The sequence below is a fragment of the Myodes glareolus genome, chromosome 12 (assembly GCF_982192425.1).
Source record: "Myodes glareolus chromosome 12, mMyoGla1.1, whole genome shotgun sequence".
NCBI lineage: Eukaryota > Metazoa > Chordata > Mammalia > Rodentia > Cricetidae > Myodes > Myodes glareolus.
The window spans coordinates 21,818,478-21,962,071 of record NC_142037.1 but is presented as its reverse complement, the minus strand read 5'-3'; the positions used below and the strand labels follow the sequence as shown (position 1 = coordinate 21,962,071).

The 143,594-nt window shown below is 46.7% G+C and overlaps 3 protein-coding genes, 1 long non-coding RNA gene and 1 pseudogene across 12 annotated transcripts; 4 read left to right on the top strand and 1 right to left on the bottom strand.

Annotated features, from left to right (window-relative positions):
• Positions 1-2,385: 2,385 nt before the first annotated feature.
• LOC146892259 (uncharacterized) lies at positions 2,386-4,804 on the bottom strand. 2 transcript variants are annotated; one of them, XR_015004832.2, is made up of 3 exons: positions 4,668-4,804; positions 3,481-3,734; positions 2,386-3,367 (listed from the first exon to the last, which is right to left on the bottom strand). It is a non-coding gene; the product is annotated as an uncharacterized LOC146892259 (long non-coding RNA). The 2 variants fall into 2 exon arrangements; XR_015004833.2 differs by lacking the exon at positions 4,668-4,804 and adding an exon at positions 4,294-4,598.
• Positions 4,766-15,666, top strand: Gjb6 (gap junction protein beta 6). 3 transcript variants are annotated; one of them, XM_087912120.1, is made up of 3 exons: positions 4,766-4,903; positions 7,592-7,717; positions 14,164-15,666. In XM_087912120.1, the coding sequence occupies exon 3, from the start codon at positions 14,179-14,181 to the stop codon at positions 14,953-14,955; it is 777 nt and encodes a 258-aa protein (XP_087768246.1). In that variant the 5' UTR covers positions 4,766-4,903; positions 7,592-7,717; positions 14,164-14,178; the 3' UTR covers positions 14,956-15,666. The 3 variants fall into 3 exon arrangements, with proteins under 3 accessions (XP_087768246.1, XP_085554705.1, XP_085554706.1); XM_085698579.2 differs by lacking the exon at positions 4,766-4,903 and adding an exon at positions 5,363-5,754; XM_085698580.2 differs by lacking the exon at positions 4,766-4,903 and adding an exon at positions 6,126-6,145.
• Positions 15,667-34,238: 18,572 nt separating this feature from the next.
• Gjb2 (gap junction protein beta 2) lies at positions 34,239-39,960 on the top strand. 3 transcript variants are annotated; one of them, XM_048442022.3, is made up of 3 exons: positions 34,239-34,467; positions 34,982-35,108; positions 37,783-39,960. In XM_048442022.3, exon 3 carries the CDS (start codon positions 37,805-37,807, stop codon positions 38,483-38,485), a length of 681 nt encoding a protein of 226 aa, XP_048297979.1. In that variant the 5' UTR covers positions 34,239-34,467; positions 34,982-35,108; positions 37,783-37,804; the 3' UTR covers positions 38,486-39,960. The 3 variants fall into 3 exon arrangements, with proteins under 3 accessions (XP_048297979.1, XP_048297978.1, XP_048297980.1); XM_048442021.3 differs by lacking the exon at positions 34,982-35,108; XM_048442023.3 differs by lacking the exon at positions 34,982-35,108 and having other exon boundaries at positions 34,239-34,576.
• A 33,752-nt stretch (positions 39,961-73,712) lies between these two features.
• Positions 73,713-79,361, top strand: LOC148120208 (gap junction beta-2 protein-like; annotated as a pseudogene).
• A 12,449-nt stretch (positions 79,362-91,810) lies between these two features.
• On the top strand, positions 91,811-124,034 carry Gja3 (gap junction protein alpha 3). Of its 4 annotated transcripts, XR_015739444.1 has the most exons (4): positions 91,811-91,990; positions 115,357-117,295; positions 122,931-123,279; positions 123,409-124,034. XR_015739444.1 is itself a non-coding variant. In XM_087912118.1 (2 exons), exon 2 carries the CDS (start codon positions 115,374-115,376, stop codon positions 116,625-116,627), a length of 1,254 nt encoding a protein of 417 aa, XP_087768244.1. In that variant the 5' UTR covers positions 91,811-91,990; positions 115,357-115,373; the 3' UTR covers positions 116,628-117,820. The 4 variants fall into 4 exon arrangements, 1 of the variants encoding a protein (XP_087768244.1); XR_015739445.1 differs by having other exon boundaries at positions 122,941-124,034; XR_015739443.1 differs by having other exon boundaries at positions 122,931-124,034.
• The last annotated feature ends 19,560 nt before the right edge of the window (positions 124,035-143,594 follow it).

Genomic DNA, 143,594 nt, shown 5'->3' with positions numbered 1-143,594 from the left:
CTGTGTTGGTTAGTTTTTGTCAACTTGACACCAATGACAAGCATCTGGAGAAAGGGAACCTCCACTGAAGAACTGCCTCCATCAGACTGGCCTGTAGGCAAGCCTGTGTGGCATTTTCTTAATTAATGATTGATGTGGGAGGGTCCAGCTCACTGTGGATGGCACCACCGTGGGTAGGTAGGTGGTCCTGGGATGTATAAGAAAGCAGGCAGTAAGTAGCACTCCCTCGTGGTCCCTGCATGGTAGAGTGTGAGATGTTTTCAAACTAGAGCTGTAGGCAGCAGGAAACCAGAGATGGAGAGTTCAGAAGTTCTACATGTTGACATTTCAGATCACTTACCCGGAAGGCCAGCGTATCAGGATGTCAGGTGGAAATAACCTTCAGATCCCCCAGCGTGTGTGGCCTTCTCTCTAGGCTCAACAGCAGGCCATGTATGGCCACGGCCTAGCAGACACACTTCCGACAGAAAATGCCCTGGCCTTGTGGCCTAGGATGTAAGCCTTGCTGAGCATGGGCCTGGAGAGTAAAGAACCGTAATGATGTCCCCTGTGCTTCTCTGTAGAAGCCTGTCAACAGATGAGGAGGGGACCGCCTCTGCATTGGACACCCTTCTACCCTGCAACTTCACTGTCAGGCCAAACCATTTTTACAGAAAGCGGTGTTACGTGCTAGCTGCCACCGGGCAGCACGAGGCACCTGCCTGAAGGTCAGATGTGCTAGGACGACTCTTTCCCTCGTTTTTAACAACATGGATTCTCCTGATGTTTGCAACTAAGTGTCAAATAACTCAGGCTGGTCTTGAACTTACTGTGTCACGGAGGATACCCTTTTCTTATCCTCTTGCCTCAACTGTTGAGTGCTGGAGTTACAGGTGCCCACTACCACACCTGGCTTAGGCTGTGTAGGGGATCAAACCCAGGGCTTCCTGTATTCTCGGTGACTCTACCACGCCGAGTTACACCCCCAGTCCAATAAACACTTCCTGAGTGGATTCACTTGACAAACACCAGCTGGGGTCCCAGAGCACACCAAACCCAGCGCTTGAGCTTGTGTGGGGGTTATGGAGAGCCAGAGGATGCATCAGCAGGATATCCCGGAGCAGCAGGAAGACCAGCAGTGACTAAGCAAGCATGCATCAACCGGTGGATCTCCAGTAAAGGGACACAACTCCTGGGGCAATGGCTGACTCCAGGACTGGAGCCAGGAGTATGCAAGGGGAGCCTGCAGCATCGTTTTTCTTTTCTTTCTTTCCTTTTGGTTTTTTGAGACAGGGTTTCTCTGATGCTTTGGAGCCTGTCCTGGAGCTAGTTCTTGTAGACCAGGCTGGCCACTGTTATGCCCAAATCCGCGCAATCCCCCGCAAGCCAATACGGAAGCCTAGTCTCATATGTAAAAGCAAAGGGCCTTTATTTTAATCAAGTTTGTAGACTCAGTCTCTCTGCATGCCCAACGTATTGGAATAACCAGAGAGCCCCAAGCTCAGTTAGAATTGAGTTTTTATAATAGTAAAGGTGGGGGTGAGGGGGTCTCTGAGGTTCAGGACTCCTGATTGGCTGACATTTGTCTAGGGGTATCCTGGTGAGTGTGCAGTGGCAGGTGTTTCTAGCTACAGCGCTTGGAATGCCAGGCATTTCCATTGAATGGTCTGTTCTTGGGTGGGGGTCAGGTTATCTCAGTTTGTGGTTCTTTCCTGCTACCAGGTACTGCTTCAGGGTAAACTGAGACTCAGGTCTCTTATTAAATTTATGGAGGGCCGAGTTCTACTCTGGCAGGTGATAATGGTTGAAAGTAAAGAACTTCCTTTGGGTGACCTGCCCAGACTTAGCTTATAATGGCTGGCCCCCACAGCCACGAACTCACAGAGATCTGCCTGCCTCTGCCTCCCAAGTGCTGGGATTAAAGGTGTGTGCCACCACTGCCTGGCCCAGCCTGTAGCATCTTGTAGTGATGTACAGAAAGCTGCAACATGCACATAAACACACAGTTAAGAGTGCACAGCAAAGGGGAAGCCGGAGGTGGGTGAAAAGGTGGAAAAAAATCTGAACATCAAAATAATGAAGATAGCATGGGGTTGGAACCCGCAGAGCAGAATAAATACCCACGAGTGAGTGCTGATATACAGACGTGATCGGGAGAGCCGGCAAATGTCATCTGCAAACACTAACAGTGGAAGAGGGAAAGAGTGACCTTGCAGGGCAAAGCCTGAGATGGGCATTAGCAGTAAGGAGCCAGTTCATTGCAGTTCTGTGCCTTTGATACGAAGTAGTGAAAGTAATTCTTTCTTTCCATGGACATCCTCTCGAAGTACTTAACCCCCACACAGTCCTGCACACAGAACCAGACAAACCCCAATGAGGGACGGTCTACTAAATACAACATGGGCCTTTTGCTGAATGGAGAGACAGAAGTTAGCTTTTATTTCAAAGAACACATCTTATCCTCTCTTCCAGGCACGGAGAACTACGCCAGTGGAAACAGTCTGGTCCTGTGTTTCCAGACTGGACAGTGAAAACCTGAGCAATGGAACAGGACTCCATCCCTGAGCACATGCGCCGCTTCCAGATGGAGGGAGCATTCTCCTCTGCTCCTTTTGCAAAGGGACAAGAGGGCACTTAGGGGAGAAAGGTTCAAAAGAGCCTCTCATGCTCACCTCTTCTCATCTCATATTGCAGAATCCACGCCTCACGCGTCTTGTACCCATTAATGTTAGGGCCTTAGAGATCACCATTGCAACGCAAGGAAAGAGAGTAATCAAATTAATTCAGGTCCCCAGTTACAGCCAAGTCTACAAGGACCTTTCTCATGGTGGAAGGATGCTTTGAGATGGTAGTCACATTGTATCTGTCTCCCGAAAGTTTTCTTGTCTGACATACAAATCCACAAGATCCATCCCCACTCAGGGCATCTTTGTATCCTTACCACATGTTTAATTGCCTGTCTTTTCAGTTTCCTAATGAGAAGCTCATCAAATCAGGGAGCTCATGTGGTCTACATGAATTTCTGCTGCAACAAGCCTCCCTGATGAGAAGCGGAGATTGAACAATAAAGAAATACGGGGCAAGATCAAAGGCCTCTGAGCCAGCATAGAAGATCTGAACAAAAAGAAGAAGGAGAAAGGGAAGGAGAAGAAGAAGAGGAGGAAGGAGGAGAAAATTTTCTGTGTTGCAAGGGCTCCTCTTTGGACACCTGTGCAATAAGGCAGCCCTTGCACTCTTTTGTCTAACTTCTGTCCTGTGTGGTCCTGGAGCATCTTCCTCTGGTCTGTCCTGGCAAAAGTTGTTTTCTAGGATTATCTGCTGTGTTGGTTCAGTTCTGCCACGCAATGCACAAATCCTTGCAGACCCATGCCTACTGTGTGCAAAGTGCCTGTTATTGTAGGAATGAAGAAAGGAGAAAGAAGAACTTAAAACTTAAATGTTATGATCTCCAAAGAGGTTGACAATCTTTTTTTTTGGGGGGGGGGGGCGGTACTTATTTACCTGTGGCCCCAGGTGAGCTGCTGGAACGCCTGCTTCCAGAGGGATGGAGAAGGAACTGCGTAGTGTCCAGGCTGTGGGAGGCAGGGAGGAACAGGGCAACCTACAGCTGTCCCATGTTTATCTCCATCCCTGGGTTTCGGGGCCATTCCAGGGACTGCCGAAATGCTCTCAGTTTGCACGATTCAGGCCAAAGTCTGAGAACCTTGTATTTTAGAAGATGAGTTTTCATAAAGTGTTGGCTCAACTTCCCTGACCTGGGAGAGACATTTTAGGAAGTCCTATTAATTCTTGTTTGGGGAAAGAATATAACCCAACAAGTAGAATATAGCTACGGTGGGAATAGTATAAATACCAACCAAATCTGTGCAATAATCAAGTCACATCTCTTATCTGATGTAGGATAAGGCAAGCTCCGTGAAACCTGATCCCTAAATGTCTTCCACCATTTCCAGTACGACAGCCCCCACACCACCGTCTGTGCTTGCCCTCACCTTTCCCTGCCCTGTCTGTGACTGCAGACACAGTGGGGTCTCTCAGTGACACCGGACCAGAGGGAAAGCCCCTTCACTTCCCTGGAGAAGACTTTAAGGGATTTGGTGACTAATAAAAACAACACTTGTGACTCCTAAGTGGTCATTAATGAATAAAGAACCTCCGGGCTGTGCTGGAGGAGAGGGTGCCCAAAGGGTCCAGAAAGGGAGATGAAAATTCGGCAGCTGCCTGCTAACACCGCTACCAACAGAAGAGACTCGCTGCTGGCGCTGGGCCCACTCACCCAAAGCCTGTTCCCTTGTTGCTCTGGGCAGCCCTCACCTCATTACTGGAGCCTCCAGTGTCCAGCTCCAACAAGACTTCAGCGAGCAACTCTTCCCTGCCCTTGTCGGGACCTGGTTGAGCTTGCCCATCGCGGTCCACGCTCCACCCACATCCACGAGAAGGGACCTGCCTTGTGTCCCCAACCCAAGAGAAGACCATCTTGCACCTGGTGCTTAGGCTGGTACCTCTCCTAGGGGCACTTGCCGTGGTCACTGACCCCAGAGAAGGGTCTCATCTGAGTCCTCTAATCTATGGCCCCTTAGACGGACCCGCCCTACTCCCCTAGTCCCACAGGGACGGCCCCTCTGCGCCCTGCTCCACAGAAGGTGATCCGCCCCTCGCCCCCGGCCCGGAGGGAGGGCGGTGTGCACCTCGTCAAGCGCTTCGCCTCGCGTGCCCGCGCTCCTCTCCCGCAGCCCTCCCGTGCAGCGTCAGGCAGAGGCGGGGTGGGGCGCGGTTAAAAGAAGCTGCAGGTGGGAACCGGGGCTCCACCCGCACAGTCCTCGATTCCGTTCCCGCTGCGAACCGTGGGCGCCCGATCCGACCTACGCGCTGGCCTGGAGCTGTGGGCACCGCTGCAAGCCGGGAGCCGGATCCCACCGAGCAGGTAAGCGCGAGTGGGAGAATTTCCTCCGAGAAGTCCGAGTAGGTGAAGGAAGTGGCCTATCCCCTTCCTCGCCATATTTACCCCTGTGGGGCGCGGGAGTAGCAACTGTCCCCAGGTGGCCCAGTGGTCACAGGCAGAGTCTTGGCGGTGCGGTGGGTGTCCGCACCCGGGCAATCTTGTCTGCCTCCAATCGGCATCCTGGACCTTTGCTCGCCCCCCAAGGGCTAGAACCGCTGCCGGGTGGTTGTCATCCCCGCCGTCTCCCCCCCCCCCCCCCCCGCCCCGCTCGCTGCTCCAGAAACTGGGATCAACTGGTCTGACTTCTGCACGCACCGTGCCCCTCTGACTTGCACAACAGGTTTTAGAAATACATCAAGTTGTGTAAAGTGACCAGAGTCCGGACTGAGTCCCTTTCCCCATTTCCTATTTTGGTTTTGGGCTGTCTTTGATTTGGAGGTCATCGACCTGTACCACTTGGATTTGGGGAGCAGAACGGCAGAGCAAAAGAATGATGTTTAAGTTCGGTCCATCCCTGAGACTTGGCGCAATGGATAAGTTTTGGAGAGAAGTGCCCTTTCAGGTGGCATGATTAAGACTCGAGGACTTATGAAACGAAGATGACAGTAGTGTGCACAATAGTAATTAAAAGTAATTGGTGACACGTCTGATTAAAAAGTTCAGACACAGGTAGTAAGTACTTCCTTGTCGGGTGAAGGAGCCTAGTCCCAGGTGTTAGCCTGGTTGTGGCAGACTTGGGCTCCTTCTCTTCCTGGGGACGTGGCCTCGGGTCTCAGAGAGTGTGGCCTTCATACTGCTGTGGACGCTGGGAGGGCTATGGACTGACGGCAGAGGTAAGGGAACCCCAACCAAGCGACTTCAGTCAGTTTGTGCCTGCGGCCTTGTTTTCCTTCAAGTAGACTTTCTGCTTTCTTTGCCCCAGTTCTAGCAGAATCTAAGCAGTGTTCCAAAAGAAAACGTCCTGTCCTGATGCAGTTCCTTAGGAGTGCAGGATACTGCTCAGAGCTGCCCTGTGGAGAGCTTCGTCAGCTCTTTGGATCCAGCTGAGTCTTTGGAGGTGTTGTCTGAACAGAGTCAAGGGAGGGAGGTGGTGATGGGGTGAACCGTCTAGGTACTAGCCTGCCACAGCACTGGGGTGTGAGGGGTTCCCATTCACCTCACTACAGTTACTGAGACCCATAAGATTGGCCCACCAACCTGGGTCACTGGCTGTTGTTATTAAAGGTAAATTCCCGTCGTGACTTTGTTCTTATTTCTTTTTTCCTTTTCACTGTAAGAGAAGGAAAAGAGCTGGGGATGGCCTTTTAACAATTTCTTCGATAGAAAAAAACATTCTGACTTGCACTTCTTCACCATGCAGTTTTGACTCGGTCTAAAAAGTCCAGAGACTATGGGTTTGGGTGTATTGGTTAAGTGGAATTCAATTGTGGGAAAGTTGTTTTCGATCCAAGTTTCTTAGCCCATTAGTGCATAATCTTACACTGTCCTAGCTGGGATTTTCAGGAGCTGTTGCTTGATCTGGGAGAGTAGAACTGGGCCCCCTAAAACCTCCCTCTCCCCTCTTCAGAGTCATTTAATTGTAACTGAATCTAAATTAAATGTCTGGAGAGGCGAGAGCGTTGCTTGGAATAGGCAACAGCTAAGAAGGTCTATGAAAGAGATACTGAAATTAATGGGAACTTTTTTTTGTAACTCAAGTGGAATAAGAAACAAAATTTTGTAGATTGTCCATTCTTGCATTTAAAGGCATAGCAAAAGTTTCCTTGGTATTGAGCTGAGGTTGACCAGTATGTGAATCTCATGGTATTGAGCTGAGGTTAACCAGTATGTGAATCCTATGGTATTGAGCTAAGGTTGACCAGTATGTGAATCCTATGGTATTGAGCTGAGGTTGACCAGTATGTGAATCCTATGGTATTGAGCTAAGGTTGACCAGTATGTGAATCCCATGGTATTGAGCTAAGGTTGACCAGTATGTGAATCCTATGGTATTGAGCTGAGGTTGACCAGTATGTGAATCCTATGGTACTGAGCTGAGGTTGACCAGTATGTGAATCCCATGGTATTGAGCTAAGGTTGACCAGTATGTGAATCCTATGGTATTGAGCTGAGGTTGACCAAGTATATGAATCTTATAGTATTGAACTGAGGTTGACCAGTATGTGAATCCCATGGTATTGAGCTGAGGTTGACCAGTATGTGGATCCTAACCTAATACCATCACTGGCCACTGTTTTGAAATCACAGCTCCTGACAGTTTGCATCATTAAATTTCAAACTTGACTATCAGGTTGTCTCTTGGGTCACCTGAGATTTCTGGAGACTTCTGAATGAAAGAAAGAAAGGCTTTTGAGACTTGTTTGTACCTCGGAATGGGGGTTTGGCTGTACCCAGCTTCTCAAACTCTTTGCCACTCTTTACATACTTGAAAATTGGACTTGAGGGTTGGGATAAGAGTATCATTGCCATCACCACCATTGTTATCATGACCACAGGGAAATAAGCCTGCACTGGAGAGTGTGTTTGTCAGGATGGAACAAAGCATGGGAAACTGATAGTACCCAAATTCACCCTGTAATGGGATCAAGGCAAAGTACCCACAAAGTTCATCCAGTGCACTTGCACAGAACTTGAAAGAAAATGTCAATAATGATGTTTCCCATTCAACAGGTGGCATTCCCACTGCCATCCATAAACAGAGCAGCCTCAGAGTGCCATCATCGCTGCCCTGCTGACCTACAGAGGAGCTGGAGCAAGAACTAGAAGTCTTTGCGGAGGGATTGCACCTTGGCTCCGGTGAGTCCTTGGGAACAAGACTCAGGTTTGGGTGTTTTGCTTGGACCTGGTTTCCTTTGTGCCCTCAACTCTACAGACCTCACATGGGCCTCATAAGGAGTGTGCTTTCCTCTTGGATCTATCATCATCAAGTGATCCCCCCCCCAAAGTGTGCTGTAAATGGATCTAGAAAAAGAAAGCTCTTTCCGTGTGCTGAGGAGTTTGGTTTGGGTTCTGTCTTCCATGGGGCTAAAATGGCATTATTCAGCCAGCATGATTAAATTCCTAAGTAAAGTTTCTCACCTTCCTTTGCTGAACACGCTGACCTAACTCAAAGGGCAAGGCTTTCTCTCCTCTTCCCCATCCCCTCCTCCCAGCAGCTGCTGGCACTGAGAGCTCCTCTGCCTGATGTTTTCTTCTCAACTCTCATAAAACTGGCCTCAACCTTCAAATACCAAAAGCTTCCAAAGCCAGTTATTATGACACACACCTGTCAATCTCAGCCCTCAAGAAGCTGAGACAGGAGGGTTGTTATGACTCTAACGCCACCGGAGGAGTACAAGGGCAGTTGGAGATACATATAATGTCTCGAAATTATAACAAAACTATAAAAATGATCACGAAATTTCATTGCTGTAGGAACAAAAGTAGACCTAGCTTATCTGAAATGCAAAAGGAAAAGACAAATGCACTTCATAATAGCATGTCCCAAAGGCGGACTCACTGCTGTGTTTTTAGAGTTAACTATTTAAGACTAGAATTATAATATCAAGAATTAGTATAGAATTGTGCCCTGTTATCAAATGCATCACAGAAATAGATGTGACTTGCCTTCTTAAGCCTAAATGCAACCACATTCTTGTAAGGTGACGTCTGTGGAGCTAAGCATATTTATTTATTTGTTCCTTATAGGCAAGCCAGGAAGCTGTCAGATTAAACAAACTTCTGTGATATACAAAACAAGAGTTAATAACTTGATTTTCACTGAAAAGCCTCCTCCCATCATCTCAGGTCCCTTGAAGCATGGCAGAAAAGTGAGGTTTTTGTTCACTGCAAATAGCAAAGGGTTTTCTGGTGGCTGCAGTAATTTGAGAAATTACTTGTGAGTTAGTGGCCACAGGTTCTCAGATGCTGGGTACTTCCACTTCTCCAACCAAAGTATTTAAGAAAGATGCCTCCAGGTCATGGGTTCCGACAGACAACAGAGTGCAGGAACTTTCTTGGCCTTTGTCTTCAGCCTGCATCCCATTGGCTGAGGGGCCTGCCTACTGATAAGGCAGGCCAGAAGGACAAGTCCTTTAATCTCAGTTGCCCATCACCTGTACCTGTCGTGAAATTCCTCAGATGGGGAAGAGTCTCCCGGAAGCAGCCAGAGTTTTCCAGGAACTGTAGTCATGTATGCAGAAGTGTAGGGCACAGAGATCCCCAAACTGCCCATCTCCCTGGACTGGCTCCTAATATTTGTAAGGTGATCTCTACTTTCTTGCTTTTGGCCCATGGAAAATGCTATCTAGGACAGATACCCAAGACTTTATGGAAGACACCCTCAGTAATGGCGTGGTCTAGACAAAGAAACTACAAGAGTCACTTCACTTACGGAAAGGGCTAACCCAAGCTCACCCCATGCCCATGGTGCAGTCACTTAAAGCCAGTGTGGACCACAGAGAGCGGTAGCCCTCTTTCTCAATCATTTCTTCTTTATTGCTTTTCAGTAAGACCCCGTGAAACGGGTGACTTGCTTTTGGCCCAGTTATCTTGAGTGACGGTAGGCTAAACATGCCAGCATTTGAGTTTAACCTTGTTTTCCTGAGTGACTTAGACATCTTGTGGTGTTGTCTTCCTTTAAAGCAGCGGTTCTTAACCTATGGGTTGTGACCCCTTATGGGGGTGGAATGACCCTTTCACAGAGGTCACCTAAGACCATTGGAAAACAAAGATATTTACATTATGGTTCATAACAGCAGCAAAATTACAAGTATGAAGTAGCAACAAAAAGAACTTATGGTTGAGGGTCAACACAACCTGAGGAACTGTACAAAAGGGTCGCAGGAAGGTTAAGAGTCACTGCCCTAAAAATTCAGATACATTATTGAAGTTGTTTTTCCTTTGTAGTCCTTGTCTGGAGTATTTGTCTGAGACAGGATCTTGCATCCCAGGTTGGCCTAGACCTTCCAAACCTTCTGTCCAGTTTCCCATGTGCTGGGTTAGAGACACGCACCACCACATACAGCTAAATTCTTGGGTTTTAGTATTAAAGTAAGTTAAGCGTATTGAAAATTGATTGTCTTCTATTCAGATGTTGTAGGTGGGTAGAAAGAAAGTCTTTAGAGGACCTAATTTCAAGGCCCAGGGAGGGACCAGGGAGGGGCCCAGGGAGGGGTGGGGACAAACAGTAAAGCCAGTACCATCATATTGTCTCCATCTGTCCTAATTCTTGGGGTGTGGGACCAATATTTTTAGGGAGAAAGCACAATCTCTCCATCACCTCTGCGACCCCAGCCCCCGGTAGTCACCCACGCTCTGTGATCCTTTGGTACCCGATCTGTTTGCTTCCTACAAATCAGGCGAGCAGCGAGAAGGGGTGTGCCACAGGGCTTGCAGAGAGAGCAGCCCTCAGGGCCACCCAGACCCGGTGGACTTGGCATCACTGGGGGAGAGGGAAAGCTCTTACCTGATAGACCTCATCCATGGGGTAAGCTGTGGAGCAAACTGTAGAGTGTTGTGTTAATTGGTTAATGAGAGAACATCTTAAAACGAGCAGTATCTCATGGGGAACAGCTGTGCCAAAGTATGTGCCTACTGCAAGACTTACATGCTCCTGCCTCCTCGCAGGCCACATGTTGGCACACCTCCAGGAATAGCAGCAACAGTTAGGAAAATGGAATAGAGCGTCTTTCCAGAAGAACTAAAATGTAATTTTCATAATTCATTTTACTTAAGATTAAGGTTTTTTTAATCACACAGATACTTATGGTGGGGAATGAAAGTCTCTTTGGGGCATGGAATATATGGTAAATAAGAGAGAACACTTTAATAAATACTCTTAAGTTGTGGAGCTTCAGACCATGGCTTCCCAATCCATCTCTCTACCTGTTGACTCTCAGCGTGCCTCTGACTAAACGTCTCCAGGACTGAGAACCATAGCTTTACCGAGCACCTGTTTCAATTTTTCAGACTCCTAGCTTTCTGTTAATGCCAAATACCCAACCCAGCTTTTAAGTTCCAGGTCAGCACAAGGTGTGAATCTTTCTGCTACAATTGCCAAGATTGTTGCCAGGTGCCCCACAGTTCATGCCCTCAAACTAGTTTCCCTTGGCCTCTTAACTGCTCCTCTTGTGAAATAAAAGACCCTCATTCAAGACTCAGCAACCTACTAAGACTCCCACAGGTACCCCGGAAGGGAGCCTGGACCCTCAGTGCTTGTAGCCTAAGTCATTTTTCCACAGTAAAACAAAAGACACTAAAGTCCGGCTGATAACAGTGCTTGTCAGAGCACTTAACAACAGAGTTACGGTATATTAGTAAAGGAACTGTGAGGATGCAACTATGTTGCTGATATTGTGAGATGCCTATAAACACTAGCTGTAGCTAAGATGCTGGCCATGCTATTGCCATGGTAATTACTGCCCAACTGTTACAAAATAATAAAAGAGCGTCATTTTAGATCTTTTCTGGAGGCTCTAGGATATAGTTCAGTTAGTAGACGCTCACCTGGCACACACAAAGTTCTGGAGTTCCATCCCTAGCATGATAGATAGATAGATAGATAGATAGATAGATAGATAGATAGATAGATAGATAGATAGATAGATAGATACATACATACATACATACATACATACATACATACATACAACATACATACATACTTTTTATTGGTTGTCAATTAAAATTGTACCATCTGGAGTGAGGTATGGTGGTACATGCCTGTAATCCCAACTCAGGAGGTAAAGGAAGGAGAATGGGATCCCTAAGCCTGCCTGGGCTACATGAGACTCGGTCTCAAAAGCAGAAACAACAACAGCAAACGCTAACCACAGCCATATCATCAAGGACAGTACCACTACTTTTTTGCACACTGAGCACTGTATCTCTCTCTCCTTTTCATGTTGTGCATGTTTTACTTGTATATTCCCATTTTGTTTTTGTTTTTTACAGATTTGAACCTCTCCATTAACCTTTGATCTGAGTTGTCCCCATCTCTGTGACCTTAGGTTCCCACTCTCACCTGCCGCTATAACAATGGGAACATTTTTTAAGAAGCCTCATTCCTCCACTTTTGCAAATACTGGGAGTCAGCAAGCTCAAGTTCAGGGTGGCTCTAAGAATCCAGCTCTTCTGTGATAGCCTTGTAGTCAGAGCATATGATCAACCTTTGGAACTATGAACATTCTGATGTACTGGCCCATGGCAAGGGGGCAAATCCTTGGGACCAAAACACAGAAGTTTCTAGCCATACTGCCATGTTCACTTCTATCCCCCATGATGTGCACCTCAGCCTCCATTGTCTGACCCGGTAGGAGCAGAAATCAGCACCCAAGGGTCAGATGGATGTGGCAGTCACTTTGTGAGCCCAAACCTGGTAGCTTTCTGAGAAAAGCATGTACTCTAAAATCAGCCAAACCCAAGACATCCCAGGGGGCATGGTGGGCAGTGTGAGGAGTGGCCAGCAATGCTGAGGGTAGGCTGTGTACCAAGGTAGGTTGGGCATTGAGCATGGTTAACTTTGGGGGAATCTGGACAGTGTTCCTCACCCACTTCCAAAAGAATGTCTCCTGAGACCAGCAACAAAAAGATTTTGGTGACTCCTTCATCCCCTCCAAGTGGATTAAAAATTGTCTGACTGTTTCTAAAGGTTTTCAGTGTCTGACATTCATTATCCCCACACACATACACACCTTTAAAAGAAAGAGCAAGCCAACCAATTCTTTCTTCTTGGTGATGTGAGATAAGAAACAGCTGTGTGGATTAAAGTAAGAGTTCTTAACCTGTGAGTTTCAATCCCTTGGGGTTTGAATGACCCTTTCACAGGGATTGCTTAAGACCATCAGAAAACACAGATGTATGTGGAGGCTCCATCTTCATTTCCCAGCAGCCTAGTCCCAAGTAAACACACAGAAATTTACATTAATTACAAACTTTTTTGCCCATTAGCTCAGGCTTATTATCAACTAGCTCCTTCAACTTAAATAAACCCATTTCTATTATTCTGTATTTTGCCACAAGGCTCACGGCTTGTTACCTCATATCTTACTTCTCCAGCAGCTGCTTGCATCTCCCTCAATTTCACCTTCTTTCTCTCTCTGTCTCAGCTTGGGTTTCTTGCCTAGCTATATTCTACACTACCATAGGCCAAAGCAGCTTCTTTATTAACCAAAAGTAATAAAATATATTCACAGCATACAGAGGGATATCTCACATCATCACAGAAACTTATATTATGATTCATAACAGTAGCAAAATTATAGATACGAAGTAGCAATGAAATACTTTTATAGTTGTGGAGGGCACCACAACATGAGGAACTGTGTTAAAAGGTTGCAGTGTTAGGAAGACTGAGAACCCCTGCCTTAGAAGAAAGAAAATCTTTTTCTCTTAAGATGTCAAATAAGTCTTTTAGAAGGGAAGAAAGCCCTGGGCTTCAGTGGCCCCTGGTGCAAGGGGACCTGTAGTTTTGAGCAACAGCCAACACATGGCCTGCTTCCATCAGAGAACAAGGAAACAACTTGTGTCAAACCTTGTGATTCCCTTTTGGGGAAGGTATTAACTTTCCTGAGAGCACATGATTGCAGCAGATGGTTTATTCAAGCTAGAAATAAATATACACTGCATAAGGTCAACTGGCAGCATGGTTTCTTCTCAGTCTGCTAAGTAAACCAGAGTATGTCGTTTATCATAATGAGTGATTTTTTTGCAGTTATTTTGTGGCTTGGATAAACTGCTTAATTACTAAAAGCTATGGCAGAAGTTCTGAGTCCCTGAGTCAAATCACAATGATAGAATGTGTGCATTTGCAGAGGGGAGAACGGGAACTAGGGCATGAGTTTGTTTACCTGTGTTTTTGAATTAATGACAAACAGCAGCTTAATATACATCCTGTGTCCAAATGAACTTAGATGATTTATGTGGCATGTGAAAGGCACAATTCTTAGGAGAAAGGTGAAATCAAGTACCTGCTTACTGCGATGCTCATTTATTAAACCTCTTTCCCTAGTAAGGAAGTTGTCGGGTTGATGTTGCCCTCATAAAGGGAATAAAGAAGTTGGCACACTATTGGTTACTTGTGGTCAGAAACGAGAGAACATCTTTATAATGGACGATCCTTATCAGAAAAACACACAGTGAATGGCCAGCTAGGCAGTTGAGACCTGCCCAGATTTGCACGGCCTTGTAATTCACTGTGGTACTCATTGGTTAATTCAGAGGCGCCTTCTGCTAACTCGCTTTGCTCCTTTTTGTCTGTTCAGGAATAGACCTGCGCCATGGATTGGGGGGCCCTGCACACTGTCATCGGTGGTGTGAACAAGCACTCCACCAGCATAGGGAAGGTGTGGATCACGGTCATCTTCATTTTCCGAGTCATGATCCTTGTGGTGGCCGCCCAGGAAGTGTGGGGCGATGAGCAGGAGGATTTTGTGTGCAACACTCTGCAGCCAGGGTGCAAGAACGTCTGCTACGACCACTTCTTCCCCGTGTCCCACATCCGGCTCTGGGCTCTGCAGTTGATCTTCGTGTCCACCCCAGCGCTGCTGGTGGCCATGCATGTGGCCTACTACAGACACGAAACCGCCCGGAAGTTCAAACGTGGAGAGAAGAGGAATGAGTTTAAAGACCTGGAGGACATCAAACGGCAGAAGGTGCGCATCGAGGGCTCGCTCTGGTGGACGTACACCAGCAGCATCTTCTTCCGCATCATCTTTGAAGCCGCCTTCATGTATGTGTTCTACTTCCTCTACAATGGCTACCACCTGCCCTGGGTACTGAAATGCGGCATTGAGCCCTGCCCCAATCTCGTGGACTGCTTTATTTCGAGACCAACCGAGAAAACGGTGTTCACGGTTTTTATGATTTCCGCATCTGTGATTTGCATGCTGCTCAATGTGGCCGAGTTGTGCTACCTGCTGCTAAAGTTGTGTTTCAGGAGATCCAAGAGGATGCAGGCACAGAGAAACCATGCCCTGAAAGAGAGCAAGCAGAATGAAATAAATGAGCTCATCTCAGACAGTGGTCAAAACGCAATCACAAGTTTCCCGAGTTAAGCATTTCAAGGCAAGTGTAGGTGAGCCCTGACAGAGCATGTGCCCTGTCTGTAGACAACACCAATATGACCACTCCCTCTAGGGTGAGAGTTTGTCTGTAAAGACTCATAGCAAATAGATTCTTGAGTTCAATTTTTGTAGAACACCTGAACTATTCACACACCACCTAAGTCAAAACTGTGGTCCGTCTCTGAAAACAAAACCCTGGTGACAGATGAACCTTGAAGTCATCTTGACAAGTCCTACGCAGACGTCTGACTTAGTGGGTATTTCCTGAGAATTTATATAACTTGTCATAAAGAATGATTTATCTAGAAATTAATAGTTTCGTCAGTAAGATATTTTTATAGGGTTGAATATTTTAGTTCTGACCTTGAACTTATATAAAGTATTTTTTTATGACTGGCCTTCCTTACCTGGAAAAAAACACACAAAGTTAGCTTTACAAGTGCACCCCAAGTTTCTAAAGTTTGGACTTGTAAAGGGTCTAGCATGTTATATATACTGTTTCACTCTGTCTGGGGACAATTGTATGAACTAGTGTGTCCTCCTAAGGTGGGGTGGGTTCATCGGACAATATGTGAAGCTGCTTGCCGAATACAGATGGAATTGAAGGAAACGGGACAATTTTCTAACTGGCCTTCTCTACCTATGGTGAACAGTACAAACATGAATGTGATCACCCCAATAAAGCTTGACCTTGTCGCTTAAGCCTGTGTACACTGTGAGTTTCTGTTCCCTCCAGGCCCCCACCATCATCACTAGAGGTGAAGGGTGTTTGCTGAGGAGGTACAGTAGTTATGGGTATAGGTACCTGGATTTCAAGAGGCATGCTTGTCTGTTAGCACCCTCAGCTTGGAGAGAGGCACTTCTTGTTGGAACTGGGAAATGTCTTCATGTGGTACTATAATCCTAGCACTTAGGAGGCGGCAAAGGCAAGAAAAGGTCAGCATTGGCTACATAGTGAGTAAGATTTTCTAGCCTGGGCTATATATTAAGACCCTCATGTCAAAAAAAATTATAAAGAGAAGTGGGGGAGGGAAGTCCTATACAAATATCTTGGTCCATTTTGTGATGTTGTAACAAAATGCCAGAAACTGTATGACATGGAGGCATGGAGGTTTAGAGCATCTGCTGAGCACTCGTAAGGGTCTTCTCAGCCATCAGAACATGGAGGATAGCTTCGTGGGGGGAGTGGGTGTGAGAGGGAGGATCACACACAAGGCAGAAAGTGGGCCAGTGAGTCAGGGGTTTGTCAGGTTGCAATAAGCTTAGCACAACCTCCTCTAGGGGTTCCCAGAAGACCCGAATCCATCCCTTCTGAGGGTGTGCTCCCATGACCTAAGTGCCTTCCGATAGGCTCCTCCCACAGTTCCTGCCACCTCACCATCACCCACCATCACCCATGTGCAGCACTCTCCAACCACACCCAGCCTGTGGCAGCCTTAGAGGAAGCTGACCTTGTCGGACTGGTCACCTGAGCCCCTTGGTCCTCAGTTGCTGAGCACAGGTACCTCACACCCAGGGATGGGGAAATGTCTTTCTCCCAGGGATTTCCAGATTGGACACACAGGCCTCCCAGTGGGTGTGGGTGAGTCAGTGCAGACTGGTCGCTCTGGAGAATAATGAAATACGAGTACAGCCTCTCTGGCAAGGGCTTGTTAGCACACTGCTCAGCGTGTCACCATCCCAAATGACTAATGGCAGTAACTGGAGGTCACCTAGTCAATGACAAACAAACATAGGAGGGCTTGACACGGCACTCCAATTCCTAAGAGACCTGTTCTGGAGCCTCTCTCTAGAAGAACAAAGGCGTAATTCTCAGATTCCTCATGGGGTAAAGTAGATCCCAGACATATTCCATCTATAAACAAGTTAGTGTTGATATAGAACAACCTTTCAAGAACCAACCTTTCAAAACAACACCACAATCCCATCATTGTGAATAAGATCTAGTGAGCTTGTATAAGTCCTGATTCCCCTCTGGTCTTCCTTTCTTTTGAATGGAAGAGGGGGTTTTTCAGGGACAGACACTGCAGCCTTGGGCACAATCCCAGTCTGCATGGAAGAAGGGCTTCCCACCTTGCTCTTGAGACCACCTTTCTCTCACGTGACAGACTGGCCCTCCCTTCTTCCCTCCTCTTCCTCCCCTTCTCTCCAGCTTTGAGGTATAATTGATATGCACAGATCTGCATAGATTTAATGTGTCTACTTTGGTGTCCTTTGAACTCTGTAAATACCTGGGATTCCATCACCGATTTAAGGTAATATACCATCTAGTCTTCCAAAGATTTCCTGGTGTCCCTTTATTTTTGTGCAAAAAGAAAGAGAGAGAGAAATAAAAAAAACAAACATGAGGTCCACCATCTGCACAAATGCAGAAGAACACAATATCACCACCTTGTTTTGTTTTGTTGTTTGTTTGTTGTTTTTGGTTGGGGGGGCATGTGTTTTGTTTTGTTTTGTTTTGTTTGAGACAGGGTTTCTCTGTGTTGCTGTAAACTAATTCTCTTGTACACTATAAAAATTTATCACCTGAATTGGTTTAATAAAACACTGATTGGCCAGTAGCCAGGCAGGAAGTATAGGCAGGGCAGCTAAACTAAATATGATGGGAAGGAGAAGGGCAGAGTCAAGAGACGCCAGCCAGTCAGCCAGGAAGCAAGACATGCCACTTGGCAATACAGAGATTGACAGAAATGGGTTAATTTAAATGTAAGAGTTAGCTAGTAACAAGCCTGAGCTATCAACCAAGTATTTATAAGTATTATTAAGCCTCCATGTCAATTATTTGGGAAGCCACCACAGGGTATTTGGGAACAGGAAGGCAAAAAAGAGATGTCTGATTACACTGTATAGTCCTGGCTGTCCTGGAACTCATGTCATAGGCCAGGCTATCCTCAAACTCAAAGATCCACCTGCCTCTGTCTCCCAAGTACGGAATTAAAAGCATATGCCACCACTGCCCAGCTATAACATCACCTTCTTAAACATAGGTGCACAATGTGCCATAAATCTCTAGTAGAACTTAAATGCCTATGATCACTGAACCTTCATAACCATTAAACTATAGTTCCTTCAGGTCTCACCCCAGCCTTGGATACAGCCCTCGTATTCTGTGTTCCTACAAGACTACTTTAGCCACCTCATAAAAGTGGGATCTCATGGCACCTTCTGTTTCACTGAGTGTAACGTTCTTTAGATTTGTTCGTGTTGTAGCATAAGCTAGGGTTGCTTCCCTTTTAAGGCTGATAGTATTCTACTACATACATATGATAAACATACATACCCCATATTTTCCTTCATTGATGTGTCACGGCTATGACAAGACATCACCTGACATCTCTCAGGATGCCTGTGTCGACATAGCAAATCAAAGCCACAGGTGCTAGAGAGGAAGTGAAGAACCTGGAACCATTGCATTGCTGGGGAATGTGAGCAGTGCAGCTGCCACAGCTGCCGTGGAAAACAGTGCTCGGCTCCCACCAAGCATCAAAAACAGACCTGATGTCTGGTCCCGCAGCTGTCCTGGAGTGTGCACTTCTAAGGACACACCTGGCAGGGCAGTGGAATATCAAAGATACGTTTGCACATGGTCCCCAAGAACGCAGAGATGGAACCTGCCCTCCCTACTAGCCAACACCTTCCTCTCTGCTTGTCCGTGTCCTTAGAGTCCCTCCCCTCAGATCATTGTATCTCCCTCCCTCCTCCCCGTTCCACCTTTGCCACTGTTCTGAGTGGAGAGCATTGTTCCTCTTCCTCGACCTATTCCTCAGCATTGAATCTGCACCCACGCCCTCCGCCGAACCAAAGCCATTCTGAACACCAACTCTAAGGGCTTCTCAGCTGGTCTACTAAAGCTCTTTAACCTTTTCCTGAATTCTGGCGCGCTGACCCACTGGCAACTATGCCTCTCTCGTCTAACTTTTTCTCCTGTCTCTTTCTTCCCGCCAAGGGACTGCTCAGAACCTCCCTTCCCTCACCTTACATTCTTCCTTGGCAGTAACATCTATCAGCATCTGGTATTTGCCCTACAGGGTAAAAAGTTCAGCAGCTTTGCCCAGGGTCACAGGGATAAGGTACGCAGAGGAAGATTCACACCAGGTCCCTGGTCTGTCTGCAAAGTCCAGAGCCGAATCCGCCCCATAGCTCAGGAGCAGCCCGCAGGTCTGGAGAGACTGAAGTGAGAAGATCTGTTCCCGGTTGTCCTCAGCTACACAACAGTACAAAACCACCCTGGAGAGCCCACGTGACCTGTGACCTCCAGCTGGCTAACCACCTTCTACACAGTCCACCTGCTTCTCCCTCTCTCTGGATAGCACTGAGGGAAACCCCAGATACATCGTTTCATTTTTATCTTATTATGGATCTTTCAGAAACAGGAAAGCAAGCCATAAAATGACCCATTCCCTGCTCCTGGGAGCTTTTGTAATTGTTTTTCAGGGCGGTCTTTACATCCCATAGTCTTCGGTTATATCCCGTGTGCACACATTCAGAAGTCTTATTTGTGGGTACTCTTGCCCCATTCCGACACCCCTCTCTTCCTCTGGGAGTTTTCCTTGCTCTTTGTTAGCGTGGGTGGTACTGCCATTTTTTTTTAATGTTTGTACAATCTGACCTTTCTGTCCTTTGCTTTCAGCTCACCTGCATCACTAAGTGGGAGTCATGTCTTACAGATAGCATGCAACTGGAGCATTTGAAAGTTCACTCCGTTCGTCCATCTTTTAATTAGCAGAGTTAAACCAGTTATACCCAATAACCTGGTCGATATTTAAGGCTGAAACCTGACATTTTTTTCTTTTGTCCACATCAGTCTTTATTCTTTTCAATCTGTGCCTTCCTGCAGTCTGCTTATGTGCTTCCAGACTCCCATTTTGATTTATCTAGTGCTTTTGTGTGTATCTCTGAGTCACTTTGTAAGTTACTCTACACGCTAAGGCATACGCGTGACCGGTGTCAGCATCTTAGCAGCCTAAATGACACACAGAAGCACTGCTTCCCACCATCTTCCTGTCCTCCTTCCCAATGACAATTCCTCCTTTCTCTCTTCTACGTTTGGAGCCATGTCAGAAGGCATGATATGTTCGATTTCCACTATCAAACATAATTTAAAGAACACGAGGAGAGCCCTTAGCGTTTCTCCACATATTTGCTTCCATGTTTGAAGACTTCTTCTGTCGTTCCCTCTCTGTGTGGAGAACTTCATTTGGTCATTATTTGCTGTTTTTAGGATAGGGCCTCACTATGTGAACCAAGCTGAACCAGATCTTGCTGTACAACCCAGACTAACCTCAAATTGCTCCCACACCAGTCTCTGAAGTGCCTAGATTACAGGCATGCGCTCCACTCCCAGGCGTGCGCTCCGCTCCCAGGCCTGCTTTACCTTCTTTCAGGACAGTTTTGCTAATGGCAAACTTCCTCTGATATGTCTCCACTACCTCTTCATTCATAAAGGGTTTTGTTTTTTAGAAAGGGTTTCCGGACATAGCCCAGGCTAGACTCAAACATCGTGTTTCTGACTCTACCTCCTAATTCCAAATGTGCACCACTATGTCTGGCACCCGAAGGCATTTTTCCTAAGAAAGGAATTGTGTGTTGAGTTGGGAAACAGTACCACTGCTTGTGCCCCTGTCACCTCTTACAGGAAACCCTGTTTGTCCCGCCCCCGCCCCCATGAGGTGGCTTCCCTCCTGATTTGTTCAAGATTCTTTATCCTTGGTCTTTAGTTTGGTAAGTTTAATTATGATGTCTTGGCATGATTTCTTTGGGTTTATTCTGCTTAACTTTCGCCTCATGGCTCTGAATTTAAGCCTCTTGCAATAGGTTTCAGCAAATAATTTTTCCCTGAACTTCTGCTTCTGACACAAAAACATGGGGGCATGGCTTACGGTAAAGAAGGTCCCTGGAGCTCTGTCTCCCAGTCCGCATTCTCCCTCCTTTCAGATGGAAGACTTTCTACTCTCCTAGTCGGCTCACTTTCCATTCTTGCGCTTCTAGGCCCTCCGCTGAGCTTCCCAACGGCTGCTGGGAATTGATTGGACCATACGGAACACGTGGGGCCCGCCCTCCACCAATAAGATGCTTCGCCCATTTCTTTGCGGAGGGTTTCTTCACCTGCTTCAAGGAGGTGTGTAATTGCTCGCTGAAGCATTTTCATTCCAGTTGTTTCAATTCTTTGTGCGTGTGTGATGTGGGTGTGCGCGTGCACCCTTAATTTTTAGACAGAGTCTCTCATTGAGCCTGGAGCTCACTGACTACTCAGCGAGCCCCGAAGATGTACTTGTCTCCGCCTCCCCAGCCCTGGGATTGCCTGACTTTTTACAGGAGTACTAGAAATTTAATGTAGGCCTTATTGATTTTCCCCCATTTATGTTGAAAACTTTTGGATTTTGAGCGTCCCAAAGGCATCTGGAGCACATGCAGATTTCACTGAAATTTGTTATTTTAGCCAGCGTTCTCAGAGATCACTCTGGACAGCAAGGACAGGTGGCTTCTCCACACTGTCGGTTGGAGGGACAGTGTACTTTGCACTTAGCCTCCACTGACAACCAAAGTGGTCGGGGACTCCATACTGCTGCCGAGACGGAACTAGAGTTTCAGCTCGTCCTGTGATCTCCACCAAGCCTCCTATGGCACATCACAGGGGTTAGGGAGTGTAACCCCCCTCCCCCCACACACACATACGTAGTCCAGCCTGACGTGGGAATGTGGAGCAGAGAGGCCTGGGTTCCAGTTGGGATGAAAGTCCAAGCTCGTGCTTGAGCTTCCCTGGCACAGTCACGGTGCAGAGAGCAGCGGGACCGCATCACCCAGATCCTCTGGCCTTAGGCTGCTGGACTGGGAGCTTTTCTGGAGTAACTGGTTCAGCAGTAGTATCTAAAATTGCTGTGTCTCACAGGAGCCTCTTTCCGGGTCCTGTCACTAGAAATAGAAGTCTTTTCTGGGACTATTTCTAATTAGTTTATTAGGAGTTTGTGTGTGTGTGGGGGGGGGTTAGTGCTTTTGTCTGCACCCACGGGTGTTTTGGATCACTGGCTTTCCTGCCTCTCTGTCCTCAGCACAATGCACTCTGATCTCTCATTCAAGTCCCCATAGTCACTGTGTTCCAGCTTCTGAGGTCTGCTGCCTCCAGAAGCCATTTACCCTTGCCTCTGGGCATTGCAAAAACTCTCTGTGTCCTTGGAAGGTCCTGCCTGCCTGCCCCCTTCTCAGCCTGTCCTCTGGACCAGTTCAAAGTCTACACTGTGGAGCTTTTTCCTCCACCATAGCAGGGCCAACTCCTACCTCCCCATCCTTCCTTCTAGTCTGTTCCTGGACTATGTGTTCATTCTGGGGGCTCTCCCTGCTACTTGAGGGCCCTCCTCTTTGTCCCCCAACGTGCTCTTCACGGAATGAGCAGCCATAAACACGTGTTGAACCTATCATGGCCTGGAATACCAATGCTTTCGCTCCCAACTTCGTGGCCGCCTATTGGGCAAGGAAGAAAGCTCATTAGCTTCCTGACCATAGACTCCAAGACCAATAAACAACTTCCGTCTGCCAGCACCACAGTCGCCATGGTTTCCCCCACCTTCTCGGCGTACTAGGTGAATGCTGATTGACAAACAGAGGAGAACTGGCCAAGACCTTTTCAGGCTGTCTTAATAGGAAGGGGGGGGGGCAAAAAGTTGGTGCTGCAAAAGAATGCCTTGAAACTATTCCGAGGGCAGAGCACAGTGGGAAACCGGGGCCTGACAGCCAAGAATCTCTTTAAAGATAATAATGCAGGAGCAAAACCTCCATCATTCATCATCCTCAGAAACATGAAGACACTTGTCAGCTAAACTATGTCTACATATGATTTATTAGACAGGCAATAAAATAACCTTTCTCACTTTTTCCTAACAATTTTGTATATTTATGGACTTGGGGTTTACTTGGTGTTTTGATTTTAGGTTAGCACTAGCTGTGTTGTAAGGAATTTTTATAACTCTTTGCGGTGTTACTGAGAGGCTGGTCTCCTATTCAAGATTCATTTTAAAAAATATTTTTCTTACTTCTTACTTTATTTATATCTTTATTTTTCTCTTTTTTCACCCTGCAGGTTCTTTGTGTGTGTATATGTGTGTGTGTGTGTGTGTGTGTGTGTGTGTGTGTGTGTGTCTTCCAGTTTTGAGTTTTTATGGGACCCCAGAGTGCAAAGGAGTGGATCCCGTGTCTATATCTGTCCCTTGTGCCTTCTCTTGGGCCCTTTTTCCTGCTGCTTGTTTCTTCCTGTTCTGATGTGTCAGTTTTTGTTTTATCTTATTATATTTTATTTTATCATTATCCCTTAGAAGCCCGTTTGTTTTCTAGTGAGAAACAGAAAGGAGGTGGATCCAGACAAAAGGGGAGGTGAGAGGAGCTGGGAGGAGTGGAGGGAAGGGAGACCGTGATCAGGACATATTCTATGAGAAAAAAAAATCTATTTCGAATAAAAGAAAAAAAACTTAAAAATGTATACACCTTAAGCGTCTGTCCTGACTGGTCATCAGTGTCCATTGGACATCCATGCTCAGGAAAGGGGAAGGGGAAGCCGAGCACGTGGTTCATGTCTGTAATCCCAGCACCTGGGAGGCTGAGGCAGGTATCAGGACTGGGCTACATAGTGAATTCCGGAGCAAGCTAGGTGAAAAAAGAGGGGAGGAGAAACCCAGAGGGAATGGGGGTTGCTTCAGGAACCTCTGAATAGTCACAGGAGAGATGCTCCACACTAGTCAAGAGCGGGCATCTGAGCTGGTTGGGGTATCACACCCAAACCTGTAATCCCAACACCGACACAATGATAAGGGTTCAAGGCCACCCTGGCCTCCAGAGCGAGACCACACCTCAAAAGCATTAGTTTTTGAGTCACCCCAAGTACCAGAGATAATCTTGGCTAAAAATGTGTCACAACTTCTCACCCATATACTAGGGATTTGTGACTTTGCGTGGGAGGAAGGGGTTGTGGTCTTACGGGTTTTCCAAGGTAGCTCTGTTACATTTCTGCTGACTTGGTCTGGGGACGCTCTAATAGAACACCTCAGACTTCAAGGCTTAAAGGCAATGAAGATTTATTCCTCACAGTTTAGAGACCTAGGTGGTTCATGATAAGGCACCCTCAGATTTCCACTGGTCTGAGAAACCATCCCTTACTTCAGTGATTTGTACCTGAGTCCTCACATGAGGGTTGGGGTGAGCATAGGAGGCTAATTCCTTTCCATCTTATCACCCCCTAAACCCCTTACCTTGTTAGGACATTAACACGTGACTAGGGGGGGCGATCACAGACACTGAGTCCAGTCACCAAATCACAAGAGTCACGTGATCAGAGACACAAGCCAGAACTTCCCAGATCTCCTGATCAGAATTTCTAATCTCACAGCCTGGAAAACTCAAACTCCCTGGGGCCATCCTCCTGTGGTTGTTAAACAGACCCAGACACCTGCAGCTTCCCGTAAGTTCTATGAAACAGCGGCCCCCTGAAATGTCCACTCTGGAAATGTGTCTTGTTCAGCCAGCCCCAGGTCGACAAAAACAGCTGTTTAGACTTAGACGCTGTAAAGTGATTCTGATCTTCACAGCCCAATGGACTCAAAACATTAGTTTGATCTCTCACAACTTATCCCCTTCAGGGAGGGGGGCTACAGAGGAGACATGTGGCCACCAAGAATGTATGTCACCAGCGTTAGGCTGGTGATTGACTTCCAGCGATCAGGAAGTCATTCTTTCAAACACCCTGCACCGGGCCATCACTCTCTTCCAGAGCGAGGCTGAGGCTACCGGGCAGACTGCTCTCCTGGGCCTCCTTTCTGCTTGGCTATTTATCTTCCCCATACTGTGTCCTTTGCTGCCCTGGCCCTCGTGGCTTACCTGCCAGCAGCCTGCTTTGTTTTCCGGGCTATCTTCTTTCTCTTTCTTTCAGAATGTTCTCCCTTATCTCCTCTGGTCCCACAAAAGGTCAGGAGCCAAACTCATCACCAGCCGAGAACCGAGTGTCCCCATTTGCTCCGTGCCTTAACCGGAAATTAGTCCTGCCCCGCTGTGGTGCGGACAGAGGCAGGGAGAAACCGCAGGTGCCTTCTTCTCACCAGGATATCCAGCCCTGCCACCCGCCCGGCGCCCCTGTTATACCAAGGTCTCTTTTTCTCAAGCGCCCACCACGATGGTGCTCCAGGGTTTATCTACCCTACATGGATGATGTGTGCAGCCTCAGCTCCTGAAGAGCAGATGCAGGTGGCCAAGCTACCGGGGGTCATCAAGTTGAAAAGGGAAAGGACTAAAGACTGACTAGGGACGGAATGTGGGAAAGGGTGTAGACAGCATGCCTTGGCTTTCCCGAGGAAGACCTTCCAAGGTGCTGTTTACATTTGTTAAATACCACAGCCCAGCGTCCTGGCCTGGTGAAGAAGGCAGACAACTGCTAAAAGCGACCTGCCAAGTGTCTCAGAGAAAGCCCAAGGACACTTTCTTTCCCAGCCTGAGTGCTTGTCACTAACTCCTGATCTGTTATCAAAAGTCTATTCTTTTTCCTATACTGTCAACACACATCCCTTTTGATTCTGTGACCTCAATTTAAACACTTTTATCTTGACTTCCTGTCTATATCAACATTGGATTTCACTCGTTCTTTGTGTGAAATTTCTTAAGGTAGAAATGTGGGTGACCACCGTTCTTTTTTAGATACATATATGTAAGGCAACATTTTATTTCTCTGCATTACTTAAAGGGCATTCCCAAATTTTTTTATCCCCGTTTTTACCTTTATCCATTTGAAATATTAATCTCAGCTATTTTGTAGAGTGAAGCAAAGGATTCCAATATCAAGGCCAGTCTGCGCAACACAGGGAGGTCTTGACTCAAAACAAAACAAAATAAAAATAAAAATAACGTTCTCTTATAATTATTTCTTTTATTCATGGGTTGTTGTTTCTTACCCAAATATTTGATAACTTCTAGGCACATAATTATCTAATTTGGTTCTAAACAAATCTGTATGGCTTCTCTTCCTTATAATTTATTGAGATTTGTTTATGATGCGGAACTTTGGAGGAGGACAGATGGAGTTTGTGGGAGACAGTTATGCATAGATAGGCTTACGAGAGTGGCACTCATAATGTTGCACAAATATAAGTGAGGTCGTGTTGACTGATAGGGTTTAGATACTCTATGTTCTTAATAATTTTTTGTGAACGTTTCCTATGGATTCCGTTAGTCTATGAACTCAGGTTTGCCATTTTCCCCTTTGGTATTTTCCGTTTTACTGATAGTGTTTTACAGCTCTGCTACGCAGCGAATCCAGTCAGGAGGGGGTCTTCTGGATGAAGCAGCCCTTTGCCCATCTTACTTTTTTTTTTTTACACTCCAGCTTCCCTTTGATTTGGATTGACGTTATCCTCGTTCTCCACCCTTTTAATTTCCATGCATCTGTGGATCTACGTCTATTGATTATGTTTCCTCTTGATTGTGGGTTTCATTTTACTGGCTTCTTTAAACACCTTTCAGTTTTTCACCAAATGATGGATATTGCATATAAAATATCTCCAGGGTGTTTTGCTTTTCAGCTACAGTGAACACAAGTTCTTTTCTTTCTGCCAGGTACTAGAACGAGAACCTGAGCAGTCAGATTTCAAGACGAAGGTCGAGTTGAGGCTGAGTCAAAGTGATAATGTGAAGGCATAACTGAAGCCTGAAGCAAACAAGGACTCTGGGGCTCCTAGCTATTCCGTCCTGCACACACCCCGTGGAGTGATTTATCGCTTTCCTCTCATCGGTGCTTGAACTAGAAAGGGGTTGAGACAGACTAAATCTTGCTTGATGCTTACAGCACAGTCAGCTCTAACACAGTTCCGGAAACCAAGCACCTTCAAGTTGTCTAATTCTGTTTCCCAGTCAGATACCAACTGCCACTTTTCCTGTGAACTGGGAGATGTCACCATTGCATTTGTGTCAGGTTTCTGTGGCTGTGACAAAATACCGAGAGAAACAGCTTACAGGGAGGAAGTGCTTCCGGGCTCATGGTTTCAAAAGAGATGTTTTTGGATAGTTTTGTAAGGTTTTATCAGCATATATAAATATGCATAACTCTGTGACCAAGTATGATTTTGTATATTGTATATTTTGATAACAATTACACACCCCTTACCTTCTTCTTGTTCCTGTCTCATACCCACTGATCCTCCTCTTCTCAGCCAGTCTTCCTTCCACTTTCAGGTTTTTGGTGTTTTCGCTTTGGAGAAGGGTTGTTGTTGTTGTTGTTATTGTTTGCATGTGTGAGCAAATGAACTTCATTAGAGTTACTTACAGGAATATGTATAAGGGCTGACCACAGGAACATAGGAACCTTATCAGTAGCTGCTCCCCTAAAGAAAATGTCTCTCTCTTTCCGTCATGGATCCTGAGGGAAGGGAGAGGAGTTTAGGAGGTCTTAACAAGTTGACTGCATTGCATACAGAGCATCATGGCGGTGAGCACTAAACTAGGTCACTTCTTGGGGGCCAGGAAGCAGAGAGTGATGGACAGAGAAAGTTGCATCGTCAATTCAGTAACTGGCCAGCCAATGAGCTCCGAGAATTCACCTTCTCCCCTCACCCATGCTCTCGAGGCCATTCTACTAACCAAGCCATCCACCCTGCCCAGCTCTTGGATTCTTAACTTTGTTTCTAATTCTGTTGAAAGGAATCAAAAGTACTTTTTTGGCTAGACTGGTAACATATGCTTATTATCCCAGGATTTGGGAGGCAGAAGCTGGGATGGGAGGATCTGTAAGTTCAGGGTTAGCCTGGTCTACACGGTGAGTTCCAGGCAGTCAGGGATACCATAACAAGGCCTCCTCTTAGGAAAAAACCAAGAAATCAAGCAAGAAAGAAGAAACCTTCTCCGTGGACTTCTGCAAAGGTGTAAGCATGATGCATCTGCACACGTGGGAATACCCAGCTATGCTCAAATGATTGGCTCACTAACCTGCAGCAGTTTACACCCAGATATTCCTTCAGATATTCCTTCATGTGTGTGTGTTTGTGTTCCTGTGCGTCACTTATACAATCTAAATTTAGCCATGTTACATCTGCAACATTGTTTCCTTCGATAAATCATAAGCACAAAAACTTCTCTCAAAAGCCTAGCAGAAGCCAGTCATGATGGTGCATGCCTTTAATCCCAGCCCTTGGGAGGCAAAACCAAGAGAATTCCTGTGACTTCTAGGCCACCCTGGTCTACACAGAAAGTTCCTGAACATCCAGGGCTACATAGAGAGACCCTGTCTGAAAACACAAAATCAAAATCAAAAGTCAAGCAGCCCAGTAGCCTGGGCTGCTATCATGGAATGGCCCCATCTAACAGTAATGCCAAGACTCTGCTCAGCACCATCTTCATATGTGTAAGCTACATGCACACAGGAGCCCCGCACCACCAGCAGCAGCAGCCTAATTCTCCAAATTTCTCACCAACACATCCATTTCACAGTCAGGAGACGATAGAAAAGGTCAACACTTGCACTCTCTTCCCGGAGCCCGATTATCCAATGCAAACTTAGACGTTGAAAGTCTCCAAGGGGCCGGGGAGATGGCCCAGTGGGTAAAGAACTTTCTGTGTGAGCATAAAAACCTGACTCTGAGTCCCCAGAACTTATGAAAGCCCAGTGCTCCCGCAGCAAGTAGGAAGCAGACAGGAGAATTGCTGGAGGCTGTTGAGCAGCTCGCCTGCCTCAACAAGGTAGAAGGCAAGGACTGAACCCTCTCGCTGCCCCTCTGCCACACACAGCTGTGCCACATGTATGCCTACACACACACACACACACACACACACACAGAAAACTCTCATATGAATGTGCATATATACACTTCCCCACATCATACATATGCACATGTTTCCATGCAGTTCTTTACATACATAAATCCACTAAACTGTCTGGCGGGTGACAATGCTATTTATCAAAAGCACTACTTAAACTCCTTTTTAGACAAACTTTTATTTAGTAATAGACCTAAAGGCTGGGCATGGTGACACACACCTTTAATCTCAGCATGAGAAAGCAGAGGCAGGTGGGTCTCTACTAGTTCTAGGCCAGCCTGGTCTACATAGCAAGCATCAGGTAAATCCTGTCACAGATAGATAGGTAGATAGATAGATAGATAGATAGATAGATAGATAAAGATGGGGGTGGGGGAGAAAGACCTAGCCATATGTTGCTGTCTCTCAGCACAGAACAGGGAGTCCTGGGGAAAGAGGTCTAGTGGTAGACCAGATATCCTTTTCTGACCTGAAGAAAGTCCTTAAGCTGCCCACCCACAGCACATCTTGCCATCTAGGGGCCTGTTGGGATTGCCAGCTGTGAACTTAAGGCACAGTTGAGGTGGGAGGTGACATCTGGAGCCTCCAGGTCTCCTCTATGTTATAAGTCTGTCTCACTTGCAGTTACTGGGATATATCTCGTGTCCTTGGAAATGGAACAGAACAGTGGCTTTCCACATTTGCTTGTGGCAGATACTGACAGGAAAAAAAAAAAAAGCACTTTACACTGGATCTGGGAGTCTGCATGCGCAAACATCTCACAAAGCATTGCTTACCCTTGTTAAGAGCAAGGTGTTCTGAAAAGTCTCCTTTTTATTTTTTCATGTCTGCGTAAGGAAGAAAAGGGAAAGGTATAGGGAAAAGGAGGTGGTAGAAATAAATAAATTTATTTTCCCAACTACTCATGAGATCAGGACCAACAACACTAGAGAAAACTGAACGTAAAATGTTCTCCGTGTTCAGGGTTTCCCAGTGAGTCTTTTTAGTGCCATCTACTGAGCATTCTGGGTATTACAAGCACTTGTGTTCGATTTTTTACTCTGGCGCTGAGATTTATTTTACCCCTTTTCTTTTAAGAACATTTCTCCCAACACAGAAAGGCCTCTCAGTTTAAGGAGAAGTTTAAATGAATGGCTACCACACACTAAAGCTCTATTTTGAATCCTCAAACCAAATACTTCATATCCAGTCCTCGAAAGGGGGAGTTTTCAGGTTGCAGAACACACCAGCACAGTGGCCTTGGGAGCAAAAAACCTAGTGATCAGTGGTTCCCAGGAAACAGAACCTTAAATTTAGAACACTGTAGATGAGTGTTCCACACTGAATTTCTATTATATATCAAAACAATCAAGAATCAATAATCCATTATCAACCTTGACAATAATTTTGTTCTACAATAGCACATGAGCCCCCCTTCTCCCCACCCTAACTTGTTCCAAAAACAATTCAAAATACTTTAGGACACAATAGTGTTGTCACACACAGTAGAATACAGAAATCTCATTGGCTCCCCTGTGGACGATGCAGAATTTCCACGCTGACTAGCCACTCTAACGCGGAGAATTTAAATTTCTATTCAGCGGAAAGGAATGTTTCCTACTTGCCAGCAAAGATAGTTATGGCTGTTTCACTTCAGAGTAACGTGTGTGTGCTTTTGGCCCAAACCTGTTTGGAAGGACCTTTGCAATTTTTCCACGGTCTGCTTAATTAACCACAGAAGAGCCGCAGCCGTGTGTTTGTGAGTCCAGGCTCATCCAGCCACGCCGCGAGGCCTCTTCCACCACCCTCTTACAGCCGATACATAGGTATTTCGATTTCATCAGAACATCTGTGCCAACATTAAGACAATAAGGAAAGCAGACCCGCTGACAGCAGACGGCCACTGCTCAAAATTGGAGATTTCACTGTCTTCATTTGGAAGAGGTTAAACTGTTGCGAGCCGGCAAAGCTCCCTATCTTTACACTGACTATAACAGCTGGCTTTTTCCTCCTAAAGGACCTCAGATTCATCCGTTTTAGAAAGCACAGGAATGGCATGACTCGGAGATGAATAAAGAAGCGGGGCTTGAAGATGCAGGCCTGTAATGCCAGCCCTGAAGACGCAGAGACAGAGGTGTTAAGTCATGTCATCCTTGGCTGATAGGGAGTACAAGCCCAGCCTGAGCTGGAGAAGTTGACTCAAAACAAACAAAATAACAACAACAGAAATTGCAGTGAAAGCGTGTCCCATATAATAATCGCCCACACAGACTGGCAGGGTCCAGAAGAGCCACCCTTGCCGTGATGGCACATTATCAAACGTAAGTCGTTATTAAGTGTCCAGGGAAGCCAGAGGCCCTTCAGTTTCCAAATGCTCTTTTAGGAAGAGCTGGATATGATTTACTAAGCATACTCATAGGATTAATGTTTCAATAACAGACTCAGGAAAGGAGTATGCAGCCCAAAGGGCTGATGTCTCTCCCAGAGACGATTGATGGGCCCAGTTTGCCTGAAAACTCGTCAAGTAGTGGTTCAGGATAGTGGTTCAGGGACTCCATACAAGCCTTTTCTTGTTCTGAAGCATTCTCTGCCATCGCCTTCATTTGTTTTGTAAGTCAGAAATGTGAGACAGTGTGTGTGTGTGTGTGTGTGTGTGTGTGTGTGTGTGTAGCATTCTTCCCAGGATTCAAGATACTGCCCCAGGAGGGAGCTGACAAGCAGTCATTCATCAAAATGGCAAGATGTGCAATTTATCTTGCACTGATTCCTTGCACAGTAGCAAGTTCTTTTGAGTTTATTTACAGAAAGCAACTATTGAATTAAAATACCAAGTAACCTAAACACTAGCTTTGTCACATTCCAACATCATCAACAAAGTTCAGCTGAGTGACAACCAGCTAGGGTTCGTGTTCTCAGTGCTAACCAGACAGAAGAGCAACACTTGCCTGTCCTGACACGTGAGCACGACAAAGTTCAGTGCTCAGAGCTCCTCACTGGCTAACCATCCACAGCTGCTTCATAGGCCTCTCTTCACCCTCACCCTTCACCCTTCACCTTTCACCCTTCATCCCTCACCCCTCTGACCTTGCTGGTCCCTTCATTCAAGACCAACCTAGAAGATATCATGGGATTCTGCTTAAAGCCAAGTCAAAAACTGTCCTCTGTCTGGTTAGTTTCTACACATGAACGAGATGAAGGGGAACTTGCTGGCCGCTGGCCAGTAAACTCCCGTCCTCTCCCTGCCATGTCATGGGGCTGAGCTTCTCACAGGCCCATATGCTAACATGAGAACATGGAAGCCGGGGTGAGCAACGTGGGGCTTATTTCTGATGCTCACTTTTTCAAAGCAATGCTTGCCATGGGAAGGGGGTACACAATTCATTTGTATGATACATTAATTGGATGCACATCTAGCTTCATTCAGAGATAATCTCAGCCAAACCTGTCCCAGCTCTTTTCTAGCCTCTCCTCTCTTCCCCCCTCCTCTCCTGTCCCCTACTTTCCCTCCTTTGAAGTATGTGCATACACAAATAAATTTAGCATTTCCTGCCCTAGAGGAGCCTCTGGTCCAGTTGGGAAGAAAACATAACACAAAGAAACAAGAGAAACTGGATGAAACAAAATAAAATCAAGAGCTGAGTTCTCCGTGGGGACTTTAGAGATGAACTATAAATCCTAATAGTCTCAGCGACTGACATTTAGCCAAAACAGAGCCATTGTGCAAATCTGCAGAAGCAAGCCAAGGAAGTAGAAGTTGACCCTGTAATCATAATGTAGACACCAAACCCGCAGGAGGAACTGCTCAAAGGGGAAAGTGAGTCAATTCTCATCTCCGGGTTATCTTTTTTACCAACCAGGTCCTACAGTGATTCTAGATCTCCTCTCATTCCCACTGAACAAGAGCTCCTCTGGACTGAAAACTGCTACCCATGAGAAGATCCAGACACCCTCCCACCCCCACCAGCTGCCACCACCTCATCACCTCTTGGCTTCCCGTCTAAATGTGTTCAGGCCAAGGGAGTTGTCCCACCCCAGCTGGCTTAGCCAGTCATCTTCACAAGCCAATTCAGCACCTCTCTCAGAAAAGCCATCTGAGGATGTGGGGTTCCTGAGGTTTTGTCTCTTCAGTACAGACACTCCCTGATAGGTTAAGACTTACAGGTGGGGAAGGGGGAGTAGGACCCTCAGGGTAAACCCCTCATGTGCCCCTCAAAGACCCACAGCAATGAGCGTGCTCCTTACGCTATGGTTGCTGTTCCTTAGAGCACATGGGCCTCGTCAGAATGAATCACTACCACTTCACGTCATGTACAACTGATCTGAGGAAACTCTGTGAGTACGTGAGGTTCGCACCCCAAACCTGGCTGCTCTAGGACTCAGGTCGCAGGGAACTGAGCAGGTTGAAGTTGGCCTAGGTGTCCCCAGCACAGCCTGCCCTTATCTGAAGCTTTGTGAATGTTCACTTTGTTTCCTTTGCCTCTCAGAACTATGCAGAGAGTCAAGCAAGCAACATGAACACAGACCTCACAGTCAGCATCGAGCTTGGCGGGGAGAGAACTGAGGTGTAGACCCAGGCTGCCCAGAGTCTTCCCAGCAGCCTGGACTCCTAGAAGGACGGGCTTGCCTGCCTCTCTTTCCTTCCTGCAGTTTCTGGACCACCCTTCCTTGCAATGATCTCAGGTGTGGAAAAGAAAACACAGCACCCTCCAGAGGCTGGGACACGTCCACTTCCAGGCCAGGCTGAGACTTCTAGTCTTGGAGACTCACCCTCCTGGCCTAGCCACTGGCACACTGTACAAAGCGATCAAATTATATCGGGAATTCAGGGAAATAGAAGCCAGAATTTGGCCAGCCCTGTTGGCGCCCCCTGTCAGTCTGCCTTAAACACAAATTCCAGATGCTTACTGTGCTGCGGGTCCCCTATGGGAGAGGAGCCTCGTGTGCCACCGAAACCTGCGGGCCTACACAGAGTTTCATGTCCTCGGAATGCCCTTTTTTTCTAATATATATTTATATTTAATAAAATTATATTTAATATAGATAATAGATTTATATTTAATATAAATAAATGTAACATATATTTAGTATAAATATATTTATAGTGCAGTGAAGTGTCGAACACAATAGCACGCTCCCACTGGTGAGAGTAGTAATAACGACATCATCAACTCTCTTTCAACACCACCCTATCCCCCAAAAAACAGTAACCGGGGCTTGCAGCTTTGCGACCTCGGTCCTGGGTGGTGACGCGAGGTCTGCAGGCTCCGTTCAGGACGCGGCACTGGGAAAGTCTGGAGCGCTGGAATCGGGGGAGGGGTGCTGGGGCTGGGGCTCGAGGAGAACCTGCGGCTCCCTGGCCCCGACGGCTCTGGGTGCCCGGAGAGCCCCGCCCGCGGCGCTGGGGGCGGCGGGCTGCTCAGAGCCACCTCCTCCGCAACTTTCTCAATCGCTCGGGGGTGAGAGAGGCGGGGTGAGGGGTGCGGTTAAAAGGAGCGGCGGCCGACAGGTGTCCAGGATCGCAGCGCTCTGCGCGCTCGGCTCTCCCAACTCGCAGCCAGTCGGTGGCGCTCCCGCCTACAGAGCGCAGCCTACGCCGGGACCAGCGGCGACCAGCTCCGGTTTAGTCCGTGACCCACTCCGGACCAACCCAGGACCGGCCCGAGACCCACGCAGGACCTGCTCCTCCCAAGCAACAGCGCGTCGCCGCCTCTCGCCACCCAGCGCCGCGCGCTCCTCGGGACACAGGTGCGACAGCTTATCCGCGCTGCGGAGCCCCAGCGGTGTGGCCCCGCGGCTTGATCGCGACGCCCCACGGCGTCTGGAGCGCGAGTCTCGGCCAGTAGGGACGCGTGAGGTGCGAGGCGGGGTGCGGGTCGCCGTGGTACTGGGAAACCGAGACCCGAACGCCCTGCGCCGTCCCCGAGGGTCATCACCCCCGGCGGATAGGGACCTTTGTCGCGCTCACGTTTCTGCGGCTGGAGCGGCTGGCCGGGCTCGGGATTGGACCCGACTGCTCCCGCCGCGCTCGCTGCAGCGCACAGGGCAGGAAGCGTCAGCATTGCCTGAGCCGGGAGGTCCTGCACCACGCGGGGCGGGGAGGGACGCGTGGGCCAGGCCGTTCCATGCGCGACTGCAAAGTGTTGTCTGTGGTCCTTTGCTAGAATTTCCCCCGGGGCCTCCTGGCTGCGTAGTCTGCCGCCATTGTAAGTTTTTAACTAACAGAAAGCTTAGCAGGAAAACTCGGTTTCATTTGTTTAAGCTGGAGGCCTCCGTGGGAAGACACTGACCTTTACCACCTAAAGCACCGGGGTGACGCGGGCGACCGCCCAAAACGAGCGTCCATAGCCGCTCCCGTGGACTAGGGGACCCCAGCCTGCACTTGACGGGTAACTTTGATTGCTTCTCGTTTTTCTTAAAAGCTTTTGAAGGGCTTGCGTTCAGGTGGGGCTCTGCAGCTGAAGGGAGGCTTCCCGACTCAGACTCGCAGATGGTGTGCTGCTGAGAAACGTGTCCATTGGGACTCTTGCATCAGCCCCTCCGTGCTACCTCACTGGAAGGGAGCATAAGCCTAAATAGGTCTCTGGGACTGTCCTGAGAAGCCTGGCACAGCCATGGCTCCATTTACCCCGGAGTCCTTTGAAAACTATGGGCTAAGTTAGTTAGCTTGTGAGAAAGGCGGAGGCTGAGATGGGGACAGTATCTGGAGGTGTTCCACCAGCTCCCCAAAGTACCCTTCCCAAATAAGGGTCTCTCATCTAAATAGAATACAGATTATAAACATGGAGAAGCTCAGCCTCTCCTTTTCAGGAGTGAAGGATTGACAGTCCCCCACACTCTGACAGTGCTCCAGGCAATCTGCAGGTGACCCAGGCCAAGTGGGGACCTGCTTGTGACCTCCCTAGTCAGAGGCCAGGAGATCACCTCCTACACCACAGTTAAATATTGACAATTTCACCCTGCTGTCTAGTACTGCAAGCCCCTTGTGAGATCAAATTTTAACCTCTCCCTCGTCTTGGAAGGGCCATTAAAACAAGCAGCTTCAACCAGATGTGCCAGGGTCCACACCTAGGACCCAGCAACTTGTTTTTCTCGTGGTGTTTTTTACTGGTCTTGTTTGTTCAGTCCTGCCAACCTTTTTCCATGATTTTATTATTTTTTTTAATTTGGTTTTGCTTTGTTTTTCTCTCTTTTGGTTTTTTGTTTTGTTTTGTTTTTGCTTTTTGTTTGTTTGTTTGTTGAGGCAGGATCTTCCTCTGCAACCCAAGTTTTCCTTAAGTTAACACAATCCTCCTGCCTCAGCCTTCAGAGTTCTGGGATTATAGATGAGTCCTAACCTCAGTTTCGTGGAGTTAGAAGCCAACCTGAGTACCATAGCAAACTCAAACTTAACAAATACTTTAAAGTAATTTTTATAAACAAGTGAAGATTTTATTCTGAAGTTCATGTTTCTCCACTGATAATAACTGGGCTCGTCTGTGGATGCTCTCAGCAGGCAAAGGTCCCACTCACCCCTGAGTTCTGCATTTTGGGTCAGGTGTGTGGATGTTTATTTCAGTCAGTGTCCTGATCTCGACTCAGCGAGTAGACGTGAAGAACAGAGGGTCTAATTCCAATCTGATTGTTTTGTGAAACTTAGAACACTGTTGCTTTCAATACTTTTGCTTGTTGGGGACAGACTGCATGGAGCTGTGAGATCGTTCAAAGAGCAACCAGCTTCCCTAAGGGACTCGGAATAGTCTAGGTATAAATGGGTCAGGGCTCAACCTGCTCAGCCACTGTTTCTTCCTGTGGCGTTTCCACTTTCCCGGTTGGCTAGGACTCGATGTCTCACCAGTGTGTGTCAGCTCCTCTGACCAATGCACAGCTGAGGGGGTCCCATGAAGACCTTGGTGTTCTGCAGCAGCAAGTGGGGCTTTCACCCTGAGCCTGCTTGGGGGAAGGGGGATGCAAGCTGCCTACAGCAGGAGGGCAGGGAAGCTTTTAAGTAAGAGCAAGAGGACTCATTACAGTTTGGAAGGGGCGGAAAGCAAATGACTCATCAGGACAGTAGGAGGGTGGGATCTTGTCAGAAGAGGGCTTGATTGGGACAGGTAGGGTGGAGCCATGAATCAGTGAGGACGGTCCCTTCCCTGAGATGAAACAGAAGCTCATTCCTTCATCCAGGACACAGTTGATACACACGGTGTCACCCAAGGCAATTTTGCTTCCAAGCTGATGGTGAGTTCCTTGGACCAGTAGCTGGGAAACCACTGAACTAAATTTCCTGCCATTTTTCATGATTATTTATTTTAGAATCACGTCCAAGTTAAAACCATAGTCCACGGTAGCAAAGCTCACCTGCCACGTGTATCAAAACAGATACGGAACACTAACCAAACAGTTCCAACCTGACAGCGGAGTCACCAACCCGCTTGTAAAAACCTAAGTGCAAAGACTTTTTTTTCACCCTAATCCTCTCACACAGAAGATGGGAGCAAGGTTTGTAGTGGGAGGTTAAGTTGAGGAATCTCAACTCTAAGTGTAACCATTAGGAATGACGTATCACCTTGCCTCCCGAACCCATGCATATTCAAATAGTTCAAAGAACCGACTTCAGCACTGGATCATGTGGACTTTCACAGATCCTGTCGTCTGAACGGGGCAGCTGTGCCCCTTGAGGTGAAGTTGGTCCAAGCTCTTATCTACCACCGCAAAGCTCGGGGCTGCCAACACAGCCCGCTGAGTGACCTGTACGGAAATGGGAACCTGTGAGGTGAACTTAGCCAGAACACAGTTTTGCCTTTAGACTAACAAGTATTTTGCTTTGGCGCACCCCTGTGCCCACATCTTGGTTACGTGCTAAAGACTGGATGGATCCCTCAGTTGAACAAGTGTGTTTTAGAGAACTGTATTAGAGATCACACAGAAGCATGTTGGAGATGGTTTGGGAACTACACACTTAACCCTATGACAAAGTGAGTTCTATTGTCACCAGCCTAGAGGAGACTGTACCCAGAGCAGAGCTGGGACCTGGCCAGACCAGTGAGTGATTCCTGTCTTGTGTTCATTTGTCATTTGTAGGGCCACCCACCCAGAGGACAAGATGGATTGGGGCACGCTACAGAGCATCCTCGGAGGTGTCAACAAACACTCCACCAGCATTGGGAAAATCTGGCTGACCGTCCTGTTCATTTTCCGCATCATGATCCTCGTGGTGGCGGCCAAAGAAGTGTGGGGAGATGAGCAAGCCGATTTCATCTGCAACACGCTCCAGCCTGGCTGCAAGAACGTGTGCTACGACCACTACTTCCCCATCTCCCACATCCGGCTCTGGGCCCTGCAGCTGATCTTTGTGTCCACGCCAGCCCTCCTGGTAGCCATGCATGTGGCCTACAGGAGACACGAAAAGAAACGGAAGTTCATGAAAGGAGAGATAAAGAATGAATTTAAGGACATCGAAGAGATCAAAACCCAGAAGGTCCGCATCGAAGGGTCCCTGTGGTGGACCTACACCACCAGCATCTTCTTCCGGGTCATCTTCGAAGCTGTCTTCATGTACGTCTTTTACATCATGTATAATGGCTTCTTCATGCAGCGTCTGGTGAAATGCAATGCCTGGCCTTGTCCCAATACAGTGGACTGCTTCATTTCCAGGCCCACGGAAAAGACTGTCTTCACGGTCTTCATGATTGCAGTGTCTGGAATTTGCATCCTGCTAAATATCACAGAATTGTGCTATTTGTTCATTAGATATTGTTCAGGAAAGTCAAAAAGACAAGTGTAATGCATTACCTGACTGCTAGAGCAAAGATTGAGCAAAGGGATGAGGCAACCTGTGCTTAGCTCAGCCACCAGCATTTCCCAAGACAAACAGTCCCGTCTTAAATGCCACCATCTGAAGTCCCCATAGGCCTCACATGAAACTCCAGAGGCCTCCATGGGGCTCCCTTCCCCCAAAGCTCCAAACAAAGGCCCAATTCTATGCCTGTATTAGTCTGTTCTAAAGTTAGTTCCACTGAGACCCCGTGCTGGGAGCGACTATTCTGGTAGGACACATTCACAGTTTAAACAAAGGATCTCACACTGTCTGTCTTCCTCAGAGGACAGGAGATGAGCCCAGTCCCAAGGAAGGTGCCCAGAATATTCACTGTGCCTCTCTTAAGGCACCCTTCCCCAAGTTGCCCCCAGTTAATGGTAAAGAATCTCCACTCTGTTATTTGCTTTGATAGTTTAAGTCTGCAATAGTGGACAAAGTTATTTAATGCTTCAAGCACTGTGTACTTTTTTTTTTTAAACAAAAACCTTAAAATAAGATAGGTTCTTTTGTTCTCAAAATGATCTGGAAACCATTATTCATTCCTCCTATTTCAAAGGTTCAGTTTGTGATATGAACGTGTAACCAGATCTCACAAGGTCTTTAAAACGTTGGTCTTTTGGTTATGGGAAATCTGCGGTGTGGCTGAGAGGCCATCTACGGTATTCATCCCCAGTGTGGTAAATACAGGGCAGCAGCCTCACAACCTGTCTCACAGGAGACAAACTGGAAGCTTTCATGCTGGCTTCTGACCAGAAGAGGCCTCGCTTAAAAAGCCCAAGTGTCGTTTTGCATAAGAGACAGATAGGACATGCCAACCACTGCCACCCGCTCTGAGCCTAACCCAGCCCCTCCCTCCCTCCTGACATTTGTCTACTGTATGTGGGATGTGGCCGCCAGCATCAGGAGACATTGACTTCATGATTGGAATTTTGCTTGGGAATTTCACTGCCATGGTGTAATTTAATGGTGCAGAAACAAAATGGGGTGGAGGCAGGGGGATAACTATTTTCAAAGGACCAATGGAACTTCTAGACTCTAAATTCTGTTGATTGAAACTGAATTTTTCTACTTTGGAAGTCTGTTTGCTACCCTCTTCGGCATTGGCTTTCTTACCTGGAAACAGAAGAATGGCTATCTGGAAAGACTAGGAACTAGAGTTTAGGTCACTATGTCACTCTTCTAGGGCAAGTTGAACCTTAGCATTGCCATTATGCTTAATGTGTCTCCCACAAGATGGCACTCAACAGCTCCAACAGGGAACACTTCTTACTGCCAAGAATGGCATTGGGAAGACATTTTGTAACCATAAATAAGAGTTGTGGTTTCATGCTTGTCACTAAAGTAATTTTGTAAGCTCTTAAATGTCATTTATTAAAATATGATTATTTTGTATACTTTAAAATTAAATAAGGTTTTTAACAGAATGCCAAATTTTAACTTAATCGATAGTAAGTCTTTCTTTGTTTCAGAGGCGGGGGTTGCTGTATTTTATCTTTGAGACAGGGCCTCGTTGTGTCTCCCTGGCTGGCCTAGAACACAAAGATCCACCTGCCCTGACTCCCAAGTGCTGAGATTAAAGGTACACACCTCCATGCCCAGCTATAGTAATTTGTGTATACAGACATTTCATAGTTTATATTTTGCAGTATCCCCTGAGTGTATTCACAGGTTACCTGCCCACTGTCCTGGGGTCCTTCTGCCTAGTTACAGAAAACTCCCTGTGGCTTGAAAAATTGGTAAAGATGGAGGGGCGGAGCACCGCTGCTCAAATCCTTTGCAGCCCTGAGGGGCTCAGGGAAACCCATCCGAAGAACTGTGAGGTGTGGGAGTTAGAACAGAGCCTGCAAAATGCTAAGCCCCAGGGACAGGATCAGCCCAGAAGAACCAGAAGAATCCAGTTTAAGAGGTTCTTGGGCTCAGTGTGTAGTTGTTGCTAAAGCACCTGTCTCCCGTGTACAGTCCCCAGATCTGAGTACCAGCACCACAAAAATAAATAAATAACACTCTTCATGTTTAAAAATTAAAATAGCAGCCACGGCGAAGTCTGCAACATGAGAACCGTCCTCTGTGGAACTTTCCCAAGATGTCCTATGTGTCTAAAAGAAGGTGACCCATGAGACAGCTTTATGTCTCCTCAGTGTCTATTCCCATGGGACACACCTTGTCAGGCAAGCCTGTCCCAGATAAGTGACCGCCTACAAGCACCTCTCCCCTGGACAGCGCCAACACTTCCGTCCTTTAAGGTACAAGCTTCCTATCCGAGGTTGTCAAAGACATTTTAAACATCAATAATATTTTTATGGGGGGCCATACATTCTTCACATAGCTTGAAAAGCGTAAAACTCACCCCACTTCCAATCAAGGAATAGAACAGACATGAGGAGTCTCCCACATGCCAGTGCACCCTGTTAAAAGAGCCCACAGCTTTTTAAATGGCTAGTTCCACTCCCACACATTTTGAAGATTATCACTCTTAAGGTATTAAAAGACGGAGCCTAAATAATTACAAACCACCAGCAACCACTTCATAGGACAGACCGAGGTCTGGTCACAAGCTTGGAAATTAAAGCCCGACTTTTGAAATACGATTATCCTGAAATACCGGTGGACAATGCGTCTGTGAGGAGCAGCACTCCACGTGAGTGAGCTCTGAAGGTCAGAGGCGATGCCCCCAACTTGTGTGGCATTCACTGACAAAGGAAACATGGTGCCACCTGCTGGGGGACAGGCCCCTGCTGTAAGTGGGGCAGCGGGGTTCTGTTGGTTTCCTGGGCTGTTTCAGGTAGCAGGGTTTCTAACAAGATGACTCACCAGAAAGCAGCTTGCCAATGCTGAGCAGATCACAGCCCGTAGAAGGGAGCTCCGTGCTTACTCTGGCCTCAGTTTCCTAGCCTCATAATGGGCTTCTCAAATGCTTCCCAAGCCTGGGGAAATCAATGGGGTGATTTACATAGACACTGTCCTCCCCATAGGACAGGAGTGTGGTATTACCATCATCTCTCCCACTCAATAGACCCCAAGGGAGATGGTGAATGACGTCTTAGATAGGAATGTCTCCAGCAAAGCTCAACTAACTGGATGCTTGGGAAAGTGTATGTTGACACTGAAATAAACATGACATGGTGGCCTCAGAGACCAGCCACACCAGGAGGGGAAGGCGGGCTGGGTGCACACACGGTAGCAAAGACAAGTGACAGCTGTGTTGCTCTGTTACTCAACAAAACCAGTGGCTGGAGAGTAAGCAGCTTAATGCCAAAATGCCTCACACAGCCTACCAGGCATGAGCAGTGGGTCCCATTTCCAGTCTTGGATAAAGTAAATAGGAATGGTGGGCGGAGGTGCATGGCTGTAATCTCAGCACCTAGGAGGGGAAGCCAGGAGAATCTGAAGTTCAAGGTCATCCTCAGTGACTAATTAGTTCAAAGCCAGCCTGCACTTCATGACACTGTCTCAAAATAGCAAATAAGTAAATAAATGACTAAATAAATACAAATAAGTGACTAGAAAGGAGAATCAGTACTGACTGCAGCAAAGACTGTTACAAGTTTGTCCAGTCAGGGTCTCTGTACTACCTAACAGGCAGAGGTCAAGTCTTACCCCCTTTCATCTTCACGGCAACATAAAAACTCACGGGCCATCACCTTTATTCCCGTGGAGGGCTGTCAAGAAGGCGCAGCTCGGGCAACTGTCGAGATCAAAGGCTGGTAAGTGTAGCCCAAGCTCATGGAGGTTATGTGGACTGGCCTTCTGGAATTCCTCTACATACTTCCCTCCCACACCTAACGCTAACTCCACAGCCCCCCACCCACATCTTTTGCAATCCTGCTGGAGCCCATGGTGTGTAACCACAGCCTAACAGGATTCCAAAGTCCATTCCTCATGGTGTTTTCTCATCAACTGATATTTACTGAGCGTCAACCAAGTACCAGACACTATTCGTCCCTGGGATTGAAGCTGATTTTAAGAAAAAGTTGAGCTTTTATACTGAAGGAGGCTATGTGTCAACAAATCCCAAGATTCTCCAGTACCACAGCAAAGAGAGAGAGCAGGGAGTGTCAGGCATCAGGGAATGGTACCCATACCTGTTAGTGTGGAATGGCCACTTGATATAGGATACCATTTTGTATGTGTGCTGCTTTTATTGGTTACTGAATAAAGTTGCTTTGGCCTATAGCAGGGCAGAACAAAGGCAGGCTGGAAGAGAGAGATAGAGTAGGCAGAGTCAAAGAGACACTATGTAGTTGCCAAAGGAGAAGGACACACCGGAACCTTACCGATAGGTTACAGCTTCATGATGATACACAGAATAATAGAAATGGGTTAATTTAAGATGTAAGAGTTAGTTAATAAGAAGCCTGAGCTAATAGGCCAAACAGTATTTGTAATTAATATACTTTTATGTGATTATTCAGGTCTGGGCAGCCAGGAAATGAATGAGCAGTCTCTGTTTACAGGTGGTGCCAGGTAGGGCAACTACATCCGCATAAAACCTGAGAGAGTTTGGGAAGAAATTCTAGACATAAAAGATCAGAGTTAAGCATGGTTTCTTGGTAGCAGCATTTTCTCGGGTGGACTCTGTTTGCTAGAGGCAAGCAGGGCCGCAATTCCTTTAAGAGAAGACTTTCTGACTCAGCATTAGCAGCAAAAAACTGTGCAGGTTCTTTAAGAGCCAGCTTCCTGGTTCATGCTGTGCAGTTACAGAGCATTTAAACAGCATGCTACTAGTTACTTAATGGCAACATAGATCCACTGTGTCCCTGAAACTGGGGCAGTCAACACGGCTCACGGAGATGGCGATGAACATACCTCCACCATGTTGGATTGGGCAGGGTCAAAAGGTAAAGCAGCCTTAGTCCGAGGCACGCAACTTAGCATTTCAAGAAGCACTCCTGGTCAGAAAATGATTACAGATGTGCGATAAAGACAGATTCAGACAAAAATAAACCTCTGAACAGGTCACAGTGTGTTTAAAAAATGTATGTAGGCTTGGGAGAGAGAGGAAGAGTATAGATAGTTAAATAAGAAGTACAGGCAGTTATAGATTAAAGGAGTAAAGATAAGAAAATAAATAGTTAAAAAACAAGAAACAAATGAACAGTCTCTGCTTACAGTCACTCTTGGAAGTAACCTAGCAGAAACAGTAACAAGGAATCATCTGCCCAGGGCAGGGAGACAAAAGGGCTGGGAATGGATTCCAGGAAGCAAGGGGATACAAGAAGATAGTGGGGCCAAAAATGGAGCTGGCCTGTCCACATGAGAACAAGCCAGCCACGAGGAGGATGTATGGCCCTGAGTCTCTTCCATGCTGTACCTGCATCGGCTCCTTGCCACGCCTGCTTTGTATCCAGCCTTGCTCTGCCCTCTCTTGGAGGACTAAGAGCAGATCTATTTTGCCCTCGAGCACTCTGCAGAGAGCTGAGGATAGATCCAAGTTCAGCCCAGACTTGATTCCTTAGGTTGATCATTCTCATTCAACATCAGGCAATTGCTGTATTGGGCCCTAATAAGTACTAGCGGGTTTAAGTTTCTCCAAGAATAAACAAAACACAACTCTGATCCTCAGGCTGTGATTGGGACCAGGAGTTCTCTCCCCAAAGCCTCTTGGCGCAGGGGTGACCCACCGAAGAGAGATGGCACTCAGGATGGTACCACTCTAGACATGATGCTGTTGTCTAATTCCAGTCCAATCTTTTAACAGCACTATCACCTCTGCTCATTGTTCAATGAGAAGGTAACTGTCACTTGTGTAAATGTTAATATATAGACACATTTTTATTTCAAATTAAATAAACCAGAGGTGTGTAAAGGCAGAAGTGGAATCCAGCCTCATTTCACCTCTTGCCCAGAATTCTCAATTATCCATAGCTCAGCATTATAAGCTTCCAGTGTTTCCCATACAGTCATATGTACAACTCCAATAACAGTGGTTCAGTTTGAGTGTCTTTATGATGGTGCCACAGTACATCTAATAGAAACTAAAGTCCACATTCAAACGTGGCCCTTTGCCTGGGCTACAGCACTGTTGGGTCTGATCCCCTCTCTCTCCTGGGCAATAGCAGTAAGCGGAGCTCCTAATTGGCCTTGAGATCATGAGGAAACCCCAGCCCTCCACAGTGTGCTGTGTAACTGCGCTAAAAGACTCAGTAAAGTGAGTGCATTAATCACATTTTGTTTTGTTTTTCAATACAGGGTTGCTCTTTGTAGCCCTGGCAGCCAGGAAACTTGCCCAGGCTGGCCTTGAACTCAGAGATCCACCTGCCTCTGCTTCCTGAGTGAGTGCTGGTGTTGAAGGTGTGTGCACCGCCACTCCTCCTGAGAGTTGGTGTTGAAGGTGTGTACGCCACCACTGCCCGGCGAATAATTACATTTTCACTTCAGAATTTCTTCACCTCCCAATGAGGTTGTAGGCTATAATCCTATATTAACCAAAGACCACCTGTCCTTGTACACTCGTGTATACACAACAAGGATTCACATGGTTTATAATCTCATTTCTACATTTTTATTACATTGATTGATTGATTGATCTTTGCCTGTGTATGGGAGAGTAAGTGCTCTGACTTGTGTGTGGAGGTCAGCGGACAACCTAGGAAAGCCAGTTCTCCACCATGCAGGTTCCAGGGATTGAACCCAGATCTTCAGGCTTGGAGGCAAGTGCTTTACCAGATGAGCCATCTCACCCGCCCTTTGTTTATATGCATTTCTAAGCTCAGTTTATCTGTGATACTTCCTGCTTGGTGATATGTCTTGGGACTCTTCCCAGGTCAGTGCATTTAAATATTTGTTCTGTGCATAATAACTGTCTCCTTGCTAAAGGACAGTTATATTTCCCCCCAGTTTTCACAAAAACCATCCTCCCCTTCCCTAACAAAGCAGATTTCCCATTTGGAGAGTGTGTCTAACCTGTCCGTTTCACCTGTTCTCACAGGCCTTGGCCTCTGTCTTCTGTTTATTAGCAGTTCCTTCAGACTGTAGGGTATCTGTCAGTTTAATGAGCGTGATTTCTCGTGGTCACTTAAGACAATAAAAAGTGTCGAATATGGACTGCCACCAAAGACTTCCTTCTGGTGTCATGTGGGTCACTCACCTGCAAGGTTTGAGTGTGGACTTTGTGGCACCTAGCTTGCAGGCTTCTGTGCTGATACGAGGAGACTGTGGCAGTGTTTTTCAAGCATTTTGCAAAAGCCCCTAATCATGTCTGTCATACCGTGAGCCATTTAAAAAGGGTCATTTATTAAGATCTTCCTGTGATCTCAAGCACGAAGAGTGCGGAAGGGAGTCACCATGTAGGAAGATGCAGGAGAAGTGGCTGCTGTACCGTATGCATCAGGGCTTTGACCGGTGTGCCAAAGCTTACAAGATCTCAGGAACTAACCAGCTCCATGGTTTGGGCTGAATTCTGTGGGCTCTCGGGAACGGCTTCGTATAAGCTGACTCGTGAAAGACCACTAACTTTAAGGGAAGACCTGAGACTCGTGGTTAGTTTGGTTTGTTTGTTTGTTTGTTTGTTTGTTTCTGTGAGAAGCCCAACTCCTTTCACTAGTTACTATCATTTATAACTGTCTGAAGAGTTTCTGCAAAGCTCTTGTCCAGAGTTGAACCTGCAGTAAGGTGGAAAGCCTCTCTCTCACTGCTGCCATCTGCAGCCCATTGGGGGTAATTGCAGAGTGTTGCCTCCCTGCAGTTCCCTTGAGCAGGATAGTCCTCAACCTGAACATTGCCCCCTCCACAGGAATCTCTGTGTTCCCACTGCTCTGGGGTTTGCATTTTCAGTTCATAGAGAGCTACCTGCTGTTGCTGTGTTAGAAAGACGATAAACAGGAACAGAGAGTTTATACACAGTATTTCCTCACAAACGGGACAAATGAAGACAGTCCTAGCCACTTCGTGTGGCCCTGTGGCTGTTCTTAGCCTCACACAGCCTCTGAAGTCAGTTCTTCCTCTGGCTTCGATTCTAAAAGCCCCACCATGGATCATAACTGCAATGAAGCCGGACTACTTCTTTCTCACATTCTTCTTACGCTACTGTCAATAACTAACAACAAAGCGGTACCTCTCTAAAGAGCCAGAACTCTTTGGTTTTCTGACTGTCTGTCTCGGGTAGGGAGTGGAGCTCAGGGCCTCACACACGCCATGCAAGTGGCCTACCCCAACCTCCTTTATTGTCTCAAGGGCCGAAGTCACCACTCAACAATTCCAGGCCTTTTGCAAATGTGACATTTACTTCTCAAGACCTTAAAAAAAAATGAGCCTGAGAAAATTCTAAATCATAATTGCTCAAGAAAATATTCTTTCCTACCTACCAAACCTTTTCCAAAAAAGAAAAAGTAATCTCAGTTGAACAGGTTTGTAAACCCCATTTCAGAGAGTCCCTGCTACACCTACCCAGGTGTGCATTACCAAAACACTCTCTACCGCAGTACAGAGAATCCTTCCGCCTTAAAAAGGAAGGAGAATCAGGCTCATGCGCCCTGGACGAACCTTGAGGACATCAGGCTAAGTTTAAGGAGACCAGATGCAAAAGGACAGCTATCCTGGCATTGGTCACACAGCAGTAACGTAAACCTCACACTTAACAACAGTTGAGACAATAATTTCTTTAACTGTTCTTTCCATGATGCTTTCATGAGGAGAGAAAGATCTCTTTTCTCTGCACAAGCGTCAGTAGATGGTCCACAGCTCGCTGAGATGTAATCTGACACATCACAGCACCGTTGACATCTCCGCCTTCCTTTATTAGCGCCATGCTACACCAAACCCTAAAGCCCATATAAATGAACCGTGAGCACTGAACAATTAAAACAAGTCAGAGCAGGAAGCTAAGGCTTACCCAGCCTCATGAAAAACAACCACCTTCCAGTCTGGTCAAGTTCTTTAAGGGAGAAATACCAGAAAATCATCCTGCCTCTCATTCATGAGACAGCCAGGAGTGACCTTTGCTCCTCTCAAAGCTACCAAGAGAGTTCTTGGAAGACTACAACGAGTAGAACATTGTAAGCAAAGATTATTCTCAAATAATATTGAGTAAAATGGGTCTCGCCCCTATGGCAGCCTCCCAAAGTCCCAGTTCTCCAGTTCCTGGTTTGTTAAGCCCACAACAACTTATTTCCCAAATCTGGCAAGGATTCATGTTTATGTTTATGTCCATGATCTGATTTGGGAATCAATCCAAATCTATCCAATCCAGAAACAGAAGTTTTAATAATCTTAACATCTTCTATATCTACAAGTATGTAAGAGATTGCAACGACCAAACATAATCAACTACCTCAGTTTAACTCCTTCGCCCCAACTCTTGCAAGTTGTCCCCTGACCTCCGCACACAGGCTGGAACACATGTGTGTGTGTATGGACACGCAAATAAATAAATAAAAGAAAAAGTTGAAATCCATGCCTGAGCTTCCAAAAACACACTCCCAATACTCCTGTAAGTGGCTACCTGCACCTTCCCCTCCCCCTCCTTTATCTCCCCCCCTTTACCTTCCCCTCCTCCTCCTTTGTCTTTCCCTCCCCCTCATTTACTTTCCCCTTTCCTCCTTTATCTTTCTCCCCCCCCCCCTTCTCTTTTCAATATTTTTCTTCCCTTTCTTCTTCTTGTTATTTTCTGGGAACAAACATTCTACCACTGAGTTTCCCCCAGCCCTGTTTTATTCTATTTTTTAGTTTGAGACACAGTCTCACTAGTTGCTTGGGCTGGCCTTGAACTCACTCTACAGCTCAGGTCGGCTTTGAACAATCAGTCCTCCTGCTTCAACTTCCTGAGCAGCTAGAATATTGGCCTTGGCCATCAGGCCCCACTAACAACTAAGTTTTTATGGGAAGCAGGATACAGACACCCCTTATTGCTAGCATTCGCTAATTGTTTGCTTGCCTGCTTTTCCTCTTGGCTCATTCTGCAGTTTGGGGCAGGGAGAGGAGGGAATGGGGTCTGGGTGCAGTCAGGGCAGTGGTACTTAACCTGTGGGTCAGGACCCCTTTGGGGGTCACATATCAGATATCATGCATATCAGATATTTACATTATGATTCATAACAGGTGCAAACTTACAGTTATGAAATAGTAATAAAATAATTTTATAGTTGGGGGGGTCACACAACATGAGGAACTGTATTAAAGGGCTGCAGCATTAGGAAGGTGGAGAACAGTCAGGGTGAGAGGGGGCCAGGGCATATCTATGTTATGTTATGGGAGAGTAAGGATGAATTCTAGAAAGAAAGAAAGAAAGAAAGAAAGAAAGAAAGAAAGAAAGAAAGAAAGAAAGAAAGAAAGAAAGGAAAGAAGGAAGGAAGGAAGGAAGACATGATAAATGTTCATGATTAATTCTATGAGTTATTTGTGTTTGTCCAAAATGTTATAAAATGACATTCTTCCATTTATCTATGCAAGTGAGTAGAAAAGCCCAGTTTATGAGAAAGCTTAACTGAGTCTCAGGATGATTTAACGGAAAAAATTACAAAACCAGCTAGGCTCTGAAGGAGTTAGGAAGTCTTCTAAACTCACACCTGGAGCCTGGTAGGATTAAGGAGCCCATTCAGACAGAATGAGGAGGCCGCAGCATGTATCATAGGGGTGAGGGGGGTAGTGGACACGGACAGTGCTAAGCCCTGAGCAGAAGGTTGCTGGGCGTGGGGGAGCCCGTTCATCACCACAGCCCTCCTGACCCAGACAGGACAGCAGGAGGATCAAGAGTTCAAGGTTATCCTTGACTGAATAGTAAGTTTGAAGCCAGCCCAGGCTACACAGCAGAGGGCCGAGGATCACAGAGACGAGAAATGTTCATGCCTGAGCAGTGGGAAACAGAAGCGAAGTGACCAGGGCACCCATGTTGAGACTGAGCTAAAGCATGTTGAAAATGAGTCACGTGCAAAGTGGAGAAATAAGGCAGGGCATTAGAAAGACTCGGCAGGAATTCGTGACATATGATCAGGGCTAAGGGCTAGGGGCAGGGCTCAGTGGCAGAGGCTTTGCTCAACGTGCAAGACGCCCTGTGTTCCACCCCAGCACTGCAAAACACAAAAACCTCAGGGCAGGCGTCCTACGGGCTTCTGTCTGGGGTCATAAGTAGACACAAACTTTGAAAGCAAACAGGAGAGCAGGCAGGGGAGGTGGCAAGATCTGAGTTCAGAGTGAGAATGCAGGGACCAGGAAAGAGAAGACAGAAAATTGAACTCTGAACCCTCTCTACAGTCAGAAAAAGGCGGTAGGATCCCACAGCGCAACATTGTGGCAGTACCGAAAGTTTTAACTGTTGGGTAATGCAAGGGACAATGGCCAGGAGTAGGGACTATCCCTGGAGAGACTCTTAGGGAGCCTGCCTGAGCCAGCTACAGTGGGTGACAGCCTCCCTGAAGGGAAGCTTCTAGAACTGCTAGCTCAGCTACAAGGTCGGGACAGGTGTACCCCATAACTGTCAATCATTAGTTAAACCACAGTGAGACAGTTCACAGGCAAAGTCCGGCAAAAGGCAGGTGCTGAGGGCAGTCTGGTTAGCAATGGTGCCAGAGGAGCTTGTGGACAGAGCTCAGGTAGCAGGAATGAAGTCAAAGGTGAGGCTGAGGGCCACTCTGTCGAGCTAGAACTAGAGGACACTGGTTAGGCAGATGGACATCTGTAGTCCATAGCGCTGCAAAGCAGAGATACGGCTCGTAGCTCTTTGGGTGGTTTACCGAAAGGACAGGCTAACTAGTGCTGATATGTGGGCACAGAGGGACCCTTGCCCAGCTTCGGTGGGAGATGCAAATAGCACAGCCGTTGTGAAAGCCACATGGGAATATCTCAACAGTGAAAAGTAACAGGAGTACAGCCCTGAAGGGGATGAGATCAATATGGCAGATGGCAGACACATTTGCACTTCCATGTTTACTGTAGCTCAACTCACACAGACAGAGAATCGACACATGAGTCCACCCACTGAAAGATGGGTGAAGAAAAACACATTATGAATACACAGTGGAGGGAGCTCGCGAGATGACGCAACACGTAAGGGCAGCCTGCCACCAAGCCCGATGACCCAGGTTCAGTTCCTGGAACCCACACGGCATAACGAGAAAACACTCCCACAAGTTGTCCGCTCACCTGTGTGCCACGGCATGTGCAGACACTACAGCTTTTAAAAGTGTACAATTTGTGTGTTTATATATCAACTAAAAATAAATTTCTAGGAATGGAGGCACATAATCTATGACTTTGGAGGGGGAAGTCGGAGGATTAGAATTTTAAGGTTATCCTTAGCTGCAGTGAATTCGAGGGCAGTCTGGGATACATGAGACCCTGTCTCAAAAGCATAGATAAATATATTGGTTTATTTCAATTTTAAAACAATTATAAAATAGAAATTCTGTCCTTTGGAAACACAGATAAACTTGGAGGATGATGTGTTAAGTGAAATAAGCCAGACACAGAAAAACAGCTATTGAATGAGATCTGTGAACTGTTTGAAGAGATTCATTTAACAGAAGTAGAAAATGAGGTACTAGTTACCAGACACTGGGAACTGTGAGGTTGGGGAAAGATGGGAAAGTGTGTCCAGGTTGCCATGCTACACACAGTAGAAGAGCCCTGGTGACAACCGTGCAGTAGGCGACCAACTATGAAAACCTCTTTTGGGACTGGTGCACAGCTCAGTGATACAGCACTGGCTGAACAGGTCTAGGCCCTGGGCTCTGGCTAAGAGAGAAAGAGAAAGGGGGAAAGGAGAGAGGGAGGGAGGGAGAGGCAGAGAGACAGAGACAGAGAGACAGAGAGAGAGAGAGAGAGAGAGAGAGAGAGAACCTTTGGAAGTAGTTAGAGAAGTAGATTTGGAATATTGTCTCTATTAAAAACAAAACAAAACAAAACCTGGTAACTGAGATTAGAGTGATCTTGTTTTGATCTTTGCACTGTGTTTACTGTTTACATGTAAAGAAACAACATGTAGCTGATAAATGTACAGTTGTTCTGCCAATGAAAACCAAAGTAAAACTTTAAAATACGAGAGGCAAAGCCAGTGGGTATGAATAGAAGTCTAGCAGGATCAGAGTCCTGACCTCACTGTTGATGTCCATCCTCACCACTCGCCTGACTGTGCTCCGTGCTCACCACCCGCCTGGCTGTGCTCCGTGCTCACCACCCGCCTGGCTGTGCTCCGTCCTCACCACCCGCCTGGCTGTGCTCCGTCCTCACCACCCGCCTGGCTGTGCCCTGTGCTCACCACCTGCCTGACTGTACTCTGTCCACACCACCTGCCTGACTGTGCTCCGTCCACACCACCTGCCTGGCTGTGCTCCGTGCTCACCACCTGCCTGACTGTGCTCCGTCCTCACCACCAGCCTAGTTGTACCCTTGGCCCCTACCTACACCCTTGCTGTGCTTTCGAGGGTTGGAGCCAACCACAGGACTTTTAGGGTTTTCCCCTCCCAGGCAACAGTTCCTCCACACACAGGGCCCAGGGTACCTGGCTTGAGCCCTCTCTCTCTCTCTCTCTCTCTCTCTCTCTCTCTCTCTCTCTCTCTGCCCAGCCCTCCACACCTCCAAGGCAGCTCCTGTTTCTGGTTCTACAGATATGTGAAGCAACAAGATTGCTTGTTTCCAGAGGGCTTCTCAAAGCAATTGGGATACAGACCAGATGGAGGGTTCCTGCCCCTTCCTGCTGGTGCACACAGCCAGAAGTCATGAGCAGAAGCCCTGTCATAACCTTTCCCAGAGAACTGAAAACAGCAGAGCAATACCTTCCTAGCCCCGTCAGCTCCCTAATCAAAACAAGAACAGAGCCAGAGGTGGAAGTGCCGCACAGGCTATATCAGCAGCCAGGGAAGTTCATGGCCTGGGTGCAGTTCCCAGGATCTACATGGTGACTCGTGACCATCTGTAACTCCAGTTCCAGGGGATCTGACCCCCTCTTCTAGCTTCCTTGAGCACGGGGCATGCACATAGTGCACATATATGCACGTGCACATAGAATAAAAATGAATAAAGTGTTTAAGCCAGGCTGGGGTCCATAATGACACCCCGTCCAGAACTAAAAAGCAAACTGGAAAGTATCACTAATGGTAACACTGGCCCCAGCAACAGCCTGAAAACATCAACTCTGCCACAAGCAGTGACCTACGCAGAGCATCAGAACATTGGAGCAATTGTTTTAGATCAAGGTCACTTTTATTCCGCCACAAAGGTCAAGGAATTGAAAGGCATCAACAGCTTTTAGCACAATGCATGGTAGTTTATCTGTGTGGCCCAGACCTATGATATTAAATGTTACATTTCCTCACACCGACTTGAGGCTAGATCAGTTGACGGTCCATGGAGTGGGGCTTGGGCACCAGAATGAAGGTCCTGTGCACAACACCCACTTGGGGTCCCTCTTGAAGATGATGGGGATGAGGCAGCTAGAGGAAAGGATTGCACAGCCCCGCTTCAGGTTTCATGAGTGAGCCTCTAGGGCAGCGACGTGGCTGGCTTTCCTCTCTCAACATCCAAGGAGTAAATAAGGTAAGGGTTCCTACCAAGTGCCTGATCCCTGTTGCCTGGGTGACCCTTCCTCCCGTCTCTGCTCCTCCTCCACCTCCTTTAAAGGCCTCCTGTTTTGAGGACAGGAAGCACAGTTCTCAGGTGTGCTGAGGCTATTCAGGCTTTCGTGAACTCACTTCACGTGGCACAAATTCTTCACCGCAGAAAGAGGTCACCTGAACAGTGGCTGTATTGCTGGCTTTCACAACCATTTGGATTCTTAAGATAAAACGCCCCAAAGTCCATTCGGTCTTCAAACAAAAAACAAAAACCGAAAAAAGCCACCAGCCTCTCTTCCCAGAAGAGAGCCTCCTTCCCAGAACTTAGAATGCCAACCCCAGGGTCATTCAGAGCCCGAAAGCTCCCCCATTTTTTAATTGACATTGCAACCTAATCACAGGGTATATTTCAATCCTGGGTGGGATAAAAGGATACAGAAATATTCCAGTAAACTGTCTTTAACTTGGACAGGCAGCCCTGGTGGGAATAGCCATTTGGGGAAGCCTGACCAGATCTCTATCACACAGCAATTTGAAGAATTTATCGTGGACATCAGTAAGCGCAGCTAATGTTTGTAAACTGCTCCGACTGCCTCACCCCTTCCCTTCACAGCTAAGCCCTGTGACAGACAGCCTTTTGCGTCTGAGGGTATTACCCCAGGCTTGCAGATAAAGAAACTGAGTTCAGAGCAATTTACTTCCCCCTGAGGGATGACAACTTAAAATAATACAAAACGACGTCTACTACTAGACACCCACATTCACACAACCTTTTTAGTCTTCAAACTAATTTAAATGATACCGAGATAAGAAAGTGATTGGCAGAGTCGCTGACACACCATGTGGGCCTCAGTGAATTTAATTGTCCCTTCTCTTTGCCAGTGTTGGCGTCTCTAGAACGCCTATGAAGTGGGTGTGGCCTTCCCTGTGTTATAGCCAAGTAGATGCAGGAGAGCCAAAGGGCTTATCCAAAGAAGACATTGACCAAGCCACCAAGCTGGAATTTAAAAGACCTGAATCTCTTGTGTTTTCTATGATTCAATTGAATTGTGTTCAAGAAAGCTTTTTCGTAACTAGTAAATTATTTTAAACACCTCCAGTATTTCAACAGCTAACACTCAGCCTTAGATAAGCGCATTCCTTGAGTTCAGCGTGGTGGCAGGGCATCAGGTGTGGCGGTGCACACCTATAATCTCAGCACCGTGAGCACCACAGGAGGGAGAAGCAGGAGAGCCAGAGGTTCAAAGTCATCCTGGCCACATAGGAAGTTTGAGGTCAGCCCGGGTTACTTGAGAGACTCTGTGTTGCCAAGAAAGAAAGAAAAGAAAGGAAGGGATGGAGGGGGGAGGGAGGGAAAGAAAGGAAAGAGAAAAGAAAGGAAGAAAGGAAGGAAGGAAGGAAGGAAGAATAGGAAAAGGGCAAGAAAAGAGAAAAGAAATGGTTTGATTGTACAGTGCAAGCCAGGCTTGTAAGAGGCTCTGGACTTCGCCCCCAATCCTGAAAAAGAAAATAGTAATAATGATTAATTAAATGATATCAAGCCAGTGACTTCAACTAAAGCTCCTTAGAGAGACTGTTTTTTAGCAGTCGACAGGAAGCAGGCTCAAAAACCGTCACCACTGCAGGGTCAAGAGTACAAGTGTTTGAATTCTGAGGTACTGAGGCCAAGACAAACAGCGGGGGAATGATCTTTTAGTAATTCATACACATTACTTCCTCTTCAACAGAAGCCAGAAGCAGGCAGCACCCCTGAGTTCCAAAGAAAAAGAGACTATGCACTGCTTGTAAAGTCTTGGCAGGCCCTAGGACACCCCTCATTTCAGACTTGGGGTTGCATGATTCAAGGTGTGGAAAAGAGGCCATAATTACAGACATTAACCGGGTGTTGGGCTGGTATGGGTGATTCAGCTGCTGAGTTCTCTCTGAGTTGGTGCCAAGACAGGGTCAGGACTGGTTTGTCGTGGGGCTTGAGAGCCTCATTCCCACATCTGATGAGGAAGCACAAGGGCCTCTGGACAGGGAAGGACGGTGACATCGCAGACAAGGCAGGAGGAAGAGCGGTGGGGGGTAGGGGGCAAGATCGTACGTGCTCAGGCCTGAGGGTCCTGGGCCAGCACTGACTAGGCCAAGGCAAACGCAGCCAACGTGTGTCAGTACGAGCTGAGGGGACAAGGCCTGGATGAGGCAGCCAGAGACGAGGCCACCAAGATGAAGACGACATAGGGTAAGGGAAATTTGCAGGAGCCATGGGTTCATGACCTGGAGAAGATACACGCCTGTGTCCTAGTTCTGCTCCTGCCCTTAGTCAAGCCATCAGAGAATGTAAGATCCAGGAGACTCCAACATGAAAAGGGATGCGCCTGTTGGCTTTCCATTCCATGGGATTAAATGACATCTCTTCAGACGGGGCACCACCCCTATGCAGTCATACTGCAAAGCGGTACCCTGATTGAATAACACCCATTGTCCTTTTTCCTTCTTTGTGTCCCTCACTGCCCCCACCCTGCAATCCCCCTTCCCTCTCCTGCAAAGCTCCATACCCTCTACCCTCTTCTGGGTGGTACTACCCTCAAGCCCGGGGCCATTTGGTCTGTCCTTAGAAAAAGGACAGCATCTAAGAGCAGGTCGTTAATCTAGTTTAGAAAGACTCATCAAAAGTTACCTTTCCCACTGAGCATGGTGACACACACTTGTAATCGCAGCCCTCGGAGAGGCCAAGATCGGAGGATCACGAGGTTGTAGCCAGCCTGAGCTAAAGGGTGGGACCCTGTCTCAAAAAATAAATAAATAATATAGGGGCTGCGAAAATGGCTCATTTGGTAAAGGGTTTGCTGCACAAGCATGGAAGCCTGAGTCTGGAGCCCAGCACCCACCTTAAAAGTGCCACACATTGTGGTACCTGTGTGTAACCCCAGTCCTGGAGAGCATTCCTAGAGCTCATTGGTTGCCAGCCTAGCCAATCAGTAAGCTCCAGGGTTAGCAAGACAGTCTGTTTCTGGTCCTTCATTGGTTGCCAGCCTAGCCAATCAGTAAGCTCCAGGGTTAGAAAGACAGTCTAACCTTTCTGGTCTTTCAGTGGCCGGCCTCCACAGCACTGAACACACATATACTACAGTCACACAAAAACCAAACAATCAAATTCAGCTAGTATGAAGTCATCTTATTTTGACTTTTTAAAGCTGAGATGTCAAAATCTCCATTTGTCAGTCCTGTGTGTGACCTCTTGGATCATTCTGAGCTTCATCAAAGTTGAAGTGGCTTGGCCCCACCAAGACTGGTGCTGAGGCTTGCTCCCAGTGTAGTGGTGCTGAGAGGTGGTGAGGCCTTTAGGAATCAGCCATCATGAATAAATCAATGCTTTTCTCATGGAAGTGGGTTAGTGGCCATAGGAGTCCACCTCCCCTCTTTTCGAGCGCTGATCTCTTCCCTCCCACCATGTAAGGGGCAGCATGAGGCCCTCGCCAGAAGACAAGTGGATACGGGCTCCTAATCTCGAACTTTCCAGACCAAAACAAAACCCCTTTCTGTTTTTTCTCCTTCTTTCTTTCTTTCTTTCTTTCTTTCTTTCTTTCTTTCTTTCTTTCTTCATTTCTATTTATTAAGTTTTAGGTGGGGATCTCACTATGTAGACTTGCCTGGCCTAGAACTCAGTATGTAGATCAGGCTGCCTCAAACTCAGACCCACCTGCCTCTGACTCCCAAGTGCTGGCTTTAAAGGTAGACACTGCCACACAAGGAGATTGCTTCTTGTGTTAGTGTATTTTGAGCCAGGGTCTTCTCATACAGTTTAGGTTGGCCCAGCACTCACAGCAGCCCCCCCCCCCCAGTCTCAGTCTCCTTAGTGTAGGAAATGCAATTGTGCATCACCACATCCAACTTTAAACCTTTTTGCTGATAACTCACTCAGTTCAGGAATTCTGCAACAGAAAGGGAACTCAGAGGGTATCCTGGCCACCAAATGCTGGATTGGTCCATGTGAGTAAAACTGTGAACCCACAGTGAGCCCGCCCCCATTCCTGTCGCTGTGTCTGCTGTGTCTCCATCTACAGAACAAAAAAGCCAGAGGTTTCCCCTGTTCCAGGTGCCTGGGAAACTCTTCATAGTGATGTGAATGTTACCCAAAGAGTCGGGAAGGTGCTGTGGAATAATGCTCTTGTACACTGTAAAGATTTGTCATTCGTATTAGTTTAATGAAATGCTTATTGGCCAGTAGCCAGGTAGGAAGCATGAGTGGAATGACCAGACTAAGAGAATTCTGGGAATAGGAAAGGTGGGGAGTCAGTCACCAGTCAGAAGCAAAGGAAGCAAGATGAGAATGCCTCAATGAAAAAAGGCACCAAGCCATGTGGCTAAATATAGACAAGAATTATGGGTGAATTTAAGTTGTAAGAGCCAGTTTTTAATAAGCCTGAGCTAATAGGCCAAATGGTTTATAATTAATATAAAGCCTCTGTGTGTTTCTTTGGGACTGAATGACTGCAGGACTGGGCAGGACAGAAACTTCCATCTACAGGAAGGATATCAAGTACGGAAGAGCAAAATACACTAAGGTCACCTACACATGCTGGGCAAGTGAGGCAGCCTATCCAAGGAGCAATGCATGTCCTCAGGCCTCTCTCTGGTCCCTCTCCTCCCTGGGAGCCGAACCCTATCCACCAGACCTAGTTAAAGACCAGGGTCAGTGTTTCACAGTGGAACCCCATCACACCCTCCTAGATGTCAAAGATATTCCCTGAGACCTTCCTGACTTTCCTCTGTGCCTTCATTTGCCCAGCTTCAAACTGACCATGTCTTGAAAGCTCCAAGTCTTCCTCTTCCATGGTGGAGGCTCTGCTGCTATGCGATGACCTGCCAAAATCCCCATATGTGGTCATATGTGGTTCAGGAACACATGGCCCTTGCTGTCACAGGCCTCCACAGCCACTGACAACCAGCTCAGAAGAAAGAGGTGGTTGAGATCAGACCTGGGCTGAGGAAATGACTAGATCATGCTTTTTCTCTTGAAAGTGACCTGCTTCCCACATGGTAGCTCATTGTCAACAGTTTGACCTGTGGGTACCATTTTCCCATTGCCCAGGGATTTGGGATGATATGCACCTTGCATTCTCTGACCAAAATATTTCAAATGAGATCTAAAATGGTTCTGACCGTATAAAGTGGAACATTAAACCTAAAACCTGTTCCATTCCCATCAGTGTTTACACAAGTAATCCCCTGGGAATGCACCAGCCTAAGCATGAACCACAGCCCCGGGATCCCACTGTCACATGGCAAATGCCCATCAAAGTTCATGCATTCTCATGCACACTGCTTCCACCCCCATCGCTAGCACCATCAGATCCTCCTCCCACACCCTGTCCACTCACATGCTGGTGGTCTCTCAGCCTCTGGCCCTGGCATGAAACATCTGTGCTCCTCACTTGGCCATGCTACACCTGCTCCTGTCCGGGAATCAGTCTGGGACAGTCACCTCTGCCCGGCTTCACACTCCTAAAGGCCAGGGGCCCCATGCACAAATGCTATAGCAAGACCCTGATGTTATTGCCTCAAGACCTAAGAAGGGAAGAAAGAACCAGTTCTCAGCTCATCTGAGAAAACAAGGCTGGAGATTCAGGAGAGGGGAAACCTTTCCAGAATTTTCTGCTGCCTAGAAAGCAAATTCCCTCCTCACAAGTCTACTACATTCTGGCCCCAGTCTATGCTCCAAACCCTTTTGAAAAACAAATCTCCCATCAAATCCAATGGCTGTCCCTTGTTAAATTCATCCATTCATTCGCTCATTCATTCATTCATTGGGGGGCATATGCCACAGCATATATGTGGAAGCCAGAGGACAGTTGGCAGGAGCTGGGTCTCTCCTTCCACCATGTGGATCCCAGAGATAGAACTCAGGTCACCAGTGTGGGCAGCAAGTGTCTTTACACACTGAGCTTTCGCTCCAGCCCAAAACTCAGGTTTTCATTGCTTCTTGGGTGAGGTTCTTCACTGCTGGGCCCATGGGTTTGTCCCATTGTCTATGGTGTGTGTGTTAATTAGGGTCAGGGTGAAGGTTAGGGTTAGAGTCATCACCAGGCAGTGAGTGGCGTTAAATGTGCTTATTCACTTGTGTGCATGTCACCGTCCATGAGCTGAACCAGCATTTGGCTTGTGGCTGGCTCATTTCACTTAGCACGCTGTCCTCAAACTTCACCCACGTTGCGAGATGCAGGGTCTAGAAGGGCCATAGAATGTTCTATGATGGCCATGTTTTCAGTTTTGAGTGTGTGAGTTTATAAAGTTTATAGAGCAATGAAAGGTAAACAGTAACTAGTGAGTACAGATAAACTTGGTAGATGGCAAAGCATTATCAAATTGCCGCTCATACCTTGAAGCAGAGACTGGAGTAGTCCACTTGAGAGAGCAAACGAAAGACAGCGCCATCAGATCGGGGGCTTACAAAATGTTTGTAACATCCAGCAGAAACAAACTGCAGAAGGCCCATCAAGGCAGCCAGCTGGAGCTCCTGATTGAGCCTCCCAGGCCAGGCAGAGTGTCCTCTTGGGTAAGGCTTCCACGCTAAAAACAACAACGACAAAATTAAGACAAAAGCCAAATAGCATCAGATAGCTAACATCATCAAGTCAGGCACTTAAAACCATCCCGCAGAGACTAACAGGGGAATCAGAGTTAGTTGGGTAGGGTTCCCAAATGAGAAGGTCTCTGAGAGTCTCCTCTCCATTCTCTCCATGGAAAAGTCTCCAGCTTCCTGTTTCCCCTGCAGACATTTCTGTATTATTACACAAATATCAGTAACCCCTGTCGGAAATGGTGCACTTCCTAGCTGCTCTCAAGGACACTTTTTAAATGATATTTTTTCTTCTTTGAGAGTTCCATATAGTTAATACAGTATACATTGATTATATGAACCCACCACTCTTTCAGCCTTCCCCAGTGTCCCCAACCCATCTCACTCCCAAATTCGTGTCCTCTTTTTATTTTATTTTTATTGTTATTAATAGCCTCAAGTCCAATTAGTGCTGCCCATGGGTGTGAGACCAGCCACTGGCGTGTGAACAACCTACCAGGGGCCATGTACCCTTCCTCAGCAGCACTCGGCTGCCAATGGATCCTCCAATAGGCCCAGGGCCCCGGGAACCCTTCTCCATCCACACTGGAATTTTGACTGGCTTGATCTTGTACAGGTCTTGCTCCGGAAACCCCAGCTTCTGTGAGTTGGTGAGTGCTGCAGCCATGTTGTGTCTGGGCATCAGCACCTCCTAGCTCTCCTCCCTACGTGCCAGCCCTTATGCCCTTCCCATTGTCTCTTCCATGAAGCCCCTAAGCCTTGCATGCTGTGAAGTTGATAGAGACGACCCAACCACACCTGAGCCCTCAGAGTTACTTGGTATACAGCACTTTGATCTGTTATGAGTCAACCAGATGATGCTTCAATACTACGTGACAATTTCCTTTCTCTTTTTTTGGAGGTAGAGGGTCAGTCTGGTTTTGAAGGACACACCATAAAGTCTCCTCGCTCATAGTCTGCTCTCAAGATCTTAAAAAGCGCAGGACAATTTACAATATACTGTACATTGCAGTGTATCCTGGCTACTGTAACGTCAAGGTGACAGAAGTTAGAGTCATCTAAAATGAAGGAACCTCAGCTGAGAAAGTGCTCCATAAGATCCAGCTGTAGGGCATTTTCTTAATTAGTGATTGATGGGGGAGGACCCAAACCATTGAGAGCGTGGTCTTCACTGGGCTGGTGGCCCTGTGTTGTATAAGAAGGCAGACTGAGCAAGCCATGAGGAGCAAGCCAGTAAGCAGCTCCCCTCCACGGCCTTTGCATCAGTTCCTGCCTCCAGGTTCCTGCTTGAGTTCCTGTCCTGACTTCCTTCATTGATGAACAGTGGTTTGTAAGCTTAAGCCAAATAAACCCTTTGCTCCCCAAGTTGCTTTGATGTTTCATCGCAGCAATAGTGACCCTAACTAGGACCCATTGTCTCTGAATTTCCAGCCTTTTTGAGACTGGGTAGCGTTGCATTATGGATCTAGTTCACCTTTTGCTTGTCCATTCTTCTGTCAGTGGACATGTGGTTTATGTCTTCATCAGGGTTTCTATTGCTATGAAGAGACATCATAACCATGGCAACTCCTAAAAAGGAAAACATTTCATTGTGTGGTTCACTTAGATTTCAGAGATTTAGGCCATTATGGTCATGGCAGGAAGCAAGACACCCTGCAGACAGATGTGGTACTGGAGAAGAAGTTGAGAGTTTTTGTTTGTTTGTTTTGTTTTTTCTTTTTTCTTTCTTTTTTTTTTTTTTTTTTTTTTTTTTGGTTTTCAAGACAGGGTTTCTCTGTGTAGCTTTGGAGCCTGTCCTGGAACTCACTCTGTAGACCAGACTGGCCTTGAACTCACAAAGACCCGCCTTCCTTTGCCTCCCAAGTGTTGGGATTAAAGATGTGTGCCGCCACCCCCACACCTCCCACACCACCTCCCCCCACCCCGGCAAACTGATAGTTCTTACATACTGACTCTTAGGCAACAGGAAGTGAACTGTCTCACTGGGCAAGACTTGAGCATATATGAGATCCCAAAGTCCATTTCCACAGTGACATTTCCTCCAACAATACTACACATACTCCAACAAGGCCACACCTCCTAATCCACTTCCTTTGGGAGCCTTTTTTTCAAACCACCACATCGTTTGCTTTCACAGTTTAGCTGCTTTGAATAAGCTATGAACATGGGTGAGTAAATATCACTTTGAGGACCTGGTCTTTCTTATTCTTGTGATTATATATATATATATATATATATATATATATATATATACATATATATGTTGAACAAGTATATATGTGTATTATATAGGTCATGTATTCTCCCTGTATTTACGTTTTTGAGGAACTGAATGTTTTCTACCACCTTACTCTCTATATTTCCATTAACAGAACACAAGACTTCTATTTGTCTTAGGATTTTGTTTCTTCAGCAGAGTCTCATGTAGCCAAGGCTGGACTTGAACTTCTGACTCACCTACCTCTACCTCCCAAATGCTGGTATTACTGGCATGTGCCACCATGCTGGACATGGATTCCAATTTTCTCTAAGTTCCAGTAACACTTGTCATTTTCTGGTTTTACTGCTGTCATTTGTTTGTGTTTGGTTTTGACACAAGCCATCCTTCTGAGGAAGAGGTGGTATCTCATTGTGGGTTTGATTTGCCTTCCCCTAATGATTCGTGAACTGAGAATCTCTGCATACTTCTTGGTCATGGAGAGTTCTTCTTTGGAAAAATGTCAAAATTTTTGCCCATTTTTCATGTGTGTGTGTGTGTGTGTGTCTGTGTGTGTCTGTGTGTCTGTGCTCACATGTATAGTGACATGCGTGGAAATACGTGTGTGTGCATGTGAAGGCTAGGAGTTGATGTCAGATGTCTTCTTTGATTGCTCTTTATTTACTGACACAAGGCTTTCACTGAACCCAGAGCTTTCCAACTCTCCAGCTTCCCCTGGGGACCTCCTGCCTCTGCCTTCAGAGCACTGGGATCACGGGTGGGACACCATACCCACTTGGCTTCTCTATGGGAGCTGGGAATCTGTACTCTAGTCCTCTGGGTTGCACGGCCAGTGTTTTGTCCTCTGAGTCAGTCTCCCTGGCCCCTTTGCCCATTTTAAAATCTAGTTATATGTTTTGCTATCCTTAACCATATATATTGACCTACACATGTTTTCTCCTTTCTTGGTCTTTCCCCCATGTTGACAGTGTCCCCTGAAGCACTAATGCTTCAATTTTCGATGTCACTTTGGAGAAACCCTTGCCATAGCCAATGTTGTCAATTTTTGCTATATTGTAGCTGGGTATGGTGACATATGATTTTAATCCCAGCACTTGGGAACCAGAAGCAGAGAGATCTCTAATAGTCTAATGCCAGCCTGGTCTAGATCATGAGTTCTGGGTCAGCCAAGGCTACACAGTAAGGACTTGTCAAAAACAACAACAACAACAAACTATTGTTTCAGGTCTTTGGCCCTTTTTTTCTTCTTTTTGTGTCTGAATTTCCAACATTGGTGTATTAGGGTTCTCTAGAGTCACAGGACTTATGGAGTGACTCCCTATATGTACATAAAAGGTGCATTCATTGGAGTGACTTACAGGCTGTAGTCCAGCTGATCCAGCTATGGCTAGCTGTGAAGGAAAGTCTAAGAATCCAGTAGTTGCTCAGTCCCTCCAGGCTGGGTGTCTCAGCTGGTCTGTATCTTCAATCTTCCGTGCCGGTGAAGAAAAGGGATGCGCTAGAAGGCAAGGGCAAGCCGGCGAAGAACAAAACCTTCCGTCTCCCAAGTCCTCATATAGGCTTCTAGCAGAAGGGGAGGCCCAGATAAGAGTGTATCTCTCCCCACTTCAAGATCCAGATCAAAGGCATGCATCTTCCTACCTCAAAGGTCCAGACTAGAAGTGAATTCACCCACTTCAAATCAAGCAGAAAATTTCACATAGATGTGCCCTCGCTTGTCGGGTTAGGGTTAGGGTTGTAGTTCATCCCAGATAAAGTCAGGCTGACAACCAAGAATCGCCATTGCAATTAGTAATAATGTAATTTGTTCAAAACACGTCCTTTGCTTGGTGTGATAGTCTTGTCATCCGCCAAAGTCACATGGCCGTGTGCACAAAGGTTTCTTTCTGGGCGCTGTTCTGATTCCTCAGTCCGCATGTCTGCTTTTATATCAGTACCACACTGTTCTGACGGCTCTGGGGTGAGTCTTGAAGATGGCTTTGTTCCGCCTTTTCCAGACGACCTACTAGAAATCTGTGTAGAATTCACATGCTAATCAAGCACTCTAACACTCAGCTACATCCCTAGCTCTCTTTTACTCTTTGAATTTGGAGACAGGGTCTTGTTAAGATATCAAGGCTGGGATCACAGGAATGTCTCATCACAGTTGCCTCATTAGGTGGTGAGGGTGGAACTCAGGTTTTCATAGGTGTCAGGCAAGCATCCTATCAACTGAGCTACTCCTCCAACACACACACACACACACACACACATGCACACACACACACACACACACACACACACACACACACACACACAAGACTAAGAGTTCTTTCCCATTGTCACGTCTTTAAAACGGAGAGCTGGGTCTCAAAATTGGTGACGTCTGACCCTGGCCATAGCTTCTGTTTTGCTGGTACATGAGGGGTCCTATGTTGTCCAATCCAAGTACAGCCTCCAGGGACAGCCGTGACTGGGGTGGCAAGGGAATGAAGAAAAGACAAACTGACACACAGGCAAGAAAACTAGGTGTTCTAGGCCATTTGCTGGAGAAACCACAGCATCCTGGAAGCTTAGTATGTTTATTGTATACAGCTGACAGAGAGGTGGGATTATTACATTCGGATGAACGAGGAGGTAGGACTTACGGTGAACAAGGGGTGGGCTTATCATAAACAGCTGGAGCAAAGGGACAAGGTTAGCTAATATCAGTAGGAACAGCCTCTGTAGGGGAGCAGTCTTCAGGCCATAAATATCTATAAAGCTGTGACAAATCTATACATGGACCAGAGAAAGGCTTTGCCAGTTCCCTCTGAGCCTCACCCTGGGGATGGAGAGGAGGGAGCTTTGCAACTCTTCCATGGGTCTGAAGCTCCTTGACATGCCCATCCTTGCCCTCTATGGATGTTTCAATGACACATGGTACGTGTTTGCTGTGTTTACCTATTTGCGGCAATGCCTCAATCATCTATGACTCCAAGGCTGCAGGGCCAAGGCCCTGTTCCAGGTCTCTGCACTCACCAGGTATTTGATGAATTGCTGGGGACCGATTGATGAATTATAAACTAGTGATCACACTATGTGTGTTCCTAGGCAAAGCCACAGAACAATAACTAGGCTAGATAACATCTCGTGCTCGCTGGGCCACAGCGCTGTGAGAATTTACCTTGCTTCACTCTTAGAGGAAGAAGGATGTGAGTCCTGCCTCTGAGAACTCTGACAAAGCTCTCACCTCTCTTCCTTGTCAACAGAGGCTTCTGTAAACTGAAATCCACGTAAGGCAAACGTACTATGCACTAGGGACACCACAAAGGGGATCCTATCCAAAAGTGATGTCAGCTTCTTCCCCAGGAGACCTGACGGCTTTGTCTGTTCAGGAAATGTCCCCCTTCGATAATCTTAGTGGTAGCTAACACTTCTGACCAGGCTGTCTCTGCACATCAAATAACGTGACTCTGGTGAGGAGAAAATGAAACGTGTCATCTTGTGCAGGCGGATCTGAGTCTGAGGCCAGTCCGGTCTACAGGGCAAGTTCCAGGCTGGCCAGGGCTACACAGAGAAACTGTGTGTGGAAGGAGCGCGGGGGTGGGGTGGGGTGAGGAAGACAGTGTCCTCTGGAGGGGACTTGGAGTTCCTGCTCGGGGTTCATTCAGTGTGACTGCCCAGGGGCAGACTGAGCCCAGTAGCACACATTCTTTCTTTAGCAGTGGCAGGACTAATAGAATGACTGTCCTCACAGGCAAGCAAGAGAGTGGGGAGGAGGCTTGATTTTTATTGATTGATTGATTCTTATTTATTTATTTATTTATTTATTTTGGTTTTTCAAGACAAGGTTACTCTATGTAACCCTGGAACTAGCTTTGTAGATCCGAATAACCTCTAACTCAGAGATCTACCTGCCTCTGTCTTCCAAGTGCTGGGGTTAAAGGTGTGTGTCACCACACCCGGTTCTGGGAGCTGATTTTCATTTCAGACTGTTTCTTCTCTCTCCAGAGTAAGCAGGAGGTTTGATTTGTAGCAAATTCCTTCAACATTTGAGGAATCTGATGATGATCCAGTGACACAGCAGGAATTTTTGCAAAAGAAAAGAAAAAGAAAGAAATGAGATCAATAATTATAAAGTATTGGGGTTCTTCTTCACCTCATAAGAACCAAAACTTTTGTAAGTTACAATATAAATGTCACAGTAATGTCAAGGTGCTCTACAAGTTCTCAAAAAAGGTTGGTCTGTCGCTTAGTGGTGGAGCACTTACCTTAATGGTGGAGCGCTTACCTTAGTGGTGGAGCACTTACCTTAGTGGTGGAGCACTTACCTTAGTGGTGGAGCACTTAGGAAGGGCCAGAGTTCCATCCCAGACTGCAAGGAAGAAAACTATTACTCCTCTTTACTGAGAAATCCACTCCACTGTGGTGGTTTGAAAGAAAATGCCCCCCAAAGGGAGTGGCACTATTAAGAGGTGTGACCTAATAGTAAGTCACTGTGGAGGCAGGCTTTGAGATCTTATATATGCTCAAGCTACTCCCAGTGATTCAGTTCACTTCCTGTTGCCTGTGGATTCCGACATTTAGTATTATCCTGAAGAATATCTCTATCGCTTATCTGACAGTCACTGGGAGGAAATACTGACAAGATCTGGTGTGCCGAGGGTCATCCTAAACTCTGTGTATCCTCCCATCCATAGTGTCAGGAATGGGGTAGAAGGAGAGAAAGAATCCTGGGTGGAAGGGGTAAGTACAAGAACAGAGATGAAGGCAGGAAGCAAGGGCAACTCCCATCCTCAAGCTTCTGAATCTGCAGATCCAACCAGCTTCAGATTCAAATCTCAGAAACAAAACTACATCTTCTCCGAATGTGCATAGGTTGTAACATTGGGTTTGGTCCCTAAATGATATGATCTGAGCTTTCCCTGGCATGTACACCGTGTTAGGCACAGTAAACCATCTGGAGGGAAGACACGAAAGGGTGCTATTTGAATACTCTTCACTTTAACATAAAGGGCCTTGAGAACCCATCAACTTCAGTATGGAGAAAGATCTAGAAAACATGGGCGGGAGGGTTAAAATACAGCAATAGAAGACCAGGGGCTAAAGAGTTAAAGAGATCAGAGAAAGCAATTGCTGAGCACAGTGTGGCAATGAACGATAAAAGCAACAATTTCCCTGAGCCAAGCACAGGGTGAAGTGCTGTCTACCCCTGTTCTGTGCTTCCCAGAGTGGTGAAGGTCGCTTCAAGCACACTATCCGTGCCCAGGGTTTGCCCATCCCTAGCAGTCTCCTTTGGTGCCCTGGGCTGAGTCAGCTCTGCTTGCAGAGCCTCAGGCCTCCCAAGTAGGTGACTCAAAGACACAGGCTTCTCCTCCCCCATGCCTTACAGGAAATGGCTCACAAACGTACCTGACAGAATTCTAAAACCAAATGGATCATCCAGTAGGTGTTTAAGGCTGGGCACACTGTGCTAATGCCAGTCTTAATTAATCCAGTACTTGAGCCGAGCATGGTGGCTCACACCCATAGTCCCAGCAGTTGGAAAGAAAGGCAGGAAGTTCAGCACAAGTTGCAGGACATCCTGGCTACATGGTGCATTCACCCTATGCCAGTCCAAGTCCTGCTCCAGCAGGAGCAGAGTGGATAGAGTCACCGAGACTGTCACAGTGTTGTTTGTGATCCTGGGTGGTCACAGCTGGGGTCTGGTCAGTGAGGACTTTCCTATTTTTTCATCTTCATCTTCTTCACAGGTGTCCTTACTGAACAGAGCAAAGAGATGCTTCATCTGCCTTCACATCTTCCTAACCAGGGCAAAGAGAAACCATAAGCATTCGAAGAAACAAATAAATGTAATGCAATCTGAAATATGCTTAACACACAATAAATGCCGCTGCACTGGGCATGGTGGTGCACACCTGCAACACTCACACGTTGAAGGTTGAGGCAGAGAGAAAGTAGAGTTCAAAGTCAGCATGGATGCCATACTGAGACCTGTCTCAAATGCATAGCATCCTGCCAGACCCAGGAGCTGTGTGTCTCATGCTGCTTCTCTTCACGGATGCTCTTTGAGGTGTTTGTATCACCATGGGAGGGGGAGAGGCTTATTGGGCCCCACCCCGTCCCATGGTTTTACACAGTTATTGGATGATAGGAGGAGGGATAGGCCGTTCCTCCCATGGTGTAGCCACTGGTCCCAGAAACAACCCTAATGGAACTCATTACATCATAAAAAAAAACACAAGAAAGAAGGCATGGATGTAGGGGAGGGGTCAATAGGACACAGGAAGGGAATCAGAGAAAATGGGAAGGGAGAGTAAGAGGAGGATACATATAAATATGATCTAAATGTGTTGTTTACATTATAGAAATGTCATGTGGTGATTTGAAATAAAATGACCCCCAAAGGAAGTGGCACTATTAGGAGGTGTGGCCTTGTTGGAGGAAATGTGTCACTGTAGAGGCTGGCTTTGAGGTCTCATATGCTCAAGTCACACCCAGTGCGACAGACCACGTCCTGCTACCTGCACAAGATGTAAGACTCTTAGCAACCTTACTTGCCTGCACGCTGCCGTGTCCCACCATGAGAATAATGGACTGAACCTCTAAACTGTAAGGCACCCGAATAAATGTTTTCCTTTATAAGAGTTGCTGTGGTCATACTTTCTCTTCTCAGAGATAGAAACCCTAAGACATGTCATAATGAAACTTATTACCTATAATTAATACAGGTTGTTTAAAAAAATTTAAAAAGAAAAATAAATTGAGGCAGTCTCCCTAATTGCCCAGGCAGGCCTTGAAGTTGTGGTCCTCCCTCTGCGTCTCCTGATTGGAGCCTACGCCACCTATCCCCGCCTCCTCCGTTTGCAGACAGGCAGTTCAGCCAACACCACAACAGCAGCTCTGTAAGCTAACCTCTGAGCTGAAAACCCCTACGACTAAGAAATGCCATGATACCCTGTGTCTAGACATGTCCACAAACACAAACGTGTACTTCCATTCTACGACGGCCCAGGGAAAGGGAGCAAGGCCATACAGTCTGGGTGTGAGACTGTCCATTCTGCGAGGTTTGCACGGGGAAGGAACTGCCTGAAGGCCCCGTTCTCAGAAAATGCGCTCCTCGGGCTGCAGGGCCAGTGCCAAGCAGGTTTGGGGCAGCGAGTCATGTCAGAGCCTTGCTGTGCCTTTACCAGCTCTCTGGCTTTGGGCCAGCTTCAGTAGATTCTCTGAACCTCTAATTCCTTAATGGAAAGCAAGGGATCATGGTAACCCGAGAGGCTTTCTTGAGGGTTCTGAATAAGCTCATCTATGTAATTCCTCTGACCAGTGCCTGATGGGCAGGAAAGCCCTCACCAGACAGGGGTAACTGAGCCTTTCTCTCTTCGCTGGATGCCGGTTAACTTTCTTTGGGGAAGTTAGGAAAGGGGCTTTTGTTTTGTTTTGTTTCCTTTGTTTTGGTTTTGGCAGGGATTCGCTGTGTTTCCCTGGCTGGCTTGTACTTACTGTGCAGAGCACACCGGCCTTGAACTTACAGCAGTCCTTCTGCCTCAGCCCTCCAAATGTGGAGATTACAGGCATGCACTACCAGGTCCATTTTGACTACATTTGTATTGTAGTCTTACTAGGATAAAGATGTAGCTGTAAATTAACACTTTATAATCCAGAATAAGTAGTGGTTTGTCCTTCTGCGGACAGAGATGGACACAGCTCAGCACAATGGATGTTTGGAGCACAGAATACGGGACCTTCCCACCTCTCCCAACACCAGCCCAAAGCCTTGTATGAGCAGATGTTCAGTGCATAACTGGACTGGTTACAGATATGCTATTAAAGACATTTATATCCCGCAAAGCAACTAGACACTGCGCGCTGTCAAGGAGTCTAAGTAGCTAATAAATAGAGCTATCTACACTGCTTTTAAACAAACTCAAGTAGGAGGTTTCATACATCATAAACTTCGGTGCTTAAATAAAAGACCCATTAAACTCTGTCCTATAAGGTCAAACGCAAGATTGCTGTGTTACTTTGAGCTGTCACACTGAGAAAGGACAGACACAGTCAACAAATGGGGCTTGAATTTTCACCACACACACTAAGCCCAGATTCGCTCAGGGAAGCAGTTACCATCCTGACCACCAGGGGTCGCTACAGACAACACATTTTCACATTTCACCAGGCTCCCTTCTATCTTCTGCACTGGAAACGTTGTTAGAACGTGGAAATGTGGCCCAACTCAGAATTCCCGTCTAGTCGGGTTGGCTTATATGTGCATATTCATAGATTTACACCTCAAATTACCCTAAATACAGTCTTTGTTCAAATCAAACAAGAAGCAAACTGTGACAACTGACAATGAAACCATAGTCAGCATCATAGTTGTCACCTAGAACATGTATAACATGGCAGGGTAAGGAGCCACCGTCTCCTTAGTCTTTCTGGCCTTTACCTATCATTTAAACTGTTCACAGTAATAAATACATATCATTTATAACTGCTCACCTTCCCCATTTTAAGTCACTATTCCTGTGGCTTTACGCACACCCACACTGCTGTGCAAGTGCCACATCTGTTTCTAGAACTCTTGTTCCCAAACTGAAATTCCACACCCACCACCAACTCCCCATTTTCTGCTCCACGCGTCCTGCAACCACCATTTTACTTTCTGTCTCTAAGAATTTTTTTCTCTTTGTGTTTTAAGACAGAGTCTTAAAACTTACCCTTATGTCTCCTGATCGCCCTAATTCCACTTCTCAAGTGCTGGGATTGCAGAGCGTGCTCCAGGCATGCCCCTCCCCCACAGTCTTACATGGTAGCCCAAGATGGCCTCCAACCCTCAGCCGTCCTTTCCCTCTGCTTCTCAAGTGCTGGGATCAGGGGATGAAACGTCACTCCTGCCTTCAATTAGAGTAGCTCTGATGAAGTGAATCTTGCAGTATTCATTCCATCACAGGTATGAACCACACCTGTATGTCCCTCATCCATCCACAGACACTTGGATTGCTTCCACAGGTTGGCTATTGAATAATTTTATGCACATGGTGTGCAAACATTTGTTGGAGCTATGTACGTAAATCCACAGTTGTAATGAAAAGCTGTGAAGCACTCATAACTCTATACTACGCTTCCAGTACAGACAACGGTAGAGTTTATCCTGGAGACCACGAGTCGCTCAGAGCTCCTGTGGTGAAGAAACAGAGACTATCCTGTGCTGTCGGGAGAACAAAAACTACAGAAAGACGAGAATGGCCCTCATAGGCTCACAGATTTGAATACTTGGTCGCTAGGAGGTGGCACTCTTTGGAAGGATTAGGAGGTGTGGCCTTGCTGGAGAAAGTGTGACACTGGTGGTGGGCTTTGAGGTTTCAAAAAAGCCTATTCCAAACCCAGACTCAATCTCTTCTTGTTGCCTGCGGATTCAGATGTAGGTCTCAGCTACTTCTCTAGTAAGGCTTCCACACCCCCCACCATGACAATGGACTCAACCTCTGAAATTGTAAGTGAGCCCCAGTTAAATGCTTTCTTTTATAAGAGTTATCGTGGACACGATATCTCTTCACACAGCAGAACACTGAATAAGACAGATACTAAAGTCCTTGAAAGTTAGACTAACCCTTCTCAGCTTGAGAACTGTGTCCTATGTGGTGGGGCAGGCCTGTAACCACAACACTCAGGGATGTTAGCAGGAAGAGCAGGATACCAAAGTCAGACAGAGACTGTGAGATTCTGCCTTACATTAAAAAGCAAAAAACCCAGCTGGGTGGCTGTGGTGCACGCCTTAAATCCCAGCACGTGGGAGGCAGAGGCAGGTGGATCTCTGTGAGTTCAAAGTCAGCCTGGTCCACAAAGCGAGTTCCGGGACAGCCGGGACTGTTTCACAGAAAAAAAAAAAAAAAACCCGTCTCAGAAACAAAATGGACAACTAAAAACCCACAAAACAAAGAAATAAACAAACAAAATAAAACAAAAGGCCAAGTCCCACAACCAGGCCACCGTGCATATGTGCAGCTCCGGGTTCCAGAGCAGAGATGCCTTGTGTGCCTTCCAGCCTTCCAGCTTGTTTTCTTTCTCTTGGGAGTGAACTGAGTTCAGACCCGAACAGAAAAGAATTCTTCCAGAGAAGGGAGCACATTGCTAACCCAAGTAGATCCAAACTTGAATAAGACAATGGAGGTCTCTCCGTGGGCACTGCAAAATGACCAGAGTCCTAAATTTTGCCTTATTCCTGAAATAATCCTCCATTCATAAAGGGAATTTTGGTATCATTTTCAAAATTGCTGTCAAAATTCATTCAACAATTAGTTTTACTAAATATCCCTTAAAGTCCTATCCTCCTGATAGACCCTGGGGAGCCAGAGCGAACAGGAGGCCTGCAGACATTGAGTTGAGTGCAGCATGAACAGTGACCTGATTCTGTTGTGCTGTAGGCTCAACCATGCCCTAAAAAGCTCAGGGGAGGTCAGGTACGACCCAGGCGCTGCTAGGCAGGAGTGCATGCGCGCTTCATGCCCAGTGCTGAGCTCCAGCCAAACTCCACCCGGGCTTCTCACGCAGACGCCCAGAAGTCCACGCCTCATAGTACCAAGTGGGATGCAAATACCGGGAGAGGATGCCAGCGCGTAAGAAGAGTGCAGGTGCGGGATTAGGGTGAGGGATGTAGTAGGTGCGAAATGCAGGTGAGGGCTCCGTTGCATGATACAGGTTAGGGATGCAGGAGCTGCGAACCCTAGGAGGAACCTCAAGGGACACGCAGAAGCATGGGGTACGCCAGAGAAAGGGTGGCAGAGCAGGGTGGGCAGCGGCGAGGGCGTGGCGCAGTTACAGATGATGGTTTGGGGCGGAATGCTCAAGTAAAAGGCACCGCACGACTGAAGGAAGCCTCCTTTTCAGAACTGGCAGTCGGCTTCTGGGAGGAGCGCTGAGGCTGGAGCGACAGAGCGGGAAAAGGAAACCTGGGCGCCCTCGGGGCCATGCTGGAGACTCGGCAGTGCCCAGGACAAACGGTGTGAGCCTCCGGAAACCTGGGGAATTACTGACCTTCCTTCCAGCCTCCTGAAGATCTGGCCAAGCACTTGCTTTTTTTTTTTTTTTTGTCATTATTATTATTATTTAATTGCTTTATGTACGTCGATGTTTTACCTGCCTGTATGACTGTTTGAAGGGGTCCCCCGACACTAGAGTCACAGATAGTTGTGAGCTGCCATGTGGGTGCTGGGAATTGAACCTGGATCCTCTGGAAGAGCAACCAGTGCTCTTTAACTGCTGAGCCAGCTCTCTCTTTCTCTCTCTTTCTCCCTCCCTTCCTCCCTCCCTCCCTCCCTTCCTCCCTCCCTCCCTCCCTTCCTCCCTCCCTCCCTTCCTCCCTCCCTTCCTCCCTCTCTCCCTCCCTCCCTCTTTCCCTCCCTCCCCTTTGGTTTTTTGAGACAGAGTTTCTCGGAGACTGTCCTGGAACTCACTTTGTAGTCCAGACTGACCTCTAATTCACAGAGATCCACCTCTCTCTGCCTCCCTCCCAAGTGCTGGGATTAAAGGTGTGTGCCACCACCGCCCTGTGAGCCATCTTTTGATGGCCCAGGTGGTTTTCCCGGAGATACTGTGTCTGGGTGGGGAGGTCCCAGTCGTTCAGATCATGAGGTCAGGTCAGCTTAACTGCTGGCCCATCTCCAGGCCGTGGTATCAGTGTCTGCATGGTCTCAAGCTGTGATAAAGTGATAAGATTAGTTAGAATTGAGGCGAGCTCAACTAGTTTCTTCTAAGGAAAAAAAAATTGGAGGGGGGGGGTGTTCGAGATAGGGTTTCTCTGTGGCTTTGGACCCTGTCCTGGAACTAGCTCTTGTAGACCAGGCTGGCCTCGAACTCACAGAGATCCACCTGCCTCTGCCTCTCGAGTGTGAAGAACGCACGTGGGTCAGTATGCAGCATTTTGCGGTAATCCTTTAATTGGGAGATGTGGGGTGACAGTCAATTGCCATGACTGGGTGCGGTTTGCTTTCTGTCCGCTCCCGGTCAGCCGCCTCGGCCCCTGAATATTGTGAAAGGCTCGTCCGCTCTCCAGTTTCCTTTGATCAAGATGCCTCCAAAACGTGCTGTATAACAACAGCAGCTGTACAAACAGCCTGGCCGCGGGTTATACACCGACTCCCCCTTAGAACTCGCGACTATGGAGGTTTGTAACCCGTGAGCCCCTTGGGTGGAACAAGAGGTCCTTCTTTTCTAAAGATCAGTGTGTTCAAAGTAAACATCTATCTGCTGGCTTGGTACAGTTTCCCCTGGCTCAGCAGTTTGGCACCTGTTGTTATGCCCAGACCCCCCCCCCCCCCCCCCCCCCCCCCCCGCCAAAGAGACCACCAGGGATCCAGGACTTGGCTGCAAAAGCAAGGTTTATTCCAAAGTACCAGCCTAGGCAAGGAACTCGTCCAGCACACTCAATGCAGTGAGGGCAGGAGGAGCTGCCTTCCAGAAATTACAGGACTTCTTATAGACCATCTTGCATGACCACCAATTCTCACCTAATTTGAATACCCGGACCTAAGTGAGGACAGAAAATTCAAAAATCATGACATCATTATGTAGTGGATGTGAGTACCTTCTCTGTTGGCCCGTTCCTATCTGTCCTTGGGGGATGTAGATGAAGCATACTATGGACGCATTTTTAATTGGCCAGTTCTTGGCTGTTCTTGAGGCAATGCTCTCCCAATTGTTGTCACGATGGCTCTTGTCAAGTATTAAGTGTTTTTCAAACTAGCCTAGCCTAAACAGTGTGTTTCAGGCAATAAGCAACTCTGACGTGTTTCATTTCTTTATGATCGACTGTTCCTGTATTGTGAAGTACACAATGGTCCTACGGGAAACAGAGGAAGGACCTTCTTCCTAGTGGTAACTAGGTAACTGCCGCTTGTTTTTGAAACATTGTACCACAGCTCAGAAAGTGAGGTGCTGGTAAGTTCCCTTTCACTCGAATATAGCGACTTTTTTGGTGGAAATCCACCCACACTCACAAACCACTGTTTTCTAGATGCCATGTAGTAGATAGACTCTTTGGCTAAGGGGCAGTCATCGCTAGTAAACTTCACAGGTCTCTCACAGAAGCCATTAAAGATATTCCCAATGCTACTTACTAACTGGCAGAAGAAACCAAGAAGAAAGGAGGAGGAAGACCCTACAGAGAGGAGGATCCGGTGTGCCACATGTGGGTACCAGGGTCTCTCACATGCCCTTGTCAGGTGAACTGTCTTAGCCAGTGGGTTTTTGTCCCATGCTTCCTCTTGCCAGCAAGAACCATGCGGGACACAGGATCCTATTGCAGAAATAGCTTTAATGCCCCTTGGGAGAGCGAGCATCAGCCAACATGGCGGAGACCCAGATATGAAGGAAGCCATCCCTTATATAAGAAACAGACCCTGCTTTGGGACGTGTCACTCTTGGATTGGTCCGCTGCTCCCAGTCCCAGGTGATGATGCCTCAGGAGTAGTGGAAAGTTACCAACATGTGTGAGCTTTCTAGCTCACCTGGCGGTGCAGCGCCATCATATGGTGGAGAGTGTGGCTGCGGCCCTCTACATCTCCCCCTAAATTTACTTCTTAGCAGAAAGGCAACTCCCTCAGAAGGTAAAGATAGAGGTCGCATTTCCCAAAATGAAAACATTAAAATGGGCTTACATGGAATCTGTCCCTAGGCTCATGACATCTGGAACTTATCCGGCCTGCCCTCTGCCATTTTTCTGGGAAAGGGGAATATATGGCAGGACATCCTTATGCAGGGTGACTTATCTCTCAGAGAGGGCCATTCTCTGTGTGATGTTTTTTAGCTCCATAACCTTTAGGGCTAGCTAAGCCAAGCATTCCACCCTGTGCCATGGACCATAGTCCTAGGGGTGTAGGAGCTGGTTGGCTTAAACCTTACTGCTTTAACATAGATAACCATATATTAGAAGAGGCTTTCTGTTGGCTGCGGCCCTCTACAGGTTTTTTCTAGCCTGATAAGAGAGCCCTATGGAAATGGTGACTCAGCCCTGATTTCCAGAGAGAATATTTGAGTTTTTTTTTTTCAAGTACCTCAAGAAAAAAGTACCTACAAAGGATGTGTGGTGTTGCTGTCGCCCTTCTCCAATACTAAGTAGTAAGGATCTTAGTGTCTAAATGAACAGGTTTTCATTGTTTGCAAAATAAAACCAGCTCTCACTGTGGCCAGGTGCGATGATGCACCTTTAGTCCCCACTTCTGGAGAGGTTTGAGGCTAAGGATCCCTACCAGCCCAGGAGTTCAAAACCAGCCTGTGTAACACAGTAAGACTGCCTTCAAGAGATAAAGCCCTGAGAGGAGCTCACTCAGTGATAGGTTTACCTCAAGGCATAAGGACATCTGATCAATCCCTAGGACTTATAAGACAGTGCTGGACATAGTGTTGGGGAGGCAGACACAAGGGGATCCCTGGGCCTCACTGGCCAACCAGTCTAGCCTGCCTGGTGAGCTCCAGAGTAATGAGAGATTCTGCCTCAAAGAAGGTGGATGACATTCCTGAGGGTGACACCTGCCATTGTCTTTGACATAAACACACTATAAGTGCCTGTGCACACACATGAACATTGAGTATACACATATGTATCCTGTATGTTATAATTCACAGTGGTTCTCAACCTGTGGGTCAAGACCCCTTTGTAAGATTGAATGACCCTTTTACAGGGGTTGCCTGGAAATATCAGATACTTACATTATGACTCATAAAAATAGCAAAATTAGGGGCTGGAGAGATGGCTCAGAGGTTAAGAGCACTGGCTGTTCTTCCAGAGGTCCTGAGTTCAATTCCCAGCAACCTCATGGTGGCTCACAGACATCAATAATGAGATCTGGTGCCCTCTTCTGGCATGCAAGCATACACAGAAGGAATGTTGTGTACATAATAAATAAATCTTTAAAAAAAATAGCTTCTTTGTTAAAAAAAAAAACAGTAGCAAAATTACAGGTATGAAAATGATATTACAGTTTGGGGGGTCACCACAGCATAATGAACTGTATTAAGGGGTCATAGTGTAAGACTTTAAGACAATTCTGAAGCCATTTCTGACAATTCCAAACCCTCTCAGCCTCGTACCTTAGTGCTTCCCCTCCTCCCCTGGGAACCAAGGACCTAACAGCTACACATGCACGTACTCAGTTCCTGAACAATTACCCATACATGTATGTTTTGACTCAGTCCCCTGGGAAACTGGGTCAAAATGACCTCTTACCTCATCTGATCTGACAATAGCTCTCCAGCCAATTATTGGTATTAACCCTTTTCGAATAAGCTAATCATAATGGTCAAGGAACAACCCCTCTTGTTTCTATGGGGCCTTCTCCTTTAAAAGTAGACTGTACCAGCTATTCGAGGTCTCTCGGCTTCCCGAATGCTGAGGGACTCTGTCATGACAGAATTAATAAAATTCTCATGCTTTTGCATCGGCTGTGGTATATGAGGTGGTCTCTGGGGGTGACTCCTTCTCGGTTTGGACACTAGAGTCCAACATTAGCATTAGGAAGGTTGAGAGCCCCTGTATTAGTGTGTCTAAAATAGTTGGTATCAGACTGTTGTATGAGGCTTTTCTCATAACATCAGTGTTTCTTTGTATCATTAGGGTGCTTAAATTTATATTTAACATAACTTGTTAGTACACATTTCAGCAGCTGAAGATCGTATGGAGTTTAGTTTTGGTAATGATGAATGAACCGTAGTTTCTCACTCAGAGCTGGCTTTATTCTGTGAAGAACTGGAGATAGAGCCTCTGTTAAGAGTTCCTTTGTCCGTAACACAATATACAACAAATAAGGATTTTGCCTATGAACATTTAAAAAAAAAATCTGGAGGTGGCTTCATCCAAAACCTGTGAAAATTAATCAAAATATTTATAAATATGTATTTTATTTTTAATTATATGTGTATGGGGCGTACACATAAGTACAGGTTCCTGGAGGCTGAGGCATCTGATTCCCAAGGACTGGAGTTACAGGTAGTTGGAAACTGTCTGACATGGGAGCTGGGAACTGAACTCAGGTCCTCTGAAAGAGCAGCGAGCATTCTTAACCACTGAGCCATCCCTCTCTCTGTACACTTTTCAAAATATTTTAAAGAGCCAACCTCCCCTGGAGACTTAGGACGCAGTAGGATCAAGTAGACTTGCAGACACTTCATCGTCTGAACTTGGCTTCTGTGTCTCAAGGAGGAACTGGTCCAAGCTATAGTCTCCCCCGGGTGCAGCCCAGAGCTGGAGATGCTGACAGAGTCTACTGAGGAACTCTTGTAGAGGTGGGTCCACTGAGCTCTGCCAGGACTCATTATGCTAACAAGTGCTTTGCTTGGTACCTCTCTCCCTATAACCAATTTGTGCTAAAGACTGGGTGGGTCACTCGGGTGAGCAAGCCACTTTTATTAGATAGTGCACAGAAACGTGTTCGAGATGGTTTGGGGACTAGATTCTTAATCCTATGGCAAAGTGGGTTTTGTTGTCATCTAGAGGAGTCTGTGTCAATCCTTGCTCAGAGAGCTAAGAGTTCTTGCTCACCCAGAATCACAGCAGTGACCCTGGGTTCAGCCAGACCAAAGATTCTTGTGTTATTTTTATTTATCTTCTCCAGTGCCGACTCCTGTGAGATCAGGGTGGTTTGGGGACACTACAGACTGACCTGGGGATGTCAACCAAACCTCACAGCATTGGGAAAACCTGGCTCACCATCAAGTTCATTGTCTGAATCAGGAACTTCAAGATGGCTGCAAGGAGGTGTGGGAGATGAGCGAACCCCTGCTAAGGAGGCATGGGAGGTGAGCAAGCCACTGCAGAGGAGGCACGGGAGAGAAAGCCGGTTTTGTTTACAACACTCCCCAGCCTGACTGCAATAATGTTCCTTCGTTCCATCACTATTCTATCTCTCACGACCAACTCTGGGCCCTTCAAATCTTCCTGTCTACATCCACCCTCCTGGTGGCCATGCACATACCAGAGACACAGAAAGAACAGGAGTTTTAGAAGGAAGACACAAAGAATATATTTAAAGACATTTAAGAGATCAAAAGCCAGAAGGTGCACGGACTGTAGGGATGGCTCAGAGGTTAAAAGCACTTCCTTTCTTCCCAGAGGATCAGGGGTCCATGCCCATCTGTAACTCCAACTCAAAGGAACCAGCACCTTCTTCTGGACTCTGTGGGTATTTGTACACACATGGCCCAAACACACACACACACACACACACACAGAGAGAGAGAGAGACAGACAGACAGACAGAGAGACACACAGAGAGAGAGAGAGAGAGAGAGAGAGAGAGAGAGAGAGAGAGAGGAGAGAGAAAGAGAGAATCTTAAAAACAAACAAACAAAAACACCAGCAGGTCTATATCAAAGGGTCCCTGTGGTGAACCTGTTTCATCACCAGCGTCTTCTTCCGGGTCATTTTTGAAGCTGTCTTCATGCGTGTCTTTTATATCATGTACAACAGCTTCTTCATGCAGTGTCTGATGAGATGCAATGCCTGGCCTTGTTCCGGTATGGTGGACTATTTCATTTCCAGGCCCACAGAAGACGACCTTCACAGTGTTCATGATTCCTGTGCCTGGAATTGACGTCCTGCTAAATACCACAAAAATGTTCTAGTTTTATTGCTCATTAGATATTGTAGTAAGGAGGAGTGGGCCCTTTTGTTCTTCCCGCCTGGCTCGCTTAACCCCTGAAATAACCACACAGAAATTGTATTAATTAAATTACTGCCTGGCCCATTATCTCTAGCCTCTTTTTGGCTAACTCTTACATCTTGATTAATCCATCTCCATTAATGTGCATCACCACTTGACTGTGGCTTACCGGCATGAATCTAACCAGCGTCCGTCTTGGGCAAGAGAATCATGGCCTCTGCCTGTCTCTGCTTTTTTCCTCCCAGAATTTTGTTCTGTCTACTCCGCCCACCTAAGTGCTTGGCCCTATCAAAAGGCCAAGGCAGTTTCTTTATTCAACCAATGAAAACAACACAAATACAGAAGGATCTCCTACACCAAGATATTGTTCAGAAAGGACTGTGGAGAGATGTCTCGGTAGATAAAGATTTGCCATGCCAGCATTAGAAGCTCAGTTCAGAACCACACACCCATGTTAAATAAATAATCAGAGTAGTTGTTTTTGAAGCCTGTGCTCCCAGCACCAGGGAAGTAGAGATGGGAAGCTCAGAGTAAGATGACTACCTAGTCCTGCAGAACCTGTGAGGCCTGGTTCAGTTGAGAGGCCACACGTTAATAAATAAAGAGCAAGCGAGAAAAGCACGTCGACTTCAGCCTCCCCCACACATGCAGAAATATACCCATGCCCAGACCACACGTACCCAATGGTCAGGAATGGCTGTTCTGCAATCAGTCCCTACAAGTGAAGGATGAAAAAGTGAGCTGGCGAATGGGGAAGGCTGGTGAGTTTCCTTTCGTCTCCCTCCATCAACGAAGGAGTTCCTTTAGATCGTCCTCTCTGCTCTCTCTCCCTCTCCTCCTCTCTTCTTCCCTTCCTTCTTCTCCTTCCCCCTCTCTCCCATCCCTGAGGACTAAAATCTCTAAAATTTGACTGTATTCTGAATTTAGCCTGTTCCTACTGGCAACACCCACAGCCCCGTGTTCTAGTCTTTCTCTTCACCTGTTCAGTTCCAATGAATGATTCTCTTACCTCCAACCACCTAGAATGGATTCTTAATCCAGCCTGTATTTTACTTAGCAGCTCCAAGAGAACTCCCGCAAATGACTCCTGGCTGCATGTCCCCCCTTTCTGCCTCAGCTGATATGGCTGTTCCATGCTGTCTTCAGATTTGGACAAATTTACATGCTTCACCCTGGATCCAAAAGCAAAACCAACCCCAACCCGTTTTTACTGGTCAGACAGACACCACTACACTGACAGACAGTACATCTCCTTGCTAGTCCCCACTCCTTGAAGCTCTACGAGAGAGCCTTTCTATAAAGTGCCCAGGGGAACGATTAGCCTCCTCTCTACCGAGTCCACTATTACTAGCAGGCCTTCTCCAATTACTTCCGCCATAGGGGTGACTACTCAGTTCCACCCACAACAAATGGGAGGTTCCCTTGGTCATTGCATTTCCCAAGCTACACCCAATGATTCAGATGCCACCAGGACTTTGTGTGACTGGGGTCGTCTGGCCTTTTCCCATGACTTCCAACAGATAGAAAGCCCACTTAAACCTGTAAAAAATAAAAAATAAAAAAATCCCCCTCCTCTCTAACACCTGTTCTTTCTAACACACACACACACACACACACACACACACACACACACACACACACACTTCATCCTCAATGCTTCAAACTCTAACTCACACCCACCCTCCCCACTGTCAACACTTGGACCCCTGGCAGGGTCAACCCCAGCCAGTTTTCTCTTTGCCTGAAAGAAAACCCAGCTCTTTCCCCTCCGCCTTGACTCGTAGCTACTCAAACAGAGCATTGTCTTCCGTGGTGCCTCCGCGTCCTTGCATCCTTACTGACTGAACGAGAACTCACACCGTAGCACACTTACCCACAGACAGACACGGCTCCTGAAGAGAGATGCCTTCCTGTCTCTTTAACTGGCCACACACAAGAGAACTCCATTCCTAGTCCCCTTCTCGTGGCCCTAGGAGTAACAGTGGACATTAACCCTGTGTTGGCAGGCCTATCCGCCTCTGTAACTGCAGGGTTTGAAAGAGAATGGTCCCGTGGGCTCATCTGTTTGGTGGAACTATTTGGGAAAGATTAGAGGTGGCTTTGTTGGAGGAAGTGGGGACAGGCTTTGAAGTTCTCTCTCTCTCTCTCTCTCTCTCTCTCTCTCTCTCTCTCTCTCTCTCTTTCTCTATGCATCATGAATGTGGATCAAGACGTGAGCTCGCAGTGTTTGTCCCATTGTCGTGGACTCTGACCATCTGAAATGGGAAGCCAGATTAAATGCTGCTTTAGAAGTCTCCTGTGTCGTGGTTTATCACAGCAGTATAAAAGTAACTACGAGGGGCTGGAGAGATGGCTCAGAGGTTAAGAACACTGACTGCTCTTCCAGAGGTCCTAAGTTCAATTCCCGGCAACCACATGGTGGCTCACAACCATCTGTAATGAGATCTGGTGCCCTCTTCTGGTCTGCAGGCATACATGGAGGCCGAACACTGTACATAATAAATAAATAAATCTTTAAAAAAAAAAAAGTAACTACAACAGTGACTGATCAGTCCTCCTCCCAAGAAAGTCCCCACGAAACCTCCAGAATCAGCTGGAGTCCTTAGCAACAGTCACACACCAAAAGATGAAAGGGTATGGGGGAGTGTCCATCTCCTGATAGAAGATGGGGAGACTTGTAAGAAATTGTAAATCAGTTCTGGCCTGGTCAGAGACACAGAGGCCACAGAGGCTGAGTGGGGGGAGGGAGAGAGAGAGAGACGCCAACTGGGCCGCAGGAACCAGAGATCAGGTGGTCTCAAAAGCCCTCACGAGTCCTGGCTCGGAGAGACCTTTTGTCAGCCCTTAGGAACCATCTTGATTCTCGGGCCCATCTTTAATCCATTAGCTGGTTTCATCCAGCCCGCCGTACAGCACGCAGCATGGACTCATATGGGCAGTAGCCTCCTGACCCATGAATACAGATATTTGCTTCTGATCAAGACATCCCAAGATGGAAAGGCCCCAACCCCATGGTGCCCCAGTCCAGCAGTAAGCAGTTAGTGGTGTAACTACTACACCCATCCCCCATGACACCTCCCACTCTGTCTCCTCTGTGTGTTTCTTTTTCTGTAAGCAGACAGGTTGGGAATTTTTGATCTCTGACTAGATGTCGCTCGGGTCTCTCATCTGACACTGACATGGGCAGGAGCAGCTTGGTTTTCCCAGCAACAGGACCAGAGGCAGAGCTGGTTTCCCCTTTCACCTCACACTGGTTCTGAAGCACGATTAACAAAAACCCGGAGACATAAATGGGGGTTCAACCTGAAGGTCAGAAAAGCAAAACAGGTAGCCACTGGCTCTGACTTCTAACCTCGGTCCAAAATGCCGATCCTGCCTCCAGGAATCTCAGGAGGAGACTGAGACTGAGAGCTGTCTCCTCCCGGTTTTGTAGCTGTTGTTTTTGTTTGGGTTTTCTTTGCTTTTTTGTTTTTGCTTTGTTTTGAGACAGGGTTTCTCTGTATACTTTGGAACCTATCCTAGAACTCACTCTGTAGACCAGACTGACTATACAGAGATCTCACAGAGATCCACCTGACTCTGCCTCCTGAGTTCTGGGATTAAAGGTGTGCGCCACCACTGCCCGGCTCTTCCCATTTAATGTTCTTCTCTAGTTCTGGGATTAAAGGCATGCACCGCTTTGTTTCCATGACAATTAGTGTGGCTACTGGGATTAAAGGTGTTGTTACCACTGCCTGATATGTAAGGCTGACCTGTGGGGCTGTTTTTACTCTCTGATTTTCAGGCAAGCCTTATTTATCAAAATACAAATGAATATCCACTACATTCCATGTGGCCAGCAGCACAAGAGTTTGTAAGGATTCCTGAGTTCCCATTCCATTCCTTTAAGACAACTCATTGTCCAAGACTGCCTGCTAGTTTTTCTAACTCAGAATCAGGTGAGATCAGAGAAAAAAACAAGAGAAAAGAGAAGCGAAGAGGGGGAAAAATTCTTAAAAATATTTTTGATCTAGAGAATAAAGATAATATTAGAAGAATGTGGGAGGTAGAGGATAGGGAAGGGAATTTACCTTGTTATGGGGATTCTCGTTTGCATTGTTGAATTTATTATGCTTGCTTCATGAGTCTGTTCTGAGCCTTAGCTCGAGTGGTACCAGTGATCTCACCATACGAGTGGTCTCCCTTTCCCCACTCATCTTGTGTCTGTCTCTTTCCCTTTTAGGCACCTACTTACCTCCATAAGCAAACATATAAACTATTCAGGGGAAAATCCAGCCCAAGAATAAATCATGTTCTTGCTGGGCGGTGGTGGTACATGTCTTTAATCCCAGCACACAAGAGGCAGAGGCAGGTGGATCTCTGAGTTTGAGGCCAGCCTGGTCTACAGAGCAAATTCCAGGGCTACACAAAGAAACCCTGTCTTGAAAACCCAAGGGTGGGGGTACAATCATGTTCTTAATGTTTGAATTTCATAAGTAGACATTTTACAACTTGGATACACGTGAGATTTAAGAGAAAGCAGAAGAAAATGAAAAGGAGAGAAAATTTATTTTATTTCAACTTTGCTTTTATAATTTCAAATAAGGACAGGATCTTCATCGTTCTCACCCTTCCTCTCCCCATCTCCTCCCACGCATCCTGCTCCCTTCCATACTCATGCACAGAGGACTCTTCCATAGGCATGTTTAGGGCTGACATTTAGGTTTGGCTCACCTGTCAAGAAACCCGACTCTGGGGGACTTTTCCTTAAAATCCAAATCTCAGCGAAGTTTGATTCTGCTCTAGAGAGCAGAAACAATCCCAAAGGGACGTGGAAACTCAATGCTTTGATTTTCGGAACAGTAAAACAGAATTACCCCGGATCCATACGAGACCGAGGAGATGTGGGGAAAGGGAGAGAAGAGGAAAGACTTAAGAGAGCCTCAAGCAGCTGCAGTAGTTTGACTTTAGTCCAGACAACAGACAGTAGATGGCAGGGAACTGTGGGTAATTAACCCTGCACCTTTTCTTTCTCTCTTTTTTTGCTCTCTGACCCACAGGAAACCACTGGCTGAGGGAGTCCAGCCACCGCTGCCTACTTCTCTCCAGGAATGCCCTACATCCTGAGCGCCCACGCACGCACGTGCAACAGCTGCTGCACACAGGCCAGGCAGGGTGTAGAAAGGTTGCAGCCTATGGCTCTCCAACCACAGACATCAAAATGTCCGGCCACAGACATCAAAATGAAAAGGCAGAAAGTCGGGAGGGAGATTTTTAGCAACAAGAGGAGGAAAGATGGGTTTTCCACGTCCGCTGTTGGCACAAGCAGAATGGTTGGGGTGGGTTCTGGTATTTCCATTCTTCTTGTTCAAATATTCAAATAAAAACCGACATAAATTTGAAGAAGCAGCAAGAAAAGGTCATTCGAAGCAAAGCAAGAGGTCAGCTTAGAATAACTGCAAAAGGGGTTCGCGAGCACAGGCGTGAAGGGGCCATGGTTTGGCGCTGCTGCTAAGTGTTCAGGAGGAGGAGGGCTGGTTACTAAGGGTGTAGTTTGCCGGTGGTTGGAGTAACAGATTAGGCCATATAAATCTTTCTTCTATAGAGTGTACCCTTTCCCACAATTCATCTGGTTTTAGACATAATACTTACCCAATTATATCTTGGCAGAAGATGGCAAATAGGGGATTCTCCCTCCACCTGAGGGCACAGTTTGTCTTCTTGGGCACGCACCCCAAACCAGTCCGGCGCAGGTCATTCTTTCCATTCTTTATCCTCAGGTACAGTGGGAAGATTTACTGGAAGGTAAGTTTGATTGTTGTCAAGGGAAGGAGAAGCTTATTCCAGTGTTCGGCGAGGGCGGGGGTATATGTCGCTTGATGCAGATATGGGTCCTGTGTTATCAGCAGGTAGCTAGATGCTTTGCTGGGGGCAGTGCACAAGACATGCAGGCAAGGGACCTAAGCTACCCAGTTAATTCTTACTAGAAGACGGGTGTGCATGAACCAAAGCCCAGTGGGGTCCCAGGTTTCCCAAATCCCATATACAGTCATGATCAGGCAGACTCATGGCAGTAGCCACGCTCTAGAATGGGACAGGCTTGGGTCTCCTGACAGCAGAAAGGCAGGCTCTGCGTCTTCCTGGGAGAGGAGCGCTGCCTTTATGGAAATCAAGCTGCTCTCGTAGGAGATGCAGCGAAGCAAGCTCGCTGCCTAGGCCTCCAGGGTCAGACACCAAGCACCAGAGCCATAGGTCAGCAGTTTTCTGCATTCCTCATGAATGTCCTGGCTTATACCTGCTGTCTCCCCCTGAAATAACTATAGATCACTTTGTTACCACACAGCACAATAGACTCGCAACAGAAAACATTCCCCTAATGAGAAGATACAGATAACCCCTCCTGGCTGGAGAACCATTGACTGACTGGCCTGGACTGGGATAGTGTATCACGGTTACTTCCCCTGTTCAGTGAAGAAGCCACTTGACCATGGGTGCCTCTGCTCCTTCCTGGCTGGATCCTGGCTGCATTTGGAACTCACGCCAGAACTCTAATCTCTGGTAGGGTGTGCGTAGGAAGCAAAAACCACGGCCTAGCAGCTTGTCCACGGGTCCGAAGGTCCAAGACCTTCTGCATGAAAGCAAGACCAAGCTTTTGTTGTTGTTTCTTGGTTTTTTTTGTTTTGTTTTGTTTTTTTGTTTTTCGAGATAGGGTCTCTCTGTGTAACAGCTCTGGCTGTCCTGGAACTCGCTTTGTAGATCAGGCTGGCCTCGAATTCACAGAGCTCCGCTGGCCTCTGCCTCCCGAGTGCTGGAATTAAAGGCACCTGGCTAAGTCCAAGCTTTTTGCCTTTTAGCGCTCTCTCTATATCTCTCTCTCTCTCTCTCTGTCTCTCTCTCTCTCACACACACACACTCTCTCTCACTCTCTCTCTCTCTCCTCCCTTTCTCTCTCCTTCTGCAGTATTGGTGACTGAATTGAGGGCCCCATGCTTCTTAGGGAGACATGCTCTACCACTAAGCTATGCCCACATCGTATCCCATTGTTAACCCTTTTATGTCTGGGACTCAGTCTCACTAAATTGCTAGGCAGACATTGAAGTTGTGATCCCCCTGTCTCAGCCTCCTGAGATGCAGGGATTACATGCCTATGCCACCAAGCCTTTCTCTCTGTCTATGTGCAGCTAGAGACTTGTACCATCTAATGGCATTTCAGTCACTAAAGGACCACATTACGACCGTGGCGTGTGTCACGCCCTGTCCATGTGTGGATATGTTAAATGCATAAAGGTGATTATTTACTACCATCCTGCACTTGTGTGGGTTCAGTACAGGGTCCTGCTATTCCGATTCATAGCCTGGGAGCAGTGAGCAATCCTATAGAGCTGGATGCTGTACCACACCATCTCAAGTTGTGAAGTTCCACTCTGTGAGGCTTGTTCCAAGGTGGAAATGTACTGGGGAGCAGCCGTTGGCTAAGAGATGGGGGTTGGGCCAGCTAGTCATAGCAGTCTCCTGACTGTGATGTGTGTTAGCCGTGTGGTCTCTAGGAGAATCTGTCGACTTTCTGAGCCTCCATCCCCCCTCCCCCCGCAGGAAAGCCAAGAGTTCTGTGAGTTTCAGGAGGTGGGGCTCGAATGAGCTCAGCTCATGCATGTACATGCCTCAGCCCAGTACCTGGTCCAGCAAGAGTTCACAGGCTGCATGTAACCCTGCGCCCTCTCTCTCTGAAAGCAATCTGCCTAGTGAGGGTGGTTCCAGCTCTCCCCAAGCTGTCCCCTGGTTCTGCACTGACTACTTATCCTTTATGTTTTGCTTTTCTAATTTTAGTCAGGGAGGGTCGGAGGCAAGGTCACGTGAAGCCCAGGTGATAATTGTTAATGTCACAAAACCTGGAATCACCTGGGAAAAGGGGCCTTTGGGTGGAGGGTTATTTTTATGTTATCTGGGGTTGGGAGACTGGCCCACCACGGGTGGTTCTAATCCCTAAGCAGAGGCTCCCGGAGTGTGTGAGAGGGCACTGAGCATTGGCATGCCTGCTGACTGCAGAAATGGCACAACCAGCTTCCCCAAAGCTCCCGGGGTTGTGAATTCCCCTGCATGATGCACTAAAATGTGCAGCTGTGAGCTCTACTTCATTTCTGGCCACCTCCTTCTTTTGGTACTGATGGCACTCCTGCAGACACGATGATGCCACTCCTAAAACCTGCCAGACTTTCCACAGCAATCCCACAAGGACAAGGATTCTCTGTCTGCCCAGGGGAAGCGGTGTGATGACAGGGAACAGAGTGACTATGGTAGGCAGACTGAGCCTACTTTCCTCAAAAGGGCTAAAACTACAAAGAATATTATGTGTGGAGCCCATGTGCAGCTCTAAGGGAACATGGGCTATTACAAGAAGGAGATAAGAAGAGAAAGGGCCAAGTGATCCATTTCTGAGATGATTTTGTTATGAAGACAATAAAAATCGCTAGCTTCTACTGGGGGAGAAAAAAGTACAACCATGGACAGGATAAACCCTTCCTGGGGCTGGAGAGACTCCTGGTGGGGAAGAAGACTTGGTCTCCTTCTAGAGGACTCAAGTTTCATCCCTGGTGATTCCAACTAATAAAGAACTTCATAATTTTTGCGGGAACACCCGTTCCTAATGCCTATCATGTGGGAGCACAAATAGGCCAGATAACAAGAACAAATGTCGATTTTAATCAAAGGTGTGGAGGCCACATCGGGTAAGAGTGTTGCTGACAGAATCTGGTGACACAGGCTTCATATGATAAGAGGCAAGGGCAGTCAGGAAGCAACCAGAGGAGGAGCATGAACCTGGAACAGAGCACGGGGTCATCTCAAGTTTGGGGCCAGCCTGATCTACATAGTGAGAGCCTATGTCAAAATCTAAACAAAGCAAAACCAACAAGAAGCCTCTATCTGGTGTTTAGCCCCAGGTTCTGTCCCAGTGCCCTTAGTTAATCCCAAACAGCTCCCACAGGCCCATCGCTAACACCACATTTGGGCCAGGTCTGGCAGCTTACGCCTGGAATCCTGTCAGCTGAGAAGTAGAAAACAACACAATCACGGTGACGTCTTTGTTTTGTTTCCACAGCTCTGGAGACTGAACCCAAGGAAATCCAGATAAGGACAGTAGCTCTTGAGAGCATCCCTGGGCCTACAGCACAGGGATTTACCTGCCACAGTCTCCTCACGCTCTATACACACGTCCTAAATATATAACGTGCTGGAGGCCAGGCAGGATTTTAAGCGGGGATTTTGTCTTTTTCTTTTCTTTCTTCCTTTTTTGTCCCTTTTTTTTTCTTTGAGACAGGATCTTACCTGGATTGGTTTCAAACTCACAGTAATCCTTCTGCCTCAGCTTTCCAAGTATTGATATTATAGGCTTGTGCCACCAGGCCTGCTTTGACTGCCTTGTCTCATTAAGACTTACATGTGCCTGTGAATTCACTTTGTAATTATTAAGGATAATAATTAAGGAAATAATTAAGGATGTGGGTCATCCTTCTGCGGACAGAAATGGACACAGCTCAGCACAATGGATGTTTTGAGCACAGAATACGGGACCTTCCCACCTCCCCCAACACCAGCCCAAAGTCTTGTATGAGCAGATGTTCAGTGCATAACTGGACTGGTTACAGATGTGTTATTAAAGACATCTATATCCCACAAAGTAACAAAACACTGTGCACTGTCAAGGAATCTTAAGTAGCTAATGAATAGGGCTGTCTACACTGCTTTTAAACAAACTCAAGTAGGAGGTTTCATGCATCATAAACTTCGGTGCTTAAAGAAAAGACCCATTAAATTCTGTCCTATAAGGTCAGACGCAAGATTGCTGTGTTGCTTTGAGCTGTCACACTGAGAAAGGACAGACACAGTCAACAAATGGGGCTTGAATTTTCACCACACACGCTAAGCCCAGATTCGCTCAGGGAAGCAGTTACCATCCTGACCACCAGGGGTCGCTACAGACAAACACATTTTCACATTTCACCAGGCTCCCTTCTATCTTCTGCACTGGAAACGTTGTTAGAACGTGGAAATGTGGCCCAACTCAGAATTCCCGTCTAGTCGGGTTGGCTTATGTGTGCATATTCATAGATTTACACCTCAAATTACCCTAAATACAGTCTTTGTTCAAATCAAACAAGAAGCAAACTGTGACAACTGACCATTAAACCATAGTCAGCATCATAGTTGTCACTTAGAACATGTATAACATGGCAGGGTAAGGAGCCACCATCTCCTTAGTCTTTCTGGCCTTTGCCTATCATTTAAACACGGTAATAAATACAGGTCATTTATAGCTGCTCACCTTCCCCATTTTAAGTCACTATTCCTGTGGCTTTACGCACACCCACACTGCTGTGCAAGTGTCACATCTGTTTCTAGAACTCTTGTTCCCAAACTGAAATTCCACACCCACCACCAACTCCCCATTTTCTGCTTCACGAGTCCTGGTGACCACCATTTTATTTTCTGTCTCTATGAACTTAATAGTTTCCTTGTTGAGACAGGATCACAGGCAGCCCAGGCTAGCCTTTTAGGCTAGCTCCTTCCACCTCCACTTCCCAGGTGTGTACTCCCATACCTGTTCTCTAAGTTCATTGGTGTTTTAAGCAGAGATTCTGTATCTCAAGTTGGCCTCATCATCCCAGCAAACTTGCTTCGACTTCTCAGACGCTGAGACAAAGTATTTGCCTGGCTTTAATTTAACAACATACACTTCTCTTAAGTTAAATCACAGCGTATTTGCAACTATTGTAACTAGTTTTTTTCATTGCCATATGTTCTACGTTCATATCTTTTGTACACTCATGTTCCTTTCTTTTTAAGGCAAAACAATATTCTACAACATGTATAAGTCTTGTTGTGACTCCGCCCATCCCTCCGGGGACACCTGGCTTGCTTTCACATTGTAACTGTGGAATAATGTTATGAAACTGGTGTGCAAATGTTGGTTGGAGTCATACATTTTAAATTTATTGCTAATGAAAGTTGTAAATCATCACTTTATTATATACTTCCTTCCGACTTTACCAATACAATACTCTCCAAGGGGGTGCAAGTCTTTTAATACTTCGGATGCTTGTGGGGATATATTCCAATACTTCTTGGTGAGACTAAAAGCAACAGAAAACAAAACCTTCTACACTATTATTTCTAGATTTAAGAGGAACTGAGGCAGGGGTGCAGTGGAGGCCCGCAATCAGAGTGCTCATTTGTCTGCAGGAGGATCCGGTCACAGCCAGCCAAGCTACGGGAGACCCCGGGTAAGAAACAGAAAGGAATAAAACAAAACTGCAAACGCGAGGCTCAAGGACAAAACAGAGGCTTCAGACGTCTTTACAAGCTTTGCTTCCTTTCTCTTTGGAGTGCCCTTAAACCACAATCTGAGCAGAGTGAGTGAATTCTTCAAAGGGAACTGACTGCAATTCCCACTAGTGAAGCAATGGCGGCTTTACAGGACCGTAAAACAACCAGAATTTTTGCCTCATTCCTGAAATAAATCCATCAAGTATAAAAAGAATTTTGGTATCAACTTTCAAAATTTGCCACCAAAATTCAGTGAACCATCATTTATTAATGATTATCTGCTGTCCAACCCCTTTGCTAGACCTAGGGAGCCAGAGGGAACACGAGACCTATGGGTTATTGAGACAATAGACAGGGCCGCGATTCTGTCCTGCTCAGTGTCCTATGACTCTCAGAGAAACCCTGAGGGTTGGACATATTAAAAGCTTCACCCCATTGTGGACAGGCTAGCTGGGGCACACTCTGGCATCTCATCCCCAAGACCAGCTGGAACAAGTTGCCCTCAGGGACATCTTCCCCAACACTTCAGGCCATGCCACGTCTCAAGCGCCTTGGAACAAGTTACTTTTAAAAATTAGAATCTACAGAGCTGTCTGCTAATTTGTGCCCGCCTGGAAGCAGGCTGGCGGCTGCTATTTATAGCTTCTTGCCCGCGGGGGCGTCTCTACCCTCCAGGCCGACACGGGATTCCAGGGAATAAGTCTGCATCCCCAGGCAGCTACACGCGGGCGCGACCGACGCGTTCGCCCGACGCCCACGAGCGCAGCGTCCAGACCACCCTTGCAGCAGATCGTGGCGCCCAGCTCTCCACTCCAGCACTCCATGACCCGGGCCTGGGGTGCCTGCGGCCGGCCGCCCCGTCCTACACACCCCGCGGGTCGGCCGAGCCGCCGGAGCCCGGGCGAGGAGCGCGCATGTGGGGTGCAGATGTCGCTGGAAGATGCGGACGCGCGAGATGGGCGCAGGTGCCCTGCTATCCCGGAGAGCACAGGGCGAGGGGCACGCGGGGGCGTGGCCTGCGCGAGGCGGGGAGCGGGGGTGGGGGTGGGGAGGCGCGGCTGGCCGGGTGGGAGGTGGCGAGGGCGTGGCGGGCGGCGGGGCCGCAGCTTGGGGAGCGCCAAGTGAGGCGCTTACCGTGGCGGTGGGGATGGCGGCCCCGGCGGAGAGGCCGGACCCTGGAGCGGGGTGCTCGTGGGAAGGGACGCCGCACGAGTGAAGAGGGAGCCTCCTTTTCAGAGCAGGCCGAGCCCCGCTGGGCGAGGAGCGACGGTGCCGCCGCGGCAGTGCCGGGTAAGATGGACTAGGCGTCCCAGGGTCACACGAGGGACCCGGCTGCCAGGCTCGGTGGCGCCCAGATTCTGGGAAGCTTTCGCGATTGTTAGGGTAGTTGCGGGGCGCCGTAGGGCTAGGGAGCTGAGCTTCGGGAGACTGATAAACTTTGAGAATGATTGCTCTTCCTTCTAGGCTCCTAAAGACCAGAACTGAGCGCCTGATCTCCTTGATGGATGACCAAGGCTCAGTCCAGATGGTTTTCCTGGAAATAGATAATATGCCCTGGGGTTGGAGAAAGCAAGGCTGCCCCAAACAGCAGGAATCCAAAGTCATTTTAGCAGACACCCCAACAAGTGGCTTGCAAATGTGTATTCGTAGTGTTTGCATTGAGAGAAACAAGGCGGGTTCGCCTTTCTTGTAAGAAACTTTTTCAAGTTTATTTTTCTCCTTAAATACTTTGTTGTTAGTATCGTGAGCCCTCTTCTTGATCTGTACGCACGTGATGATGCGCACGTGTGTAAAGGATGTACATGTTCAGAAGAGCGCACTTAGCTTCGTTCTACAATAATCCTTTAATTATGAGACTTGTAGTGATAGTACATTGCAGCAGCTGGGCAGTTGTTTGCTTTCTGACCAGTCTTCACACTGGTAGCTTGAATTCACCCTCCTGGCCAGCGGTCTTGGTTCCTGAATATTCGTGAAAGGGACTTCAGCACTCAATTTCCATTCTATCAAGATGCCTCCAAAATGTGCCGTTTAACAGCGGCTGTTATAAAACAGCCAGGAAGTGAATTGTACACTGGCTTTCCCATAGAATTAAAAGCTACAGTGATCTGTAACCTGTACATCACTTCCCAGACTGCCCATCTGTGGTGGCATGAAATATATTGCAAGACAAACATGGAAAGATTAAAGGGGCGTAAGGGAGGGACTTTTCTAACTATCAGTGTGTTCAAAGTAAAAATGAGCTAACTTGGCACAAACTCCCCTGGCTCAGCAGTTTGGCCTCTGTTGAGGTAAGCATCCAACCAGGGCGGTGCTCCGCCCAGTAGTGTGAAGCGGTACACACACACACACACACACACACACACACACACACACAAATAAAAAGCATGGTCCTATGGGGACCGACCGTGCAGTTTGCTGACCAGCACATGACTGGAAATGGTCCGCTTTAAAAATGGCAGAAAACAAAAGCTCTTTGCCAATAAGGAAAGAATTTTAACCAATTTCCCTGAATGATACTAATATTTTAGGTTCCTGTGTTCGTTTTTCATAGTTAAATGACATATGATGAGTTTGAAACTTTCTCACGGCCACTGTTGGCTGCCTGGCTCACGAGGGAAGCTGGGACCACAGTCTCCATTGCTTGACCGCATGCCTAACTGTTGGCGATCTACCTTCTCAGTTTCCCAGCCCTACAGTCCACTAATAAACATGAACGTTGGTAACCTGCCGGCACGTGTGAGGACTGGGAGGTCTGGGAAGATTTTCACCTCTGCAGACAGCCTGGCCCTAGAATCTGGGCGTGAAGAAGCTTAGGTGACTTAACTGTGTCTGTCTGTCCCCCTAGTTTGCTCTGCTGGTCCCCAGGATGAGGCAATCAGGGTGTTTATGTCTACCCATTTTCCCCATGCCTGCCTTATCCGTAATCTGCCCACCAGTCTCCCAAGGTGAGGCGCACCCTCTTTCTATCCAATGCTCACAGTACATATAGCTCAGTACTGCATGCAGGACACATTGAATGCTTCCCTGGAGAGAGACGCGTCCACTGTTGTGTGTGGGGCCATAGCCGCACATGTGTATCTATGCAGACAGTCTGTTTGTGGTTTCATCTTAACTGCCATTATTACAGAGTGGGGAATTTTCCCTCACGGTAATTAGATTAACAATCTGCAGCTGGCTTTTTAAACATTGCCACAGCTTCGAGAGGATGGGTAGTTGCAGAGAGTTGTTTTTATAGTTGTGTTTTTTTAATACTTGTATATTTTATTCTTCGTTTTTGTTTTGTTTTGGGGGACTGAGTCTCATTATGTAGCCCTGGCTTGCCTAGAACTCCCTATGTAGACAAGGCTGACTTCAGACTAACAGAGATCAGCCTGCTTTAGCCTTCTGGGTGTTGAATTAAAGGCCTGTGCCACCATTCCTGGTCCATGCATGTCATTCTTTTATTTGTAGAATTAGTGGTTTATTTAAATCATTTACGAGCTCATGGTACTAACTATTAAATTTGCTTGTTTTTTCTTAAGGCCAACCCACTGTCTCCAAAAATAAATTCCAGTCTTATTTATGAAAATCTATTTCTTGTTCACTTAAAAATGAGTCTTTAGCTGGGTATAGTACCTCATGTCTTATAATTTCAGCACTTGAGAAGCTGAGGCAGGAGGTTTGCCATGAGTCTAGGCTAGAGAATGAGTTCCCTGTCAAACTGAAAACAAACAAACATTTTGACACACAGTTTCTGCTCATTAAAAAGTGGAAAATAACATTCTATCACTATCGAGGTATAGGGTTTGTTCACTCAGAGTAGAAATATTTGCATTTGAATTGATGTTTCCGGTGATATGATGAAGGCGGTCACTGGACTGTCCTTCATTCGCTTTAGAGAGTGTGCATATGTATCTGTTTGGGCTCAGGCATGTGGGTCACGGCACACGTGGGGGAAGAGGACCAACGGGAGAGCTGGTTCTGTCCTTCTAACTTTAGACAGAGTCCGGTGATTAAACGTGGGTGGCCAGGCTTGTTCTGCAAGCGTTTTACCTGCTCAGCCATCTCTCTGTCCCCTGGGAATCTTGCTGAAGTGTGTAGAATGCACGGGGCAGCTGCTGGAACCTGAGCCATGTGCCCACTGCTCACCCCCTTGACGGCGTGTGGGAGAGTGGCAAGTGACGTTCCTTGCTGGCGCTGGTACTAGGGGCTGTGCAATTTAAGGCAAGTCTCAGTCCCCTCGCAGGGCTGCCACTTCCTGGTCTGTAAATAAGGGGGCGAAAAACAGCCACTTCCAAGGCTCTTAGCGTCACAGGACTGTTTCCGTATACCAGGTATAGCTAGTACAACTCCTAATGACGTCATTCGATCTATACGGGGAAATATACCTTTTAACTATATGTACAGGGTCAGTGCTAGAAAAGCTCCTCAGGCTGCCCAACTTAGGCGTTTTAGCCTGTTGAAATCTTAAGTGTGTTAAAGCATCCCGTAATTTCTTCTTTATATAATTTATTTTTATTTTATGTGCATTTTATATACATTTTGCTTGTATGTATATCTCTATGAGGGTGTCAAGCCCTGGAACTGGAGTTACAGACAGGTGTGAGCTGCCGTGTGGGTGCTAGGGATTGAACCTGAGTCCTCTGGAAAAGCAGCCAGTGTGCTTAACCACTGAGCCATCTCTCTAGCCCCCTGTAGTTTCGTTTACTGCAATGTACCCTTGCCCAAACCATTCCTTGGAAAGTAGTATTGGTAAATCCCATTTCACTTGGTGTTAATCCCTTTTTCATTATTCCGTTATTACACTTGGAGGAAGATGTTGAAGTGAGTCTGTTAAAATTAACAAATGATGTTTAGTGAAATGTTTTGCCAAGTGGCAATTCCACTGGGTCTCATGACTCTTTCTTAGAAGTCATTTTAAAGACTTGCAATGCCACTTGGTAACCTGCAGAGGAAACTAGAGAGTTGGCCAGGGTAGAAGGGGTGGGGGCTGGATGACAGAGGATCCGGTGTGCCCTGCAAACCTTGGAAGCTGTCACCATCTTCCGGTGGCATCTGAGGCTTGGCCAGGTGCTAGCTTTCTGTTGATGTTAAATCTCTGCAGGATTTATTTCCAGGAAGACTATTTATTTTGTCCAAGTATCCCAAGAAGAAAGAATTTCATAAAAATGTAAGTGTATTGGTAACTTGCTCTTCTTTCATACAAAGCAGTGAAGACCTGCATTTTAAAGCATTTTTTAGATTTTTTTAAATGTGTGTGCATGCTTTGCTTGAATGTATATGTGTGCACTGTACATGTGTTCCTGGTGCCCTTGAAGGTCAGAAGGACCTGGTCTTGAATGCCCTGGAACTGGAATTCTGGATGGCTGTGTGCCACCATGTGGGCGCTGGGAACCAACCCTCTCCTCAGCAGAGCAACAAGTGCTGTTAACCACTGAGTCATCTCTCCAGCCCCAAGACCTTCATACTTAGATGAACTCACGTTTTCATTACTTACAAATTAAAATTAGCTCTCATTGCAGCCTGGTGTGGTGGCGGTGCCCCTTCAGTCCCAGTTACTAGGAGGCTGAGGTACAGGGTTGCACGAGCACAGGCGTTCAAGGCTAGAAAAAAAGTAAAAGGAAGGCTGGAGAGACCGTCCAGTCAAGTGCTTGCCTTGCAAGCATGGAGATTTAATACCTAGACCCCCGTGTAAAAATGCCAGGCAGGAGCTTGGAGCGGAAGCTCGACGAGTAAAGCATTTGTTCTGCAAGCGTGAGGACCAGAGTTCGGGTCCCCAGCGCCCACAGGTGTGGCAGTGAGCGTGCCCATGTTCTGTCAGGGACAGAGACAGGAAGATCCCTGGGGCTTGCTCCAGGTTCAGAGAGTGACTCTGTCTCCAGGAAGCCAAGTGGAATATAACAAAACAAGAACCATAGCATCCCCTCTGGTTGTGTGCACTGATGTGTGCCCACCCCCTCATGTAAATGCATACACTGAACACCAAAAAAAAAAAAAAGAATTAAAAAATGTCTTTCATAGTGGTATACACTTATAATCCTAGTGGTGGGCAGAGTCAGGAGGATACCTGAGACTTGCTGGCCAGACAGTCTAGCCTTCTTGCTGGGTACCAGTGAGAGACTCTATGTCCAAAGGGGTGACACCCAAGACTGTCTTCTGAGACACACACACACTAAGATGAAAAACCGTTCTCGCAAGGCCTTTAAATTCCAGTAGGTCAGAAAAGAGAACTGCACCCTCTGAGAGATGATGTGTTTGTGCCATGATTCCTGTACTTGGCCGGGCATCCACTCAAGAGCATTGACTTCTCAGGCCTTCATAAATGAACTAGGTCCCCACGTTGCAGGAGTCTAGGAAGCAAGAAGAGTGCACAGATGGTGCCCACTGTTACAGGTGCATTCTATACGTTCTCATTTCATAAGCAATGCACATAGATTGGAAGTATGGCATCAGGGCCAGGATCGAGCTCAGTGGTTGAGTGCTTAGCTGGTGTACACTTCACCCCGAGTATGGTCTCCACCATGAGGGGAGGGGAGGCAAATTGTATACACCATGAATTCTTCAAATATGATTTAAAAATAATCTTGTCTGTCTGGAGCTTTTTCCTTTGCCATTAGAATGATATTCTGACAGCACTTGGGAGCTACTAATGGAGACATGGAGAGAGAGAACTGTTTATAATTTCACCACGCCGTGAATTCTGGGAGAGCGGTTTTTCCCTGGAGAGTTAAGTAAACACCCAGGAGTGGCGGCACTTAGGAGGCCAGAGAGTTGATGCAGGTTCAAAGCCTTCATGGGCTATGTTAAGGGACTGGAAAGATGGCTCAGTGTTTAAGAGCTTGTACTGTTTCTGCAGCGGACCAGCGTTCAGTTCCCAGCACCTGTGTCAGACACAATGACCTATGATTCCAGTTCCAGGGGATTTGAAGCCCTCTTCTGGTGCCCACACAGCTGCACTCATACACATATACACACACAGGCACATGTGCATAATTTTAAAAAATAGTATAAGTTTTATAAAGAACATGCATTTTCACTTAAAATAAGGGCTAGAAGCCACTGGAACTAATAATAAACACATTTACACAAAAATAGAGGATGCCCTTTGGCAAACATGCTACAGCAATACTGGTAAATACTAACTTGGCATCTACTCACTAATTCTTTCTAAGGGTGTCAAAGTTGGTTCTAAAGAAAGAAAACCAGAAAAAACTTCTGAGAGATTAGCATTTTTAAATATGAACCTTAGTAAAGTACCATTAAGTTTAGTTTTTATTGTTGTTGATGTTGGTTACTTTTTGTTTGTTTCTTTATTTGTTTGGTTTGGTTTGTCAAGACAGGGTTTCTCCATGTAGCCCTTGTAGCAGAAGGAGCGGGCCCCTTCTTTGTCCCAGCTGCCCCGCTAGCTTATATCCATCTGAAATAATCACACAGAAACTATATTAATTAAATTACTGCCTGGCCCATTAGCTCTAACCTCCCATTGGCCAGCTCTCACATCTTGATCTAACCCATTTTCATGAAATGGTGTAGAAGGTCCTTCTGTATTTGTGTTGTTTTCATTGGTTAAATAAAGAAACTGCCTTGGCCTTTTGATAGGGCAATACTTAAATAGGCAGAAAGACAGAACTGAATGCTGGGAGGAGGAAGGTAGACAGGAGAGCCACCATGAAGTTGCCAGGTCAGAGACGCTGAATCTTTCCCGGCAATCATGGTGATATACAGATTATTAGAAACGGGTTAGATCAGGATGTGAGAGTTGGTCTAGAAGAGGCTAGATATAATGGGCCAGGCAGTAATTAAATTAATACAATTTCTTTGTGGCTATATCGGGGGTTAAGCTAGCCGGGCAGTGGGACGCAGTCTGCTCCTCCTACTACAAGCCCTGGCTGTCCTAGAATTATCTCTTTAGACCAGGCTGGCCTCGAACTCACAGAGATCCACCTGCCTCTGCCTCCCAAGTGCTAGGATTAAAGGCATATGCCATTACTTCCCAGCCTGGTAGTTGGTTTTGTTTGTTTCTTTGGTTGCTTGGTTTTTTTGAGACAGGTTCTCACTATGTAACCTTAGCTGTCCTGGCTATGTAAACTAGGCTAGGCTTAGACTCACAGACATACACCTACCTATCTTCCAAGTGCTAGGATTAAAGGCGTGCTCCACCATGGCTAGCTACCACTGAATTTAGAAATCATAAGATAATGTTACAAATAATTTATTAATAAATTTAAAGTGTATAGGAAGTGGGAATTTTTCTGAAAAACAAAATTAATTTAAGAAATAGCAAATTTGCTGAGCATTGATGGCATATGCCTTTAATCCCAGCACTCTGGAGGCAGAAGCAAGTGGATCTCTGTGAGTTCCAGCCTGGTCTACAAAGAGAGTTCCAGGATAGCCAGAGCTATTAAACAGAGAAACCCTGTCTCTGAAAAGAAGGAAGTAAGAGAGGGAGGAAGGGATGGAGGGAGGGAAAGAAAGAAAGAAAGAAAGAAAGAAAGAAAGAAAGAAAGAAAGAAAGAAAGGAAGGAAGGAAGGAAGGAAGGAAGGAAGGAAGGAAGGAAGGAAGGAAGGAAGGAAGGAAAGAAAGAAAAGAAAAGAAAAGTAAAGAAAAGAAAAGAAAAGAAAGACAGACAGACAGACCAGCCTACACAACATGCCAAGAGCTATTAACAGAATGGCATCTACTCAGATCTTACTGAAACCTCCCTCAGGAAAAGACATTAGTCCCACAGACTTTCTTGCATGAGATAATTCTTAGAATTTAGCCTCTCGGGTTTACTAACTTATATGCAAAAATATAATGATGGTGCAAACATTGATCCATCTGAAATATGAATAAATAAATCTAAAAAAATGATAGAATATAGAGTGTTCTTGAATATTAAATGTAAGTCATGAGAAGACAACTTCGCAGTGATCACCAGCTAACACAAATATATTCAGAAATAAAATGCTGAATTAAGGACAATACACAGTGATGGTGTAGAAAACAAAGGGCAGGCTGGAGTCTGTGGCCAGCCAAGTCTAGAAGCTTCTTCAGCCTATTGAAAATGAACACATCATGAAATTAAAGACAGGTGTGCGCCAGCTGTGCTCCCAGCACTTGGAACTACATAGTAAGTTTGAGGTCAGTCTGAACTACATGAGACCATGTCTCAAGAAATTATGGAAAAAAATCAAAACGCTAATCTCTCATTAGAAGCATTTGTGTTGAAGTCAGAAACAAGAGCAGATGCCACCGTGCTACCTTGCCTACTTGATAACACCAACAACAAAGAAGTAACAGGAAACTGGGTATTGTGGTTCACAGCTGTGGGTCCAGCACTCAGAAGCACAGGGCTGGAGAGACGACTCGGCCGTTCAGAGTACTGACTGCTCTTCCCAGAGACCCAGGTTTAATTCCCAGCACCCATATGAGAGCTTACAACTACCTTGTAACTCCAGTCCCAGAGAACCAACACTCTCTTCTGGCCTCCATGGGCACTAGACATACATGTATGTAGTCTGCAGACATACATGAGGTTAAAACATTCATAAAGATAGATAGATAGATAGATAGATAGATAGATAGATAGATAGATAGATAGATTAATGAAGGGGAAAAAAATCAAGGCAGGAGACTCACAAGTTCCAGGTGAATCTGAGTTAAGAGGTAAACATGGTATCAAACACAGCAGGAAGAATTAGGAAGGAGAACCATCTTTTTTAATAGTAGAGTGGTGACCATAAGTACTATTACTTATGTACATAAGTACTATTATGTGTGACATAAGTGACATAAGTACTATTACTTATGGCAAACCCTAAGTGATCTCCAGCTAACTCTGTTTGGGGATTCCTAACAGACCATTGGATACAAGATTAGTAAGGAACAAGAACAGCCAGGCTGGGTGCTTGCCAGGCACACAGCCCTGGGCTGCATCCGCAGCACTGCCCAAAACATACCAACAGTCTATGTCCCCAGGTACTAATGATACGCAATCAGGGAAATGTAAAACTATTTAGGGCCATGTAGAACACTTCTCAAGCACCTAGAAATAAACCCAACAATGAAATAAATGCAGGCCCTTCTGAGCGAAGATCTGAAGCACAAGGGTAGACCGGAGGATGTCTGTGTTGGCAGAGAACAACTGTGCTTACCGTGGAGGAAGGACGTGGCGAGGAACTAATGTGTTTCCTTTTGAAACCATAGTTAGGACTTTTGTGGAACTGACATGCTTGTGTTCAAATTTTATATTGAAGAAATAAAAGGCCAAAGATAGTTAGGACAAATTTGGAGAAGGCTGAGAGTCCTGTGCCGGATACCAGGTGGAGTCATCCCTGGGTATCCACTGAGGATGGGTTCCAGGACCCACGCGCCCTCACTGAAGTCCGTGACGCTCAAGTCCAATCTGTGAGATGCACCATGTTGCCTATACACACATCTTCCCACGAGCCTCAGCTGTCTGGATGACTCTAGTACCCAACCCATATCAATGCGACATAAATAGTCACCAGAATGTGTCATTTGGGAAATCATGAGGAAGATGTCTGTCTGTTATAGACACAGTCTATAAACTCTTATCTCAGAGTCTGGAAGGCCACTATACTGCCTCAAGAATGAAAGTTTGAAATGGGTGGATAAGGGATACAAGAAGTTAGTGGTAAGGTCTTTCCATTTTCCATGACTAAAGAGTTCACTCGATCAGCCCGTTGATCACTGGATCACATATGTGACAAGTTGAGCCCATGAGGCCCCTTTGGAGTATGTCCCAAATCAGGAGCAGCAACAAGTATTTCCTGAGCCACCCTCCATCTTTCAAACCCAGGCAGACATTACTAATTGAGCATAGAACTCTGTGTCTTATAGGACCCTTAAAAGTCCACTCGGTGGTATTCCAGACCATTACATACACTTCATACAAAATTTGATTTTCATAACCCCACCCCAGAGTATACTACCTCTAACGAACAAAACCAGTTAAGATATTACTGTAAAAATAGTAAAGAATGCTAACACATTCAATCTTTTGGCTCTGATACCATTCTGGAGTTTTAGTAAATTTTGCATTTCCTAAGGCTCAGTGGTTAAGAAGAATACTGTTGCTCTTGCAAAGGACCCGGGTTCAACTCCCAACACTCACATGGTGGCTCACAACCATCTGGAAGTCCAGACCCAGGGGATCTGACACCTTCTGACCTTGAAGGGCATCAGCCACACACTTGATGTGCATGCATACAAAACACTCAGACACATAAAATAAAAGATAAATCTTTTTAAAGGTTTTAAGGCTTGCAGTCAGCTGCCTTGCAGGTCCCCTGCTGTCCCCCTGTAGACGTCAGTGTGCTCTGGGCTCAGATGCCAGCTGGCCACTTCCTTCTTCTGCCCTGCATGATCTCCATGTACCCTGAGATTTTCGTTCATTTGTTTTTAGAAAGGCTCTCCCCATGGTCTAGAACTTTTCATCTCCATTAGTCTCTAGGGTGCTGGGGTGACATGAGGTACTACCACACCCAGCTCCAGAGTTCTAAATACCTTCTGCTTGGTGACAACTCCCAGATGGGACCTCGAGCTTGGACACTTGCCCACCTCAGGCCTTTCAAGCTTCATGTGTCCCAAATAGAACCCACGATTGCCATGGTCTCCTCTACTTGTCCCTCTGCTGATGGCCTATACCTTGGGAAAGAACACACTGGTTCTTCCAGCTGGAGTCATGAGCTTCATTCTCCTCCAGGCCCCTGTCAGGTCCTCTCCTGTCCTCAGTGTGTCTCATGAGCATGGTCAGGAGGGCTCAGCTCTCCCACCACCTGTCCCATAGGGAGTGGCCTCTACAGATGGCACCAGGGGACCTCATTGGAGGCCCTCAAAGGTTCCATGCTCCCCTCTAGGGCATTCAGGACACACCGAGAGAGGGGGTTCCAGGGGTTTCTGGACAAATTGTGTCACTCTGTTCCACCCCTCAAAGGTGTTTGTGTTCCCATCTCTGAGAACTAAGTACCTGTGCCTCCTGCTGCAGCCGGCTCCTGCTGCCTTACTGTGCTCTCTTCTTCATACCTGGCGGAATACCCCCTGCCACTTCTGGAGTGTTCTGCCCTGCAGCTAAGGCCCTCTGTTTGGTTTTCACAACCATGTCCTTGTCTTATATGTCTTGCCCTCTGTTACATGGACCCCTGTGCCCACCTTCTGTTTCTGGCCATTTGACCTGTGTTACAGGGACGGGTTTATTAAGCTGCAGGTTGCCTGTGGCTGCAGCCTCTGGCTATGAGAAGGAGGTGGGACCTCGCTTCCTCCCTGTGCCTCTCTGCAGACTCCTCTTGAGAACCAAGGCCTGCCCTTTGACAACCCCCTTTGACCTCACTGACAGGAGTCTTGTCAACACTTCAGGGAAGGCTTCCCCTCACGCTTGCTGTCTCCACCGCTGTTGAGGGAGAAGACTCCTGGTTTCCTCATTCTCCTTGTTCCTATTGACTTTACCCTCTGACGTCCTACGCCCTGGCTTCCATGGCTTGGAAACACCTCCAGTGGGGCCCAGACCCTGTCTGTGACTGAGCTGACTCCCCCTTTAATTATGTGTTTATTAAGCAAGTACTCTTTCCCCCGTGTCCCACTTATCCCTGCCTACCGCCTTTTAACCTCTTGATTAGACTCTGTTCCTACCTCCCTGAGAGACTGGTCATTTAAGGACTAAGGGTAGCCGCCTCCTGATGAGATCAAAGGATCTTTGCTTCACCCATGTTGAACACTCTGAAAAATGTGGACACACCGCTCTTCAAAGCCCTCTGCTGATCCTCAGCACTTTGCTGGCTTCTGCATCAGGAATGGTGTTCCTCAGTGTCCCTTTGCCCGCAAGTCCCTCCCAGGTCCCTATGCCACCTGCTAGCCCTGTTTAGACTTTAGATACTGCAGGAGATGCCTAGCCACTTTTAAACTTCTATTCAGGAGGCCAAGGTAGGAAAATTATGAGTTTGAGGTCAGTCTGAGCTACAGGATACGGCTTTTTTTTTTTTAAACTTTTTAGCGATCCTTTGTGGATTTCACATCATGCATCTCAGTCCCGCGCAGCTCCCGTCCCCTCAGTTCTGCCCTCTGTCGTTGCAACCCCTCCAAAACAAAATTTCATAGTAAAACCAAAACAAAAAACAAAACAAACCAAAAAACCTCATCGTGGAAGCTGTAGTGTGGCTCAGTGAGTCACAGTTTACCTTTATTTTAGTCCATCTGACTTTACTTGGAGTGTTCATTACAATGAGTCATTGGTCTGGTGCGAGGCCTCTGGCTTCTGCTACATTGTCAATACTAGGCCCTCACTGGGGCTCCTCGTGGGTATCCCATTGCTCCTGTGTCATGGAGATCCTACAGCTCTGTATCTGCAGGTCCAGCCTCTTCACATGCTCCAGCAGTTCATAGATGAGGTGGGTGCTGGGGTGGGCTAACTCATATCCCGGTTCTGGGCCTGGGTGGCAGCTGGGGTGGTCAGCCTGGCAGCTCTCCCTCATCATCCCCACCAAGACCAGCACTGCTCAGCCAGCTCACCCAGTGCAGCAGGCAGCAAGGGAGCCGGGCACGTTCTCTTGCTCTCGTGCCCCTGACAGAGTAAGTCCTTTAAAAAGAAGAAGAAAAGAAACAGAAAGGAGAGAGGGTGAGAAGAAAAAGAGGGAAGAAGTTTGTGAAGTAACTTTCCTACAAGACTGACAGAATGCTGACGAGACCCGAAATACAAAGAAATGAGAAACAATTTCTCAGAGCACAGAGTCCAGGAACTTAAAATCCAAATGCAGTGACGTCTCTGGAGACCCTCATCTGGTCTACAAGACACTGGTGTCCTCGATACCCAGCCTTTCTGGGCTTCATCTCTAGTCCAGGTTAGAACCCCCTCTGCCGCCCCGAGTCACTCAGCTTCTCTTATTGATGGCCTCATCCTCTCAGCCATGACTTTTAATCCAGGCCGTCACAGAGCCGAAGCCTTCCAGGTTCTCTTCAGCATCCCAGCCAGAACCGCTTTTCTCTTCAGAGGCCGTGTGCTCTCCCAGGCCGGGCTCTGAGGTTCATCCTCGGTGCATTTCCTGGCTTGACTCAGGCACACATCCTCGGAGGACGGTCCCTTTCGCCTTTCGGTTCCTTTCCTGTCTGTCTTGTCCTTTTGTGGAAGCCCTCTCTGCAGCCTAGCCCATTTGGCCCCCTCTGGTTGCCACACTGAGTCCTTGCCTGCCCGTTTTTGAACACCACTTCTCTCAGAACAGCCCAGTGTCTCCTTCAGTTCTTTGGGGTACTCGCTTGAACCCCACTCTGCGCTAAAGTCTGCAGTGACCAAAATGGGTCCACAGTCTTCCTCTCTTGCACAAACAGCTGTGAGAGTTCCTGCTGCCTGCCCTCAGATCTGGTGCCGTCATTCTGCCTCCGTGGCCCGGCTTTCTTCTCTGCAGAGGCAAAGCTCCGACCCCTGGAGTTAGGTTTCTGTTGCTGTGATGAACACCGTGACCAAAAGCAACTTGGGGAGGAAAGAGTTAGGACAGCGCCCCACACAAGGCAGGAACCTGGAGGCAGGAGATGACGCAGAGACCACGGAGGAGAGCTGCTTACTGGCTTGTTTCCACAGCTTGCTGAGCCTGCTTTTTTATAGAACCCAGGACCACCTGCCTGGGGACGGCACCACCCACAGTGGGCTGGACCCTCCCCGTCAATCACTAATTAAGGAAATGCCCCAGTCTTGCCTACAGCCTAATCTTACAGAGGCATTTTTTCAGTTGAGGTTCCCTCCTCTCAGATGACTCTAGCTTGGGTCAAGCTGCCATAAAACTAGCCAGGACACAAACAAAACACTCATATTCATAAGATTAAAGTTTAGAAATGTATCTCTTCCTTATTCCCTTTCCTTTTTTTGCTTTGTTTTTGCAATCCAGATCTCCTTTCCAGTGTCCTGGATGCTGGGGTTGCAGGCCATGCAGGTGTGTGCCACCTTGCCTCGCACATACAGATTTTAAAAGATGTCTTAAACTGTGACCACATCTGAGAAACCTGGGTTCACGGGTGAGCAGGCTGTCCCTGCTTCAGTAAACAGCCACCGTTTGATCTGACAGGGACACCAACACATCCTAGAGGCCTCAGTGAAAACTACATAACTGTCTGAGAAATAGAGCGGCCAGGCGACAGGGAAGCAGCAAGAAGACTTGGAAACCTAAGGCATGTTTGGCGCTCAGTGGTGTAAGGATAAGGATTGGTGTTGTTTGCAGCCCCTCACAGCAGTATAGTAAATAATTCAGGTTCCTCGGGCTAGCCTCAGACTCACTAAGTAGCCCAGGTTGGCACTCAACTCCTGGTCTTCCTGCCTCCACTTCTCAGATACTGGAATTTCATGCATGTGCCACCATGCCTGGCCTTCAGTTTTTTTCAATTAAGATTTACTGAGTAGATCAGGTGCCGATTCATAGAGATAAATGCCACATCCAGGCAATATGTAGACCGGCCACATTGTAGACCAGTTCTACCTGTGTCTCACCTGTGCAGGAGCCCATGCTGACAACTGCCACTGGTTGGTTTTGTCATAGTGTGACTAAAGTGAGCGCGTCATCACCGGGTGATGCAATCCTATAGGCTCCTGTCTCTTTGGCACGTCTGTCAGTCACCACAAGGTTGCTATGCAGCACATGGCTGTTTAAAGTGCCATGACAACACTGGGTGTAGAATCCTGTCTTTAAACTGTAAGTGCCTCCCAGAGTTAAGCAGTTCGCATTGTGATGAGAATAAACTTGGGCCGCCTCCGATATCTCTGCCACGGTCCACGATCTCTGAGGCACACCACTTACCGTGTGGGTCTTGATCAGTGTGTGGTGCTGACGTCAGCAGAGCTACAGAGGGAAAGATCACATCCACACAAAGGAACCAAAAAGGCTGGACCTGCCTGGGTTTATCTGAAGACCATCCCGCAAGTTCTCTCTTGCAGTCCCACCACCTCCCAACACAACCTGGGGGCGGGGTAAGCCCCATGAACACCTAGCATCCTCTTCCCAGCAGGATCCATTTATCCCAATGGACCTCATCCTGCTGCAGACCTCCCTGTGGCCCCAGCTGTGTGGTCAATCAGTGTGCCCCACCCATCCCTGCCGAGTCTCCTGTCTCACTGATGTTAGGGGTAGAGCTAAAAAAAAAATGGTTTGAGTAGAACTGGAAAACTGGCTCAGCGGTTAAGAGCCCTGACTGCTCTTCCAGAGGACCTGGGTTCAATTCCCAGCACCCAATTGGCAGCCCATAACCATCTGTAACTCCAGTTCCAGAGAACTTGACACCGTCATGCAGACAAAACAGGCAGAACACCAATGCTCATAACATAAAAAAAATACTTTAAAGTGATATGAATAAGATGTTTCCAGACCCCCTTTGTGCCATCTGGAGCCACCTGAGGAGATGGTGAAGGAGATGGAGGCCACTTCTGCTCCCGAGGCATCTGCTTGGCTCTAGCCTGGATCCAATTAGTCTTCCAGACAGATGGCCAGCCCTCTGGTTCAGTTTCCATCACACTTGCATTTTGCCAAACAAAACCAAACCCTCACCAAGGAGTGCAGCATAGCGGTCCAGCAGGAGGTATAGAGGATTGGAGGAACTGGGAAATTGCTCTCCCCGAGTACTGTCCCCCTGGGAGACTGGCACAGGGACCCCAGGACCCGTCTTGACCTTGTTCATCATCCACTCCTCTCGGGACTGGTAGTGAGCCCCTGTGACCTCAGCTCCCTACAGTGCCGGTGCAGAGAACACGGGTCTGTCTTTTGTCTGCTTATCACAGATACAGTTAAAGTGTGGGACGGGGGAACTACAGAGGGGACAGCTGGTTTGTTTTAAAACTAGAATTTGAGGAAACGAGAGACATGACCACAGGTTGTTTGCTTGTTTGTGTATCTTGCTGTTTTAAGGCAGGGTCTCACTCTGGTCCTGGCTAGCCTGGACCTTACAATGTAACCCAGGCTGACCTCAAACTCATGGCTAGGATCACAGGAAAGAGCCACTCTGCCCAGGTTTGTTTGTTTTTTGTTTCTGTTTTTATACATGTGTGAGTGTGTGTACACATGTGTGCATGTTCATGTGTATACAGCTGAGCTTTCTCATGTACATTTGGTTGCACATGGTGGTGCGTGTATGTGGCCCAAGATGATCTGTGGTGTGTGGAGGCCAAAGGATAACTTTGGTGTCCTCCTTAGGAATGCTGTCTACTTCTGTTGATGTAGGGTTTCTCATTAGCTTGCCACTCACCAGGTAGGCTTGACTAGCTGGCTGGCCAGTGAACCCCAGGCATCCTCCTGTCTGTGCTTCCCCAGGGCTGGGATTATAAGCATGGGTGCTATTACACCTGCCATTTCCATGGGTTCTGGGGATCGAACTCAGGTCCTTGTGTTTGCAAGGCGAGCCCTTTACCAGGTGAGCCAGAGCTTTCACCCCGGATCTTCTTTGTTTTGTGAGACCAAGTCTCACTGTAGAGCCCAGACTGGCCTCACTCTACTGAGTACTGGGACTGGACTACTGGCCTGTGCCATCACATTTGACAATGGCTGTGGGTAATAAATGTGACCTATTGTTATGAAAAATTCACAAGTATCTAAAAAAGAAACAGAAAGATCACCCTATTATCAGAACTGTAACTCCTGCAGTATCGGGCCTTCCCTTCTCAGCATGTACGAGTGTGCGGAGCAGCAGGTATCAGACGTCATACCGTGTGAGGCTTTTGTCATCTACCATGACATCATCAGTGTTTCTGTGTCACTAATGTGCTTAAAAATATATTTAATTAATATTAATATGCATTTCAGTAGTTCGGGATCATGTGAAATTTTTTTTAGTAATTGTGAAGAACCATATTTTTCATTTATGCCTGGCCTTACTCTGTTAGGAATTGATGGTAATATATCAGATAGGATTGATTTTTTTTGTCTATAAATAAGAAAAAAGATGTAATTTGAACCAATAGTGGATTTTCCTCTGATTATAAAAACCCTGGAAGCGGCTGCAGGGTTGGTTGACCAGCCTCACAGTGTGGCAGCAGATGGCCTTTGTACTTTCTTGACTCTTCTTCAGGCTCACTGATTCATGCTTGCAAGGTGGCTGCCCAGCTCCAGGCTTCTCATCTGTGCTCATCTTGGGAGGAAGGGGAGCCATCAGCATGTGGAACGTTCTTTTCTCAGGAAGATGGCCTTGGTCAAAGTGACACTCAGCAGTTAAGAACACGCACTGTTCTTGGCAGGGTCCGAGTCCAGTTCCCAGCGCTGTCATTGGGTCGGCGGCTCACAGCAGCCTATAGCTATACCTCCAGGGGATCCACACACCTTCTTCTGAACTCTCTGGGCACCCATACATACCCATGCAGCACACACATATATACATAATTAAAAATAAAATAATTGTTATTTTTAAAAAAGAAAACCAAAACTTTCTAAGAAGTTTCCAGAACTCTTCATCTTCATGTACAGATTTTAGTCCCCTCTGGCTAACTGAGAGGGCAGAGAACAAGGCTGTCCCTTCCCAGCCCTGTCAGAGGCAGGCCAGAGACATGAGAGTAGATGCTGGGTTGACCAGATCACCGTGTCAGCTGCAGCAACCACCAACTCCTTCTGTTTGTTTATCTGCCATCTAGTAGCCTCTCCTCAGCACCATATAGCTGAAGCACAATTAATAAAAGCTCAGAGACAGAAATTGGGGTTCAACCTAAAGGTCAGAAAAACAAAGCAGCCAGCCACTGGCTCTTACCTCTACCTCAGTCTGAAATGGCGATCCTGCCTCCAGGAATCTCATAATGAGACTGTGCCTGAGAGCTGTCTCCTCCTATTTTATAATCCTCTCTATTTCTGGGATTAAAGGCATGCACCACTACTGCCCGGTTTCTACGTCAAACTAGTGTGGCTACTGAGATTAAAGGTGTGTGTTATTGCTGACTGGTCTGTAAGGCTGGCAAGTGTGACTGTTTTACTTCTCTGGTACTCAGGCAAGCTTTATTTATGAAAATCCAAATGAAATGCCACTACATTTCCCCTTTTTGTCTATAATAAAAAAGAAAAGAAGGCTATAACTAATATAAAAAAACTATATACAATAAGTACAATAGCTGTATACAATATATATAGGCAATAAATACATCAATAATGTCTAGTCCATTTGTATTTGACAAGTTCAGAGAAAATATTCCATATCTAGCTCTGTTGGAAGAGCATTAGACTCTGAATCTCGGGGTCATGGCTTTAAGCCCCAATTTGGGTGCCATTATGTAAATGGAAAACTGAACTTTCATTTGCTGGCCACCCAGACCTAAATAATTACACAGAAACTGTATTAACTACAACACTGTTTGGCCAATGGCTCAGGCATATTTCTAGCTAGCTCTTACATATTAACCCATTTCTATTAGTTTATGTATTGCCACTGTGGCGTTGCCTCATTTTCTACATATCTTGTTTCCTTGGCAGCTGGCTGGCATCTCCTTGACTCTGCCTACTCACTCTCTCTTTATGTGTGTGTGTGTGTGTGTGTGTGTGTGTGTGTGTGTTAGGATTTCCTTCCTGACTGTACTCTAAGCTATTGGCTGAAACAGTATTATTCATCAACCTATAAAAGCAACACATACACATATACACGGACACGGAAGAACATGCCACATCATACAGCATTCATCCTGAGGATCTCTGAGGACTTCACTTGCAGCCGTAGGTACCATGCCACCATGTCGCTCACACATTACTGAATTCCTTCCCATCTGTAGTCACTGCTACACACAGAGTGCTTGAGAACTGGCCTCCCCATACAACTTGGTGAGCTATGGCCACTGCCAGCGCATAGGCAGTACACTCATGGCCTATCACTCTTCTTATACATATTAGCACATGAACATGTATGGGTGTATTGAGTGCCTGGAGCCGATGGCTCTTCTGGAGAGGACTCAGCCAGCACAGAGTGACCGGCGATGCAGCAGCTCCCCCACCACACTCTGATTTTCCAGTGGAGGATAGTTACTGGGCTATTCATGTTCCTCAACAGGTGCATATGCTGGGCATCTGGGGTGGAGCAGTTCCTTACTATGAGGTCAGCTCATACACATGGGGCCATTTGGCCTCCCTAGCCTGCAGGGAAATGCCAAAAGCAGTATCTAGTCTATTCCAAGCAGAAAAATTCCTTCCTTTTCTCTGTGCCATCAACTTTGTGTGAGGAGACCCCAGGCCTGTGGTTCCAGTGTATCTTGTCAAGGTTTGTTAGCAAATAGAAGTTGCTTCTGGGATATGAGCGTCTGAAAGAAACATTAAACCCATGCACCGGCCTCTCCTTAGCTGTCTCTAGAAGTGTTTTCCCAGTTCTACCATAGATGTGCTGCTCCAGCCTCAGGAGGGGGACTACAGGGGACAGAGTCTCTTGTAGTCTAGTGGTCCTGACACTGGAAGTCATGGTACCCTAGGACAACAAAGAAAGGTTTGGTCTTGTGTTGGAGGTTCACAGGCTGGGCCCTGGAGAAACTACACATAGAAGCCAGTCTGGGTTGCAGGGGTTACAGGAATTCAGTGTGCCTTGGCCTGTAGCCAGGGCCCAGTAGAGAGCCCCACCACATGCGGCCATGGCTGTATCTGTGCATGCTTACTTGTGTGTCACAGTCTCAGCGACAAGCATTGACGTGAGTTCAACTCTGTGGGACCCACCTTCTCCCTGCCCTGTCCCTCTCACTGCTATAGTCATGTTGGAGAATGAGGATGTGTGTGTGTGTGTGTGTGTGTGTGTAAACAATAAATAAGAGTTAGGGAGAGACAGCCTGGCCCCACACTCATCACTTAGGCCTTCAGTGACCTAAGGACTTGAATTAGGCTCCACCCCTTTAAGGTCCCACAGCTTCCCAACACCCCCACATCTCTAACACATGAACCATATTGAAACAGTGGCAAGGCGCCTTCTCAATAGCCTTGGGCAACTGACTGTGCCCCCCTTTCTAGGGACAGCTCTGGGGGATGAGGAGATTTAGGGATGACTGGAAGAGAAGGAAGAGGGAGCTAGAATGGTACCCTGACATCTATCAGGAAGGAGAATGGCTGCTTCATATACGGCAATTTAAGTCTTTGAAGAATAATGTTTTGTCTTCTAAGAGCATGCAGAGAAAATGCATGCCGCAACAGCGCCAAGAGGAATGTGGAATTTATAAAGAATAAGATTTCATCCTCAGTCTTAACCCAATAAGCAAGCACTGGAAGCATGCTTGGAGTTAACACTTAGCTGCTTCTTTAGGAGTCTCTGGCCCCATCCCCTTTCAGCACTAGAGTTTTAGGTGTTGTGCAACCAAGCCTGCCCTTTTTACGTAGGATCTGGGGATCTGAATTCGGTTCTTCATGCTTGCGAGGCAGACACCGCAGTGACCAAGCATCACTTAACATCTTAAAATTTCAGGTGGAAGCTGGGCGGTGGTGACGCACACCTTTAATCCCAGTACTCGGGAGGCAGGGCAGACAGATCTCTGTAAGTTCAAAGCCTGCCTGGTCTACAACAAGCCCCAAAGCTACAAAGAAACCTTGTCTCAAAAAATAAATAAAATAAAATAAAATAAAATAAAATTCCAGGTGGAAAAAACAATCCAGGTGAAGCATTTTTCAGGCTCTTTCAACCACGATGGTTTTCCTCACTGCAGAGAGACATGAGAACATGGGAGCTGTCTTTTCATTGATGCTCACAGTGTCTGGTCCTATGAGCAGCAGCAACACAGGAGAAACTCTTCTATCTCTGTCCCCTGTGCCGCTCACCGAGGGCCCACGTCTTCCTCCCTCACCCCTGTGTACGCACATGAGACCGCTTCCGCTTTGCTCTTCTCATTGCTGCAACAAATGACTGGCAGAAGCAACTCAAGGGCAGAAGGCTTTATTTGGGCTCCTGAGTCAAGGGTGTAATTAACAGACCACCTAAAATCATCATGGCAGCAAAGTCCTGGCAGCCACGACTGCTCCCTTCCTCCTTTTCATCCAGCCCAGGAAACCAGCCCACACAGTGGAGCTGCCTACATTTAGAGCGGGTCTTCTCAGCCCCGTTAACCTAGGCTGGAAACTCCCTCACAAACATACCTAGAGCTTTATCTCCATGGTGCTTCTGAAACTCCTCGAGCGGACAAGATTAACCATCGTGGTAGCTCTTCAGGGACCAGGCTCCTGCCCATGGACCTTGCTGAGGGTGTGCCCCGCAGCAATGATGCCCGCAGCACCGCCAGATGCCTTCATGAGCCCTATCTGGGCCTTCCACACTCCACCTGAAATCCAAAGCCCCTGGGCCTCTCCTGCTTGTGTTTAGCTAGTCCTGTAGTACCCACACTGCAGCTGTGTGTGTGTGATTCCCTAACATCCTACACAGCCCCGGGCACATGCTGTGTGCCCACAGATGCTATTGAGTGGCTAGCTGCTGCAAGTCTTACTGTTGGACTGGAGCCGTGGTCCTAACGAGGAGTCCTTGGACAGCCAACTCTGGGTACTTCTTGAGCACCTAGCAGTGCTCTGGTCCCAGTGAGCTCTGCCTATGGCTGTCCCATCCAATGTCGCCCAAGTATCCAGTCTGGGCTTCTATGGGGACCACAGAGATTTCATCCATGATAAGTGAGGTGATTTTAGGTGGCCTGTTAATTGTTGAAATGGTGAGAAAATTGATCCTTTCTCAGTTGTTTCTTCTTCATGGTGACCTTGAAGGTCTCAGTTTGATACCAGCAGTCAGCCCCGACTCCCAGCCGACTGACCCAACAAGAGACTTTTTTAACCTTGTTGGTTTTTCTCTGTTAAACCATGCTGTGTAGCTGCCAATCATCTTTCTCATCACTGTGACAAGAAACAGGAAGACAACTTACTTGTTTAGCTCATGGTTTCAGAAGGTCCAGTCCATCGTGGTGGGGAGGGCCTGAAAGAACAAAGCGGCTCCCACTAAAACCTGGGTTCCACGCCTTCTTTTACTTTTTTCACCAAACTCATTTGGATGTTGTTGCTCACATACAGGGATGGGTCTTGTCCTCTCAGTTCATCTCCTCTGGAAATACCCTCAGACGTACCCAGAAGTGGGTCTCACACATCTCCTAGGTGATTCTACATCTAGACCAGTTGACAGTGAAGATTACCCGTCCAGTATCCAGTGTGATAACTTAGCCAGAGACGAGTTGAAGCACGCAGAAGTGTGTCCTAGGTTCTATGCAAAGGCCACATGGCTGAGCATTCAATGGTTTTATCACCCGTGAAGAAGCTGGGAGCCAGTCACTTTTGCTGAGGACATATCTTTTCCTGTGCTTGTTATATTTATCTTGTGTTATTAAATAAGGCCCCACATATCTCAAGCTGTGTAGCCAAGGATGATCTGGAACTTCTGACCCTCCTCCCTACATCTATTAAGTGCTAAAATAAGGTGTGTGCCAACATACCCCACCCCTCTCTAAGCCTCTTGATTTTCTTTTGAACAAAGAATGTTTAGTCAGAACTTTTGGCCAACAGTGTCGTGGAGTAGAATGTTACCAGTATTTTGTTTGTTTATTTTGAGACAGGCCTTGACGTGGAGCCCTAGCTGGCTGGGACTGGTTAGGTAGACCAGGCTACTCTGAGCCTTCAGCTCTTGCCTTGCCTCATGAGTAGTGTCACTGTATTTTTTCTTAAAACTATCATCTATTTCTGGTATGAATGCTTTTATAATAACTAAAATATTATAATTTTATAATAGTAGGAGAAAGTCTTCTCTTTAAGATTCAGCGATATTAAGAATGTCAATGGAGAAAGAGAATGCTAACAGTTGGTGAGCTGGTAGACTAACAAAGCGAGTGTTTGGATGGTTGCCCCAGAAAGGCCGCAGTTGGCAAATGTTCTCTAATGCCATGGGCACAGAAAGGCGGAGGTCAGGAGTTGAGCCGCTCCCCCCCCCCCACCTCCAGCTCTATGCAGAGGCATTCTGGAGAGAAGGGGACACAAAGTTAGAGGCAGGGGACTCATTTCTCTTTCTTTCTGTCCCAGCTTCCTCACCCCTACAATAGGGGTCAGGAGGATGGTTAAGTCACTTAGGACAGCAGTTGGCTACTGTGAGGGCTGTGGAGTAGCAGTCGTGATTGGCGCTCAGTGTCCGTGGGGATTGGCTCCAGGACCCCCACAGATTCCCAAATCCTCTGATGTTCACGTCCCTTCTATAAAATGGCAAGATATTTGCATAGAACCTGTCACATCCCTCTACACACTGTGCATCCTCTCCGGATTGTTTAAGACACCTAATGCAATGTAAAGGCTATGGAAATTGTTGTCATACTGTAATGTTTAGGGGATAATGACAACAGAATGCAAATACAGAACAATTGCAACCACCGAATACTTTTAAACTATTCTATGTATTACTATTATTGTGTGTATATGAGTGTGATGTGTATGAGTGCAGGTGCACATGTGTCGTGGCCAGTGTGGAAAGGTCAGAAGACAACTTTTAGGAGTAGGTTCTTCTAAGTGAATTCCTAGGATCTAACTCAGGTTATTAGCACAGTTTTTGTCACTGAGCAACAACAATAATACAAGGTTTTGCTGTGTAGCTCAAGCTCCCTGGTTCCAGGATTACAGGCATGTGATCCCACCCTAGGCCTCCATTTGCTTCGGATCTGAGGTTGGTAGGACCCGAAGCTCCCGAGGGCTGACAGCACACCGCCCCATGCTGCAGCGCTGCCCTGCTCTCCCCAGTAGTAACAGCCATGTTTCCCTTGCAGGTTAACTGTCGGGAGCGATGGGCGACTGGAGCTTCTTGGGGCGGCTGCTGGAGAATGCGCAGGAGCACTCCACGGTCATCGGCAAGGTGTGGCTGACTGTGCTGTTCATCTTTCGCATCCTGGTGCTGGGGGCGGCGGCCGAGGAGGTGTGGGGCGACGAGCAGTCGGACTTCACTTGCAACACGCAACAACCGGGGTGCGAGAACGTCTGCTACGACCGCGCTTTTCCCATCTCGCACATCCGCTTCTGGGCGCTGCAGATCATCTTCGTGTCCACGCCCACGCTCATCTACCTGGGCCACGTGCTGCACATCGTGCGCATGGAGGAGAAGAAGAGAGAGCGGGAGGAAGAGATGCTGAGGAGAGACAACCCTCAGCATGGCCGTGGCCGCGAGCCGATGCGTACAGTGAGTCCGCGGGACCCGCCACTGCGAGATGACCGTGGCAAGGTGCGCATTGCGGGCGCGCTGCTGCGGACCTATGTCTTCAACATCATTTTCAAGACGCTCTTCGAAGTGGGCTTCATCGCGGGCCAGTACTTTCTCTATGGCTTCCAGCTGCAGCCACTTTACCGCTGTGACCGCTGGCCCTGCCCCAACACGGTAGACTGCTTCGTCTCTAGGCCCACAGAGAAGACCATCTTCGTCATCTTCATGCTGGCTGTGGCCTGTGCGTCACTGGTGCTCAACATGCTGGAGATTTACCACCTGGGCTGGAAGAAGCTCAAGCAGGGGGTTACCAACCACTTCAGCCCCGATGCCTCAGAAGCCACACACAAGCCCTCGGACCCCCTACCTCACACCTCCAGCTCTGGCCCACCCAGCGCCTCCATTGGGTTCCCACCTTTCTACACACACCCTGCCTGTCCCCCGGTGCAGGCCAGGGCCACGGGGTTTCCTGAGGCTCCACCACCACCAGCAGACTTCACAGTGGTAACCCTGAACGATGCGCAAGGCAGAGGCCACTCTGTCAAGCACTGCAATGGCCTCCATCTAATCACAGAGCAGAACTGGGCCAACAGAGTGGCAGAGCAGCAGACTTCCGCTAGCAAGGCCTCTTCCGTAGCATCCAGCCCCGAGGTTCGTAAGGCGCTCACGGACAGCAGTGGCAGCAGCCTGGAAGAGACTGCCTTGGTGGTGACGCCAGAGGAGGGAGAGCAGGCCTTGGCCACCACAGTGGAGATGCACTCCCCACCCTTGGTCCTCCTGGATCCAGGAAGGTCCAGCAAGGCCAGCAGTGGGCGGGCCAGACCTGGTGACTTGGCCATCTAGCCAAAGTTTCCCCAGACAGCTTGATAGGCCTTCCCTTTCGCCCTTAGAAACCAAAAACCAAAATGCATTTCAAATCACCAGGTAGAAAGAGAGAGAGCCTGACAGCGCTGGCATCCCCAGAAACACTGAACAAACCCGGTCAGGTGTCTGATTTAATGCTTGCTGTTCTTGTCGCTGTGAGGTATAGTGGGGGTCACACCAGCAAGTCTAAGATTGAGAGGGGGCGGGGTTGTTGGCTTTTCAAGATGCTCCCAGCAGCGGTTGCTCCTGGACTCCTCGCATCGGCAGTTACTATTCTGCAGCGGTAAAGCAACAGGTGTTTGCAGTCCTTCAGTGGGAGACAATTGGGTTTCCATTCCTACGCTCTCCAAACAGCCCAGAGGCACAGAGACACTTAGCTCTATCTCTGTGTGATACTTTTAACTTAGAGTTGGATTTCATTTGGGATATTTGCCAAACTGTACTAAAAAAAGATTTAGAGGGACTCTATCTAGTGTCACTTGAGTTTCTGGAATTGCGTATGAAGTCCAGGCTGGCCAACTGCAGGCTGCTGCCCTCTAGAGAGGGGTTCTATGGGACAGGGCCACAGACATCACTGGTAGAGGCAGGTGGAGATGCAGAGACGCTGGAGAGCCCTTCAGAAGAGGAAAATGACGACAGTGTGGCAGGTATGCCGTAGGTATTATTTATTCTTTGATGACATTTTGTGCTTAACCTGAATGGTAAAAAATATATATAATTGCACCCTCTCTTACACACACACACACACACACACACACACACACACACATTTTATCTTTCATTAAAAACTGTAGCACTGTTAAAAATGACTACTGACCAAGAAGATGTTTCATTAGCTGAGATCTTGGACTTTCCTTTGAAACAAATTCATCTCCCTCACCAGCCGACTAATCCCGGGGAGGGTGTCTAGACAGTAAGTTGATCACTGTGAGCATGTACGCTAGGTCAAACTTGGGGGATTTGCGTGCATTTTAAATACTTGAAGTTTTAGCGTTTCTGGATGGGAGGTTCACTACTATAACCAGGAAAAAGTATTTATACAGACGAATCACTGATGACCTACACTTAAAAGAAAAATGCAAAATAAAACGCTTCAAGTTCCCTAACCGTTTATTTATTTTTTTTTGTGCCTGTTTGCTTTCTAAAATGTAAATAAAATTGTCTTGATTTTACTGCGTGTGTAAGAGCATATGGCTGATTGTGGTGTGTCCACACCTCTGTTTTCCATCCACTTAAGTGCTGTCCTACAGGGAGGCTATTTATATACATGGCTGGGCGGGAAGAGGACAATCCTCTCTGCGGTACTCACTGCACTAGAGCCTCCATCACAGTCACCATTGTCATAAGCTAATGAATAGTGGTCATGCTGGTCTGTCCCCCACCCCCACTGGCTTCCACTTTGAGTAGTTCATCCTTATTCAGCAAACATCCATTTTCCCATCTCATTCAGTTTTATAAGTTAATCTAATGATTAGTTGGGGATCATACCCCACATGCTTTCTGTCTCCTATGTTAAAGGGGTGGAAAGTAACGTCCAGACTCAGCCTTCTGTGTGCATACGTATATAGTTCATTAGTGCCTTCTGCTTGCTGTAGGATGCAATGAGCATTGATGTTTAAAGTACACTGACTTTCCATACAGACCCTGGACCACAGTTAGGTTGAAAACCCCTACATACATAGATCCTAGCCCGGCACATGCAGTCTTTGGCTTAGGGAGCAGGATTTAGCTCTTTAGACAAAAGGGCTGTGAGAAATCCTGGTGCTAGAGAATTCTGATAAAACAAACAAACGACTTTGATTCTCTTAGAAAATGCCTTAACAGTCACCAGAGAGCCAATGATCAGTCGCGGATGGATGTGGGTGCTTCCTGAGTTCTGCAGGTGGGACTGAAGTAAATGTTACTATATATGAGCTTTGCATGCACCCACGGTTGATTTCTGATGGAGTATTCAGCTTTCCCATTTGAAGAGTGGGACTGAAAACATAGCTTTGTGACCTGAATTGGGTGCCCAGCACCTGTGTTTTTAAAAGGTGGGCTGTGGTAGCATGTGTTTGTAATATGAACCCGCAAAGGTAGAGACAGGAGGTCTCGGGAGTTGTCTGGCCAGTCTATCCAAATAGGCTAGCTTCAGGTTCAGTGAGAGGCCCTGCCTCAAAATCCAAGGTGAGGAGCAACTGAGGAAGATACCGCACACATGTGCATACTTACATGCATGTACTCAAACACACGAACATGGACAACTGAACTCTGTTCACGGTATGCTCACAAAAATGCCGATATTATTTGATTAGGCATAATCTAGCATAGACATAACCTACAGTGTTATGTGAGAAGAAGGAAAGCTTGTCTTGCATGGTGTTACTCTTTGAAGTACGATATCCTGGAGGCAGGGCTTCCTTTCCCATGTGGTTATATGAAATCACTCTGTTTTTAAACAATAAAAATAGGCAAGAGTCTACACAGATGTTTTCTGGCCATTTCATGAAATAGAGATTACACTTTTCCTCCTTGTTTAATAGGAAAAATGAATTCCTAAGTTTCTTAAAATGCATGTGTTGGGGGTTTCCCGGCTATCAAGACTCCCGAAATAATCACACAGAAACTATATTATTTAAATCACTGCTTGGCCAATCATTTCAGCATATTACTAGCAAGCCCCCCCCCCTTTTTTTCTCTTTAGTTTTTCGAGACAGAGTTTCTCCGTAGCTTTCTAGCCTGTCCTGGAACTAGCTCTTGTAGACAGGCTGGCCTCAAACTTACAGAAATCCACCTGCTAGCAAGCTCTTATATCTTTGATTAACCTATTTCTATTATTTTATATTTTGTTATGAGGCTCGTGGCCTACCGGCAAATTTCCAACTGGCAGCTCACATCTTTCCCCTCTGGCAGCTCCATGGTATCTCCTCGACTCTGCCTACTCTCTCTCTATATATATAAAATCTTCCATCCTGACTATATTCTGTTAAGCCATTGGCTGAAAGCAGCTTTTTTATTCATTAACTAATAAAAGCAACAAATATGCAGAAGGGCTTCCCACACCATTTCCCCTTTTCTGTTTAAATAAAAAGTAGGGGTTTAACTTTAATATAGTAAAATTACATATAACAAAACAGGTATCAAGCAAGAATTACAATTACAATATTTATATCTACTTTGTCTTTTATGATAACTAAGGAAGCTATAACTATCTATTCTTCAACTCCATCAAAGACCCCAGAAGGATATAATATTACCTAAGTAAACAGGAAGTGCATTGTAAGCAACTTCCAAAACTCTAGAATTGACAGAGACATCTCACTGCCTAGACAGTCACCCAAAGTTCTTCTGTAATGTTGTGGGTACCCATCTTCAGCCTACAGGCCCATAGCATCAGGCAGACTTTTCCACAAAGCAGGAAATTTCAAAGACAGTCTACCTATATTGGCAGTTTGTCACTCACTTTCTTATGTGTCCTGTGGAATGTCTTCCAGACTCTTTAACGAAGCAGGAACCCTGAAGGATGGTCTCACCTTCTTTAGGCAGCTTCAGCAGTCATTTTTCTGTAGGTCCTGCATATCCAGTTCACACAGCATAGCATCAAGCAATCTCTTACCCAAATGTCTAACCAACTCCATAAGGAGCCTCTTCAGTGCCCATGATCACTTTGAAGTAGATTGGTGCTGCCAGGAGCAGATGAGTCTCATTGTCATGTAAAGTCCTAAGTTCTTAAAACATATTAAATGCTATATTCTGTAGTCTTTGAAAGATTTGGAGAATATCTATCCATCTGAAATAGATCTCTATATATCTAGAAAACCTAACTAACATGACTACAAGCTTGACTATTATAGATGATTATTTATTAACCTATATTTCTTAATTATACTTTACATTTTTAAATAAGCTGCACAAACACAATACCTTAATCCAGAGCAGAAATATATATAACAAAATTGATCAAAAATTTGTATCAATAAACCAAGATTCATACCAATGCAAATCTCTATAGCATATCTCCCTTTAAATGTAAACATTTTTAAACAATTATCTAAATTATTTCTTATAAATTATAATTAAATTACTATAATTAAATTATAATTATTCTAAATTATAATTATTACAATTAAGATATAATTGTTATAAATTATATTTATTATAATTAAATTATAATTATTATAAATTGTTTATAATTTGTTATAATTTGGGTGTAGTTCTCTCCAAACTGCTTCCTGCTTTTTATTTATTGGGCAAAGTATTTTGGGGGGTCTTCATGGTGACCTTTTGGGGGGGGTCTTGGTCCATCAAACCACATTACTCTGAAATTAATCCACAGGTTCTCATCTTATATGGAAACAAAAGCAGAACCTCTTTTCCAAAGCAACAAATCCTTAGACCCAAATTTTGAAGTTAAGATACCTTTATGTTGGTTTATCGTAGCAGCCCCCAGAATCAAATATCTCTCTGCAGTCAAAAAACTCAAAGAAAACATAATAATTTATATAACCCAGACTCTCTGTGTATATTCTATCTTTACATGACTACCTAACATATTTATTTTCCTTGTAAAACATTTTACTAATATTCTTAGACCAGTTATGAATTTCATGACACTAGAAGGAGTGATTTGCTTCTAGAGAGAACTATTAGACTAATATGAGACAGTGTTCATGTGTAAATCTCAGCTTCGCTCCTATCTTTACAAAACTTGATTTAAAATTTCATTTATTTATTTATGTCAAAATATTTACTTATTTTGTCTTTCCTTGATTACATTGTAACTGAAAAATAAGCATTTTCTAAAAATCAGTGACCTTACATTTAAATTGCTAGTGGGTAAAGTGTGTGTCTGAATAGATTCTCTGATTAGGCTTCCTGAACAGCCGTTTCATGATATTAAAATAAGGAGCAGAAAGCTTCTTCCTGTAGAAACTTAAGAAATCGGGCTGGAGAGAAGATCGGGCTGGAGAGATGGCTCAGTGGTTAAGAGCACTGACTGCTCTTCCGGAGGTTCAATTCCCAGCAACCACATGGCAGCTCACAACCATCTGGAATGAGATCTGGTATCCCCTTCTGGCCTGCAGGCATACATGCAGACAGAACACAGTATACATAATAAATAAATAAATATTAAAAAATATTGCTGGGCGGTGGTGGCACTCGCCTTTAATCCCAGCACTCAGGGGGCAGAGGCAGGCAGATATCTGTGAGTTCAAGGTCAGCCTGTTCTACAAGAGCTAGTTCCAGGACAGGCTCCAAAGCTACAGAGAAACCCTGTCTTGAAAAACCAAATAAATAAATAAATAAATAGAAAAAGAAAGAAAGAAAGAAATCGTTGTGGTGACCCTTGTTCCATTTCTCAGCCTCTTCTCACCTGGACTCTTCGGATGTCACCCACGCATTAGGTGACTCACTCCATGCCCAACAACTTTTATTTTAAACAAAACATTTGAACTGAGTCTGGTGGCACAAGACTCTAATTCTAGCTTCCTGGGAGGCTGAGACCGTACAGATGTGGTGAACACACACACAGACATACAGGCAAAACACTCAGGTGTAATATAATACATCTTTCTACCCATAGCTTCTAGCTGGCTCCCAGCTAGACGTCTCACTACTTCATTCACGTCCTTGAGTTTCAGAGTGGCTTGCTGAGTGAGGAGATGGAGCAGGCAAAATAACAGCACTGGGCTGTGTCCACGTCCTCTTCTCCGGAACCGATGACTGTTACCTCACTCCCAACGAGACTTCCTAGACGTGTCTAAAGACTCCTGAATGGGCGCCTGACCTGGGTTATAAAAGTGGGAGAGCACACGCCTTTAATCCCAGCACTTGGGAGGCAGAGGAAGGTGGGTCTCTGTGAGTTCAAGGACAAACTGGCCTACAGAGCGAGTTCCAGGATGGACTCCAAAGTTACACAGAAAAACCCTGTCTCAAAAAACCAAAATAAACAAATAAATAAATAAAATAAAAAATACAAGTGGGAGACCTATGGCCTCAAGGGTCCTCACAGGAGAAAAGAAGGCCGTGGGACTGAGGAAGCAGAAATTAGAGCGATGCATGAATGTACATATGTGTGCGCACGCACACACTCACACACACACACACACACACACGTAACACACACAAAGAAGATTGACATGATGGAAGATGGAGGACGGGCTGAGATCCAAGGGGGGGCGAAGAGTCACTGGAAGCCCAGAACCCAGCAGCTGCCACCTTGATTGGAGGTCAGTGCTGATGTTCTATTTCTGGCTTGCAGAGTGGTGAGGATGAGAGATGTCTACACTAATCTCATTGCAGTTTGTTGCAGGAACCAAGGGGAAGGCAGCCCGAAAGACTTACTAGCTCTCACTCCAAACTGGCCTGTAATTTTGCACGGAGCCCTCCTGTCGAAGCCTGCTGATGTGCTGTCTCATGGGAGTAGTCCTGGAACTGGGGACGCTACGGCAGGACGATGCCGTGAGTCGAAGATCAGCCAGTGCTACAAAATTCCACGACAGTCTGGAAATGGTTACCCCCCCCCCAGGAAAAAATTTCTTTTCTTCCTACCTCCTCTGTTCTGGCACTCACATCCAGGGAAGTATTTAGTCAACTTCACCGATTTGTTTTGAAGGACACAACCAGAGAGAAAAAAGATTCTGCCGGCTAGGTGGGCGATGTCATATACCATGTCAATACCATGGTACAGCTAAAAGAATAATCTGATATAATTGGGAATACGTCTAAAAGGGTTGTCATTATCAGCATGTTTTGATTACATCAGCCATTTTTTTGACAGAGGGATGGAGTCGGTTCCGTGGACAGCATGCACGTGCACATCTGGACTTTCCCTGGGGTCCCTTGCTGCACACCCACTGATCAGCCACAAGGGCCTCATTGACTTTTCCAGAGACTATGGACACCTGCTTGCCAGCCCTGGATTCAGCATCCACACTGCCTGTAAAGCCAGGAACACCCTCACTGGGAAAGCGTAGGTGTCTTCCTTTTTAGAAAACATGTTTCGAAATAGAAGGGGGCACTCACAGAACTAGTGCTCCCAGAAAACACTACCCATCCCTACACACACTCATAACCAGCCCCAGCACACTCAGGTAGCTTGTCACAGCCTCAGAACTTATGGGCACACAGATTGAGAGAAGGTCAGAGATCTCAACCCACTGGGTGCCCCTCGATCCTCAGCACTACTGTCCACATCTGGAGTCTCACCTGAACCCGTAAATCACAGAACAGAAGATAGAGTAGCTGGCTTTTGGTTTTAGCACAGATTTCACTCTGATTACCTGAGGGCCTTCGTCCTTCCCGCTGCCCGCTCTGGTCCATACTGGCTTCATGGGTGTTTCTCAGACTTGTTGATTTGGTTTGTTCTCCTCTGGTCCTAAATGAATAAAGAAAATATTAAATGTGTTTTCATGCAGCAGGAGTTTGTGCAAGGGACTGATAAGAAACAGACGGACCTGTCCTTTGAGAAGTCCTCACCCATTCTCTCCAGCTCACATTCTCCCCAGTCGCCTTTCAATTAAGACAGTGATAAAATTGCATATTAAAATAATCTAATAATAATATAAATATAATATAAATTGCCAGCTATTCTACAAACATATTAACATATCAACAAACTCTGTCAACCGATGCTTTTCAATCACCCAACACATAAGATGAGTCGTTGGTGGGTGCCTGTAATCCTGGTTCTTTCCTAAGAGGTTCAAGGAGATTCAACAGTTCAGGGACATCCTTGACTACACAATGGACTGTGGGTTAGCCTTGGGTAAAGAAGAATCAGCCCCAACAAATTAAAAGCAAGTAAAGCCCAAGAACAAGAAGAATGCTGCCTTTGTAATGGTAGAATGGGTCCCCACTGAAGGCAGTTAACCACATTTCCTCCTCAGAGTAATGAGTAGACTACCAGCTCCTCCCAGGAGGCTTGCTTAGAGCACCAGAGGACTCTATATCTGTGTGGACTGGAGAAGCATGCCAGACACACAGGTTACGGTTATAAAACTTCGGAGAAGAATTGAAAGAAAATGATTCCGGCATCCTCTAGAAAACACGAGTCTTCTCCACCACCACCACCACTCATAGGTATGGCCCTACTGAGATCTGTTGTGGTCCACAGAGTCAGGAAACTGGACTTCTCTGGGTCCTGTTGGACGGAACAGAGTCTGGAGTGTGTAGGGAGAGTTCTGCTTTTTCTGGACTTCTGGAAGTCTGAGAACCTTTGGGGAGCTAGCCCTTATAAAAGCTCTTGGTTTGCTTGAAATGGTTCAGCCTATGTGGATTATAGGGTAGTGGGGAGAGGATCACAAGGAGCCTTCACTCTTATCTCAGGAGGCTGAGACAGGAAGCTTGCCCAGATTTCTAAAATTCTTAGTCTAGACCAGTAGGCAAAGCCATAGTCTCTATGTAAAAGCATCAAGGAAACAGCAAAAGCATAAGCAAATCGTTTTGATTTCATCTTTGAGACAGTTTGTTGCTGTTGTTGTTGTTTTTACATAGCCCTAGCCAACATGGAACCCACTAAAATGTAGACCAAAGAGTCCAGGACTTCACACTGATATGCCTGCCTCTGGATCTACTCCCCAGAAATGGGATTAAAGGTGTGAACCTCCATGGCTAGTGTATAAAGTAACCTAATACGGCTGCTAAATATCTTCACTTCATGTAATCTTTGAATGAAACGAGATATCTACAAAACTTGTGGGATCTGTTTTTTTTGTAAATAAGAATCATCTCTAAAACTGTAGATAATCCCGGTATTGGGTAAGTGGAGCCTGGAGGCAAAAAGAGAAAAAGGAAGACGTGGGGGACCGCAGGGCCAGAGGGGAGCATGGGTGTGGGAAAGGCAGAGTGGGGGAGCAGGGGCCACACTGGGAACGGCCATGCTGGGCCAGGCCAGAAGCCTTCACTGTCCTCTCAGTGCTGTCACAGCTGACAACAGAGTCACAGACCATTCTCTCTCCTGCAGTAGCACAGCTGATTCATCCGCCACAGCAGATCTCACCGTGTGGGTCATGGCCCAGGCCACGCAGAAATGAGCGACCACCAGGAACACAGCCCCTGCCCTCTACCCTTATGGGCCCCGCTGAAATGACAAGGATGACGCAGGAGTGACTCTATAAACCTTTATTGGATTTCACCATTGTCCTCACCGTGGGGGGAGGCAAAGATGCCTAGGCACACAGAGCACAAAGATTGGGAGGTTTTGGGAGAAAAATTGAGGAATCACCACTCGTCTTCAATGAGGGCCTTGGTCTTCATCAGAGGGTGACCTTGGCGGTTGTTGTGTCTCCAGGAATAACGGGGAGGAAAGTCCTGAGAGAAACTAACTTTCCAAGACTCCCATCAGGATCCAATCAAACATTCGCTGGGAAACATTGGTGATGGGTTCCCAGAAAACTCTCCAGAAGATGGAGAGAAGCCATAATACCAAAGCTGGTACGAGGGAAAGTTCATTTCCACTGGAGCTTGAGGGTACTCGGGAGGCAGCTGGTAACAGGCTGTGGTGAGAAGAAACAGAGAGAATATGAACATGGCTCCCCGGGTCGCGCTGACTGGTTCAGCAATGGCATGGCCTCTGTCATCATCAACTAAGGACAAGCCGCAGTTCCATTGCTGGGGTGAAAGAAGTTAGACACCCAGAGCGGCCACACTTCCCTGCCCTGTGCCATGGGGGCCTGTGAGAGTGGGGTTTGCCTACATCGTGTGCTCTGCTTTGTGCTCATGATGGACCACACTCGGGGACGGGGCATCAGGTATCTCTGCAGAAGGGACTAACCTGGGAAGTAGCTTTCCTGGGGTCTGGGGCCCAGGATCCTGCACAGGGCCTCTGCATAAGGAGAAAACAAGGGGTCAGCCCTGGGTCTCTCGTCACACAGACTCCTGTGAAGGCTCTGCAGAGTCAGCAACAGGTTGAAACAGTTCTGCCAGGTCTTCCTGAGGCCCCGCTGGTAGAGCCGCTGGCAGAGAAGCCTGGTCTTTTTGTGGATCTTCTTGCCTGGGTGGCCGACTTCCTGTTCAACTCCTTCCCACTCCAACAAGAAGAGCCTGATTTGTGAATCAGTCCACGGGCTCTGGGAAGGATCTACAACAGACAGAGGGATGGGGTTGGTTCCGTGGACAGCATGTACCTGCACATCTCGACTTTCCCTGGGGTCCCTAGCTGCACACTCACTGATCAGTCACAAGGGCATCCTTGACTTTACCAGAGACTATGGATACCTGCTTGCCAGCCCTGGATTCAGCATCCACACTGCCCGTAAAGCCAAGGAGCACCCTCACTGGGAAAGCATAGGTGTCTTCCATTTTGGAAAACATGTTTCTAAATAGAAGGGGGCTCTCACAGAACTAGTGCTCCCAGAAAACACTACCCATCCCTACACACACTCATAACCACCCCCAGCACACTCAGGGAGATTGTCACAGCCTCAGAACCTATGGGCACACAGATTGAGAGAAGGTCAGAGATCTCAACCCACTGGGTGCCCCTCGATCCTCAGCACCACTGTACACAACTGGGGTCTCACCTGAACCCGTGAATCACAGAACAGAAGATAGAGTTCTGTTCTTTTGGCTTTCACACAGATTTCACTCTGATTACCTGAGGGTGAGGGCCTTCGTCCTTCCCGCTGCCAGCTCAGGTCTCTACTGGTTTCCTGGGTGTTTCTCAACCTATTGCCGGCATTTGTTCTCCTCTGGTCCTAAGTAAATAAAGAAAATGTTAGCTGTGTGTCCAGCGGGAGCCTCTGTGTCTTAGCTGTGTGGTGATTAAGGAAGACGTTCCCTGCAGCATTAACCAAACAATGAACTCATCTTTCATCTACAGATGATGCTACATTCTCACCTGATGGAAAGTTTGGTTGTCAAGTATGGCAAGGAAAACCGCCAGTGAATATGGGAGGTGCCCCTGTGCAAGGGACAGATGAGAAACTGAAGGTTCTGTCCTTTGAGAAGTCCTCACCCACTCTCCCCAGCTCGCATTTTCCCCAGTTTCCTTTCCGTTCTCATAGTGCTAAAAGTCCATACTAGACTCTCCTAATAAATGCCAGCTGTGCTTCAAACAGACAAGGGTATCAGACCAATTATAAGACCCAATACTTCTCATCTCCTGCAAATAAACATGACTGTTTCCCAGCTTCTTTCTAGAAGAGTTTGGATTTTAGCATTTTAGGGTGATTCAAGTCTACCAATCGTATTGGTAGAAGCTTCTCTAATGCCAGGTCTCACAACCATCTAGTCCCTAAGAAGCACACATATTTTTATGCTAATTATAAACTCTTTGGCCTATTGCTCAGGCTTAGTATTAACTAGCTGTTACAACTTAAAATAACCCATATTTCTTGTCTGGGTTTAGTTAGCTGATAGGTACTCTTTCTCAGTGAGATATGCTCATCTTGCTTCCACTGCATCTGGCTCGTGACTGTGTCTCTTCCTTTCTTCCTCCCAGAATTATCCTGGTCTGGTTTCCCCACCTATACTTCCTGCCTGGCTACTGGGCAATCAGCGTTTTATTAAGCCAATTGCAGTGAGAAACCCTTACTGTATGCAAGAGTATTATCCCACAGCATTTCCCATTTTCTTTACTTTTCAAAACAGAAACCCTGATTCTAATCTCATTCCTTTAGCTATTGTCCAGACCATTATTCATAACAACTTCAAACACAGACAAACATCCATAATCCATTTTTGGGGAATATGCGCATTGTTTTGTACTGTCTGGAGATGCTGATAATGTTATGGAGACCCAAATAAAATCTTAGCATTATGGTGAAATCCTGACTGGAGTATTTGTTAAGGCTGGATCATCTCAGAGCTGTTCTGAATGTAGAACTCAGAGGAGACTAAAACAGAGTTGCTCTGAGACATTGGATCATCTGGGCCACCTGTTCCCTTTGGAGATTTTCAGGGGAGGTCTTCTGTGATCAAACCTTATTTTTCCTAACCCTGAATGAATCCACAACCTCTCATTGCCTGTGCAAACAAAAACAAAAACTCTTTTCCAAAGTAACCTATCTTTTGACTTCAATTTTGAATTCAAGATAATATCAAAATATACAGGTCAGATTAATCCGGCAGCATTTATAATCAAATATCTTATCTCAGCTGTTGTTCCTCCTCAGTAGTCAGAGAGTTCAAAGACAACACAGTAACATACAGGATCCTGATTCTCTGCCTATTTTCCATCTTTATGTGGCTTTTTTTTTACACTATTTCTTTTATATTTTGTTTTTGGTTTTATTGAGACAGGGTTTCTCTGTGTATCTTTGACCATCCTGAACCTCACTCTGGACCAGACTGGCCTCAATCTCACAGAGATCCATCTGCCTCTGCCTCCCAAGGCTGGGATTAAAGGAGTCGGCCACCACACCCATCTACTCTATTTCTTTCTTAATGACTTTCTCTATACTTTTGCTTTTCTCTTCCAAGCCTACATTTCTTTATAAACACACTGTCAACTGTTTCAGTTTTTTTTTTTTTTTGTAAATCTGTCTTTACTGAATATCTCTATCTTCTTCTGGCCACAGGATTTTTTAATCGGCTAAGAGCCATGGCTAGGATTAAGCTACGTCTTCGGTGGCTGGCTTTGCCCCTTTCCTTAGCTTCCTCAGAGTCTGGTTTCATAGTGGAGGTGCAAGCAGGAGCCATGGTTCTTGATGCAACTCTCTAAGTTTCTCAGTCTGTGGAACCACTGACTTCTCATGAACACAAATTCAGTGTTTGATGGCGGGGTCTCTCAACGGAGATGTGAAGTATTTGCCACTAATGCTGGGTCAGGAAGCCTCTCTTACGGGAGGAGCCATACCTCTGCCTGCTTCTAGCAAACGGAGCCCACCTGGGAAAATACTCTTACCAAGAAGCTGTGCTTAACTGTTATTTTGCTCTGGGGTATAATTCTCTTGTACACTGCAAAAATTTGTCACCCATACAGGTTTAATAAAACAGTGATTGAAAAATACATGGTCAGAAAATGCATGCAGTGTGACGAGACTGGAATAACTCAGGGAAGAGTCAAGACAGAGTCACAGTAACTACCAGATGCAGAAGAAGCAAGATGAGAATGCCTCACTGAGAGAACGTAACAGGAAATGTGGCTAAACATAGAAAAGAATTATGGGATATTTTCAGTCCTAAGAGCTAGTTATTAATAAGACTGAGCAATAAACCAAAGAGTTTATACATAATAGAAGCCTCTGTGTGTTCCTAAGGGACTGATGGTGGTGGGACCGGGTAGGACAGGAGCTTCTGTCTACTCAGTAATTTGTGGGCTAGCCTTGGATAAAACAGATGCCTTCCCCTGCAACAAACTATGAAACAAGAAGCCCAACAGCAAGAATACTCCTGGCTTTGGACCTCTGTCAATTTCAGAGATGGGTTCACATTCAAGGTATTAACTATGGTTTGTGAGTTTTCCTTGTATGACAATGAACATATTAAAAACCCCGAACATGAAACTTGCTGTGAATACCACATGTGTTCAGATCCATGTGAAATGAAGAAGCATGCCAGAGACAAACTTTAGGGCTAGAACCCTTCAGAGATCAATGATAAGGTGAATATCTTGGACATCCTCCAGAAAACACGAGAGCTTATTCCCCAACTCACCTGCATGGTCCTTCCTGACATTGGTCTGCTACACAGAGTCAGGGACCTGGGCTACTCAGGGTGCTGTTGGGTGCTCAGAGTCTGGAGTGTAGAGAGAGAGCTATGCTCACTCTCCTGGCTTCTGCAGGTCAGAGACTCTTTGGAGACCTGGCCCCTTATAAAGCTCATGTTAGTGATTGACTCTGGCCCACCCATCTGGATATCAGGGCAGGTGGGCAGAGGATCACAACGAGCCTTTAATCCCATCTCAGGAGGCTGAGACAGGAGGCTTCCCCAGGCCTCTACTACTCTACATGTTGAGTCGTGTGTTGAGGATTCAAATACAACAGCTGAGCTGGAGTACGCAGGAGATTTTAGCATGAATTTTAGGCACCAGGACAAGAGAAAGTCACCTGGCAAGCATGGGTATGAAGGATAGGTGCATCTGTTTCTTTTCTTCTTCCTTTGGAGACAGGGTTGTCATGTGCACTGGGGCAGTCCGACAACTCCCACAATAACATAGGATGACCTTGAGGCCCTGATATGCCTGCCCTCAGTGGTCTGGGATTGTGACTGTCTGCTGGTCCAGCCGCTATGCAAAGTCCCATGGAAAGGAGTTAAGATGGGAGCGCCATAACAGGAGAGCCTCCCTAATTAGTCAACATCGCATGGAAGCCCTGGCTTTCCTGCTGCTGACAACCAGGGCATACTAGCATACCTTAATATTGTTTTGATCAATGAATATAGCTATGGGTTCTATCCTAGCCAGAGTTCTCTGGAATAAGAGAACTTGGAGAAAGAACATCTATATTTTTCTGTCTCTCTGCCTGTCCCTCCCTCTCACCCTCTCTCTTCTGGTTATCTTCATGTTCTCTGTGTTTCTGTCTCTCTTTCACTCTCCCTCTGTCCCTTCTTCCCGCTCCATGAATGTGTATGAAGAGTATTTACTACAATGACATAGGGTTTAATGCAACAGTGGTTGCTATGACCAGAAAGGTTCACAAATCCAGTAGATGTTACCCCCAAGGACAAACATCTCAGCTGATCTTCAATATTTGTCAAATCTTCAAAAGTACTGTCACTAATGGAGTGATTCTCAACTTTCCTAGTAATTGGACCCTCTAATAAAATTACCTGTGTTGTGGTGGTCCTCAACCATACAATTATGTTGTTGCTATTTCATAACTGTACTTTTGCTACAATTATGAATCCTGATGAAAATATCTGATATTTACGATGGTCTTATTAGACTGCTATGGTAAGGTTGGTTGTTCCATCACCTAAAGGGTCAAGACCCACAGATTGAGAAAGCCTGTGCTAATGCCTGTCCAGGAATTGTTGGCAGGATCTGTTTCTGTCCCATCAGGTCCCACATCCACTTAGCTCCAAATAAACACATAGAGGCTTACAATAATTATAAACAGCTTGGCCTATATAATCAGGCTTCTTATTAACTCTTATAACTTATATTGACCCATTATTCTTGTCTATGTTAGCCACTGGCTTGGTACCTTATTCAACGAGGCAGTCACATCTTGCTTCCTCTGTGTCTGGGTCACGACTGCAGTCTTAAACTTCCCACTTCCAGAATTCTCATTGACCTGCCTGTACTTCCTGCCTGGATACTGGCTAATCAGCATTTTATTAAAATACGATTGTCAGGGTACAGACCATTGTCCCACAGCACTCCTTCCCACACATTTTCTAAACAAGAATTCTGAATCAAATCTCCTTTGTTTAGCTTTGCTCCTGACCATTATCCATAACAACTTGTAACCAACATTCTAAACAAAGGCCAACATCCATAATCAATTTTGGGGAAATGTGGGCATAGTTTTCTAATCTACTTCCTGCTGTTTGGGAGCACAGATAATCTTATGGGGACCTAAAGAAAATTTAAAATTATGATCAAGTCCTGACTGGAGTATCCTGTGAGGCTTCATCATCTAGACAGCAGTCTTTGAACTATTCTGGATGCAGAACTCAGACATCTGGGCCATTCCTCCTATCAGTAGGCAGGGAATACAGAACTGAATGCTGGGAGAAAGAAGGGCAGAGGGAGAAGCCAAGGATCCACCGCCAGAGATAGAAGTGCTGGAACTTTGCTGGTAGGCCACGACCTCGTGGTGATACACATATTAATAAAACTGGATTACATTAAGATGTAAGATTTAGTCAATAAGAAGCTAGAGCAAACTGGCCAAGCAGTGTTTTAAAAACAGATCTTTACAACAGACTACTACTGGCTTTGGACCTCTGTCAACTTCAGTGATGGATTCACATTCAAGGTATTAACTATGTTTTTCGAGTTTTCCTTGAATGACAATGAACACATTAAAAATCCCTAATATAATGCTTGCTATGAATGCCATATGAGTTCATATCCATGTGCAGTGGAGAAGTATGCCAGAGACACACTTTAGAGATAAAACCATTCAGAGATCAATGGCAAGAAGAATATCCCTGTCATCCTTCAGAAAAGTCAAGATTCGCTGCTCCCCGATTCACCTGCATAGTCCTCCTGAGACAGTTCAGTTCCACGGAGTCAGGGACCTGGGCTTCTCAGAGTGTTGTTGGGTGCTCAGAGTCTGGAGTGTGGAGGGAGAGCTCTGCTCACTCTCCTGGCTTCTGCAGGTCAGAGGCTCTTTGGAGAGCTGGCTCCTTAAAAAGCTCTGGTTAGTGATTGAATCTGGCCCACCCATCTGGATTACAGGGCGGGTGGGCAGAGGATCACAACGAGCCTTTAATCCCATCTCAGGAGGCTGAGACAGGAGGCTTCCCCAGGCCTCTACTTCTCAGTCTCGATTTAAAATTACCAAAGGAGCAAAGCCAAAACAAGGACAGCTATCTTCATTTTCTTTTCTGAGAATTGTTTCTTGGTTTGTTTGTTTTTACATAGTCCTGGCCATCATAAACTCACACCTATTTACACTTAGTCCAGGAGACACACTGACCTGCCTGCCTCTGGATCACCCTCCTGAATGCTAGGAATAAAGCATGGGCCTCCGAGTCTCGCACATGGAGTAATCTTTTAACGACATTTTCTAAGTACGTTCATTTTGTCAACTTGCATTGAAAACTTGAGACATACAAAAATTTTGGATCTGTTATTTTGTAAGAATAAATCACCTCTAAAACTATAGCTAATCCAAGTATTCAGTAAGTGGAGCTTGGAGGAAAAGGAAACAGTGGGAGACAGCAGGGAGAGAGGGGAGCATGGGTGTGGAAAAGGCAGAGTGGGGGAGCAGGGGCACACTGGGAACGGCCATGCTGGGCCAGGCCAGAAGCCTTCACTGTCCTCTAGTGCTGTCACAGCTGACAACAGAGTCACGGACCGTTCTCTCTCCTGCAGAAGCACAGCTGATTCATCCGCCACAGCAGATCTCACCGTGTGGGTCATGGCCCAGGCCACACAGAAATGAGCGACCACCAGGAACACAGCCCCTGCCCTCTACCCTTATGGGCCGCGCTGAAATGACAAGGATGACGCAGGAGTGACTCTATAAACCTTTATTGGATTTCACCTTTGTCCTCACCGTGGGGGGAGGCAAAGATGCCTAGGCATACAGAGCATAATGATTGGGAGGTTTTGGGAGGAGAATTGAGGAATCGCCACTTGTCTTCAAGGAGGGCCTTGGTCTTCATCAGAGGGTGAATTTGGAGGTTGTTGTGTCTCAAGGAACACGGGAAGAAACTGCTGAGGGAAACTGACTTCCCAAGACTCCCGTCAGAATCCAGTCAAACTCTCGCTGGGAAACATCGGTGATGGGTTCCCAGGAAACTCTCCAGAAGATGGAGAGAAGCCATAATACCAAAGCTGGTACGAGGGAAAGTTCATTTCCGCTGGAGCTTGAAGGTACTCGGGAGACTGCTGGTAACAGGCTGCGGTGAGAAGAAACAGAGAGAATATGATCATGGCTCCCTGGGTCGCCCTGACTGGTTCAGCAATGGCATGACCTCTGTCATCATCAACTAAGGACAAGCCGCAGTTCCATTGCTGGGGTGAAAGAAGTTAGACACCCAGAGCAGCCACACTTCCCTGCCCTGTGCCATGGGGGCCTGCGAGAGTGGGGTTTGCCTACATCGTGTGCTCTGCTCTGTGCTCATGATGGACCACACTCGGGGACGGGGCATCAGGTGTCTCTGCAGAAGGGACTAACCTGGGAAGTAGCTTTCCTGGGATCTGGGGCCCAGGATCCTGTACAGGGCCTCTGCATAAGGAGAAAACAAGGGGTCAGCCCTGGGTCTCTCATCACACAGACTCCTATGAAGGCTCTGCAGAGTCAGCAACAGGTTGAAACAGCTGTGCCAGGTCTTCCTCAGGCCCCGCTGGTAGAGCCGCTGGCAGAGAAGCCTGGTCTTTTTGTGGATCTTCTTGCCTGGGTGGCCGACTTCCTGTTCAACTCCTTCCCACTCCAACAAGAAGAGCCTGATTTGTGAATCAGTCCACGGGCTCTGGGAAGGATCTACAACAGACAGAGGGATGGGGTCAGTTCCTTGGACAGCATGCACGTGCACATCTGGACTTTCCCTGGGGTCCCTTGCTGCATACTCACTGATCAGTCACAAGGGCATCCTTGACTTTACCAGAGACTATCGACACCTGCTTGCCAGCCCTGGATTCAGCATCCACACCCTCACTGGGAAAGCATAGGTGTCTTCCATTTTGGAAGAAAACATGTTTCTAAATAGAAGGGGGCTCTCACAGAACTAGTGCTCCCAGAAAACACTACCCATCCCTACACACACTCATAACCACCCCCAGCACACTCAGGGAGCTTGTCACAGCCTCAGAACCTATGGGCACACAGATTGAGAGAAGGTCAGAGATCTCAACCCACTGGGTGCCCCTCGATCCTCAGCACCACTGTCCACATCTGGGGTCTCGCCTGAACCCGTGAATCACAGAACAGAAGATAGAGTTCTGTTCTTTTGGCTTTCACACAGATTTCACTCTGATTACCTGAGGGTGAGGGCCTTCGTCCTTCCCGCTGCCCGCTCCGGTCCGTACTGGCTCCCTGGGTGTTTCTCAACCTATTGCCGGCGTTTGTTCTCCTCTGGTCCTAAGTGAACAAAGAAAATGTCAGCTGTGTTTCCAGCGGGAGCCTCTGTGTCTTAGCTGTGTGGTGATTAAGGAAGACGCTCCCTGCAGCATTAACCAAACAATGGACTCGTTATTCATCTACAGATGATGCTACATTCTCACCTCATGGAAAGCTTGGTTGTCAAGTCTGGCAAGGAAAACCGCCAGTGAATATTGGAGGTGCCCCTGTGCAAGGGACAGATGAGAAACTGAAGGTTCTGTCCTTTGAGAAGTCCTCACCAGCTCTCCCCAACTCACATTCTTCCCAGTTTTCTTTCCGTTCTCATAGTGCTAAAAGTCCATACTAGACTCTCCTAATAAATGCCAGCTGTGCTTCAAACAGCCAAGGGTATCAGACCAATTGGAAGACCCAATACTTCTCCATCTCCTTCAAATAATCATGACTGTTTCCAGCTCATTTCTAGAACAGTTTGGATATCAGCACTTTAGGGTCATTCGAGTTACACAATTGTGTTGGTTGAAGCTACTCTAATGCCAGCTACCACAACCATTCAGTCTCTAAGTATAAACTCTTTGGCCTATTGCTCAGGCTTATTATTAACTAGCTGCTACAACTTAAAATAACTCATAATTCTTGTCTGTGTTTAGTTAGCTGACTAGGTACTCTTTCTCAGTGAGATATGCTCATCTTGCTTCCACTGCATCTGGCTGGTGACTGTGTCTCTTTCTTTCTTCCTCCCAGAATTATCCTGGACTGGTTTCCCCGCCTATACTTCTTGTCTAGCTACTGGGCAATCAGCGTTTTATTAAGCCCATAGCAGTGAGAAACCCTTACTGTATACAAGAGTATTATCCCACAGCATTTCCCGTTTTCTTTACTTTTCAAAACAAAAACCCTGATTCTAATCTCCTTCCTTTAGCTATTTTCCAGACCATTATTCATAACAACTTCAAACCAACACACTAAACACAGACAAACATCCATAATCCATTTTTGGGGAATATGGGCATTGTTTTCTAGGTTACTTGCTGCTGTCTAGAGAGGCTGATAATGTTATGAAGACCCAAATAAAATCTTAGCACTATGGTGAAATCCTGACTGGAGTATTTGTTAAGGCTGGATCATCTCAGAGCTGTTATGAATGTAGAACTCAGAGGAGACTAAAACAGAGTTGCTCTGAGACATTGGATCATCTGGGCCACCTGTTCCCTTTGGAGATTTTCAGGGGAGATCTTCTGTGATCAAACCTTATTTTTCCTAACCCTGAATGAATCCACAACCTCTCATTGCGTGTGCAAACAAAAACAAAAACTCTTTTCCAAAGTAACCTATCTTTCTTTTGACTTCAATTTTGAATTCAAGGCAATATCAAAATATAAAGGTCAGATTAATCTGGCAGCATTTATAATCAAATATCTTATCTCAGCTGTTGTTCCTCCTCAGTAGTCAGAGAGTTCAAAGACAACACAGTAACATACAGGATCCAGATTCTCTGCCTATTTTCCATCTTTATGTGGCTTTTTTTTCACACTATTTCTTTTATATTTTGTTTTTAGTTTTATTGAGACAGGGTTTCTCTGTGTATCTTTGACCATCCTGAACCTCACTCTGGACCAGACTGGCCTCAATCTCACAGAGATCCATCTGCCTCTGCCACCCAAGGCTGGGATTCAAGGCGTCGGCCACCACACCCATCTACGCTATTTCTTTTTAATGACTTTCTCTATACTTTTGCTTTTCTCTTCCAAGCCTACATTTCCTTATAAACACACTGTCAACTGTTTCAATTTTTGTTTGTTTGTTTGTTTGTTTGTTTGAAAATCTGTCTTTACTGAATCTATCAGTTTCTGGCCACAGGATTTTTTAATCGGCTAAGAGTCATGGCTAGGATTAAGCTACATCTTTGGTGGCTGGCTCTGCCCCTTTCCTTAGCTTCCTGAGAGTCTGGTTTCATAGTTGAGGTGCAGGCAGGAGCCATGTTTCTTGTTACAACTCTGTAAGTTTCTCAGTCTGTGGAAACACTGACCTCTCATGAACACAAGTTTAGTATTTGATGGCGGGGCCTCTCAAAGGAGAAGTGAAGTATTTGCCACTAATGCTGGGTCAGGAAGCCTCTCTTATGGGAGGAGCCATTCCTCTGCCTGCTTCTAGCAACAGAGCCCACCTGGAAAATACTCTTACCAAGAAGCTGTGCTTAACTCTTATTTTGCTCTGGGGTATAATTCTCTTGTACACTGCAAAAATTTGTCACCCATACAGGGTTAATAAAACAGTGATTGAAAAATACATGGTCAGAAAATGCATGCAGTGTGACGAGACTGGAATAACTCAGGGAAGAGTCAAGGCAGAGTCACAGTAACCACCAGATGCAGAAGAAGCAAGATGAGAATGCCTCACTGAGAAAAGGTAAAAGGAAATGTGGCTAAACATAGAAAAGAATTATGGGATATTTTCAGTCCTAAGAGCTAGTTATTAATAAGACTGAGCAATAAACCAAAGAGTTTATACATAATAGAAGCCTCTGTGTGTTCCTAAGGGACTGATGGTGGTGTAACCGGGTAGGACAGGAGCTTCTGACTACTCAGTAATTTGTGGGCTAGCCTTGGATTAAACAGATGCCACGCCCTGCAACAAACTATGAAACAAGAAGCCCAACAGCAAGAATACTCCTGGCTTTGGACCTCTGTCAATTTCAGAGATGGGTTCACATTCAAGGTATTAACTATGTTTTTCAAGTTTTCCTTGTCTGACAATGAACACATTAAAAACCCCTAACATGAAGCTTGCTGTGAATACCACATAGGTTCAGATCCATGTGAAGTGAAGAAGCATGGCAGAGACAAACTTTAGGGCTAGAACCCTTCAGAGATCAATGGCAAGATGAATATCCTGGACATCCCCCAGAACACATGAGAGTTTATTCCCCAACTCACCTGCATGGTCCCTCCTGAGATTGGTCTGCTACACAGAGTGAGAGACCTGGGCTTCTCAGGGTGCTGTTGGATGCTCAGAGAGAGCTCTGCTCACTCTCCTGGCTTCTGCAGGTCAGAGACTCTTTGGAGAGTTGGCCCCTTATAAAGCTTTGGTTAGTGATTGAATCTGGCCCACCCATCTGGATTACAAAGCGGTGGGCAGAGGATCACAACGAGCCTTTAATCCCATCTCAGGAGGCTGAGACAGGAGGCTTCCCCAGGCCTCTACTACTCTACATGTTGAGTCGTGTGTTGAGGATTCAAATACAACAGGAGAGCTGGAGTACGCAGGAGATTTTAGCATGGATTTTAGGCACCAGGACAAGAGAAAGTCACCTGGCAAGCATGGGTATGAAGGATAGATGCATCTGTTTCTTTTCTTCTTCCTTTGGAGACAGGGTTGTCATGTGCACTGGGGCTGGCCGACAACTCCCACAATAACATAGGATGACCTTGAGCCCCTGATATGCCCGCCCTCAGTGGTCTGGGATTGTGACTGTCTGCTGGCCCAGCCACTATGCAAAGCCCCATGGAAAGGAGTTTAAGATGGGAGCGCCATAACAGGAGAGCCTCCCTAATTAGTCAACATCGCATGGAAGCCCTGGCTTTTCTGCTGCTGACAACCACGGCGGGCTTGCATACCTTAATACTCTTTTTATCAATGAATATAGGTATAGGATCTGTCCTAGTAAGAGTTTTCTGGAATAAGAGAACTTGTAGAATGAACATCTATATTTTTCTGTCTCTCTGCCTTTCCCTCCCTCTCACCTTCTTTCTTCTGACCATCTACATGTTGTCTCTGTGTGTGTCTCTCTTTCATGCTCCCTCTGCCCCTTTTTCCCTCTCTGCGTATGTGTATGAGGAGCATTTCTACGGGGAAGTAGAGGTTAATGTCGCAATGGTTGGCTATGAACAGGAGGTCCACAAATCCAGTAGATGTTACCCCCTGATAACAAACAAGTCCGCTGATCTTCAATATTTGTCCAATTCTCAAAAGTGCTATCGCTAATGGAGTGGTTCTCAACTTTCCTCATAATTAGACCCTCTAATAAAATTACCTGTGTTGTGTTGGTCCTCAACCATACAATTATGTTGTTGCTACTTCATACCTGTCCTTTTGCTACGTTTATGAGTCCTAATGGAAATATCTGATATTTACGATGGTCTTAGGAGACTGCTATGGTAAGGTTGGTTGTTCCACCCCCCAAAGAGCCAGGTCCCACAGATTGAGAAAGCCTGTGCTTATGTCAGTCCAGGAGTTGTTGGCAGGATCTGTTTCTGTCCCACCAGATCCCACATCTGCTTAGCTCCAAATAAACACACAGAGGCCTACATTAATTATAAACAGCTTGGCCTATCATCTCAGTCTTCTTATTAACTCTTTTTGTGTTTTTTTGGTTTTTCAAGACAGAGTTTCTCTGTAGCTTTGGAGCCTGTCCTGGAACTAACTCTTGTAAAGCAGGCTGACCTCGAACTCACAAAGATCCACCTGCCTCTGCCACCCAAGTGCTAAGATTAAAGGCGTGTGCCACCAGCGATGGCATTTCTTATAACTTATATTAACCCATTATTCTTCTCTATGTGAGCCATGTGGCTCGGTACATTATTCAGCAAAGCAGTCACATCTTGCTTTATCTGTGTCTGGGTCACGACTGCAGTCTTAAACTTCCCTTTTTCCAGAATTCCTACCTTTGCTTCCTGCCTGGATACTGGCCAATCAGCATTTTATTAAAATACAATTGATAGGCTACTGACCATTGTCCCACAGCACTTCCACACGCATATTTTTTTATACAAGAACTCTGAATCAAATCTCCTTTGTTTAGCTTTGCTCCTGACCATTATCCATAACAACTTGTAACCAATATTCTAAATAAAGGCAAACATCCAGAACCAATATTTTGGGGATTGGGTATAGTTTTCTAATCTACTTCCTGCTGATTGGGAGCACAGATAATCTTATGGAAACCTAAAGAAAATTTAAACTTATGATCAAGTCCTGTCTGGTGTATCCTGTGAGGCTTGATCATCTCGGCAGCAGTATTTGAACTGTTCTGGATGCAGAACTCAGACAACTGGGCCATTCCTCCAGTCTTTAGACAGGGAACACAGAACTGAATGCTGGGAGAAAGAGGGGCAGAGGGAGAAGCCATGGATCCACCGCCAGAGATAGATGTGTTGGGACTTTGCTGGTAGGCCACGACCTCGTGGTGATACACAGATTAATAAAACTGGATTAAATTAAGATGTAAGATTTAGCCACTAAGAAGCTAGAGCTAATGGGCTAGGCAGTGTTTTAAATAATACATTTTCTGTATGATTATTTTGGTCCTGAGTTGCCAGGACTGACAAGTGGATCCATAAAACAGAATAGTACTGGCTTTGTACCTCTGTCAATTACAGAGATGGGTTCACATTCAAGGTATTAACTATGTTTAGCAAGCTTTTATTGTCTGACAATGAACACATTAAAAACCACTAACATGAAGATTGCTATTAATACCACATGGGTGCAGATCCATGTGAAGTGAAGATGCATGCCAGAGACAAAATTTAGGGCTAGAACCCTTAAGAGATCAATGGCAAGATGAATATCCTGGACATTCCCCAGAACATATGAGAGTTTATTGCTCAACTCACCTGCATAGTGTCTCCTGAGATTGGTCTACTACACAGAGTCAGGGACCTGGGCTTCTCACGGTGCTATTGGGTGCTCAGGGAGAGCTCTGCTCACTCTGCTGGCTTCTGCAGGTCAGAGGCTCTTTGGAGAGCTGCCCCTTATAAAGCTCTGGTTAGTGATTGAATCTGGCCCACCCATCTGGATTACAGGGCAGGTGGGCAGAGGATCACAACGAGCCTTTAATCCCATCTCAGGAGGCTGAGACAGGAGGCTACCCCAGACTCCTTCTCAATCTCGATTTAAAATTACCAAAGAAGCAAACCCAAAACATGGACAGCTATCTTCATTTTCTTTTCTGAGAATTGTTTCTTGGTTTGTTTGTTTTTACATAGTCCTGGCCATCATGAAACTCACTCCTATTTACACTTAACAGTCCTGGAGATCACACTGTACTGCCTGCCTCTGGATCACCCTCCTGAGTGCTAGGAATAAAGCGTGGGCCTCCGATTGTAGTAATTGTAATAAACTATTAATGATATTTTCTAAATACGTTCATTTTGTCAATTTGCAGTGAAAACCTGAGACATAAAAAACCTTTTGGATCGGTTTTTTTTTTTTTAAGAATAAATCACCTCTAAAACTGAAGTTAATCTAAGTATTCAGTAAGTGGAATTTGGAGAAAAAAGGAAGCAGTGGGAGACCACAGGGAGAGAGGGGAGCATGGGCATGGGAAAGGAAGAGTGGTGGAGCAGGGGCCACACTGGGAACGGCCATGCTGGGCCAGGCCAGAAGCCTTCACTGTCCTCTAGTGCTGTCACAGCTGACAACAGAGTCACGGACCGTTCTCTCTCCTGCAGAAGCACAGCTGATTCATCCGCCACAGCAGATCTCACCGTGTGGGTCATGGCCCAGGCCACACAGAAATGAGCGACCACCAGGAACACAGCCCCTGCCCTCTACCCTTATGGGCCGCGCTGAAATGACAAGGATGACGCAGGAGTGACTCTATAAACCTTTATTGGATTTCACCTTTGTCCTCACCGTGGGGGGAGGCAAAGATGCCTAGGCATACAGAGCATAATGATTGGGAGGTTTTGGGAGGAGAATTGAGGAATCGCCACTTGTCTTCAAGGAGGGCCTTGGTCTTCATCAGAGGGTGAATTTGGAGGTTGTTGTGTCTCAAGGAACACGGGAAGAAACTGCTGAGGGAAACTGACTTCCCAAGACTCCCGTCAGGATCCAGTCAAACTCTCGCAGGGAAACATCGGTGATGGGTTCCCAGGATACTCTCCAGAAGATGGAGAGAAGCCACAATACCAAAGCTGGTACGAGGGAAAGTTCATTTCCGCTGGAGCTTGAGGGTACTCGGGAGGCAGCTGGTAACAGGCTGCGGTGAGAAGAAACAGAGAGAATATGATCATGGCTCCCTGGGTCGCCCTGACTGGTTCAGCAATGGCATGGCCTCTGTCATCATCAACTAAGGACAAGCCGCAGTTCCATTGCTGGGGTGACAGAATCAAGACACCCAGAGAGGCCACACTTCCCTGCCCTGTGCCATGGGGGCCTGCTGAGTGGGGTTTGCCTACATCGTGAGCTCTGCTCTGTGCTCATGATGGACCACACTCGGGGGCGGGGCATCAGGTGTCTCTGCAGAAGGGACTAACCTGGGAAGTAGCTTTCCTGGGGTCTGGGACCCAGGATCCTGTACAGGGCCTCTGCATAAGGAGAAAACAAGGGGTCAGCCCTGGGTCTCTCATCACACAGACTCCTGTGAAGGCTCTGCAGAGTCAGCAACAGGTTGAAACAGCTGTGCCAGGTCTTCCTCAGGCCCCGCTGGTAGAGCCGCTGGCAGAGAAGCCTGGTCTTTTTGTGGATCTTCTTGCCTGGGTGGCCGACTTCCTGTTCAACTCCTTCCCACTCCAACAAGAAGAGCCTGATTTGTGAATCAGTCCACGGGCTCTGGGAAGGATCTACAACAGACAGAGGGATGGGGTTGGTTCCGTGGACAGCATGTACCTGCACATCTCGACTTTCCCTGGGGTCCCTAGCTGCACACTCACTGATCAGTCACAAGGGCATCCTTGACTTTACCAGAGACTATCGACACCTGCTTGCCAGCCCTTGATTCAGCATCCACACTGTCCTTAAAGCCAAGGAGCACCCTCACTGGGAAAGCATAGGTGTCTTTCATTTTGGAAAGCATGTTCCCAAATAGAAGGGGGCTCTCACAGTACTAGTGCTCCCAGAAAACACTACCCATCCCTACACACACTCATAACCACCCCCAGCACACTCAGGGAGCTTGTCACAGCCTCAGAACCTATGGGCACACAGATTGAGAGAAGGTCAGAGATCTCAACCCACTGGGTGCCCCTCGATCCTCAGCAGCACTGTCCGCATCTGGGGTCTCGCCTGAACCCATAAATCACAGAACAGAAGATAGAGTTCTGTTCTTTTGGCTTTCACACAGATTTCACTCTGATTACCTGAGGGTGAGGGCCTTCGTCCTTCCCGCTGCCCACTCCGGTCCGTCCTGGCTCCCTGGGTGTTTCTCAACCTATTGCCGGTATTGCCGGCGTTTGTTCTCCTCTGGTCCTAAGTAAATAAAGAAAATGTTAGCTGTGTGTCCAGCGGGAGCCTCTGTGTCTTAGCTGTGTGGTGATTAAGGAAGACGCCTCATGCAGCATTAACCAAACAATGGACTCGTTATTCATCTACAGATGATGCTACATTCTCACCTCATGGAAAGCTT

What these genes read in the sequence shown, in the direction of transcription:
- Gja3 (XM_087912118.1), top strand. Translation starts at nt 115,374, where the DNA reads ATGGGCGACTGGAGCTTCTTGGGGCGGCTGCTGGAGAATGCGCAGGAG.
- Gjb6 (XM_087912120.1), top strand. Translation starts at nt 14,179, where the DNA reads ATGGATTGGGGGGCCCTGCACACTGTCATCGGTGGTGTGAACAAGCAC.
- Gjb2 (XM_048442021.3), top strand. Translation starts at nt 37,805, where the DNA reads ATGGATTGGGGCACGCTACAGAGCATCCTCGGAGGTGTCAACAAACAC.